Below are 121,896 nucleotides of genomic sequence, written 5' to 3' on the forward strand. Positions count from 1 at the left end.
GGCAAAGTGGGCTCTGTCCGGGCCCTGCCAAGGTATGCCACGTGCAACAGAGTTAGTACAAGAGGTTTATTGGGGGAGGGGAGAGCGAAAGAGCGAAAGGCCAGGTCGGAGAGAGGCAGACAGACAGAGAGAACGGGGAAGGGGAAGAGATGAAAGAAGCAAGAAAGGTAAGGGAGGTAAGAGGGAGCATGAGGCAAGAGACCGAACTGAGCCTGGCAGACACAAGTTCAACAGCCAAGGGTGGAAAGGCACCTAGGGACCGGTGACTGCTTTGGCGGCAGAGGCAGGCTGCTGCCACATCTGTGGTGGGGACTAACAAAGATGAGGGAAATTGAGGGTGAGGAGGTACTGAAGCCAAGGAGGTACAGGAGAGAGCATCACACAGTCCCACCTGTGCTCGGACTCTCAGAATACAGATCTCGGAAGGAGAAGCCAAAATGCGATGGAGGCGTGAACATTAATGAGGAGCTGACTGTTCCTGATTGGTCCCAAGTAGCCTGAGAGCTGACATCATCTGAGTTGAGAACGCCGTCCCCCCACGCATCCACCTTGTGCACTGGGCAGCCTGGTAGAACCCAGCCTCCTGCTCCTCTCCCTCCCTTCCCCGGGTGGGGCTGTTGTGGAGGAGCACCGGTGTCCAGCAGGACTTTGGGGGACGGGAAAAGAAAGCTGTCCAGCTGACAGACCCCAGCCAAGTTCTGTCCTCACTGCAGGAGGACATTGCTTGTCCCCCTACACCAAATCTTCAGTCCCCATAGTCTGTGCGGGCCCCAAACAGCCTGTGACTGAAGAGGCCTTCCCAGGAGGATCTGGGAAGGATCACAAATCAGGGCCCAGGGTGTGTGTGTGGGGGGGCAACTGGCAATTCTCCCCCACCTGCAGTGATGGTGGTGGCGGGAGCACGGCCAGCGGGTGACAGCGGGCGCCCAGGGTAGGCCTCGTGCCCTCTCGGTGAGGGTGACTGAATCTGCCAGCTGTGGGGCCTGTCCGTGCCAAGTCTGCCCTGGCTCCGTCTAGTCGTAATCGATGCTGGCGCCAGGCCAGGCCCCCTGCCAGCTCCGGTCACACTCGGCTAGCGCGAGAGGCCCAGCCCATTAACTCCTCGCCAAGGCCCATTGTCTGGGTCCCTGCCCAGTGGTTTATTTACTCCAGGCTGGAGGGGAGGTGGCGGCCAGCAACAGCCCGGCGGGAGAGGATGGGGTGCAGGGGAGGCCTCCAGCACCCCAGGGCAGGGCCTGCTGTTAGGGCTTTTTGTTGGGATTTCTGGTAGAAGCAGATGCACCTCCAAGGCCACCTCAGGGCTCCTCTTGGAAGTGCAGATACTGCAGAATAGAGACCCTTAAACCCCACCCACCACCCTTACACCCCACTCACCTCCAAAGCCCCTTGAAGAACCTTTTTTTAAACCTCAAATACCGTCTTGAGCTTTTTAAAATTGGCTTTTAAATATTTTCATCACAAGTTTAGTTATCAAGATCATCCTTTCTAGCATTTTCAGGAATGTATGCCTTTATTGTACAAAATAGTCACCAAGTGTTAGTGTTTTTATTGTTTTGTTGTTGTTTTTGATTGTTTGTTTTTAGTTTTTCCGACACAGGGTTTCTCTGTGTAACAGTCCTGGCTGTCCTAGAACATGCTTTGTAGATCAGGCTGACCCCCACAGACTCCTGTTTTGGAATGCTTGGGCAAAGGGAGTAGCACTAATGAGCCGTGGCCTTGCTGGAGGAACTGGGTCATTGGGGGTGGCCTTGAGGTCTCAGAGTGTCTCAGTTCACTTCCTGCTGCTCTCCGTTCTGGATGTAGATGTCTCAGCTCCTTCTCTGGCACCATGTGCCTGCCTTCTCGAGGCCATGTTTCCTGAGGACGAAACCTCTGAACTTTAAGCCAGCCTCAATTAAATATTTTCGTTTCTATGAGTAGCTGTGGACATGGTGTCTCTTCCCAGCAGTAGAAACACTAATAAAGATATTGCTTTATGTTTGTTTGAGACAGAGCCTTACTAAGTGCTGACCTGAAACTCTCTATGTAGACCAAACTGGCCACCTGCCTCTTGTCTCCTGAGTCCTGGGATTAAAGGTGTACATGACTATTCCTGGGTGTTTTGTTTCTTAGGTTTAATTTTAAAAACTTAAAGTTTTATTTTATTTGTAAGTACATGCATATGTAGCAGGTATCTGTGTGTCCAGGGATGTGCACATGTGAGTACAGGTACCCTTAGAGTCCAAAAGACGGCGTATGATCCTCTGCAGTTGGAGTTACAGGCAGTTGTAAGCTGCTAGATGAGTCTAGCAGGAACCAAACTCAAGTCTTTATCAGCTTTGGTGATACTGACTTCATGCTCCTGAAGTTGGACTTGAACTCCTGATTCTCCTGGCTCTGTCTCCCAAGTGTCAATCAAAAGCTTTAACACATTTTATAAAGCTCTGAATGTTAGAAAATTTTATTGTTGTGATTTCAGTTATTATAATAGTTAATGTTCAGTTGATCAGGACAACACTGATTATAAAATTTAGTATTACATGCAAAAAGTACATTTTTATTGGCAATGTATATCTTTTCAAAATTTATTTTTGTGCATGTGTGTGTACCACAATGAATTTGTTTTTTTTTCTAGTCACATGTTAGTGTTTCTTTTTACAGCTTTTAAAAATTTATATTACAGTCTTGTTTTACATGTCAATCCCAGTTCCCTCTCCTTCCCCTCCTCCTCTACCTCCACCAATCCCCTATCTCATCCCCTTTCTGCTCCCCAGGGAGGGTGAGACCTCCCATGGGGGATTTTCAAAGTCTGTCACATCATTTGGGGTAGGGCCTAGGCCCTCCCCTGTGTGTCTAGGCTGAGAGAGTATCCCTGTATGTGGAATGGGCTCCCAAAGTCCATTTGTATACTAGGGATAAATACTGGTCCACTACCAGAGGCCCCATGGACTGCCCAGTCCTCCTAACTGACACCCATGTTCAGGGGGTCTGGGTCTATCCATGCTGGTTTCCCAGCTATCAGTCTGGGGTCTATGAACTCCCCCTTGTTCAGGTTAGCAGTTTCTGTGGGTTTCTCCAGCCTGGTCTTGACCCCTTTGCTAATCACTCCCCCCTCTCTGAAACTGGATTCCAGGAGTTCAGCTCAGTGTTTAGCTGTGGGTATCTGCTTCTGTTTCCATCATCTACTGGATGGAGGCACTAGGATGGCACAGAAGTAACTGGATGATTACTAATTTCATTATCATGGAAGGGTATTTAAGGTAGCCTCTTCTCTATTGCTTAGATTGTTAGTTGGGGTCATCCTTGTAGATCTCTGGACATTTCCCTAAAGCCAGATTTCTCTTTAGATCTAACCACAATGCATTTGTACTTATGTGGGTCAGAGAACAACATATTGAAGTCACTTGTCTCCTACCACGTGGGTACCAGGGACAGAGCCCTGTTTGGTTGTCAGGCCTGGGAGGAAGCACCTTTCCCTGCTGAGCCAATCTTGCCTGCCCAGAAATGGATCTTTTGATGAGATGACTAAGCATTTTTGTTCCTAATTAGTGCATGTTATATGACGATGATAATGGCTCATTACCAGACTGACACATTTCCACATCAATTTCATTCTGTTTGTGGATCACAGACTGCCCCCCCAATAAGGTCTCATTATATTGTTTAGACTGACTATAAACTCTTGCCTGGCTCATGCTTTGTCTTTGAGAAACAGTATTCAAGTAAATAAATAGAGTTGGAGTACTGTAGAGATGTCATTCAAGTCTTTGAACTTCTTCCAAGTTATACAGTATTATCAAAGGATCTCTGACAGTTTGATTGACGGTTTGATTAGTAGTTCCTTCAGTTTTGATGAGGGCAGAGTTCTCAGCTTGCTTCTCCATCTCTATACTGACTTTCTCATTACCTACCACACTATCCCCAGTTGTCATCCCGGGGTGCCATGGGTCTCATTCCTTCTTTTTTTTTTTTTTTTTTTTTTTAAGTGTATGTGTGTGTGCATGTATGTATGCATATGCCAGCATGGGGGTCTTTCTCTCACACTGTTTTCTTAAATTACAACACCATCCACCATTCCTTCCAGTGTTACTAGACTCTATATCATTTCTGTTTATTCAGATTTTAGTTCCTTTCTACAACCACTATCTCATCACATTACCTTCAGTACAGAGAAATGTAATCCTCTTCTTAAAGACAAACACTCTTAGACTGCCCCCAGCTTCTGTCCGACCCCCTCCCTCTGCTTTCTGCACACCGCTTGCATCTGTGCTGGCTGCCCCCCTCCTCCCACATCCTCACCCCCTTCCTTCCTGCTCCAGTCAAGCTTTTGTGTCCTCTTCTGCACTGCCATTGTCCAGGTCATCAGTGACCTCCTTGTGGGCTCTTCCAGAGGTCCATCTCTGGTTCTCCTCTCATCATTGTGTCTCACTAGCACTGCAAGAAGAACATTGATTCCTCCATGTCTTTACTCAGAGATCAGACACCACACTGGCCTGCTTTTCTCTCTGTGCCAAGTCTTTGTTTCCCTCCTTCCCTGGCTCTCCCTCTTCATGACCTCTAAATAGGAGCATAGCTTGGGAAACTTCTTTCTTATTTAGTCTCTCCTTGGTTAGATCTACCTGGGCCTCTACCCTTAAGTGGAATTCAGAAATTGGAATCTTTGCAAGCAATGTGGAAAAAAGTAGACAATAAAACAATGGGCTTTAAAGCTGGGCGGAGGTGGCGCACACCTTTAAACCCAGAACTCAGGAGGCAGGCGGATCTCTGTGAGTTTGAGGCCTTGTTTACCTACTGAGTTCCAGGACAGCCAGGGCCACACAGAGAAACCCTGAGTGGAGTGGGACCACCACTCTGTACTGATGAGCTGTGCAGTGTCGTGGTTGTTAAATGAGCCCCATGCCTCAGTAAGATGGCAGTACCCCTAATTCCTCTCTTAAGCAGTTTTGAGAAATGGGCTTCATAGAATGGGGAATTGGCTTGGGGATGTGATTCCAGAGAGCAGGAGTGATGGCAAGGGAGATAAACAGGGATTTGGGGCACGGGGACAGGAATATGTTAAGACGTGCATTACCTCTATTGGTGGCTGTTCTGTTATCCTTCTAAGATGTAGGAAGGTGCTTCAGAATTTGCCAGAGTTCTGAAGCTTCCATACAGTACCTCATAGAAAGAAACATTCCTACACTTGTGTGTGTGTGTGTGTGTGTGTATGTGTATGTATATGTATGTGTGTATGTGTATGTATGTGTGATGTGTGTGTGTATGTATGTGTGTATGTGTGATGGTATGCGTGTTTATATATGTGTATGTATATTTGTGCATGTGTATGTATGTGTGTATATGTGTTTGTGTGTATGTATCTGTGTGTGTATGTATGTGTGTATGTATATGTATATGTCTGTATATGAGTGTCTGTATATGCGTGTGTATAAGTATGTGTGTGTCAGCATGTGTATGCATGAGTATGCATGTATCTGTGTGTATGTATATGTATGTATTTATGTGTGTATGTGTGATGCATGTGTGTTTATGTATGTATATGTGTGTATGCATGTGTGTGTATGTGTGATACATGTGTGTGTATTTGTGTGTGATGTATGTGGGGAGCATGTGGCATATATGGAGGATAGAGGGTACCTTTGTGGAGTCTGTTCTTTTCTGCCTTTTTTTTTTTTTTTTTTTTTGAAGAAGAAGACAGGGGTTTCTCTGTAGCCCTGGCTGTCCTGAAACTTGCCCTGTAGATCAGGTTGGCCTCGAACTCAGAGAATCATCTGCCTCTGCCTCTGCCTCCTTAGAGCTCGGATTAAAGACATGTGCCATCACACCTTTATATGAGTTTCAGAGATAAAGAACTCACTAGGCTTGTGGGGCAACCACTGTTACTCTCTGAGCCATCTTATTCTTGCGATTCTAGGTGGGTCATATGACAATGCTAAGCACGTGTACTAACTGCCCCTGCTCTGGGTCAGGAGGTGAGAGGCATCATAAAGACCCCATCAGGGCCTGTGCAAAAGTGGTCATTGCAGTAATGGCTAGGATGAGAGGTGAGGTCGGGAACTTTTCTTAATTTGTAAGACCTAAGGTTTTATGGTTTAGTTTTCTTTTATTTATGTGTCTCTATTTGTGTGTGCCTGGATGAATATACACACCATGTGATGCAGGTGCCTACATAGGCCAGAAGAGGGTGTCAGATCTCTGGAACTGGGGATACAGGCAGCTGTAAGTTAGCTGATGTGGGTACTGAATCATCTCTCCAGTCCAGTTCAAGGATATGTGAACTAGTACATGTGTCTAGCATAGATGGGATAACTGTGACATTTGGCTCATAGCATTGTTAAGGTAATTAAAAAAAATAGCTGAGTGTTCAGCCTTCAGCAGTGCCTATCGTATGGTGGAGGTCCTTTTCTGATGTCTCCTTTGCCCAGTAAACATCTTGGAGGCCTGTCATGTCAGAAGCAGAGCTGTGACTCCCTGACTGTCTCCTTACCCAACTCTTTTTCCATGCAATTAAATGGCCTGGATTCAGCTCTCTTTCCCTGACCCCTTACGATAGTTCATTATCAAAGTCTAACTTCAAAATACACCCCAGCCTGACCTCATTAATTCCTATCACAGAGTGGCCAGTCCCAGCCAAGTCTCCATGAAGCTGTGCCTTGGCCCCATGCCATAGCCTCCCAACTGTTTTCCTGCCTCTTCCTCTCTTCTCTCCATTGCCTCTATAGTTTATTCTCCCATAGTGGCCTGAATGACTAAAGCAACTCTCTAATGGCCCATGATCCTTCTTAAAATAACAGCTTTATTGAGATATAATTCACACACCATGTAATTCACTCCTTTAAAGTGTACAACTCAATGGTTTTTTTTTGGTATATTCATAGGGTTGTGCAAACATCACCACAATCACTTTTAGAACATTTCCATTATCCTTCCCCCAAAGAAACCCAGTATCCATTAACATTCTCTGTTTCCTCCCAGCCTCCAGCTCCAGACAACCACTAACCCAATGCTTTCTTTCTCTATGGATGTTCTGTTTTGGATACTTCATGTAAATGGAATCATGTAATTGTGGAACATTATTTTAATTGGGCAAAGATGTGTTACATTTGTTTATGCTGTGGAATATTATTTTAACTGTGTAAAGGTGTGTTATATTTGTTTATGCTGTATTTGCTAAATGATGTAAGGATGTGTGATTAATTATGTAAAGATGTGTTGCATTTGTTTTATCTTGCTTGCCTAAGGCACCTGATTGGTTTAATAAAAAGCTGATTGGCCAATAGCTGGTCAGGAGAGGGATAAATAGGAGAGAGAGAGAAGACAGAGAGAAGAGAAGTAATAAGAAAACAAGGGACTAAAAAAGGGACACACCTGGGGCCAGAAGCCAGGCAGCCATCCGACAGACAGACAGACAGACAGACAGACAGACAGACAGAAGAAGCAGTGAAAGTAAGATACACAGAAGAAAGGTAAAAACCCTCAAGGCAAAAGGTAGATAGATGAACAGTTTAAGTTAAAAGAGCCAGCCAGAAACAAGCCTAAGCTAGGCCAAACATTTATAACTAAAAGAAGTCTCCATGTCGTGATCTGGGAGCTGGCTGGTGGCCTAAAAGAAAACCTGGTATATGTAATATGTGGTCTTTGTGACCATTTATTTTCCCTCTTATCCCTAAATAAAATCCAGATCCCTGAGTCCAGGCATGATGGTGTGTGCCTGGTGGTAAGCATGATGGGAGCTAGTCTAGCTTTCAGTAGTTTAAGGAAGGAGGGTGATGGGTTTGAGGTCAGGCTGGGCTACATAGTGAGACCAGCCTTGGCTATCTAGGAAGATATAAACCCTACCTTTAATCTCAGCACTCTAGGAGGGAGAGGCAGGCTGATCTCTGTGAAGCTGAGGCCAGCCTGGTCTACATATTGAGGCCCAGACCAGCCTGGAACTACTCAGTGAGACCCTGTTTGAAAAAGATAAAACCAATAAGATAAAATACAGAGAGATACTTGTCAACGCTTTTCTCCCAGGTGTGGCTTGTTATACTTTATATTCATTATCTATTTTTGTATGTATGTATGTATATATGAATGTATGTATGCATGTATCTATGGTGTTCTTTGTAGTACAGAGTTCCACGTATCCCAGTCTGGCTGGTGCATCAGGCCTCCCCCTTCCTCCTTGTCTGATGTAGTCTCCCTTGCGTGCTGACCTGCAAGTTTGCAGAGTTCTCCTCTCTCTGCCCCCTCCCTGCCAGAGGAACACTGGGATTATAGATAAAAGCCTCCATATCCAGATTTATGTGTATTCTTCAGATTAGAGCTCAGGCCCTCGCCCTTGCATAGCAAGTACTTTTACTCACTGAGGTATCTCCCAGTCAGCAAAACTGCTTTATAGCAAAGGTTAAAACATTGGGAAAAAATTAGGAAGAGAATTGCTTTCTAAAATTTGTCCTCATTTTAGGTGACCATTACAAAAAGCAAACCAAATTAAAAATAAATCACTGTTCTATTTAGAGAATTTATAGTTATCTGAGCTCTTAGAATCTTTCTTTCCAGAAACTAAAAGTGTTCAGCAGTCATGGGTGCAGAGTGTAACCTACTTACAGTGTTGGCTATGGCTCTTGGAGTGTGACCTGTCAGTTCTCTAAAGACATGGGCCTTGTTTTTTGTTTATTTGTTTGTTTTTTGTTTTTGTTTTTCAGATTACCCACAGTAGCCACTTGGCAAATGTTGAATGAGATATGAATTAATGAATGAGCAAAAATATTTTGTAATTTAGCAATGGAGCATGTGCACCTTGTCAAAGGGGCTATGCTGATATGATAGTGTAAAATGGGTGTCTCTGAGCAAGGAGGAAAAGGCAAAGGTCATTTGGGAAGACCAAAAAGCACACTGAAGTTTTGGTCAGTAGCTCTCACAATAGCAGGCTTTCTGTGTGTTTCTTGGCAGTGAGTTACCAAAATCATAATGAATACATACTGGATATAGAGTTTAAAAAAATCATGAAGCACATGTAATCCACTGTGGACATGTCACCTCATCACAGGCACCTGCTTCTCCAAAACCTTCATTTATTTATTTATTTTTAAAAGACGCACTTGTTTGTGTGTGTGCCCACACCTGAGTGTATGCATACCATGTGCATGCAGTACCTATTGCAGCCAGAAGAGGGTGTCAAATTCCCCCTGGAACTGGAGTTATAGATAGCTGTAAGCAATCATGTGGGTGTTGGGAATCAAGTCCAGGTCCTCTAGAAGATTAGCCAGCGCTCTTAGCCACTGAGCCATCTCAGCCATCTCTCTGGTCCCTCTCTCTTTCACACAGCTTTGGCTCTGTGCACCCAGAGAGAATTAGAACTTGGTGGTCACTTTTCAGTCAGAGCTCTGCACTCTTGGTGTGCCATGTGGCATGCCTGTGGATGTGCCAGGCGTGTTCTGGAGCATGCAGTGGTCTCCTGACACTGGCCCTGGCCTGGTGCTGGACATGGTTATACCCTGACAGGAAGGTGATATTAGGTGCAAGTCGAGACCAAAGCTTGCCCTATGCTTACCCAGCATGCACCCTGTCTCTCACAGGCCCTGGCTGTTACCTTGCAGCTGACCTATTCCAGAACTGTAGTTTCTGCCTGGCTTCTCTTTCTCTCCTCCCTATATCTGATCTAGGAATTACTGAGATGGGTCGCTCTGTTTCCTCTCAAGCCTCCTTTGCCAAATGGTCTTTGTAGCTGGGGACCAATGTAGCTCTGGGCCTGAGGCCATAGGGTCTGGTAGGGGAAGTGCTGAATGGCAGCAGTCTGCCTGGGGCTGGATGCAAAACAAGCCAGGGCTTTGGAGCCTGTCACAGTTCAGGCCTGTCATATTCCTACCATCCCATCCCTTCGTGTCCTCTGGCTTTGGTACCAGATCCAAGTGAGTATTTCTTGGTTGTGCCCTGGAATGTGCACCCCAAGTGTCTTTAGCCATCTATCCCCCTGGAGTCTGAGCCTGTGTTTTGCAGGCCAGAGGTAAGGGTTTGGTAATTAGGCTGAACTTCAGGTTCATCTAGTGCTCCGTCCAGGGAGATGTCTCAGCAGGAAAGCTCCCAGCACTTGTTGCCTCATCGTCTCAGCCTGTTTCAGGAGATCCCTGTATCCTGCATCTGGTCCAGAGGGTACTTAGCCAGGACCCTATGGCAGAGGTGGCTAGAGAACAGGCCTTCCTGGAGTCTCAGCTCTGTGGGTTCAAGGCTATTGTGACTAGCTGAGGTCTGTGCCTGCCCAGTCTCACTCTTCCTACCCACTCCCCTGTCATACTCACTTGTCCTCTCTCCTAGAGGGAACCAGGATGCCAAGCCAACATTAAGGAGGCCAGTCAGTGTCTTCTAGAAGTCAGTGGAGCAGGGCACACTAGGAAATGAGAGACCCTATGGAAAAGGGTTACAGCCATTTTTTTTTCTTCTTCTCAAGAAACCCCTTCCATTTTCCAAAACAGAATCTTCTGCCTTTGGCACCTAAGCAGGGACCCCACATTGGTCACACAACCAGGACACTCCTTGTGGCAGCTCTAGAGGGCTCTCAGGGCCGCCCATACCATCCTTAGCAGCTGAATGGAGGGTGAAGAGCCCCTTGCAGGCGCCTCAGACTCTGGGGCCTCTCGGGTTCCCTTGGAGGGAGGGGGCTGCTGCGAGCCAGCTGCAGCTGTGGGAAACCACACACCGCAGCCTGCAGGTGCAGGAGGCCTGGTGGAAGGGGAAACAATTAACTATTTCTTGGGAGCAAGCCTTTTCCATTCCTTCCACTCCTGAACTGTGGCTCCTCCCCCCTGCCCCCCGAGACACTAGGAAGCATGGGCAGCAAGAGCGTGGCACCGGTAGCCAGCAGCGGTGTCGAGCCCCAGCGCTGTGAGAGTCAAGCCCCTGCCTTAGATGCAGAGCAACTTTTGAGCCACCCAGAAACCTCATCACCATGTCCCTTTGTGTCTGGTTACTTCTTTCCTGAGCAATCTCTTGTCATGCAGGGAAAAGGAAGTCTGGTTTTCAGGGTATGCCACTCACCTCCACCTTGGGGCTACCCACTGAGGACCTTCAGAGGGCCTCGCAAGGGCCTGTGGGCCAAGTCTCCTAGGGCAGCAGGTGGCTGAGCAGGCTGCTTCTACTCATCCCCGGCCTCCACAATGCTATCATCATACACCAGCAACTCTTAAGCTCGCCAGGACTTCGATACCGCTCTGGGGCTGTCATGGGCTGGAAGCCATATGAGGGAGAGATTTCACACAGCTTCTAGACAGCTCTTTTCAGCTGGGCCTGTCCCCAGAGGCTGGCACGCTGCGTAATGCTGCCAGCTGCTTGCTCCAGTCACGTTGGTCATATTCCTCATCCTGTCAGTCTGCCTGCCTGTTGGTGGAGTAGCTGCCAAGAGCAGTCTTAGCAAAATGGTCGGTAGGTTCGGGGTCCTGCCGGAGAAGGCTAGCCTTCACCTTGTCTTACTTAGTCCTACCCGTCTCTCAAGTTTGTTTTCATTGTTCCCAGTGGAAACATAACCCCTATCACTACTATTATTTATTTATTTTTTCTGAGGCACATTTTTTTGTGTAGCCCTGGCTGACCTAGAACTTGCTGTGTGGACCAGGCTGGCCTCAGCTCACAGAGACCCACCTGCCTCTGCCTCCCAAATGCTGGAATTAAAGCCATGTGCCACCACCGCCTGGCCAGTACTCTTTTATTTTGACTAAATGTGAGAAAGATGATATTCTCTAGGAAAAACTGGGTTTGTTCTGTTCACATGCTGGCCCTGTACTACATGTCGGCTGCTCTAAGGATCGGAGCATAGACACTTGCCCTGGAGGAACACACAGTCAGGGCAGATGGTCACATTCTATTCAGAAAAGCCCAGACTCGGTGAGGGAAAGCACCAGTCCTTGGTGGGCAAAGGAAGGGGCTGCTGAGGAAGGGTGTCTGTGTAGAGTCCACAGATGTTTCACAGATGCAGTGTTGGTTGTTCGGACTGAGGCATAAGGGGATGGAGTGCTTAGCAACAAATTGAGAGATAAAAAAGGTGGTGGACTGGAGAGATGGCTTAGTGGTTAAGAGCACTTGCTGTTCTTGTAGAGGATTGGGGTTCGATTCCCAATACCTACATCACGTGGCTCAGCTGTCTGCAGCTCCACTTCTGGGGGACCCAGTGCTGCCTTCTGGCCTCTGAGGACACCAGGCATGCTCGTGGCACACAAACACACATGAAAGCAAAGCATTCATGCATATAAAATCTTTTGAAAAACTTCTTTTAAAGTGTGTGTGGTAATGTGGTCTTCTCATAGTAAGGGACTGATTCAAAGGGGCTTTCAGAATTTAGGGCAGGAATCCTTCCCATTGGGGTAATCAGGTAAGACATCCTTTCCTGTTTGCTATACCAGGGATTGAACACAGGGCTTCACTCATGCTAGGCAAACTCTCTACTGCTGAGCTGCATCCTTAGCCCACCGTCTACCCACAGGGCTGAGGAAGGTGCAACCCAATACATGTTTAATTAATTCGTTATCTGTGTGTCTGTACACACATGTGCACATGCCATGGAACCTTGCAGGAGGCAGGTCTCTCCTTCCATCATGTGGGTTCTAGGGATTGAATACAGGTCATCAGACCCAGCAGTGTGTGCCTTTACCGAATGAGCCGTCTTGCTGACCTCTGCCCCTGGGCTCTCTCTTTACTGTTTTATTTTAGTTTTTGAGACAGGATGTCACTAAATTTCCCAGACTGGCTTTAACTATATAATCCTCCTGCCTCAGTTTCTAGACTAGCCTTGATTATAGGCCTGTGCCATTACACCCTGCCAGTGAAGGTTACTAGAAGGGGAAAAGGCATTTGCCTGGGGGATATCACCAGACAGCTGGAGGAAGGCAGACTTCAAGGGGAACCTGGCACAGATCCAGAGACTGGAAGATGCCTCCTCCTTTAAGGGAGGAGACCTGGAATGAAACATGTGACTGTCAAACACTTAAGGTAGATGAATTTTGAAGAACGGATGATGATTCGAGCCCAGGTTCCTCTGGGCTCTTAGCACGATGGTGACTTTCTGATCTCTTCCACTGGTGTTCAGCCTTCCTTGATTAATGATGTTTCAGTAAAAAAAAAAAAAAAAAAAAAAAAAAAAAAAGAATATTGTATTCTTTGGTGGGTCCAGTCTTTGGACAGATAAGGGAATGCCAGAGAAAGTGTTTCTAGGTGTTTAGGAGAGAGAGGATGGAAAGAAGACACAGGATATGCTGCGGAGGTCAGAGTCACCTTTGGGCTTCAGCTTTAGTCTTTTTAGTTCACCTCATGTCACACTGTCATGCTTCACTGAGCCTCAAAACCATCAACTCTGACCTCATAAATCCATCCCATTCTGCATTCCTGTCCTCAGAAATCCCTTTCTCTACAAGAACTGACCAATCCAGTCTGTGTCCCCTCTTTTGGGCATAGAACTTCACAAATACCTGGGATTTCCCAGTTGATAGGAATACCCATAATTGTATAGGAATCCATCCCCACCCGAATTTATGCTAACGAGGAGACTCCTGGAGGCTCTTAGACTATTTAGGAGTCTAGGCCTTGTTCAAAAGACCAAAAAGTTAGAACTGTCATGCTCAACCTGCAGCCAACTACACTCCTAATGTCCAGGGAGGGCAGGAAGGATGTGCTAGATTGAAGTTTGTCCCATGGCCAATGGTCATCAGTCATGTCCAGCTGAAAGCTATGGGCATGGAAACTGGCAGGAGCTTCCTGATGGTGAACCCAGTGATGCTGGTGGATGAGCCAGTGTATTCCACAAGGAGGAGCATCTGCTTTGTACCTCTCCATTTGAGATGCTGCCCTGCATGTCTCTTCCCGTTGGCAGCTCTAGAGTCTCATATTTAATTTATTTTATGCAACCTTTGGCTATGTAGCCTGGGATGGCTTCCAGTGACTCCTGCCTCTGCCTCCAAGGGCTGGTATTATAGGCATATGCCATCCTGTCTGTCTCGAGTAATATTTTATAATAAAAATTATTGTTCAGAATGGGCTAAAGAGTAAGTATCTATCTCAAAACAGAAACATAAAAGAATTAGGGGAGGGTAGCTGGAGGAAAGGCTCAGTGGTTAAGAGTGCTGACTGTTGCTCTTCCAGAGGAAGTGTTTGTTTCCCTGCATGAATTCCAGATGGCTAATGACTACCTGTATCTCCTACTCTAGGGCATCCTATATCTGCTTCTGCCCCCCCCCAAGTAAATTTCAAAAAATACTTTAAAATTAACTGGGTGGTGGTGGTGTACACCTTTAATCCCAGCACTTGGGAGGCAGAGGCAGGCAGATCTCTGGGAGTGCCAGGCCAGTCTAATCTACAGAGTGAGTACTGGGCCAGCAAGGGCTTCATAGAGAAACTCTATCTCAAAAAAACAAAAACTAAAATGAAATAAAATTAAAAAGTAGGAGCTGGGGACAGACTCAGAGGCATAGCACCTGCCTAAAATGTAGAAGACCTTTGGTTTTAGTTTCAGCACAGTAACAAAACAAAACCTAACGAGTCTTCTTGTCATAATTTTAAAAAATAATTTATTTTTTATTTTATTTACACTGGTGTTTTGCCTGCATGTGTGTCTGTATGAGATGTTAGACCTTGGAGTTACAGGCAGTTGTGAGCTGTCATGTGGTTGCTGGGAATTGAACCCAGGTCCTCTAGAAGAGCAGTCAGTGGTCTTAACCACTAAACTATCTCTCCAGGCCCCCCTTGTCATATTTTTTTAATTCAACAGTAATTGTAAGGACAGCACTTTCAGTGAGTTCTCAAAGTTATCTGAATAAATTATCATTTTTTATATTTATTTTTTGAGACAACATCAGGTGTTACTGAGTAATTATCAAATTTTTTAGTTTGTTTTTGAGACAGCCTTTTGTGTCCCAAGCTGGTCTCAAACTAGGTAACCAAGGTTGAATCTTGACCTCTTGTTTGTAGCTGGTCCTTCTGTGGACTGCCGGCTTCCAAATAATGACACAGAGACTTCTTATTACGTATGAAAGCTTGGCCTTAGCTTAGGCTTGTTCCCAACCGGCTCTTATGACTTAAATTAACTCGTTTATATTAATCTATGTTCTGCCATGTGGCTCTTTACCTCTCCTCCATACTATATGTCTAACTTCCTCCAAGTCTCGAGACAAATTCCCTGCCTCTCAGATTCCTCCTCGAGTTTCCTGTTTTTGCCCTGAAGTCCTGCCTATCCTCTCCTGTCTAGCTATGGGCCATTTAGCTCTTTATTAAACCAATCAGAAGGTGCCTTGGCAGAGACACATCTTCACAGTGTACAAAAAGATTGTCTCATAGCACTTGCTCCTTCTTCCTTAGCTTCCTAGTGCTGGGATGGCAGGCATGTAGTGCGATGCTTCCAGATTTGTAACCACATCAGACAGGAGTACAGGTAGCCTAAGGACCCCACCTGCACCCAACATCCAAAGTAAAGATGGGCTTTGCCTTTTACCTTGCAGGACCCGACACTACGAGTGACTGTGAAACAGCCAGCTGATGTTAGAGAGTTGTTGTCATTGTTGTGTGCAAAGATGGAAAGATGGGTTGGGGGTGTAGCTCTGTTAGAAGAGTGCTTGCCTAACATTCACAAAGTCTTGAGTTCTAATCTAGCACTGCATAGGCCCAGCATAATGATGCATACCTATAATCCCAGCACTTGGGAGGTAGAGGCAGAAGGATCAGGAGTTCAAGGTCTAGGAGTTCATTCCCCAGTCTTTCCTCTCTTCCATCTACCTCCTTCACCACCCAGAAGCAGTGTGCCTTGTGGAGGCTTTGCCTTATAAGCATCACTCCTGACTTTCCTTATAGGCAGGAAGGTGGCTTTTGCTTTTGTTTTTTGTTTTTTTGGACAGAGGCTCCAGGGACTTGAATGCCTGGGACAAAAGAGTTGCTCACAAAGCCCTCTGCTCTGCTTGGCAGACAGACAGAGAAGGTTGTGTTGGGTGAGGAGCGTTGCTGGCCTGATGAAGGCTGGGTACTCCTAGAAGGCAAAGCCCACCCCCCCTCCAGCCTTTCTTCCTCTCTGTTTCCTGTTTGCCTAGAGAGGCAGTGCCTTGTATGGACAAGGGTGGTAGTAGGGCCTCTGACTTCAAGGCTTCTAGCTTTGACACCTCTATTGAGGATGTAGGTGCTCACCCAGGCCAACTAACACACCCTCTCTTGTATGCACACACTTGTACACAGACATGTACACACACTGCCTGTGGCAGGAGCATGTCAAGCCCTAGCCTTGCCTGACTTTGGGCTGCAGCTGATCACTACACATGGGCCTGACCTGGCCTTGCTCTTCCTCTCTACTTTTGCTCTTTGCCAACACTAGCTTTGGCAGGGTACAGGCCTTCAGAACAAACGCCATGGGGAACAGCTTGTTCCCTTCCCCCCCACGCTCACCCACCCTTCCACCTCCAGCACTGTACCCTGCCCAGAAGTTGCCTCCAAGAGCCTAGGGTTGTGACTCATTTTGAAATGGCTCTTGGGTCCATTTGGCTTAAGCTGGTGGGAGACTAGAGAGCAGTGTGACACTGTCCCCTCTTGCACACTGGAAAGCAAGTGGGCAGTAGATTCTTAAGGTGATTCTTCTTCCCAGGGATTGCTGACACCTAGAAGGGAAATGCAGAGTGTTCCCAAGGGACACAGAAGGTGTTTAGAAGACTAAGGCCTCCTCCTACATCACTACCCACAGCATGGCTTCCAGGGGCTAGCATGGGATCTGCTTTCAGAAGAATTATGGTTCCTGTAGTCTTTGGCCCTCCTCTGTCTCTCCTTGCAGTTCCTGACCCCTCTTAAGTGTATCCTAGGGCTTAGAAGGACAGAATGTTAGTTTTTAAATCATGGGGACTTGAAGGGTAGTGCCAAGTTTTTGATGTTGTTGTTTTTAGCTATAACTGCTGAAGAAGTTCAGGGGACACCACCCCCCAAAGATTCTACTTTGGGGTTGGAGAGATGGCTCAGTGATTAAGGACACTTGCTGCTCTTCCAGAGGTCCCGAGTTCAAGTCCCTGCACCCTCATGGTGACTTGCAACCATCTATAGTTGTAGTTCCATAGGATCCAATGCTTCTTCTGGTGTGCAGATAGACATGCAGACAAAACACTTATATGTATAAAGCATACACACACACACACACACACACACACACACTATATATATATATATATATATATATATATATATATATATATATATGGCCTTGGTATTCTGATGACTTCAAATTGAAGGAATTGGGAAACAGCTAATGCATGGGGTGTGGGGGTGCTTTCTCTGGCCATGCTTACCTGCTTTAAGATAGGCACTCTAAAGAAAGCTTGAGTGGTGTGAATCCTCTCCTTGACTTTCTTCAGTCAGGAAAGATTGTCATCACTTGAGAGGAGACTGGAGGGCCACACCATGCTCAGGCAGACTTTGTCACAGACTGTCACCTATTCTGAGAGCCCATTCGTCTTTTCTCCAAATCATTTAGCCCTTCCTAAGTTGCTCTGGCCACCTTCTGCCCCCACCCTCCCATGAAGAAGCCACATATACTTCTAACCCTTCTGTGTGTAACACATTTGCATACCTTTCTCCCCATGATCTTCCCATGACAGCTTACACTCACTTATCAAATCCTGGGAGGGTAGAGGGGAACTTCTTCCTCTTCTACACTAAACGAAAGCTTTGAAATGGAAATGTTAACTCAAGGGAGACATAGAGTTGGGAAGACTGGGGTCTGTCCTTCCCGGTTATTACTGTACCTCACTTTTCTCTGGCCAGTGTGTCCCTCCCCAAGTCCTGAATGTGTGACTAAGGACATCAGGCATCTGGAAGCATTCCAGCTCTTCTATACCAAGAGTTGGGAATTTTAAGTAAAACTGTCCATTGTTCTTTTTGTCGTTGTTGCTGCTGATTATTTATTTATTTATTTATTTATTTATTTATTTATTGTCTTGCTGTGTAGTCCAGGCTGGGCTTAACTCACAATGTAGCCTAGAATAGTCTCAAACTCACAGTGATCTTCCTGCCTCCGCTTCCCAAGTACTAAGATTACATGTGTGTGCCACCATGACCAGGTGTATCTTTTTTATTATTGAATATTTATTATTGGGTGTATGTGTGCATTATGAGTGTGTGTGGGTCCACATGTGATAGCACCCATATGCAGGTCAGAGAACAACTTTGTGGAGTCCATTCTCTCCTTCCACCTTTACATGGGTTCTGGGGATGGAACTCAGGCTGCCAGGCTCACAGGGAAACACCTTTACCTGTTGAGCCATCCTTTTGGCTCCTTCTTGGATAGCTCTTTTAGAGAGAAATTCTCAGGTCAAGAGGCCCAAGTCTCTCAGTCTCTCTCCCATCTTAATTTTGAAGACATGGTCTTGTGTAGCCCAGTCTGGATTTGGACTCATGTAGTCAAGGCTGGCCTCCTGCCTCTGGCCTCCAAGGTGGTGGAATTATAGATGTGCACTGGCATGTTTGGCTTCTTTATAATTTTGTTTATTTTTGTTTGTTTATTTTGTTTATTTCGAACCATAACTTAGGCTGTCCTGGATTCACTATGTAGCCTGGGCTAGCCTTAAAGTCATGTCAGTCTTCTTGTCAGCCTCCTGAGAGATGAGGGTTCAAACATTGCCAACTCCCCTAACGTTCCTTGTCTTTTTAAAATGAAGACATGAAGGATTCAATCCAAGTCCTGAATTGAGTTTCTTACTTAAAAATAAGACTTTTATTGTGTTAAATTATGTGTGCATGTAAGTGTCTGTGTGTGGGTATCTGCATGTTAGTGCAGAAGAGGGCATTCTATTCCCTAGAGCTGGAGTTATAGATGGTTATGAGTCACCTGATGTGGGTGCTGAGAACTGAACTCAGGTCCTCTGCACAAATAGTAAGTATTCCTAACCCCTGGTGTAGTCAGGGGTCCTAACCCTAACCCATCTCTCTAGCCCTTGAGCCCATTTCTTCTCTGTCTGGTTCTTAGCTGAAATCATATCCTGATTTTTCTTGAGGATCCCAGACCCAGTCCCTCTGAGTGTTGGAATTGCACGTTTTAATACTGAAAGGAACCCTAGAATTCAATTCCAATTTCTCTCAATTTAGAGGAAGAAACAGGAGCCAGACAGGTTGACAGAGTGGAGTTTAGAGCTCAGTGTTTTGATTCCTTCTCACCACTGATCGGCCCCACTCCCAGGTCTGGGGTCTGGGGTCTGGGGCTCCCAGCCTTCTTTAGAGATGCTATTCAAAGTCCCAGGATGAATGAGGCACACTGAAGAGGCCCTGCTGGTTCCCCCAAAACACTTGTTCTGGGTTTCATTGTCCCCAGCGTCCTGAAGCTGGGTCTGGGGTGGGAGGGGGTGTTGGGAGAGCAAAGCTGCTAAGCTGAGACATGGGCTCTACTGGCTTGAGCCTGGGCTCATGGGGCTTGTCCAAACAGACCTGAGAGCAGGTGTGAGCCCTCTGTCCCCAGAGTTTCTTGAAGAACAGTTTGTTCTTTGGGGGTGGAGGGGGTGGGAGTGGGGGGACAACAGTCAGTGTAGGCGAGTGAGAGACATTAGTAGGGCCCTGGAGTCTGTTGCAGCTGCTTCCTGTTGTCAGAGCACTTCCGGCCATGGAGAGGCTGGTGTCCCTGCCACACACACACACACACACACACACACACACACACACACACACACACACACACACACACACAGAGTCCACCTCTCTCTCTCTCTCAACTGTAACCTGACTCAGGGAAGCCAGGGCTCACTGAGGAAGTTTGGTTCTGGCTTCAAGGCTCACCAGCTCCCTTGGGGAAAGGGGTCTCTGTGCTAAAATGTGCCTCCCAGTCCTGTCCCTTGTCCTTTCCCCGTGCGAAAGGTCTCTCTGCAGCATCCTTTCTCTCCATTCTCTGTCCTCCCCAGGTCTGCTCTGGCCCCAGGCTTGCATGCAGACGGTTTCTCTCTGCTTACTGGCTCTCCTTGACCATGTCGCCTGCCAGTGTGGACCCAGCCTCCTCTGTCTTGTCTTGTGGTTTGACATTTCACCGAGCTCTGTTCTGTCTCTTCCTCAAGACTGACAGACAGGAGACTCTGGGTCCCTAACCACTGCCTCCTACTTCAAACCAGATCCTATGTAGAGCCAGCTCAGAACTGATCCCGTAACTGGGGGCACAGTAAGTCCTCTCTCTCTCTCCTTCTCTCCCTTTCCCTCTCCTCTTCCCCCCTCTCCTCTTCCCATCTCCTCTCCTCTTCTCCTTTGCTCCCCTCTCCTCCCCTCCCCTCCCTTCCTTCCCCTTCCCTCTCCTCTCTTCTCCTCTGCTTTCCTCCCCCCCCTCCTCCCTTTCCCTTCCTTTTCTTCCCTCCCCTCCCCTCTCTCTTTCCCCCTGCCTCGGTTCCTTCCTGAATTTTAGTCATCTGAGATGGTTTGCCTCCGACACTGGCATGTTGAAAAAAGAAGGGCAGCTTGCTTTCTTGGGTGCAACATGCTGCTTGGTGGTCACTGCGTCTCCTTAGAGAAGGCCGACCAAGACTTTGCTTCTTTCCATGTCTGTGGCCCCATGGCCTTCCAGGCTCCCCTCTGACTAAGCATGAGAGTGCTGTAGGGGTGGCCTGAGCTAACCCTAGCCCTTAAAAGGATCCCTGCAGTGTAAGTGTTTGCAGGTGGTCAGTGAGGAAAGTGGGTGTGTGGCCCATGCATGGCTGCCCTTACGTCCAACTCCAAAGGTCATCAAATGTTTCCCATAGGGAAGCCTCCAGCCTCTATCTCATTTCTTGTAATTCTTTTCACTCTAAACCTGCAGCAGGGCCTGGATCATTCTCCCCAGCCCGCCCCCCCCCCCACGAGAAGGTCTGGAGTGGGGGTGGGGAGAGCAGTAACCTGGTACTCTCAGCCCAGCACTCTTCCCCCAATTGTGAAATGGCCTTGGACGAGAGCCAAGCCGGAAGCTGCCTCTAATCTGTGGCCTGGCGCCTGGGGTGTGAGGCCTGAGACTGACTCCCTCCCCAGTGATGGCCGAGGCTGACACACAGGTCCACCTGCCAGGAGACAGCCTGAATTGCTCTTGGATAATCAAAAGGAGCCTAAGCCTCCATCCTGCCCTGCCCTGCCCTGAGTGGGTGGGGACATATTGAGTGTGTGAAGGGCAGTCCAATTGAAGGCCTGAGGGCTCAGGACTCCCCAGGCCTACTTGCCCTTTCTGGCTCTGTTCTCTTACAAGAGAATAACTAGAGGGAAGCTGGGTATAGTGGCTGGAATCTTTTAATCTTAGCACTCGGGAGGCAGAGGCAGGCAGATCTCTGTGAGTTCAAGGCTAGCTTGGTCTACAGAGTGAGTTCCAGTACAGTCAGAGATACATAGTGAGACCCTGTCAAACTACTCACCTGACAAACCAACTAAACACACACACACACACACACACACACACACACACACACACACACCCCTAGAAGGTAACAGGTTGGACTAGAAAGATCTGGAGAGGCCGTTGCTTTTCCATTTCCATAGTGTGACTCACTAGTCAGTGATCTACTGATATAATTACAAGGCTCAGTCAGGTGGGCGGTCTGTCCCTGTGTCTGTTTTCCCCACATAAATCTGCCCCTGTTCACCTGCCAGAGCAGGGGCTCCTTGGTTGATCAAGGATGAGTGATGGCATGAGAACATCTCTTACTTTGAGAGTTAGGACATCTGCTAGGTTATCTGTGCAAGAATTCTCACTGTATTCTTTCCTGGTCATTGACTTCCAAGCTGGAAAGTTTAAACTTGGGGCACTTAAGCATGGTGGTACACATCTTTAGTCCCAGCACTTGGGAGGCAAAGACAGGTGGATCTCAGTGAGTTTGAGGCCTTCTTGGTTTACAGAGTGAGTTCCAGTAAGTTCCATAGTAAGACCCTGTTTTGAAAACAAAACAAAACAAAAGTTTGGGACCCCTACTCATCATGAATAGAGGGTTGTGTCTCCTACCCACTAGAAATGGGGAGAGAAGAAGGACAGGAGGACATGCGCCTTCACATACCAGGGCGTTCTGGCTGGGACTGCTCATGTAACAGCCAGGCATCCCTGTCTTGGACTCAGTTTCCTTTTATACAGTGTGTAGTACACCCTGCATGAGTGCCCACCCCCCCCCACTGCACAAGACACATGGAGCTGTTCATGGGTACAGTCCAAAGGGTGCAGGGACTCTCATGTATCTCTCCCAAACTTCAGCATCTGAAGTGGCACCTTAGAGTCTTCATTCAGCATCACCTCAGTTTCCTCCATTGATGGAGAGCCAGGTATGGTAAAGCACTCCTATAATCCCAGTACTCAGAAGGCAGAGGCAGGGGAGTGATGAGTTCAAGGCAACCTTGTGTGGAGTCCTTGCCCAGCCTCAGGAACTTGATCTGATGCAGACAGCACAGGACTGAAGAAAAGACAGACACAAAGCAGGAGGCTGGGATAGGGTGGACTGGGCTCTTGGATGGAGAAACCACAGTGCTCTAGAAGCTCTGTGTTTATCATAGAGTTGAACAGGAAGGTGGGATCACTGCATACAGCTGAGCAAGGAGGTGGTGTTATATATACAATAAACAAGGAGGCAAGGTTAATGTATGCAGCTGGATCAAGGGTTAGCCAATCTTGGTAACTGTCGTCTCTGTAGGGGAGCAGTCTTCAGGTGGCGTTGGTGGGCTAAAGATGTGATGGATATTTCTGCATACACTGCCAATATCCATACATGGACCAGAGGGAAGGTTTTACCCATTTTCCTATGAGTTCACCCAGGCAGGAGATGGGGGGGAAAGGGTTGCCATTTTCCCATGGATTTGAGGCTAAGGTCCTTGACAAGGCTATGCCTGTGTTAGCAATATACTTTCACTCACTTAGGTTTTCCTCTGTTTCCTACAAGCACACACTAAAAAAAAAAAAAAAAAAAAAAAAAAAAAAAAGGGGGGGGAAGGTGTATGAGACACCATTAGGGTGAGGTACTAACAGACATAACGAGGAGAGTGAGGTGCAGGCTTTTCATAAGGCTAGGAGATGGACTTGGGAGGATGGATTGTTTGGCTCTGGGCAATGTTTGAGTAGGAAGGGGTGAGAACCTGACCCCTGGCTTCTCTGGCTCTCAGTTGTGGAATGTCTCTGTGCAGGATCTCATATAACTCTTCCCAGTGAGGAAGACCTTCCCATTTTCAGTTGAGATGGAAGTTCTTAGAAACCAAAGTGGCTCTCCTGGGCTGGAGAGGTGGCGTATCACTTAAGAGCACCACTAGCTGTTCCTCCAGGGGACCCAGGTTCTATTGCTAGCATCTACATGGCAGCTTACAGCCATCTGTGACTCCAGTGAGCTGATGCTCCCTTCTGGCCTCTGAGGGTGATGCACACATGTTACCCAGACATATGTGCAGGTAACACACACACACACACACACACACACACACACACACACACACACACACACACACGAAGTAGATAAGTCTTTTTGAAAAAAGATTTTTTAAATGGTTTTTAAAATAATGATTATTTTCCTTCTGAAACATCACTAGCGAGTGCTGATTGGAGCCTAGAATGCAGGGATTTGGGGGGTTCAGGAGACAGGATTTTGCCTGGAGTGTAAGAGAGGACAGAGGCTTGGAATGGGGGTCCAGCTCCAGAGACAGGAAAGATGGAGGGAAGAGAGTGGAGTACCGGAGCTGGCTAATTTTCTGCCTCCTCTCCCTTCCACCATCTCTATAGCCATTTCTGTGGCTATCTGAAAGGTCCAGGTCCCAGTGTGAGTTCCCTTTAGACTGGCGTCATCCATTGTACACTGGGCTGTAAAGGTCCAGTTCGCCTTGGTGTCATTTAACCTCTTGGTGCTTGAGTGACAATGGTCATGTGTCACTCAAATGTCAGGACTGTTAGGAGGACTCAAGAAAACACAGGTAGGGTGCCTAGAAATGAGCCGGGCATTTAGTAACTTCTCAGTAAGTATGTGCAAAGTTGTTCAGTGAAGCCAGTCCCTCAATACAGACAAGTCTGTTTTGTATACCCACACAATGAGTGTTTATCCCCAGAGGGTGCCTGGTTAGTGCCTGTTCAGTGAATGGATTAAGGATAATCTCCTTGTTCCATAGAAAGGTCCAGGGCCCTCCTGAAGCATGTTTTAAAGATAAAGTCCACAATCTGGTATAATGTCTTTCTTTCTAAGGCCATGGTTCTCAACCTGTGGGTTGTGACCCTTTGGGAGGGTTGAATGACCCTTTCATAGGGTTTGCATATTAGATATCCTGCATATTAGATATTTACATTATGGTTCATAACAGTAGCAAAATTACAATTATAAAGTAGCACCAAAAAATTTTTATGGTTGGGGGTCACCACAACATGAAGAACTGTATTAAAGAGTCGAAGCATTAGGAAGGTAAATTATTGTCCAAGCTCTAGGAACCCCTGGGCACCTATGGCTGCACCTGTCCAATGATGCTATGGCGTCCCCTGCTGGCTATAAGGAATACTGCATGTGGGCACCCGGGAGGCTGACCATGGGAGAGGATGTCTGCCTGCTGGAAAGACCCTGGGGCCTCCTCAGCTTTATCTGTCTAAAGGAGCTAGAAGGCCAGTGATAATCACATACATTTGGATACTTCCTAAACCCCAGAGAGGATAGATCAATAGTTCTGAAAGGATGTGGCTATATAACTCTGATTGGCCAGGAAGTCACTAGCTAGATCAAACTGACTTCCAAGTTTGATCATCTTCCTGCCTGTGCCTCCTCACTGCTAGGATTATGGGCACATGGTACCATGCCCTCTCAGTTCTTGGAAGTAGAGGACACCTTAATAATTAGTGTAAGTCCTTACAGGATGGTGGAATTACCTTTTTGCAGCTGAAACACAACCCTTTGGGGTAGGTGCTATGATAACTTACCTAGGTCTCACACAAAAATGAGGAACCAGAATGATCCTAGACTCTGATCTAAGTTGAAGCTGTTCACATTGTTTCTGTGGGGCACAGGGGTTGGGAATAACATCCATCACTTCATTCTGAGGGTGAGGGCAGGGTGGACAATGAGTACCCAGAGATTGGTAGTCTCCCACCTGTACACAACAAACACTTGTTGACTGAAGAGTATAGGAATTGGCAGCTTCGTGTAGCAACATGGTCAGAGTGTGTGCAGACATGCCAGTGTGGTTATTCTTTGTAGGAACACCCACACTCCCAGAACTCTTTCTGTCTTCCGGCTGGCTTTCCCCAGGGTGCCTTAACCACAGCTAATCTCTACACACTGACTCAGCAGGGATCTAGGTCTTAGGACCTCTCTCTGTCACCCTGAACACAGCCAGCCAGGTGTCATTCCCTACTTCCTTTCAGTCACTCTCTCGTTCTTCACCTTTTGCTCACTCCAAATTCAGTCCACAGAGCCTGCTGGGTGATGTAGCTCAGAACCCAAGGCCTGTTCAGACTGAAATTGAAAATGGTCCGTATAGCCCAGAAGACAGTCTCTGCAAGGCACCAAGTGTCTGGGGAGGCAGCTGTGCTCTTGTTATCATCTGCTTCTAAGGATGCATCCTCCTCAGCAGGGACCAGGAGCAGCCACCTCCAACCTGTGTGACTGTAGTCACAACACGGCAGGATCAGAGTGATCATTCAGTTCTCTCCAGTGAGGCAGGCACCTTCTGTTTCATGACACCCCTACTTTGTAGTCAAGGAAATTAAAGTACAGGGAGATTTAAGTAAGGGTAGAATAACAAAAGTGGAAGACAAATTCAAAGAAGAAAACAACCCTCACCTCCCAGCCCACATGAGAGAGAGAGAGAGAGAGAGAGAATGTAAGGGGGTAATGGGATTGGGAATGTAACTCAGTAAGGCGCTGGGTTTGATTCTCAGCATTGCATAAAACTGGGCATGTATTCAGGAGGCAAAAGCTGGAGGGTTGAAAGTTCAAGACCATCCTCCACACTTAGGAGTTCCAGGCCTGCTTGAGCTACACGAGATCCTGGTTCCATTCCTGCTTCCCTCAGAAAAACATGTAAGCAAGCAAACAAACAAGATCTACGTAAAAGAATGCAAAACCCAAAGTAGATCCTGTGCTCTGGCCAACCTGAAGATCTTGGTTGATTTGTGATCTCCTTGGTAGCTTCCTTTGTAGACATTATTGGCTAGCAGTTCATGCCCTGAACTGAGTTGGTATCCACATTTGGCTGAGTGAGGCAGACATCCTGCTTTATTAGAGCAGCCTGACCTGGGGAGAATGGCTGCTAGTGATGGGCTGTGCACCTGCTGGCAAGGAGTCCTTTGGCAGCCTTGGAGCACCATGAGGTACCTTTAATGCTGTCCCACTTTACAAAGAGAAACTTGTACTATAAGGGGAAAAAAAGAGTAACTTGTTTCACCAGTTCTTTTATATACAGTTTTGACAATGTAATAAGAAAATCCAAAGCAAAACAAGGATTAGTGTGTTTTTATTCAAAGGGAAAGGCTGCTTTGTTGGGACAGCATCCCTCAGGGCTAGCTGATTCTAGCCGGTTGTTTCATTAGGTCAAAGATGACCCATGGCATCCCAGATGGTTTTTATGCTTAGATAGACATAGTCTGCTGAGTGGAGGGACAACTCTGACCTTCTTCCTGTGCAAAATTCAACTTTGTTTTCTCTTACAGACTTGCAATTTTTGTAAATTCCTGCTTTATAAATGTGTCTGGTCTTTATATTTTCCTTTGAATGAACTGTTACATCTACTCAGTTCCCTTATTAATAGTAATCTTAAAATATGATCATAATTTCATTTTCTTAAAAAATACATCTTATCAGGATTCCTATAATTTGTCTCCAGCCACTTACATAAGAGAGGTAGACATGACATACAAATTTTGCCAAGTAGGAAGGGGTCATTTGCTGTGGAATAATCCTTTTGTACACTGTGAAGACATGTTGTTCTCATTGTTAATAAAAAGCTGATTGGCCAATAGCTAGGCAGGATTTTCAGGACAGAGAGAATGCTGGGAAGAAGAAGGGCAAACTCTGGGGAGTCATGAGGCAGATGTGGAAGAAGCAACATGGGGAATTCATAGATGAGGTAAACGAGTCTGGGGCAACACACGGATGAATAGAAATGGGTTAATTTAAGTTGTAAGAGCTAGTTAGTGGCAAGCCTAAGCTATGGGATGAACATTTTTAATTGATGTTAAGTCTCTGGTTATTTGGGGAGCGGCTGGTGGGATAGAAAAGTCTGCCTATAGTCACTATCTTTTTTGGTTTGTTTTTGAACCAGGGTTTTGCTATGTAACCCAGTCTAGCTTTAAACTTGGAATCCACTGAGTCTCCTAGGTTCTGGGATTACAGGTATGTGCCACTATGCCTGGTTCATGACTAGGCTTTAAACATTTTTAGAAAAGATTTATTTTTTATTTATGTGTATGAGTGTCTTGCTTGCATGTGCTTCTATGTATCATCTGTGTGCCTGTTGTCCTCAGACACCAGAAGAGGGCATTGGATTCCCTGGACCTGGAGGTACAGACAGTTGTGAACTGCCATTTGGATGCTGGGAACTGAACCCAGGTCCTCTGCTTGATCAGCATATATTTTTAGCCACTGAGTCATCTCTCCAGCCTATGCCTATGTTTTGATCATCACACTTTCCTTGTGCTCCCCTCTTAAGAACAAAGGACCGGGGACTGGAGAGATGGCAGATTTCCTGTGGCTATGGGCCCTATATGATGTGGTCACTGGCTGCTTCTCCACTCTCCCTCACTCCCTTCCCTCATGCTCTCCTCTCCCTCTGAATAGGCTACAAAGAAAAAAAGCTGAGTGCTCGAGAAGAGGAAAAGAACCTTTGCCTGGGGTCTAGCTTGTTCTTTCTGGATAAGTGTTGAGAAACTTGACACTGCTGAAGAGATCCACATTGCCTGCACAGGGGGAGGTAGTAATATTTTCTAAAGATACCACAACCTCGCTGTCTTCTTCCTGAATGTAAACAATATACCCCATAAAACCACCTTACCATCTCACTTACAATAGAAATTCCTAAGCAAAGCAGCTTATTTTGTAAACTTTTGTTTTTGTTTTTTTGAGACAGGGTTTTTTCTTGTGTAGCTTTGGCTGTCCTGAAACTCACTCTGTAGACCAGGCTGGCCTCAAACTCATGGAGATCGCCTCTGGAATACTGGAATTAAAGACATTGCTGCCCACCCAGTGTGGCACCCATTTTTAAACACTGTTAATCTTTAAATTTTTAAAATTATACTTTGAATGATGTAACTTCAAAAATCACAAAAAGACATATATATGTATATATTCTTTGTAAAGATGCCTCTCTCTGTCTCTCTCTCCATACACAAGGCATACACCTTGGGGCTGTGCACCCTGCTTCTCCTAAGTATCTTTCTAAACCCTGGTTCTTAAATCTAAAGCATGTATACACTATTATCTCTACTTTAAATTTGGCTAATGCTTCACTATAACTCTGAACTAAAGTTTTCTGTGGTGTAATCAAGGATTGGGTTTTGTTTGAATGGAGATTCTTAATCAGGGAAGTCCTCAGAATCCTGGTGTTAGTCTGAGCTGTGTTTCTCTTTTGCTCTCTCTTAACACACACACCCCTCACCTGACCTTCCTCACAGAGCAACTGGTTTCTACTTCGAGGTCTTTGCTCTAGACATTCCTTTGGCCTGCAAGTCTGTGCCTCTGGAATTTTGGATGTCTGATCCCTTTATCCTTCAGCTCACAGTTATCCTCTTCAGGGGAAGCTCCCTTGACCACCACTTAAAGAGGTTCCTGTCACTGCCACTGTAGCCCTTCTTAGTTGTCTGTACAGTGTTTATTATTTGAAGCTCAGCTACTCACTTGCTATTTCACGTTCAAGGAACCCCGGACCTTAGTGTGTTTCATGCACTGCTGTATTTCCACACCCTACAAGTACCTGGCACAGGCTAACGAGCACTCACCAAAAGCCTGTTTCAGGATTGAATACTCGCCCTTACAAAGGCCCAGGGTTCAAGTTGGCTTGCAACAGAATAGGGCCTAGAGCCCTGGCCTCCTAACTAAACCTGGAGGTAACTGGCCTGGACTTTGGTCACTTTTGTTAGAACTGGGGGTTGCACTTTAGGGCCACCAAGCCTGCTTAGAGAAGTTTACCTTTATTATTTGACTTGGGATGGGGATGTGGCTCAATGGTAAAGTATTTATTTGCCTAGCATACACAAGGTCTGGGGTTCTAGGACTGCATAAACATTTGTTGTTTGAGAGTGGCAATGATGCGGTGGAAATAAGAACAGACCCCACAGGCTCATCTATTTGAATGCTTAGTCACCAGGGAGTGGTACTGCTTGAAAGGATTAGGAGGATTAAGAGGCATTAATTGGCTGGGCAGTGGTGGCACACACCTTTAATCCCAGCACTTCGGAGGCAGAGGCAGGCGGATCTCTATGAGTTTGAGACCAGCATGGTCTACAAGAGCTAGTTCTGGGACAGGCTCCAAAGCCACAGAGAAACCCTGTCTCAAAAACAAAACAAAACAAAAAAACAAAAAACAAACAAACAAACAAACAAAAAAAAAACGAGGTCTGGCCTTGTTGGAAGTGTGAGTGTGTGTGTGTGTGTGTGTGTGTGTGTGTGTGTGTGTGTGTTGGGGATTGGGGGAGAGGAGCTTTGAGGTTTCAAAAGCTCAAGCTAGTCCCAGAGTCTGTCAGGATGTTCTCAGCTACTTTTCCCGCACCATGTCTGCCTGTGTCCAGCCATGGTCCTTACCCATGATGGTAATGGACTAACCTCTGAATCAGGCTTCCAGTTAAATGCTTTCTTTTATACGAGTTGCCTTGGTCATGGCGTCTCTTCACAGCAATAGAACAGTGACTAAGCTTAGTACTTCTGTGTACCAGACACTATTCTATATTTCAATATAAATTCATCTGCTCTTCACAGCCATATTGTGAAAGGGATACTGTCATCCTCACTTTAAAATAAGGAAACTGAGGCAATGGACTCTTGGATAACATACATGTTTCTATCAAGTCTCTCTTTCGCTCTCATTCTCTCCCACACACACAGCCTGGGGTGAAGCATGGCAGGCCTGGCAGTCCAAGGACCCAAAGGGTCCAAGGACCATGGTGAGCTGGAGTCTTGTCTTTTCCGCTTAGTTTTCTTTTAAGTCTGTCTGGCGGTGAATTTAATCTTCTCCCAAGTAACTGAGGTACACGTGCAGCTTATTTCTCATCCCGGTCTGTCGGACTGAAGGGTGTGTCTGTGGTGGGGGCGGGGTCCGAGGGCACACGCGCAAGGTAGACGGAGCGCGGCAGGGATTGGCGGAAGACTTGCAACTAAAAGCGGAAGCTCCGCCCGCCGCGGGCGAGACTTCCGGTTGTTACCGCTTGCGGCGTCTTCTGCTGACGGAGTCGGAACCGGCGGGGACCAGGATGGTGTTGCTCGAGAGCGAGCAGGTACCGGCGGCTGCCCGGATGGAAGGCCGGGGACCCGAGCGAGTGGGGTCAGCTCGGGTCGCGTTTCCCCCTTTGCGGGCGGGCCAGGGCCGTGACGCGGCGGGGCGAGGACTGGAGGCTGCCTAACCGGGCGTGTTGTGTTGCAGTTCCTGACGGAGCTGACCAGGCTCTTCCAGAAGTGCCGGTCGTCGGGCAGCGTGTACATCACCCTGAAGAAGTGTAAGCAGCACCCGGGGCCGCGCGGGAGAACGGCTGGGAGGGGCAGCGTCGTCCCCGGCATCCCGGCACGGGGCTCAGGGTCGGGGCAGTGCCAGGAAGTGGCCGGTGCGGCCCCCGGCACCCACGCACGGCGGCCGCGGGGGCCCCACGCGTGTCAGACGCCCACGTTCTGTCAGGCAGCCCGGCCCCCGCGCCGTTAGTGAGGTCGAATGTGCCCAGGGGTCGCAGCGTCAAGTCGTTGCTCCCACGATTGGCCATATATCCAGACCACATGAGTGATGATGAGTGTGGTGAGTTTATGGGAGTCGAGAGCTGTGATGGTGGATTGGGTCACCCTGTTACCCTCCTCTCCTGTTTTCCACTTTGGACCCGGCAGCAACGCATGTGGCGGTGTTCACCAGGTTGTAATTTTTTTTTTTTTTTTTTAACACGCAGATGATGGTCGCACCAAACCCACTCCACGGAAGAGTTCTGTGGAGAGCGTTGAGCCCGCAGAAAACAAGTGTCTGTTGAGAGCCACGGATGGGAAAAGGAAGATCAGCACAGTGGTGAGCTGGAGACTTTGTCTTTTCTGCTTTGTTTTCTTTTAAGTCTGCCTGGCCGTAAACTTAATCTTCTCGCAAATAGCCGAGGTACAGGTGCAACCTATCCCACAGCCAGCTAGTAAACTGAATTTTAAGAACTGTAGGGTCTTGCTGTGTAGTTCAGCTGACTTTGAACCTGTGATGTAGGACTGTCACAGCAGGTGCTTCAGCCTGTGCTGGGGTCACAGTGCATGTTATCAGCTGAGACAGATACAGTGATGATTTCTGTGGGTCTAGAGATTGAATCCCTGCAGGGTCTTTATTGTGCCCAGTCATCACCCTGTTACTAAGCGACACCACCAGCCTCCTGAACTGTGTCTTAAAACTACATTAACTGAAGAGGGCCATGTCTAAATTAGGTTCCCCCTCCCTTTCATTTTTGGCCCGTCTCTCCCAGGCTGTTTGGTATTAGGGCCCTCTTGTTTTTGTGTGGAGGGGTTTGTTTCAGATGAGGTCTCATATAATTCAGATTCATTATGTAGCTAGTCATGGCCTTGAACTCCTGGCTCTGTTGCTTGTCTCCAAAGTGGTAGGATCATAGGTGTGCACCCCCCTTTCCAGTTACTATATTTTGTAGTACAAATTATCAACAATATATAAACTTTTAAAGTAGAAAATAGAGGTCAAGTGCTTGTTTTGCTGAACTTTCTATGGAAATAAAGTGGGTTTATGGGTCAATCAGTCTAGTATTTGCTATGAAGAATGATTGATGAATTTCTTTTCTATGCTAGGCCTTCAGTAAAAATTTCTGGGTATTAGATGATCCCCCCCAGCCTCCCCCTTCCTCGGCGCTCCTCCGCCTCCCCCCCCCCCCCCAGAATTTCTCTGTGTAACAGCACTGGTTGGCTCTAACTCACAAAGATATCTGCTTTGGCCTCCTGAGTGCTGGGATTAAAGGCATGTACCACCGTGGCCTGGCTAGATGATTATTTTTAAGCTGATTTCCCTTTGTTTTTGTGGTTCATTTAGCAAATGTATCTACAGGTTAGGCTTGGTACTTGAAATTATAGTCAAGAACTGTGGTCTTTTTCTGAGAGGTTGAGTATGGCAGAACACATTCCTGACTCACAGGGAATAGGGCTCAATGCTATGGACCACTTGTAATCACATTCGTTCAGGATACTCAAGAAACTGCAGACAATAACTGATGTCTTCCTCTATGAGTTATCTTGAGAAGACTTTTAAAAGTAAAACAAGTTCATGTAGCTATTATGGTTGGCTGTCACAGATAAGAAACTGAGGATTCTTCTGGAAGGACAAAGTTTTTTTCTTTTTTGAGACAACAGGTTCTTGCTACCTAGCCCATACTGGTCTGAAACTCATTATCCTTCAGCCTCAAGCCTCCTGAGTGCCGGGAGTCCAGGCCAGTGCCACCATGCTGCTCAGCTGATGGAGTTGTTTTAATTAACATGAAGTCCTTTGATATCAGAATTCTAGGAAAACACTCTGGGGCATCTGTATAAGGTTTTTCTCACCTTAAACTTAAAGGCTGTCTTGCTATCTCTGCCTCACAGTTGCTGGGACTGGGATTACCAGAGTGGGCTTGTCTGAGGGGTTTTTAAAGGTGCACAGGTTTGGTGGGAGCCTACCATCCTGGTGTAGTTCTTATGTGGAAGAAGGCACAGCTGCTTTGCACGTTGGCAGGATCTCTTTGTAGTCTTGCAGCTTGCTCTGTAGACCAGGCTGGTCTGGAACTCAGAGGTCTGCCTCCAGAGTGCTGAGATCAAAAGGCGTATGTGCCACCATGCCTGGCCTGGGTGTTTTCTAGATGAAGTATTTTGAGCTCCTATCTGGGCGAAATAGGTGGTGTTCTGTCTATAAAGAGGTGATCTTTTTCCTTTCCAGGTGAGTTCCAAAGAGGTGAATAAGTTTCAGATGGTAAGTTCTATTTCCTTGTGTTCTCCATTCCTCCTCCAGAAGGGTGGGCACTGGTCAGGGTAGGGACTGGCACTTCTTACCTGTGGTGTTTATGAATATTGTTTAGCAGTGGTTTTTTTCTTTGAGTTTTTAAGGCTAGTTTTGTCTTAAAACTTCAGATATACTCTATAATAGTGTTGAATAGGAAGTTGCCAGAAGTTTTCCCTTTTTGCTTGAAAAGAGTGCAGAGCCTGCAGCTTCCTGTGGAGGAGTGTCTCAGGAGTGCTGAAGGGGTGAAGGCTTTCTGAGGCATACCAGTTTCCAGTGCAGCCTGTGGGGTCCCAGGGGGCTTTCTGATGCTGGCTACTCTTTACTCCACTGTGGAAAAGTCAGCTGCTTCCCCAGTTTGTACCTTTTCCTGCTAAGGTCATGTTCTGGCTTCCAGGCCTATTCAAACCTACTGAGAGCTAACATGGATGGGCTGAAGAAGAGGGACAAGAAGAACAAGAGTAAGAAGACCAAACCAGCACAGTGACAGGCGTGGTTATTACCGACCAGCTGAAGTGCGGGTACCTGTGTTTCTGCTTTTGGCACTCTCTGTAACTGTTCATGTAAGGGTTGTTTAAGAAAGAAGGGTTGGATGATCAACCCTTCTAAACTGGTAAGAAGCCAGTTTGTTTTAGATCTTCATTGCATGGCTGGATACTCTTAGACACCAGCCTTAAAGTGTCTGGTCATCTTTGAAGAGCTGTGCATCATCAAGTCCATCCATGCTAGCAGTTTCTTTGTTTACTTACCCTGTTCCTGACAGTAACTACTAACTCTAAAATGATACAGTTACTCAATGGTTTTTGCCTGTCTTTGAGAATCTGTAATAGGAATCTGACAGTTTTATTAAAAGTCATGTTATCCTGTGGGTGGGTTTTTTACTTGGTTGTATAATTTAAAAAAATTACATTTATTTTTGTGTGCATGCACACATTTGCTCTGTGCCACAGCATCAACTTGTATGATTGGTTCTCTCTTACCACATGTATCCTGGGATTGAACTCAAAATTATTGGACTTCATAGCAAGTATCTTTACCGATGAGCCATCTCCCTGGACCTTGTTGTCTAATCTTACAATTCCATCAGCAAGTCTGAGTTCTAATAGCCAAACAGGTGTTTCCTTAATGACAATAGAATAAATATTATAGAATCAAGAATAAAGATTCTGCCTGGAATGGTGGCACAAGCCTGTAATTTCAGTGGTCTATAGGCATGCTGATTTTAAGTTTGAGACCCTGTTCTGTACTCTCACCCCCAACTAAAGAGGCAAAACAGACCACAAGTGATGATTCTTGATCTCTGTCTTTTTATCCACTTTGAAAATCATGTGTTTAGTGTTTAGGATCAAGGGAAGAAAAAGGCTGTTCTTTTCCAGCTCCCATATAACCTCTAGTGTTGACAGAATTGCAACTGGAAAATACATATGAAAGCATTTATTGTATCCAAAAGATAAATTTATAACATACATGAAAAACTGACAAAGCTCAACTTTGTAACAGCTTATTAGAATTTAAGTTAAAATGAATTGAATGTACAACATTCCATTATTCCAGTATAAGCCTCTGTCCATTTGAACAATGCACCAACAGTTCCTCAGGGTCAAAATAGGATTCTGTAGTAGTCATCTCTGTAGCTGTACAGGAACAACACCGACACCCTGCAAAGGAGAGGGACAGGCAGACTCAGTGGGGTAAAACAACACTGTCTGAATGTGATGGGAGACCGATTACTAGAAAGCGCATAAGCCATCCTGGAGTTGGGACTTTACTTCCCAAGTGCTATGGTCTTGGGAGATGGCTCAGCTGGTAAAGTGTATGCCAAGCAAACACTGAGTTTGGATCCCTAGACCCAATATTAAAAAGCTAGGCAGAGAGGTGCATGCCTATAACTCTAGCCTTGGAGAGGGTGGAGATAGGTGGGTTCCTAAAACTCATTGATGCCAGTCTAGCTAATCTGATGAGCTTCAGGTTCAGAGGGAGACCCCGTCAAAAAGTAAAGGTGAGGAAAGTGACATGAACCTCAGGCCTTCACATGCCACACACAATTCTCCCCCGATGTGAAAAGGCCAACATACTTTTAGAATTAAGGGAACTGGGTGAACAACATAATTGGGACAGCTATACTCAGGGGCATCGTGTCTTGTTATGACAAGATCCACACTATGATTCATCATCTGGGTAGGACTTATTGGCTGTCAATCACACTTCTGAATTTTAACCACATGAAACCTGCTGTAACTTACTTCTTTTCAACCTTGATGTTATAAATTTCATCACAGATGAGTTTGAGGTATCTTTGCTTTGGCAGGCGTGACAGTAGCTGCTTCACAGTTGTATTAAATGCCTGTTCATCAGCATCCCACTAGGAAAGATCAGATTGACATCAGATCAGCAGGGATATTGCCTGGCCCTTTCTGGATCAGGAGAGTGGGTTATGGGGAGACAGAGGGGTTCGTCCTTTGAGGCATCAATTTTCTTGAAGATCACTCCTGGGAGCTTGAGGCAGGAGTACTACTACATTTCAAGGCAAGTTTGGGCTATGTGCTGCTTTTGTTAATGACACAAGCTAACCTAGAAAGAGGGACCATCAATGGAATTGGCTGTAGCAGATCAGCCTCTGGGGCATTTATTTGATTAGCAATATATGTGGGAGGACTAGGCCACTGTGGGTGGTACTACTCTGGGAAGGTGGGCCTGAGCCACATAAGCAGGCAAGCCAGTGGATCGCAGAATTCCTCCTCCATGCCTCAGTGGTTCCTTCTTGCCTTGCAGTTCCTGTCTTGGCTTTCCTTCATCATGGACTCTAGTTTGCAAAAGGTGACAAACGTTTTCATCCCCAGTTGCTTTTGGTTGTTGTTTAATCTTAGCTACAGAAACAAACTAAGACAGGCTACCTGGTAAGATATTGTTCTGTAAATAACTAACTAAATAAATACCACCTGTAGCTATGATTATTTTACTTCAAATGGGAAAATTCAAATTTTTAAAAATGGAAAAAAAATGTATAGAGGTATAGGCCTGTAAACAAATTAACTGACCTAAATTTTCATTTTTTACAATAGACTTTTCTATGTAGTTGTGAGTCCTTAGCTGGGATGAAGGTTTGTTTGGGAAACACCTGGTATTGTGGGTATGAACCTAGATTACACTAGTCTGCCAGGCTCATGTCCTGGCTCTGATATTTAGTGGTTCAGGAATGTCTATAATACATACTAACAGAAAGACCAATGTTATCAGCTAAATTCTCAATGCTTCGAGATAGACACAATTACTTAGGAAATTTAAGAACTTTTTCCAGTTTTCCTTTGACAGAACTGCAAATGTCACAGTGTAGAAGAGTTTCCATGCTTACCTCTAAGGATAAAAACTGTAAGATTGTTTCTTTGGGTAGATCCACCTGTTAATATACAGAAATGTACATCGTTTACTAAGAAGTCTTAAGCAGCACACACAGACTAGGGACTATGGTGTCGTGTGGATGATATGAATAGGGCTGATTTGAATGCTGTGATATGAGGTCCCCTTCCCCCTCCCACCGAAGGCACACGTGCATGTGTGAAAGCCCAAGGTTGATACTGGAATTATCTCAGCTGCTGTCCATCTTATTCTTTGAGGCAATCTCAGTGAAGTCCAGAGCTGGCTCATGTGCCTAGTCTGCAAGCCTGCCTTCTGAGGTTGGAATTGTAGGCATTTAAGTGGGTTCTGGGGATCTGATTCCCAGTCCTCATGCTTGCATGGCAAGTGCTTTAACCATGGATCCATCTTCCCAGCCCCTAAAGCCGACTTTGACAAATGCTTGAGGCTGGATTTCCAGATTTCACACCCACACCCCAGAGGTATGAACAGGCACATGTGCTTTAGTAAGGCCTGAATGTGACTGTGGCCTTAAAAAGAAGAGATGAACACAACCTTTAATCCCCAGCTCTGTCTAGCTTTAGGCTGCCTCCTGTCACTCATGGCAGGAACAGCCAGGTCTGATTCCAGATACAGCTGAGAACAAAGAAAGCCCTGAGGCCACACTACATAATGCAGACCGATGCTAGCTTCAAATTGTTAAAGTGACTTACAGCCAAAATTTCAATTTCACTGCTTTTCTGATGTAAATTGGCAAGAGTACTTTGAAGTCGGGTTTGTACCTAGAAAGAAAGTGGAGTTCAGAGTATGTTAAACCAAGCCATCTTATTTCCCATTCCAGAAAACAGCAAGGTGACAAAGCTAGGGTTTAGGAAGGATGCCAAACAGAACATAAAGATTTGATATTCATTGGCGGTCAAGGGAGAGATTGATTTTAGGACTTGTTATGTTACCCACATTGGCCTCATCTTCCCAAGTAGTTGAGATCATAGGTGCACACCACAACTGGTTTACAAATGCTCTTAACATTTGGGAAGTGGTAGCACACACCTTTAATCCCAACACTGGGGAGGCAGAAGCAGGTGGATCTCTGAGTTCGAGGCCAGTCTGGTTTACACAGCTAGTTCCAGGACAGCCAGGGCTGTACAGAGAAACCCTGTCTCCAAAAAAAAAAAAAAAAAAAAAAAAAAAAAAACCCAAAGGGAAACCCCCCCATAAATCTAAAACAGCAATAATAAAGGGCAAATGCTCTTAATATCCTCTCCTAGTATGTTCATGGCACACTCTTATCACTCACATTCAACATATTTAACTTGCCTTTCTGTCACTTTTGTTTTCTTAACTGCTCAGTGCACATGCGTGTAGGGATAAACACATGGCTTTAGCACAGGTATACAACAAACAAAAATCATGTTTAGGATGAGAAACTCTTGTGACTGGCCTAAAAATGCTCTTATTTACAAGAGAAACAAGCCACTTCCAGCTGCCAGGCATGGGTCATCTGTTGACAATTGCTGCCTATACGCCAACATCTTTGGTGGACAGGTGGGCTGATTTATGGCACCAGAGACTTCTGCTGACATCTTCAAAGGACACTAGGTTAGCAAAGAGGAGGGGGGGGAGGGGGATCTTTATATTTCTTTCCTGTTGCTTTCTTCTCTGTAGCTCTTGTTAGAAAGCCAAGGACACAGGGCTGGAGAAATGGCTCAATGGTTAAAAGCACTGGCTATTCTTCCAGAGGACTCAGGTTTAGTTTCCAGCACCAGCACCCATACATCCACTCAAAATCATCTGCAGCTTCATTTTTAGGGGACTAAATTGCCCACTTCTGGCTTCCAAGGGCATGAGGCATACATGTAGTACACAACATACACACATACACAAAATAAAAGCAAGCAAAAAAAAAAAAAAATAAATAAAAAGTCAGAGAAAGGTAGGTGTGATGTACCTGAGTCTCATGTCGCCTCCGGGTGCTGGCTGACAGCTTTTCTGGGGATAGAATACTCACAGTGGGGACTACTGTTGTTCCATGGATTTCAAACAAACCTGAGGCACAAAGTTTCATGTTAGAGCCTTTATCTGGGCCCAGTTTCTAGAACACACCAGCCAAAAGTGCAGTTTATTAGTGTACATCTGGTTGTGATTCTAGGGAATAGACCATAATAGGACCTTCTTTCATCTCTGACACAGGGTTTTGTTATATAATTTATAGACTCAGCCTCCTGAGTGTTAGGATTACAGGTATGTGCCACCATATCTGGCTTGAGATACATTTCTTTAATCCCTTGTATAAGGGAAATGTCCACATTTTATGTGTACAGTAACTCAGTAAAATGAAGGTTAAACCACATGTATGAATACAGCAGTGAGACAGACTAGGATTAGAGGGTATCCTGAGCCCAAGCTGCGTTAGTGCTTCCAGGATGTTGGGACACATCTCATGTGGTACAACCTGTTGGCAAGTTCCTTTTTTCCTATTCTCACTGTGAGAAGGTGTCAGCCTTAGTTTCCTAAGTGCTCAGTGCAGACAACATAGCATTCTTAACACCCGGATTCCAATTAGTAGTTATACCTGAAGCATTAGAAAACGACCCCTTCTGAGTTTGTACAGCAAGATTATCAGAAGCTTCTCTAAAAACAAGCAAACAGATAATTAGGAAATGGTCAATCAGGCAGAAAGCAACTCAGATAAGGATGCCATCACAGCATGCCACCTTTCCTACTGAATATAAAAATACTGTCCTCTTGGTTATTAGTTGGAGGGAAAAACAAGACAACAGAAAATGCTCTTAGTGATCCTTTTGGTCACAAGAAAGTTTAAAAAAAATATATATATATATATAAAGGAAGGACAGGATTCAAGTTAACCAATGCCAAAGTAAATATTCTGATTCATTCAGCTGGGTCTGAAGTCCTGGCTCTATAGAGGCAGCTGTTTTAATGAACTGTAATGGGTGTTCTTTCTGTGCCCTCATAATACAAAAGTATAGTAACAGCGACCACCCACAAGAGAGCATTTGGTAAATACAGACATTTAAAAAGCTGTGAATGGATGTTCTTTCAAATGCTGCAAATTAACTTATAGCCTTTAAAAGACACAATAGCACCTCTCCCTTTTCTAAACTTCTGTATTTGATTTGATTTTACAGTGACTTGAAGAATAGTACAATCCCTGGAAAAAGCCCAACATTGAATTCAGCTCAGTGGACATGGGGGGTATGGGTGTGGAGTGGGAGTAGAGGAAGCAAAACAAAGTGAGATGTCTCAGTCCTGGCACTCATGGCACTTGATGTCAGGCATTCTTGCTGGAGGTATGTTCATCGGTCCTGTGCCCTGTCGTCATGGCCAGCAGCACTTAGTCCTTTGCTGTACTTGTAATACCCTCTGTTGTGACAACAGCCTATCTTCAAACACTCATTATCAAATGTCCCCACAGGGATAACATTGCCATTGGTTAAGGATTATTTACATCTCCCAAAATTTAAGTGCTGTGTTTTCTTTGTCTTTTTGTTGTTGTTTTTTTTTTTGGACAGGGTCTCAAGGAGCCCAGGCTTGACTTGAACTCCTGGCCTGGCCTTCCAAATTTTGGGATTACAGACATATGTCAGGATTACAATATTTGGATCTGTTGTGTTTTCATATGAGAATGTATACAAGAGTTGAAAAGACATAAGATCTTTTATAACCCCACTATCCAGAAATAACTACAATTAAACATCTTGTACAGCACTCCAGACAGTTTCTGTACATAGATTGCATATTTTGGCTTAAGAAAGTAGGATTACACTATCCATCCTATTTATGGACATCCTTCCATGAAAGCTTTGCAGAGATATAAACAAACTGTAATACCTTAGAGATTTTTGAATATGAAATACCACCTTTCAAACTGAATTTATTACTTTTTTTAAAAATAAAGTTGGCCAAGTGGTGGTAGCATATGCCTTTAATTCCAGTACTTGGGAGACAGAGGCAGGAGGATCTCTGGAAGTTCAAGGCTAGCCTGGTCTACACAGCAAGTTCCAGGACAGCCAGGACTATACAGAGAAATCCTGTCTCCAAAAAAAAGTTTTCCATGAAAATATGTTACCTAGGTTAGCATGACATGGGTTATTATACTTTAAAATAATTAAGTATTTAAAAAAATGTTTATGTCAATTTCTAATGGATTTTGCAAATTTTGAGATGGGGTGTTAGGGTATTGTTATGTAGTAGTCCAGGCTGGCTTGATTTCACTTAGCAGCTCAGACTGGCCTTGAACTTTGATCTTCCAGCCTCAGTCCACTAAGTGGTGGGAATCACAGACCTGTACTACCATTTCCACCTCAACTAGAATAAATCGATGAATAGAACCCACATATGTTTCTGGGAGATCCTCACATAATTTTTAGGATACCAAATGGTGTGACACCCAAAGTCTGAGCACTGGTGTCAGTTGTCTTGAGTACTCACACTACAATGAGGTGTGCTGTAACTCCTGGGATGTAGCTGCTGAGTCCACACTTTTTTTAGTTTATTTCAAAATTTTGTTTAGATGTATTTATAGTATGAGTCTTTCATGTGCATGTACATATGGGTACTATGTGTGTGCCTGGTGCCTTTGGAGATCAGAAGAGGGTGTTCGATACCCTGGAACTGGCGTAGTAGAAAGTTGTGAGTCACCATGTTGATGCTGGAGCTTGAACTGGGTTTCTCTGCAAGAACAAGTGCTCTTAACCAATGAATGAGCCATCTCTCCACCCCCAATCACTTTTAATTTAATGATTTTACTTTGCTAAATTAATATCTAGGTGATTGGATCATGTGTAAATGAACTATCCCCAGAACCTATTATTAATGCATCTTTTGATTTGCATAGATAGAATACTGCCAAGAGTCACTCATTAAACAGACTGAGATAGACAGATTTTGATCTTTTAAAATGACTTTTAAAAATTGTGAAAATATATATGGTTTGATATAACTTAAATGTGTTTACAAAAGTTCATGTGCTGGCAGCTTGGTCCCCAGAGTGCAGATACTGAGAGTTTGGGTAGGTGGGGGGGGGCTATTAGATAATAATTAGGTCATGGATGCATGGCCTTGGCAGAGATTAATGATGGTCTTACAGAGGAAGTTCTCACAAATTCAGGTTGTTAGGAAGTGTTGGTTTTTTTCTGCCTATGGCTGTTGCCTTTCCTCATATCTGTCATGTTATGACACAGACAAAGGGGCCTTTACCTTAAGATAAGTAGATGGGGCTGCCCAATATTGGAGTTTTGGCCTTTTTTTTTTTTTTTTTTTTGAGACAGGGTTTGTCTATGTAGCTCTAGCTGTTCTGGAACTCAACCTGTAGACCAGGCTGGCCTTCAGCTCACAGAAATCTGCCTGCCTCTGCCTGAGTGCTGGGGTTAAAGGTGTGTACTACCACTGCCTGGAAACTTTGTTTTCTTTACAAAGTACCCAGCCTTGGATATTTTGTTATAACAAGAAGAAATCTAGTAATACAGAAAAACAAATGTTGAAAGCAAGATATGACAAGTCTTGTTCAGGTGACATAGTTAATGTTGATTGAATTATTTAGAAGTAACAGAATGGTTTAAGTCAATCCTAATTCATCTGTATCTCAAGAGAATCAACTTTAAAACTACATTTATCTATGCAGGTAACTGCAGTTAGTCTTCTGGGATTTTGTTTTAAGTTACCTGATATTCCTTTCATCACTGACTTTGGTCCTCAGTTTCTGCATAACATGATCCACAAGATCTGACTCCAACACACGCTTCTCTGTTTGTCTCTCTTTCTCAAAGGACTTGACCTAGAAAAGAACGAAACAGCTATCATTTGGAGGTTTCTGAAGTCAAAAGGGTAGCTCATTATGCCCTAGTGAGGTGACTGGGTCAACAGTTTGTAGTCAGAGGGTCTTAAAAGGGGTGGGGTGATGATTCTGCTCCCTGGAGGACATTTAGCTCTTTTTTTTAAGTAGCACTTTAAAAAATGTTATTTTATATTTGTGTGTGTGTGTGTGTGTGTGTGTGTGTGTGTGTGTGTGTGTAAGTTAGAGAACAATGTGTAGGAGTGGAGTCTCTCCTTTTACTATGTGAGTCTGGGGATGGTACTTAGGTCATTAGGCTTGGTGGTAAGCACTTGACTGACAGGCTCTGGAGATGCTTTTATGTCACAACTGTGGGGTGTGTTCCAGCATCTTGACATAGACTATTATAAGGTTAATCAAGTTCAGAGATGTGGCAATGTGGAACCATATGGCTCCAAACATTAAAAGTGTTGTCGAGATACGTTGGTCTGTTCAGGGATATTTAGAGATTACAGAGTTAAAACAAAAATGGCCATCAAGGACAGTTCCCATATTTCTACATTATTTTCTTTTAAACATCCAGTCAAACACTGGTTTCTCAGATGTCACCACTACCTCCCTTTACAAACCAGGCCCTACCATCACATTTTCACAGTGCCTGCCCTTTCACATTCACTCTTATGGCCAGTGCCCAGCTGTGGCCTGCGCTAGCCTGATGCTGTCACATTGTTTTCAGCCCCCCCCCCCCACCCAGTAATATCCCTGCAAATAAATACTTTTAAATCCAATTCTGATGTACCTCCTTTTCCAGACTTTTACTGGCTCCTCACTGGCTGCTAGGTCACATCCAGACTCCTTGATCTAGCTGTGGCCATTCTCGCCTGCTGAAATTAAGTAGCCTTCATCCAAAATAGATCATTTGGGCATAGTGGCACCCATCTGTGGGCATGTCAGAGCAGCTGTTATCTACTCAAGGTGCTCAAAGTTTGGGGCTCACAGGACTGGACCTGGTCACATTGTCTCAGAAGGGTGCAGAGAGGGTCATCAGATTGTCACTTTAGACTTCTGCCCCTCACCTCACCCTCATGTAATGACCTTGGTAGACTGGGGCTGGAACTCCAGAGAAGCAGCTGTCAGGAGTTGTACTCATGCTGGGGTGGCTTTTCATTGATGCAGCTGCCTTTGATTTACTCATGCTTTTGTAAGTAATGTCAATAAACTCACTGCTTTACCTGGCTGGACTTGGATAAAACAGTATGTCTATTTGTCATCTCTGGGGGATCCTTCTGTACAACTCCCTGGGAAAAGTCACATATCAGAATAGAATCAGAATGTTTACTAAGGATGTATCCCTATCTTTGAGGCAACCTACTAACTAAAACCACTCCATGACCTTTGCTATGCCCTCTGCTTAAAAGGTCCTTCAGCACATACCTGTAGCTTGCCTATTTGTGCTATTAGAAACCCCACCAGCACCTGAAGATGTCCCCACTACTTGGTACCACCTTCCAGGCAGAGAATATTTTCTGCAGGATGCTGATTAGCATTTCCTAGCTCATATCATGCAAAAAAGTCTATGTTCCCCATCAAATTGTATGTGCACATCCATGTTTATTACTGCCCTAAGCACAACAGCTAAGAAATGGAACCAGCTAAGAGTCCATATCATCATCAGTAGATGAATGGGAAAAGAAAATGTGAATAACACACAAGGCCATTCTTTTTTTCAGCTGTAATGGAAATCATGACATTTGCAAGAAAATGGATGCAACTGGAGATTATGATGTTAAGCAAAATGAGCCAGACACAAAGACAAATGCTATGTCTCTCTCTCTCTCTCTCTCTCTCTCTCTCTCTCTCTCTCTCTCTCTCTCTCTCTCTCTCTCTCTCTCTCGAGAAAGGGGATCACAAGGGAAGACAGCTGCAAGAGTGGAGAAAATAACCAAGAGATACTGAGATGGTCATGGAGGAAAACTATGATGGGAAAGATACAGTTCCTGGCAGAGGCAGCTCAACTGCTATGTATGTAGGCCTGTGTGGGCTTTCTTTACTTATTTTTTTGATAGTGTATGTGTAGGCAGACATTTCTGTCTGTGAATAGGTATGTGCAAATAAGTGCAGAAGACTGCCTGCAGAGGCTGGAGGTGTTGAACTCTTTGGAGCTGGAGTTACAGGTGGTTGAGTCCTGATGTGGGCTGGGAATTAAACTCAGGATCTCTGGAAGAACATTATGTGCTTTTACCCACAAGCCACCCTTCCAGCCTGGCCCATGTGATTTTACAATGATCATACCACACATTTGAGGGGTAATTCTAATTCTAATTGCATACAAACTTTTACAGGAAACACAACTCTATAAGATTCTGCTTTCCAAACCTGGCAGCATTACAAGAAAATAAAGAGAATGGGGGATATAGGTCAGTTTTTTTCCCTTTAAAACTAGTACTTTAAAAAGGTCATAGGGTGGTAGGTTTATAGGTACTTTTAGTTAGGTACAACAAAGTAAAATTGTTTAGGAAGAATCCAGAAGACATGCTGGTGACAAGTATAGCTCTCTTAAGAAAAGAGCTTAGGGCTGGGGAGATGGCTCAGTGGCTCCGTACACTGGCTGTCCTTGTAGAGAGGACCTGGCTTTGATTTCCATATGGCAGCCCATTACCATCTGTAACTCCAATTCTATGGGATCTGACACCCTCTTTTGGCCTCTGTGGGCCTTGTATACACATGACATACAGACACAGATGGCGGCAAAACACCCATACATTAAAAAAAAAAAAAAAAAAGAGTCCAGATATTATCTTCTTTCTTCAGGAAGACAACCAGTCATGATAGTGAGAGTTCAGAGCCAGAGAGGAGAGAGCATGCTGAAGCACACCAGTGATCCACAGGCAACAGTTTGCGGAAAATGCTAGTTTTCCCAGTGGTCTTGTGTGTGTGCGAGTGCGCGTGTGCGCATGTGCATGAGTGTGTGTGGTCCTGAGGATTATATCAAGAGGCTCACCCATTCTAGGCAAGTATTCAGCCACTGAGGTCACCGTGCTCCTACCATCTTTACCTTAACATGGCTTCCTTCTTTATCAGAGACCAGGGCCACATAGGTGATTTCATGATGTCTGCAGTACTCTTGTAGTTCTTCTTGGGACTGAAACAAACAGTGAGACAGATTAACAGAGCGTGCCTGGAGCCCCTTCAGGTCATAAGGACAAAGAAAATACTGCTTCCAATTGTATTCCCAAAGTGAATATGCTGACTTCAGGGGCTATGACTGTTGGGGAAGAGGAGCCCAGAATTCCAGGAAGGGATTCTCTTGTGTTTTCTCCTCTTTCATGACTGTTTTGAAGGACAGTGAACAAATAATGCAGTCATGACAGGAGGAGATTTTCAGTGGCTACAAGTCTTAACAAAAGGTGCCAAGAACTGTAACACACACAGCCTTTTAGGAAAGCGAAGTAGGAACAGTGGAATCAGGCTGGGTACTACACTATGGCTCTCGCCTGTAATCTCAGCACTCGGGAGACTGAAGCAAGAGGGTGGGGAGGGTGGGTTCACAGTGAGCTCCTGTCTCACCAAACAATGACAGAATGCTTTTCTAACACATGGAACAAGCAAAATGATGCCTTTTCTGCTACATGATTATGGTTAAAAACTGATGCTTGGCATTCTGACGACAGTTTTTTATATGACTACACACAGAGCAACTGCTCATGGCCAGAGTTGGCCTGTGTTCCTACTCATTGCGGAGCCCTTGGGTGCCATTAGTGTGGATAATTTGGAAGTACCCTTCCCTCCACAATCTGTGATAGTACAGACACTGGGTGTCTGAAGCTCCCATCTCCAATTCTCAAGTGCAGGCTGGTATCCAGGGTACCACTTTTCTCACCTTCACACCCATAGCAGGTATTAGGTCTGCACAACAGAAATCCACAGACACACCACATCCAGAGTGTCCTCTGTATTGAGCTAGCCATGGCCCCATGCAGATGTCCACATCCTAGTCCCTGGAACCTGTCACTGATTGCCCTGGGCGTTCAGAGGACCTGAGGCAGGCAGAGGGCAGTAGCCTCAGGGAAGAAGACTGCACACTGCTGAGTTTAAAGGGAGGAAGGGGTTGAGCTGATGCAAGAGGAAAAGGCAAGGGACAGATCCATCCTTAGGGCCTCTGGAGGGACAAGTCCTGCCAATCCATTTTAATCTAGGCTTCTGACTTCTAGGAACCTAAACAAACAAAACCGCTAAGGCCCTGGGTGGTGGTTATCTGTTATAGGAGCAGCCAGAAGCTAACACAGAGGGGAAACTCTTTAGTGCACCCTGCAGACACATCCAGTCTTTTTTTTTTTAAATGTGTGCGCGTGCACGCGCGCGCGCCTACATGTGTGGTGGGAACAGAAGTTGGGTCCTCTGGAAGAGCGGCAAGGCTCCTAACCAGAGTCCTCTCTCTAACACCTATGTCCAACCTTCTGACATTGCCGTGTGAGAGTGGGGTTAGACAGATCCCTCAGATAGATAGGGAGCAGGAACATAAAAGATAATAAATCTGGTAAACTTGCAGCTTCTTTCCCACACTCATGACCTGAGAGAAATACCTGGGAGACTTCTTCTCCCACCAGTATCCTCTCCCCTCCATTAGACCGGTATAATAAGTTCAAGGCCAGACCAGGACACAATTACCCAAAGTTTTGGGCCTATCAGCTTCCTTGTCTTTGTTTAAACTGACCAATCCTAAATGAGGGGACAAAGAGAGCTCGAAGACCCTTAAAACTCCCAACCCTCAAGGAGGCTGCACTTGAGGCTCACCTCTGCTCTGCTGAGGGTCTGTCTCTATGTGCCTTGCTGTGTCTGAGGGTTTCCCTGTTGCTTCCTGTTGAGCTCAGGATTCTTTCCTGCTTTAATTCTTTACCAATTGAAACCCCTACACAGTACCATTATCCTCTACAAAGCTCACCCTTGAGAAACTCACCACTGAGTTACAAATAAGAAGTAGCAACAAAAATCTCAGTGCTGTAAGTTTAGGATTTTGGCTGGGCCCTATGTGGCCTTGGAATGGACATGCCTGTGAAAGGCTGATTTATCTCCTAACTATTTGCACTTCAGTCACAGCTTTCTGTCCCTTACCTGTGACCAGTCGTACATGATCTCTGCAGTGATTCCCGCTGTCCAGAGTTTCTGGGTTAGGTTGATGGCCCTGGACATGGACATCTGGCCAACACTGACAACCAGGAGGTCACAGGAACTTACTGTAACCTGATGAGAAACAGAGTTAGACCAGGGGGACACTGCAGCTGTGGGGGTGAGAGCAGCACCCTGAAATTGTGAATAGCCACACAGTGTACAGATGGCTGTGAATTAAAACGACATTGTAAAAAGTGGTAAACAAGACACAGTTAAAAAGCATTACATCCATTTTTTAACACAGACATCATTTCAGCTGTCCTCCACTATTAGGAAGATACATTCTTTGCTCCTCTCCAGGGAAATAGATCTTTTCTGAAATAGGGGGGAAAGGCATTTTTAGCTTTATAGACTATAGCTGGCTTTTTGAGCAAGAGGATTGACAAAAGTGTGTTAAGAAGCAGAGTATTTTCTCTGTACAGTGTATGCCAGATGTGGGGAGAGGGAGGAGGGGCCTGAATCAGCAGCATCCACAGAGCAGAGGACAAGGATTGATGTGCAAGGACTACATGACTTTTAGGCTGGATCATGGAAAAGGTCATTTCCAGAACCCTCAGGCTACAACTACCACATCTTCAAAGCCACTATGTGTTCTTCGTCCCCATTTCCTCAGGTCCTAGGGTCATCGAAGATGTTTGTTTCTATGCTAATGAGGTAACTTGGAGGGGGGCTATCAGACACAGCCCCAGTGCCGGTGAGGGGAAGGGACCAAGTGGATCACTGTTGATGTAATCAATCCTGCTTTGCAGTGAAGCCTCCACAAACCCACAAAGGGCTCAGCGTGCTTCAGAGTAGCAGGGAGGAGGCTCTGGGAGGGCAGCCTGTGGAGGACAGTGCATCAGACAGGGCAGAGAAGCGCAGTGTCCCTTCCTGAAGGGCCTCATTTTAAGATCCTTTATCATAAACTGGGTCAGCACAGTGTTTCCCTGAGTTCTGTCGCCTGCTCTAAGAAATGGATCAAATCCAAGGAAGAGGTTCTGGAACTCTGAGCCATACGTCAGGTGCACAGACAAAACAAATGGGACTTTCACCTGGCATGGGGAGTAGAGGGGCAGACTTGGCGACTGAACTCTCAACCACTGGGTTCTGCCCTTGTCTCCAGGTGGGTGGCTAGAGTCCTAAGTGAAGGGAGCCGTGTCCAGCTCGTGTCTGCTGCTGTGGTTGGTATTGCTCTCTTGGAGTGTAACCGGGGAGGCTAAGCTCCAAAGGACAGCAGTGACACTGAGGAGTGGAGGGGTCTTAAAGCATGCTGGAAAGCAGAGGAACTTACAGGCTCTTCCATGTTGAGGACGGCAGCGAATATCTTGTCTATGGCTATGCTGACACCGACTGCAGTGGGGACTGGCCCCAGAGCCTGTGGGCCTCTGAACATGGGAATCTGTGGACAGAGCAGGGGAGGGCTGCTTATGAAAGACACAAATATACTGTGCGGAAAGCAATAGGAAAAAACAAAGCTCTTGAAAGCCTGCCACGATGGTGCATGCCTGTAACCTCAGCACTTGGGGGCAGAGGCAGAACGAGGATCAAGGGTTCAAGGCCAGCCTTGGGTACAGAGAGTCTGAGGCTAGCCTGGGCTGCATGAGACACTGTGTAAATAAAGCAAACAATCCCCCCAAAAAACAAGTAATAAACAAAACAATAAACAACTCCCTCAACTCCATAAATAATGCCAAGTTTTGTGTCAGTAATTAAAGGGTCCAACAACAACAAAAGTGGGGTGTGTATGGACAGAGACAAGCATACATTCACATTGAGGAATATTAACAAGTGCTTTGTCCAAGTCTGAATGGTCCATTGGGCTTGCTAGCCATTAGCTGCATGTGACTACCAAGTATCTGAGATTTCCAGGTTGACATGTGCTGTATGTGTAGAGCACATGCTTGCTGTAGAGACTCCAGATAATCAACATCAACAAACACAAGCTTTAGAAGTTTCAGTACCTATTGAAATAATATTTGGGATATAACAGGCTAAAACTGTTAGCAAATGTTAGCATAATTAACCCTTCCCATCTATTATTTATTTATTTTTGTTTTTCAAGATAGGGTTTCTCTGTGTAGCTTTGGGCTGTCCTGGAACTTGCTCTGTAGACCAGGCTGGCCTTCAACACACAGATAAACATACCTGTTTCTTCCTCCTGAGTGCTGGGATTAAAGGTCTGGGCTACCTTCACTCAGCTACCCATCTCTTTATTACTTCATATCACTAGGTAATTTAACATCATATATGTAGGTTCTGGGCTGTAGATGTGCATCTCTCTACTGTTTCTGCTGAGTATGCTGAGTATGTGTGGGTGGACAGATGCGCTAGGGACCACAGGATCTGAGTAATGACACATGGTTAATTCTCTGGGTTTTCCCATTACTTCATACATGATGGACTGGGTGCTGGAGAAACTGGCAACTCAGAAATGCTTGGAAGAATAGGAAGAAGGCCCCAAGAAAACTTGTTCTCTCTAGGTAGAAAGTCAAGGGGCAACACAGCAAACCACAAAACATTTAGACGGTAACTACTTCACACCAGGTGAACATCACAGAAGGAAGCAGTTGCCTAGCAGCCAAGGGTGAGTGTGATACCCAGGCATTCATCCTCTTCCAGATGTAATCAGGCCTCTCCACAGGCCTGGAAACTGAAAGCCAAGTGTACAGCCTGGACTTTGACATCTAACTCAGTAATGTCTACCACCTCCCAACATTCAGTGGAGGAGGTGAGGGTTCTTAGGATCCTGGACTGCCTCTCTTGTCTAAGCTGCAGTAAGGTATCCCCTGCTGGGCATTACAGAGGAGAGGAGAGGGAAGCTGGTGTTTTTAGCACTGTTCAGGAGAAGATTCTATTGGTACCTCCACCTCCAACCCCAGCAGTGGTGGACACACATGGGAAACAGGGACAAGGTGCTCTCCCACCTAGAGGTGTGGAAGGAGGCCACCTGAGTCTTCAGTTGACACTGACAGTACACACAGCACCCTGCAGTACTAGAGAAGACCTGCATGGGCTTCACAGCCCTAAAGGCAAGGCTCTAGAACGCACACAGCACACAAGAGCCCAGAAGGTCCTAGGCTGAACAATGGACACACACCAACAGCAGACAATGGACACACACCAACAGCAGACAGAGGACACACACCAACAGCAGACAATGGACACACACCAACAGCAGACAATGGACATACCAACAGCAGACAGTGAACACACAGAAGATGGTGCAGATGAGCCCATGATCTTAAAGGACCACACAGTTGCCTCAATGCACACAGAAAGATGTGGAGAGGGGGCTCCGACCTTGGCAGCAGGATGAATGCCTAGGGAAGAACCACTGAAGCTCAGAGCAACAACAGATATCAATTAGCCAAACCCCTGGACAAACATGATCTAACATCTGTGTCTCAGGAGTTCTACAGAGAGAAACAGCAGCAACAGGAGATTGGGGGAAATTCCAAAGAATGCCTAAAAATCCAGGATTGGCAAAAGCCTACAGATATTCAAGAAAAAGGCAAGAATACCTCAAAGACTATTAAATTCCAAAACCTCATGCCAAGGACACATTATAATTTAACTTCTCTTTTTGTTTTTGGCAACAGAGTCTTACTATGTATCTCTGGCTAGTCTGGATCTTGCTTTGTAGTCCAGGCTTGCTTAGAGCTCACAGAGATCCACCTGCCTCTGCCTCCAGAATGCTGGCACTAAATATGTGGGCTACCACATCTAGCTTATGATTTAAATTTCAAATCAAGATATTCAACACTGATGTGGCTATCCACTCATGTAGCTAAAGGCTGAAGACAATCTGACCATACAGGCATGGATAAAGTGAGGCAGCTTCTGCATTTCTCCTGCACCGATAATACTGATGCCAGCTGTGTCACAATTGTGGCAGCGGCAGGCAACTACGTGAGTCTACAGTGATGAAATAGTGCAAACTAACTCAGTGTGTCCGTGGCAGATCCCTACTTTTGACAGTCTATGGTAAATGAGATGGATCAGGGAAGAAAATGGGTAAAAAGGATCCTGGAGACCTATTTGTATCATCTTTGCAATTTCCTATAAGCCTCAAATTATTTAATAGTATTATTACTAGTATTTTGTAGTGTGTGAATGTGTAGAAGTCAGAGGACAACTCTGTGGAGTCAGATCTCTCCTTCCAACTTTATGTGGATTTCAAGGATAGAACTCAGGTCACCATAGCAAGCACCTTTATTCACCTTACCAGCCCAATTGGTTTTTTTTAGTGGCATACATTCATTGTACCTAGTACAGTATTTCATAAAGACATTTCATACAATTATATAATATACTGTGATCATTCTCCTCACTCCCTATTTCCTACTACTCTTCCCTTTGCCTCCCTTCTCTCATATATCTTTTGTTTTTTAAAGACAGTTTCATGTAGTCCATGAACTTGACATGTAGCTGAGTCTAGCTCTGGACCCCAGTTCCTCCTGCTTCACATACTAAGTGCTGTCATTACATCTGGACATTTTATTTGGTTTTTATGAGACAGGTGTCCTTATTTAGCTCTGGCTGGCCTGGAACTTGCTATGTACCTCAGGTTGGTTTTGAATTTGCAGCAATCCTCCTGCCTCTGCTACCCAAGTGCTGGGATTATGAGTGTGTACCACCATGCTTACTTAGCTCCATAGTGCATTCAATATTCCTGGATGAGTGCTAAGAGGGATTTGATAGAATTTACTGGTTTATCTTCTTGCATCGTAGTGAAAAATTTAAAATAGTAAGTTGAGGAAGAACTAGAAGTAAGCCAGAGCTAGTCAATACACAGAGGGCACACTCTCACCAGAAGGTCATATCTGCCGCCAGCCGCAAGAATCTCAGGCACAGCTCTCTGCCTGCGTCTGCTGAAGGCCAGGAACTGGAAGATGATGCCAGTGTGCTGCTGCACCTTGTACACCAAGCCTAGGTTGATGGAGATCTATGGAGGGAAGGGTAACACACATGGGTCAGCAGCCTCAGTTGTGGAATGTGGACTACAACTCTTTCAGTTATTATGCACAAATAGAAACCTCCAGTAAGACCAGGCTAAAGAGCCTGCCAAGCTCTCTAACAATAACCCCCTCTCTGAGGCACACACCACAGCGTGGGTGTGTGACAGAAACAGCGATACTTGCAAAGAAATCCCGAGCGGAGTTTTTCTGGAAAAATACAACACTAGCATTAAGGAAATAACCCTCCCCCTGCCCCAGCTACTATGAACACCATAGGCCCATATTCCCAGCACAGAACAGTTGTCAAACCTGTAACTTCACACCCAGTTTCTTCAGCAGCCCGACAACTTCCTCCAGGTCTTTTAAGCTGTACTTCACCAGCTGAGCAACACCTGTTTTCTGTTTTATTAGTGAGTTTATTGTTGGGGTTAGATCTTGCAAATCCCCCTTCTGCTCGATGAACTTGTAGAGTCGACACAGCTGGAAAGCAAAGAGACACAGTCAACTGCTGCTCTCCAGGAGGGGACAGTGTGCACAGGGCACAAGGAACCTATGTAGCCCCAGGAGTGGGGACTTTGTGGTCAGGTAATTCCAGAATTTGCTAGAATCCTAAAAATTATCCCCCCCATTCCAGTTTGAAGCAGCTCACAGAAATATGAGATACACAGTCCCCTCATTCAGTGGTGAGCACTGGCCAGTGATGTGGAGCCCATACCAGCAGAGCCTCTGGTGTATCTTCCTCTATTGGAAACCTCATTTCCCTTCACCATCCTCGTCCTCATTGCTATTACCACAGGGGCACAGGGACAGGCAGGCCAGACTTGCCAGATATTCAGAGTTAGCCAGAAATTCTGTCTTCTCCTTTTGCTTGAGTAATTCCTACTGGGAGCCTGGGGCTGCCTCCTCTTGCAGCCACCTCCAAGGCCTTTGTTCCCTCAGCTCATAATGGATGTTATTTTTGTCAGTCTGCTCCTGAGAAATCAGTGCTGGGGATGGTGACTGTGGCTGGCCGCAGTGCCCAGGACACAGCAGAAGGAAGAGGGAGTCACTTTGGACATAGGGGCCAGGCTGGATATATGACCAAAATTGTAGCCATGCTACACTGTAGGCAGAATCTGGCCCACCTATAAGTTAGTACACAAAACCCAGGAACTGACCATGACTCAATGTAGTCAGTTATGCATAAATTATTTGCACTTTAAAGAGTTAGTTTTTTTATTTATTTTTTTGAGGCAGGGTCTCATTTTATAGCCCTGGAACTCCTTGTGCAGACCTGGTCTCAAACTCACAGAGATCTGCTCTGACTCTCGATTCTACCTCTTGAGTGCTGGGATTAAAAGTGTGTTTGTTCACTGTGCCCGGCCAAGGGTTTCTCTTGTAATTTGTTTACTAAGTTAAAGATAAAAAAAATTTAAATACAAAGTCATGCCTTTGACTAATTTTTCCTCCCTACGGCTGGCAATGAAGTCTCCTGCCTGGAGCAATGGAGAGGACTGCACCCATGTGAACATGGATGAGTCCCAATGTCTCAGGGTTCAGGATGTCGCTGTGAACTAAGACTAGAGTGGACACTGGCACCTGCCCTGTGGTGCTTCTCTCCTCTCTATATAGCTGGAGTGCCATCTTAAAATGACAAAGTATTGATGTCATTATCAGATCCCAAGTTTTTCCTTTTTGTTGATCACAACAAAGGAAAGTTGACATTTTAGCAGCAGGGGCTGACACCTGTGAGACATTCTCAGATGTGGCATCAGCTCAAAGAACCTTCTGGGAATGGAGTGAAGGATCTGGATGGTTTCAATCAGATTCTTGGGAGTTGGCCTTGGGCATGTGTAAACATTGTTCTTCATGCCTGAACCTTAGGTTATTTGGTCACTAATATTTCCTTTAGTATTAAATATTTAAGGTTTAACTTGACTCAGTTTCTAAACTCTCATTCTTATACATCTCATTTACTTTCTACACTGGTTAGTTTTTGACACAAACTAGAGTCACCTGGAAGAGCAAACCTCAGTTGAGGAATTGCCTCCACCAGGCTGAGCAAGCCATGGGGTGCAAGCGGTAAACAAGGTTCCTCCGTGCTCTTTGCTTTACCTGCCCTGACTTCATGGACGTGTAAGCCAAATGAACCCTTTGCTCAAGTTGCTTTTGGTTTTTGGTGTTCATCTTGGTAACAGAAAGTGAACTAGTACACTTTCCCTAAATGAAAGAAACATCCACCGTGACCTACAGATGCCCTGTGAAAGCTGTTTCAAAGAGTCGAGGGTAGACACAGGCTATGAAGATCCTCCCTCATTCTTCTGTGTCCTGGCATTGCCAACCATACAGTAGGTGGTCAGAAGAGTTAAGTGGCTCTATTTGGCTTATCGTCAAGCACATTCAGCCTACTGAACCTATGCATTTTGCTGTCACCATAGGATCATGTAATGAAGTTTCAAGTCAAGGGCTGTAAATCTTCTGAGAAAATTTATTTTTTAACTTATTTTTATTTCTCAGACAGGGTTTCTCTGTGTAGCTCTGGATGTCCTGGAATTTGCTCTTTAGATTAGGCTGGCCTCTAACGCCTCTGCTCTTGAGTGCTGAGATTAAAGGTGTGCACAACCATGCCCAGTTGCTTCTGGGAAAGTTTTAAACATAAAACAGTCTTTTCTTGGGGCTGGGGCTGTAGTTTAGTGGAAGAGTGTAATTGTCTAGCATGTGTGAGACCCTATGTTAAATGTTTAACACTGCAAAAGAAAACTAAAACCAATAATTCCTTAAATAAATATGGAGCAAAATACACAAAATTCTGTTTTTTTCCTGTTATCTAGCCATTTAGATAAATGTGGTCTGTTTTGCCAAAGATCTGGATTAACTGACATTGGTAGAGATTACAACTGACCCATTCACCATTTAAGAGTCTCCTATTGCTGACAGGATCAAACAGAAGATTTTAGAGGTAGCTAATTTTCCAGGAAAGTAAGAGCTCCAATTCAGTTATGAAGGGTAGAAGACCTAGGGTGAGCATTGGACTGTCTAGAAGGATTTGCAGAAATCTGTGCCCTGGTTCCTTCCACATGACCTGTTTCAGAAGAGGGCAGCTTGGTGCTGGGCCTGCTCAGCAGGAGGCTATGCCAAGCACAGACTTTACATGGGTAATCAAAGGAAGGACCTGGTGATCAAGAAAGAGAAGGACCGTCAGCATGTGGAGGACACACAGAGGGCACTCTTTGATCATAGCATTAGTTTCTCTCTTCTAATCTCAGCGGTTGCCATGGCACCAACACTCAGGGGAAAGCTGCACTGTGAGTGGCAGATGTGTGTTGCTTGCTATCTCACTGCTACAAAAATTTGCTGACATTTTCTGACATCATAAAATGACAGAGACAGTGGCAATTACACCATCAGAAGGTACTTACACTATTAGAGGACAATGACAGGTTACAAAATTTAGCTTCCACCTCTCTCCTTGTCAGCTTCTCAGTCTGATGGAGAAGAGAAAGGGAACAATGAAAGATACTGGGAGGCAGAGGCATGCTTCTGTGAATCCAAGGTCAGTCTGGTCTACAGAGTAAGACCCTGTCTCAGAAAACAAAACAAAACAAAACAAAAAATCTCCTAAAAACAAAAACAGTGATCTACAACCCTCCCTCCTCAGTTCCAGGCTGCCAGGGCCCCTTCTGCATTCTGCTGTGCTCAGTACAGCCAAATAGCAGCAGCTCTTTGGGAGGAAGAAAGAGTCTGCAGACAGTAAACAGACAGTAAAGCTGGAACTCTTGAAGCCAAATGAATGAAAAGCTGGCCAAGGCTTTCATGTACTAAAAGTAACAATTATGAAATGTCACAATTCACTCTGCATTAACCACAGACTGTCCACACTGTTACCTCCCCCACAAACACATAATTAGAAATAATAAAAATATACCCTAACCACAACTGGTTCTGTTACATCAGAGCAATGAAGAAAGGAGATGAAATTCTCAATGTAGTTTTATGGTTGCATGAATCAGAGAATAATCATGGGCTAATATTAGTGTCCTTCAACATCAAGTCAACATGAGTAATGCTCACCACAGCATCATACAGAATAACGTAGACCTGACTGAGTTTATCTTCTGGAATCCCACAGTGTAGGAGTATTGCCTTCAGTAACATTGTATGGTTCAAGTAAATGCTGTAATTTCTTTCCTAGGATATAGAGGAAAATGTGATTATTTTCATTATAGGAGCAATACAGATATGTGGCCAAATCTGAAATCTAGTAACTAGTGTATTATTCTAACACGGAAGGGCTAAAATGTAGCATCTTCTCTCCTGGTTTATTTTTTCATATCCATTATTTTCATAGTGTTATAGTTGAAGGATGAAACACTTTTATAATATGCATAATATGCTGGCTCATCTTCAGCTAAGTTAAAGAGCCTGAAAAAGAGCTCATGCAGATTGTGAAGCAAGGAGTCAGTTTAGTGGTAACTGACTTGCAAGCAGAGGGCGGTTAATGGTTATCGTTACTTTTGGCCACAGCAGTTAGTTGATGAGTTCTTATAGGTGTGCTGGGACAACTGGAGACATGGACCAGGGGCTCTACCTTGAATGATCACACTGTGCTTAGAGACAAAAGTTCAAGTGTGCACATGGATGCCCCATGTCAAGAGCTGTAGGGGTTGAGACTAAAAGGTCCTAGCCAACCCTGAAGGGCTCCTGGGAGAAAGGGTCTGAACCATGGCTGGATGAAAACTCTTAACTGTGGACACCCATGACCAACAGTGGGGATGGCAGGGCCTGTGAGGAGAGCAGATAAGCAGTCTCCATCACTGAGGGTGCGTAGAGTTTACAAATGAGATGAGGGAGGAAGCACGAGGGTCCTCACCGTAGGAATGCACGGAGCACCTTAGGAAGCCTGGCCTCATTCTTGAATTTTGCAAGAATGGGTAGAGAAACAACGTTTTCCCCACCCACAACAAACCAGTTCTGTCAGGGTAGAGGTGAGAGCTCAAGATGAAGCTCAAATCATCACCCTCAAACCCTTTGCAGTTGCTTCAGAAAAGCTGTGATCTGTTCTAGCACCAAGCAAGAGAAGACAGTGGGTGTGTACTGCCCACTACACTTATGGAAGGGGGCTAGTGGTGCCATTCAACACATTAAAATGCAGAAAGGAACCTGAAGCGCGGGAAACTCCTGGATGATTTCATAGATTGTGTAGATGGTTTCGGCAGTGGGCAGAGAGCTGTTGGTGGTAGAAGAGACGATATCAAATGCACATTCCAGGAGTTCTTTGGGATGAAACCGGTCTAACTTACGAGGTCTGAACACCCGTTCTATGCAGTATCTGAGGAAGAAACAGGCTTTCTTAGGTCCCTGCTTATTGGAAACAAATACGTATGAGGAATTGCTGAGCAAAGGGAAATGAAGATGGAAAAAAACAAACCCAAAAAACAATCCGTGTTGTACTCAGCGGTTCAAAGTCAGATTTAAACCAGGCCAGTTTTGCCTCATAACCCACACCCCAGTTCCTTGCACTGTTCAATGTTTTGTTTTTCATCTGAAAAGAAGTTATACCATTTTTACCTTAAGTGATGGCTTTTTACACAGAACCTCCCACATGTAATGGCTGACTGGTAATTGCGGATTTACAGCACTTATAGAGCTGTGGTTTCATCTGAAGAAAGGAGCTGGGAAGAGTGTGCCTCACTGACAGCAATTCTTTTCAAACCAATGGAGATCCCAGAGTTTGACCCCTGCAGTATCAGAGTGGGCACAGAACTTGTCCTTGCTGCCATGTCTCAGGGCTGGGTGCCTGTGCTGAGTTTCCTCATTCTCAACAAGCAGCTTCTGTTCCTACCTGCACAAGGAGCTTTCTGAGGCCACTAGCCATTTGTCCCTCCAATTAAACCTGCTACTCAATACTTCAACCCTAGAGTTCTTACCTGTGTGAAAGTTTCAGAATAATAATAAAAAAACCCACTCTTCTCTAATTTCTTTCCACATCTACCACATGCAGGGGAGTAATGTGTCTTACCGTTTTAAATTCAGGATGTTATTTCTTGCCACATATCTTGCAAAAGGGACCTGAAAGAAGAAAGTTTTAAAGATTAGTGTCAAGAGGCGGCAGCTGAAATTCTCAGTTTAAAAAGCAGCTTTACTAGGACAGAACTCACACATTGTTTTAAGGTGTTCAACTCTGTGGTTTTGGGGTAGTCACCCACTTAGCAGTGAGCTCAGAACAAGACTGCATCTACAGTAGCAGATCTCTAAGACTGCTGCCCTGTGATCTTCCTTCCCACCAGCACACTCTATGACATCAGCACCCTAACCACTAACTGGCACCTGATGGTCCCCAAGAGCATCCCCCTCTGACATGGTCATGAGTGCTTCAGCAGCTGTAGACGCTAATGCTAGATTGTAGTCACTGTGGCATTTCTGAAGTCTGAGAAAAATTCTTAATTTTATTTTTGTTGAAAATATAGTCACAACAGGCAGTGGTGGCGCATGCCTTTAATCCCAGTACTTGGGAGGCAGAGGCAGGTGGATCTCTATGAGTTCGAGACCAGCCTGGTCTGCAGAGTGAGTGCCAGGACAGGCTCCAAATCTGCAGAGAAACCTTGTCTTGAAAACAAAACAAAAAACCCCCAAAAACAAAACAAAAAAGGTCACATTTTATTATGCCCATTTGAAATCTGCATAAGTTATTAGTTACCTATGATTTGTAAGATGGAGTTTCCAGGCTAGGGAGATGGCTTAGTGGGTAAAAAGGTTTGTTATCTGTGCTGGCTAGCTTTTATATCATCTGGGAAGAAGGAATATCATTTGAGGAAATGCTTCCACAAGACTGATCTACAGACAAGTATATGGGTCATTTTCTTGACTGGTGATTGCCGTGTGAGGGCCCAATCCATTGTGGGTAATGCTCCCATGGGCTGGTGGTCCTGGGTGTGATTAAGACAGCAGGCTGAGCAAGCCACTGGGAGGAACCAGTAAGCAGCATCCTCATGGCCTCAGCACACCTGCCCCGCCTTCCTTTCATGATAGAATGTGATGTGCATGTAAGATGAACCATTTCCTCCCTAAGCTGCTTTTGGTCAGGTTGTTTTATCAATGCAACAGAAACCCTAAGATGCCATGTAAGCTTAATGGCATGACCTGGGATTGGACCTCAGAATTCATGGTAGAAGAAAACCAATTCCCAGAAGTTGTTCCCTGCCCTAGACATGCACACTGCTACATTTTCTTTCTCTCTCTCATATGCTAATTCAGTCTCTTAAATTCTCATTATCGTAGTAAAAATGAGTGTTATCTCAGGGTGTATCAGTCTCTTAGAGGAAATGCTTGTACCACCCACAAATAATCAAACCAGCATGAGACTGCCCAAAGACCATGTAACAGTATTCTTTTTTTTTTTTTTTTTTTTTTTTTTTTTGAGACAGGGTTTCTGTGTGGCTTTGGATGTGACAGTATTCTTAATGGCCACACTTGCAAACAATAGCCTCTCTTCCTTGCATTTGGGTACCAGTGTCTGGAAAGGCAGGTTAACTCTGCTTCTATCAATCCTCTAGGAACCAGAAGTAACCGCTGCACTTCTACTCTTTAACAGAGCCCAAATCGTGATAGGCAGCTTATTCAAGCAAAAATAATTCTAAGCTACTTTATTTACTTAAAAAAAATACAAGCCAAAAATATAGAAGGAAGGGCTGGATGGGAGTGTAGCTCACTGGCGGAACCCTTGTTTCATATAATTGAGGCCCAGAGCGCTACTCCACATGTGATCTACCCGTGGGCACATGCATGAGGTCTCTTGGTCTCTCCTCCCCCTCGTTCCATCTACCCATATACACATAATAATTTGGAAGGAATCTCCTTTTACATCATAAAGACAAAAGTTGTTTTTGTCATAAGCCATAAAAAATAGACATAAAAAAGAAAAGCAAAAAAAAAAAAAAAAGCCAAGGTTGTATTCTTCCTTCTAAGAAAGTAGGTAGGAGATTTGAGGTTCTTCTTGACACCTTACATTTTGGAGATGCCAAGACAGGCTGGTGTGCATGGTGACTCACACATGTGTAATCATGTAACATACATGCCAATTGCATGTGACATACATAGCACCTTATGAACATACAAGTTCCTTTCAGTTTTAGAAACCTTTATAACAAAAGTGGGACTTTAGAATTCTTCGGAGTTTAGTTCTTAAGCTATCAATATATTTTGGACATGTTTACAGATACAGTATTATATAGAAACGTGTAATTAACCTTACATATATGAATATTTTATATATAGGGAATAACTAATATATATGGTCATCTCTGAATATTATAATTCCCAAGTAAAGCTAAGTATGTGTGCATAGCCACATATATCTTGGCATGTCCTCAACACCCTTTGGAAGTTTACCAATGTTACATATTTTCTGTCTTTGTATTGCCTGGTTATATGCTTTCTTATGTCTCTACCTTTATTTTTAAAAATGTTTTGGTACTGAGGATTGAACCCAGGGCATTGCACATGCTAAGTGCATACACCTTCCTTCCTGTTTTCATTTGTAAGGGCCTTCTGCACATCAGAGATGAAACCCTGTCTGTCATACTCATTGCATGTTTTCCTTGTGTCTACAGTTACCAATGGGTTTGTTAACAGGCAAGGCAGTAGGGGTGAATGACTAAGCCCTGGGCATCACATGCAAGAGAACATGGGCAAAACTCAGCATGCCCAATTAACTGCTGCAAGCAATAATTGCTCCAACTAGTAACATTTTGGGATTTTACCAAGATCTAGTTGGGAAGTAAACAACAGCTACATTCTTTTGTCCGAGTTGAGGTTAATTTGCTATAGGGTTACTTTGTGGACCTTAGCAGGATCAAACATTACTGAACTCTAATATGCTTTTACTCTGATTATTCTTTTCCTTAAGGCAATGCCCCAAATATAAGCCTGCAGTGGGGGTGTATGGAAGGGGGGATTCTTTAACAGAGCAGATCTGGCACCAAGGCTGCCAGAGGGACATCCCAGCTTACCCTCAGGTCGAACGGAAGCATCACCAGCATGCCGCTGTGGTCCATGAACACAGCGGCTTCATTGTGCTCATAGATTTGCTTATTTCGGGGAAGCAGCAGTGGCGTACACAGCTGGACAGCTCCTACACCAAAATACAGGAAAAGCAACTGATTCTTGGGTTCTTATGCTTCGTAGGAAGTAACCCAAAATGCACACAAACCCACAGGTGCATGGCCTGTCCCCGGGATCACTGAGAGCCATCATCACTTTTTCCTCAGTTTTCCAAATGGAGAACTGAGTTAGGGCTAAGTTTGCCAATTTGGTCAGATTTCAGATTCCACGAGCCTACTGTATCTTAGTAGCAAGGGTGGAACAGTCAAACCAGTTTCTCTTAAACAAGCTCAGCTATAAAAATAAATAAACTTCACAATGTCAACTGCTTATAACTGGGCTTTAATATACCCACTACACTGAAATCCATGAGTAGTAGTTTCTTTCTTTCCTTGAGACAGGGCCTCACTATATTGCCTCACCTAGCCTCAAACTCATGATCCTCTTGCTTGGCCCCGAGTGTTGAGATTACAGGTGTGTACACCGATACCCAGCCTTCCTTTCTCTTCTTTTGTGTGTGTATAGCCATGTGGTATGTTTGTGTTGGTATATTTACCATGCATGGGCTTGTACATTAAGTGTGTTCTTATGCTAGAGGTTATGTCAGGGGTCTTCCTCAATTGCTCTCCACTTCCTTTTGTGAGCAGGGTCTCTCACAGGCGCTTCTTGACAGAGTTGGCTTACTGAACACTGAGCTCCAGGAATGTCTCTGTGCCCCTGCCCTAATGCTGGGGTTACAGATGCATGCTGTCCTATCTGGATTTTCCCCATGGGTGCTGAGGACTGAACTCGGGTCCTCATGCTTGTGTGCAGGGACTTTACTGGCTGAGCCATCTCTTCAGCTCCCTGGAAGAACTTTCTAATGATTTTTAGAAAACTGTTTGAGAAGGAGTGGTTTTTAGAAAAGGACATACCATGCCTTTTAAAGATGCGGATGATGGTTTCACACACAAGCTGCTGAATTTTGGCTGTACGAATCAAGAAGTTGCCCTAGAATGAGACCAATTAAAATTAAAATGAGCCTAATCCAAGAGTTCCACTAAAACGGTAGTCTGTGGTTTGCATTTGGCACTGTGCATTTAAAATCTATACTGTTTCTTCTACTATTCTATCTTCTAAAATTATACCACTGTATAGACATACATGGCAAAGACAGCCAATATTGGTTATCACTTCACACAACTTTTTAAACATTTCTCTAAATTGTTTCAGGTTCTTCAGTTTTTATTTTTATTTTGTAGAAGTGAAATAATAGGACTAGAGAGATAGCTCAGAGGTTAGGAGCACTGACTGTTCTTCTAGAGGCCCTGGGTTCAATTCCCAGCAGCCACATGGTGGCTCACAATCATCTGTAATGAGATCAGGTGCCCTCTTCTGGCCTCCAGGCAGAACACTGCATATATAGTAAGTGGAAGCCACTGTATACAGATAAACTTTTAACAATTGTCTCCTGCCTCCCAGCTTCCCGGCTAGGCAGGTACAACAGACAAATGTTGGCTTCTAACTACTGCCTCTATGAGACCCTCTGCATTGTAGTCCCTTAATTTTTAACTGTCCTTCTATGTGACTCTACTCTCTGCCTTGCATTCTATCGGGGCAGTAAAAAATGACTGTGTCAGCCATAGGCTTTTGCACATAATCTAAGTTAACACCCTATAACCAAAAGTTGTAAAACTTAAATGCATTGTGACATTAAGCCTGACCTCAGGCTGTAAAAGCTCTTTGACCCACACCTGGTGCTTGATTTTATATAAGAAGAGGCCCAAACCAGCCCCCATTGCCCCAGGTTCAGAAGCCTGAACTCTGGCTGTGGTCATGGCTACAGCTGATAAGCTTTTGTGCTCCATGGAGATTTTTTTCTTTTCCTGGAATAAAGCTTGCTTCTGGTTTAATAGACATTGGTGGTCTGTCCCCCACCACTTCGCTACTCCCAGACCCAACATGAAATAATAAAAGCTCTTAAAATTGGCATCTTTGCTACTCTTCAGAAACAACCTGGAAGCTTTTAAAGACTCTTGAGATGTCTCACAGCTGAAGATCCCAGGCACCAGAGCTGCTGGGAGCCAGGAACCTTGTATCACAACATCCTGGGTCATGTGCTCATGCTGGAGCTGCTCTGCTACCTCACATGGATCTGACTGCTTGGATGTGCGATTGGGCATCTGGGATGAGCTCTGGCTCAGCCTGTTGGGTGGACACAGAGTGGGAAAGGGCAAGAATCAAATGATTACCTGTGTGACTCTTCCCTGAGCTGTGCACAGTCACACTTTATGCACGCACTTCTTGGAACTTAAGTCAAGAATGTACAGTGTAGGGACAGCTGGTTAAACTCAGCATATCACAAAGTAAAACCAAAACCAAACCAAAATAGTTTGGGTTCTATCCCTGAGTCACACATGGTGGGAGGAAAGAACTAACTCCTGCAAGTTGTCCTCTGACCTTCACATGTACACCCTGACATATGTGTGCCCTACCCCATAAATAAATGCAATTAAAAAACTAAAAAAAAAAAAAAAAAAAAAAAAAAAAAAAAAAGATATGGAGATTAGATAAGCATTTAGCAGGGTGGGAGGAGGGAAAGAAAGGGCAGAAGGATGAGTGTGGTCAGAATGTATCATAGACATACATGAAGAGTAAGTTAAAAAAGGAAACGTCCAGAGAAATACACTACATGCAAAGCGTAGCCACCTTCAGGATGTCACTGTCGTAGGTGTAGTCTATGGCAGGGGAGATGCGCTGGGAGAAGATCTGGCCCATCATGGTGCGGTAGGCCTTCCCGTCTATGTTGGCCAGCGTGTGGTGCAGCACTTCATGCAGCTCTGACTCCTCCATCTGCGGCGGGGGCAGCAGCTCACTCTTGAGCAGCTCCGTGGCTGTGGGCCGTTTTGCTGGATCATGGTTCAACAGCCAGGAGATGACGGCTTTCTGCAGGTTAACAGGCACATAGCTGGGGAGGATGCAGCAGTCGAGGCTCAAGAATCTTCCCAACAGGTGGTCATGCAGGACCCTTCTTAGAAGAGCTCGGATTGTGCCATTCATACCCCAGTATGACCACAAGAAAGGGAGAGGCCCTTTTTATATCTCTTGTTACCAACAGTCAAGAACATCCTTAACTCAGCAAACCACACAGTAGCAGAGCTTAATTCTTATAAAAAAAAGAGATATGGAGAAAACCTCAAAGAGGCGATGCCTAATGTTAGCACTTAGCACGAACGAAGCACATGGCAGCTAGCACCCTTACCGCTCATTACACTTGTCTTTGCTCTTCTGTGTTCTTTACTGATCCCTTTCCCCGGAATTCTCCTACTTCACATTGCTTGGTATGCCTCTGTAGTGCAGAACCTTCTGAAGCAACACAAAGCTTTGAAAGGTTCCCCAAAGACTCTTTTTCTTTTTAGACCATGCTTCAAACTCAAAGAGATCCACCTGTCTCTGTCTCCTGAGTGCAGGGATTAAAGATGTGCTACCACACCTGTCCCTCTGTGGTTCTTAATCCTGACAGAAATCCTTAGAACAAGAATTTGTAAAAAATATTAGCAGAATATTTGAGATCAGAACATTTCAATTTTTAGATGCGATTTTATTAAACATTTCTAATGCACCTTCTAGTGAGGGTGGTAGAGGCAGAGGCAGGTGGATCTCTGGGAGTTCAAGGCCAGCCTGGTCTACAGAGTGAGTTCTAGTACATCCTGGGTTATGTAGAGAGACTCAGTCTGTGAAGTGAGTGCTTCTAGTTATGACACCCAGGAACACAGCAAATGACTAATTCAAAGGAAAAATAAGTACAGGAGGTAACAGTCCGTTTTCTAATGGCTTGTCACTAATTAGAGGGGCTCGAATGAGCCCCACAGCCTTAAACAGCATCTTGCTGAACACCATTGAAGTAGAGGCCCATGTGAACAGAAATGAAAATATATTATCAGTTCCGTAAAGTCTTAGAGATGTGTAGTGGTGTGGCCATGCAGCCAAAACAAGAAGTTGCAAATATTGACATGCTCTGTTCATGCTCCCGATTGCAACACTGATAGTTTAAATAAGAGACTTTTGCCCAGACTATCATTGTCAATAAAAGTCAGTGTAGGGAAATTTCTTTGTGGTGAGTGAGCATCAGTGAGTGAAGGTTGTACCACAACAAACAACCATCAGCAAGAAGAAAAGAACACCAGACACAGCTCACTGATAACTCTGTATTAGCCAGGTCCAGTGATAGCAGGAGACAATCACACATTGCACACTCAGATAGTTATGGTATATGTGAGAAATTACCTTGCTTTGAAATCCTGTAACATTAGCTGCAGATAGCTCAGTGGAGCGCTTGCCTAACATGTTGGGGGCCTAGGTTTGGTCCCCCAGTACTATAAAAGCAAACAATCCCCAAATCTAACAGCAGATCACCTGAGAGTGCAATCCTTCCTGCAAAACCTGAGTCACTTCAGGATGAGATTATAATTTAATTTTCCCCCTCAGGTCCTAAGTTTTACCTAAAGCAAAGCTGCTGTAAAAACTTTCCTTCCCTGCCTCCCACAGCTAAGCTGATGGTCCAAGTAACATTTCAAAGGCACAATTAAGCACACAAAAGAACTCTTAAGTTTGTTAATTTGCTCTGTCAGACCTTGGCCTTTTTATAGTGTGCCTCAAGTCTAGTAACATTTTAAGAGCTTTGTCTTTTGGTATTTTCCCCCACATTGTTCTTCGAACACAAGAGAAAGAGTGGCAGGAGATTACTAATTGAACATGAAGAAAACAGTAATTAAAACCCAAGACTGAAGACGCAGCAGCAAGGACAGCATCAGTGAATTACCTGCTTTGTGTGCTCTCCGTCATCAAAGTCCTCGGGGAACTGCGGTGATGAGGGCTAAAAGAGTATTACATTCAAATCAGCAAGGGCTTGGCAGACTGCCACAGGCAAAGCTTTTATTCATCACAGTAAGATAACTAAAGGGCACATTAAAATTTGCTAACATGACACCTTCACCATGCCCTGTGCTCACTCTTCCAGTCTACGAGGGCAGACTTCACCCAATTGACTGTCTAGGTTGTGGAAATCACCCCCCTTAAGTTTAAATGAGAAATAATTTAAATGCATCTCAGTGTATGCGGTATTGATTTATTTGTTTGCTTGTTATCTACTATGGTGTTGTGACAGGATTTTGCTGCATAGTCTAGGCTGGCCTTGAGCCCATGGTCCTTCCTCTCACATGCTGAGACTGTAGGCATGCACCACCATGCCAGGCTTGCTATATGTGATTTCATTTGCTTGCCTTTGCTCTCTAAGGATGAGAAAGGCTCCCCAGATCTGTAGCTCATAAAGCATTGAGTCTAAACTGCCCAGGCTTTACTCTTTCTTATTTATTTATTTATTTATTTATTGATTGATTGATTGATTGATTGAGATAGGGTTTATCTGTAGCTTTGGAGCCTGTCCTGGAACTTGCTTTGTAGACCAGGTTGGCCTCGAACTTGCAGAGATCCACCTCCGCCTGCCTCTTGAGTGCTGAGATTAAAGGTATGCACTCTCTTACTGCCTTTTTGCCATGGGCATTCTTGAGCTGGCACCTTGTAACACTGGTCTTTATTAGCTCAAACAGCAACAGAGGCAAGGGTTAATTTCAAGAACATGAGTAGAAATTTCATTGGGGAAAAACAGCTCAAATAACTGATATTTCTGAGAGCCATGTATTTGCCAGGATTGGCAAATACTCTGCCATAGAGGCAGGCCTATCTCCAGACTTCTGATCCATTTTAACTTCTGGTCATTTAGATTTGCTTTAGGCACTACAGGATCAGGTCTGTTCAATATGATCTTTATTTTTTTTTTGGGGGGAAGGAGAGGAGATACGAAGTCTCATATAGCTTAGGCTGGCTCGCCTCAAACAAAACTGTTTTTCCTCATTGGGCATATTGACAGATGTGGGTTTTTCTCTTACTAGACATAACAATAGTCTATGCTGACAATCTTTAGTTATCAAAATTGCTGTGTTAACTCCTTAAAATGAGGCTACTCTCCTTGTTCTTAAGACTTGTCACTGAAAATGACAGCTGATTATCTTACCATCTACTAGTCAATGACAGTCATTAAAATGACAGAAGGCAGCCAGTCTTGGTGTCATACACCTGTAGTCCCAGCATGCAGAAGATTAAGATGGGGACCTCACACTTCAGGTCAGCTAGGCTATAGGCTAAGACCAGGTTTTTTTTTTTTTTTTTAAATTAAAGTAACAACTGATAGCCTCTTCTATGTTATAAATGCCAGGAGAAAAATCCTGCTCTGAGCTCTGAGGATCAGGAAATTTATGCATCAAACATATCTGACACCCACATCTCGAAGCTTGTTGAGAACAAAAATCCTTTCCGAGGCTGTCACCATGGGGTGATAGGACATCTCAAAGAAGATAATTCCCAGGCTGAAGAGATCCACTTTCTGTGGGGAAAACAGAGTTGTCTTTAGAGAGCTCTGATATCAAATTTCTAGGAGCTAGGGGATTTGCACTGGAATGAAGTAAAAAAAAAAAAAAAATCTGATGATCTACTCTAAAACTAGTCTTTAGACCTATAATTTTAAAAGCAAATCATCAAAATTTTCACTCAGATATGGTTGTCACAGTCAAGCTTACATGCCCATCCATTTAATAGCTATCTCCCCATAAGAACATTTGAGAACTAGTCTCTTGCAATGTTTGAAATCCCTATACATGATTATAAACTGTAGCACGCTGTACAGAATGTATGCACTGTACCAAGAACCTTTTCTTGATGCTTGCCATGTCCTCCACTTCACCCTTCCCCTTCCTTGGCATACTGTAGTCATGGCTTGTCACCACCACTGACAGGACCAAACCTTCCACATGCCAGGAAGGTGCTCTGCCCCTGGCCCTGGGTTGTCTTTGTTCATCTTTATTCTAAATGCTATCCTCTAAGGGTCTTGGGATATGGCTTGATGGTAGAACACCTGCCTAGAATGTTTAAGGTCCTTAGGGCTGGATGCCCAGAACTGAAGAAGACAATTCTGAATGTCTGCCAATCATTGTTGGCTCTATCATAACTGGGCCAGCTTTCTGAGGGCTGGGAACACAGCTGTCTTATTCCTGTGATGGCCTTGCTTCCTATGTTCCCGACTGAGTACTGGGAGAGCAGAGGTTGGCTCACACATTCCTAAAGGACAGAGGGACTGAAAGCTTTTATAAGAAGCCAGCTTCAGTTGCTGCCCTTGGGCATTGCTGCACGCCCTACCTAGAATGGGAATCAGTGACTGTTCCTATTTCAGCTGGTTGCTATGCCCTACCTGTAACAATCTTGCTGTTCTTACTTGTAACTTATACTACACACACACACCCCTATACCTGGTTGTATGCAGACTTGGTGCTTCCTTGAACCTCAGGGCTTACATAGAGAGCAGTGCCAACCATACCAGTCAAGTGGCCTGTGGAGGAAAACAGGAGGAGAGCTGTCCAGCCATGGACTAAGTTATTATTGTTGTTGCTGTTTTATAGTACTAAGTACTGAGCCCAGGGCCTTGTGCATGCTAGGTGAGTGGCAGTGAGCTACATCCGCAGCTCTAGGTTAAAAAAAAAAAAAAAACAAAAACAAAAACAAAAACAAAAAAAAAAAAAAAAAAAAAAAAAAACTGAAAACCAGAGGGCTTCCTTCCCACCCCCACTTTCATTTAGTTATTTGTGTGGGCATGTGTGCTGGTGTATATGTGAGGGTCAGAGGACAACTTGTGGGAGTTTGTTGTATTCTTCCACCTGTTGTGCCCAGACTCTGAAACCCCAAACCCACCACGAGACCAGATCTAATGCAAAAGCAAAGGGTCTTTTAAATTTACCAGTTAACTGGAGTTAACTTGGGAGCAGCAGTGGGGCAGGGCATGTATTGGAGGTAGAATGGGGTGGGGGAGTGTCCTGCTAGTTGCATAGTAACAGTCTCAGGATTGGTGCACCTCCGAGCTTGGGCAACCTGTCCTGAGTTGATTGGTCAGCAGCAGCTGCAGAAGGGTTGCTGTACCTAGAAGCCCTCCCAGGGCAGTTGCTAAGCCTTATATTCCACTATCAGTACAGCACATCCAGAGCCCACCAGCTAACTTCTGATTGGTTCCTTGCCACATGGAGGGTATCAGCACATGTAGCTGTGTCAGGGGCCTATGCCTTGCTGGGTCTGTTTTGCAGCCTGTCATGGCTGCCAAAGCAGGGGCTGTGAGGGGCTGGACCCTTCACATCATGTGGGCTCCAGAGGTTGAACTCAGGTCACCAGGCTTGGTGGCAAGCACCTTTACCTGCTGAGCATCTCAATGGCCCAAAACAAAAAAGCTCCTTAAATGCAAGGGCTGGTTTGTATCCTGTGTGCTGTACTCACCAGGAGGAAATGCAAGCATTACACAGAGGACTGATCTACACCCCAGACTGCCCAGCACTGCCTCACACAAGGATGTCTGCTTACACAGGAAGCAAGGGTTAGCTAGGACCCCAGACAGGCCAGAACTTGAGACCCTACAGGACCAATTGGGATTGGTCAAAACATAGCTTTGGGCCCAGGAGACATTATTCTACTAACCAAAGCTCTTCTGTTTCTGAACAACAACTAACATAATGAAAAAGAAAAAAAAAATACTTAAACTTCCATAGAAACCATTCAAAGGATAATTTCAATTTGCTTCAGAATAAAGTCTTTAAAGTCAAAGGCAGATTCCAGGCTGAGAAGTTTTATGGTCTGCTTTTGAACACATGGATGAAAGAGGCTTTACCTGAAGGGTCTGATTTGACCACGTGATCGCCTGCCTGGTCGTCCTGTTTACCATCAGCCTAAAACACAATTGTACAGATTAACTCTATGAGCCCTCAGTGGGAATAGCTCTTCTGTCTCTAAATGAAGACTGAAACGTTAACATGTCAGAATTGTCATCACCATGCTTGTTTTTGTTTTTTTTCGAGGCAGCACTTCTCTGTGTAGCCCTAGACCAGGCTGACCTTGAACTCAGATCCACCTGCCTCTGTCTCCTGAGTGCTGGGACTAAAGGTGTGTGCCACCACTGCCCTGCTATAACCATGCTTCTTTGAGTTGTCTCATTTACAATTTTTTTTTAATGCTTAGTTAACCTATTCATACAAAGGCTCAAAGGAAACCCAGTGGACACAAGAGGAAAAAGAGTAAGTCTTCAGGATGAAATGCCCACACTCTTACAGAAACCATGTTCATACCACAAACACTAAGAGTTGAACTTGTGGTGATATTTTGTTTATGATCTAAAAAATAAAGCTCACCTGAAGATCAGAGTGCAAACCTAGCTGGCCACATTAATTAGCTATAGAGGCCAGGCAGTGGTGGTATACACCTTTAATCCCAGCAGCCACACTAGTTAGCCTTTGAGGCCAGGCAGTGATAGCACACACCTTTAATCCCAGTACTAGAAAGACAGAGGCAGATAGATCTCTGTTAGTTCAAGGCCACCCTGGGCTACATGAAATTGATCCAGTCTAAATGAGAAACAGAGCTCACACAAAGGTGATCCCAGCACTTGGGGTGACACACCTTTAATCCCAGCACTGTGGAGGTGGAGACAGGGATATGGCTGGGTAGAGAGAGGAATATAAGGTGGGAGGAGACAAGACCTTAAGGGATTCAGTCTGAGGGTTTGTAGAAATGGATGCACAGTCTAGGCAGTCAGTCTGAGGATTCATGGACAAAGGATCACCACTTCAATCTGAGGATTTGGTAGAGGTAAAAAGTCTCTCTAATGGCTGGTTTCTTTGCTTCTCTAATTTTTCACTACCCCCCCCCCATTAGAATCCGTGCAACACACAGATCATGAGGAATTCTCCAGATGCTTACACTCGCCTTCTGTTCTACTTTCTGATAAGACTTTGAGGCAGGTCCTAGAATATACATATTTTACAGATGAGCAGTTCTGCCAAGCCACAGCACAGGGCAGCCACAAAGGTCTCTGTCTAGATCTGACTGGCCTAGGACTTGCTATGCAACCCAGGCTGGTCTTGAACCTGTAGCAGGTCCCCCTGCCTCTGCCTTCTGTGTGCTGGGATAATGGGTGCTCAATGCCACTTCCAGCTCTTTTCTGCCTCCTCACTCTCCACTCCTACTTTCACCTGCTAAGCTAGCCCTGATAGTTATTCCTGTCATCATCAAAACTCTATTTTCTTCCTCTGACCAGCCTTGGAATGAGCTACACTTACTACAGACCATGGAATCTTAAAGCTAGCTTAGGACAGTAAGTAGAGCCTTGGCATTCAAGTCTGTCCAACTTTCCAAAGACTTCCTCTCTACATACCAGCCTCTGCACTTTGCAGGTTCAGCTAATCAGAGCATGGGTATTCAAACAGCCAAGTCTGCTCTCCCTAGGCCCTCGGCTTATACTGAGATCCCTGCCCAGGTAATACAATGTTGTGCCCTAGATTCCTACCTACTTTTTAAATACCCATCTGGAATGCCACTGGTTATATACATACATACATACATACATACATACATACATACATACATATTCTTTCTTTTTTGGGAGGATGATGGGAGTCTCATTATGTGGTCTAGGTTGGTCTTGAACACCTGAGTTTAACTGATTCTTTTGCCTCAACCATCTGAGTAGCTGAGACTGCAGTGTGTGTCATGGCACTGGGCCCACAGCCTTCCTTGTTCCTCACAACCACGTGTCCTCCCCTCTCTCCTTACACTCATCTCACTATTTCTCAACCTCACATTAATTATCTGTGTCAGGGCAATGTCTGTCCAGGGCTGCGCCTCACTTTTGTCAACCAACTGAAAGTTCCTCAGATGAAAAGCATCTGTCAAATGCTCAGCAAGGGAGCCTAAAATAACAAATTATTTCTTAGAGTATTGAGTGCCTTCCACCTAAACATTGCTCATAAACCAAGAGCTTCAAAGCCTAAGAGACACTGCAGCTTATCCCTTCAGACCCACCTCCCAGCAGAAGGTGACATGGCAGGGCACAGGAGGCTCACTCCCGGTCTCTTTATTTCCAGGATTATTAAGACACCTAGGTCATTTTCAGGCATAGCCTGATTTTAAAAATACTCACAGTGAAGGCTAGATGGTCTGTTGCCAAACCAAAATCACCTATTTTCACATGGTCATCAGAATCCAAAAAAATATTGACAGGCTTCAGGTCCCGATGAATCATTCCCTGTTGGAAGACAATGAAGAATCTAACAACTGCCTCAAACAGAGCTTAACACTACACGTGTTTCCTAATTGTAAGTGATGACAACTGGAAGAGGTCTCCTCCCGTGGTCCACCTGGTCCTAGATGTGTGGTCCTAAGCAGGGCTCCCTTTCCCTCTGTCACACCACAAAAGCCAACTCTGGTCAGGCCCCACACCACCTTCATCCCCTCTCCGTTACTCCTCCTCCTGCCTAGGGCACTCTCATACTTCCCCACTCATTCTAATCGTACCAACATTTCCTGTTCCATCTCCTTCAGGAGCCTTGCATGTTATACTAACACCAGCTCCTGGGAGGAGCTCATTGATGATGTCACAGGAATCCTGCTTTCTTCCTCCTCCTCCTACAGGCTCATCATTGTCACTCTTTCACTTGGAAGATGCTAAATGTAATAAGAACTCTTCTTTTACTATGATACAAAGGATGTGAGCTGTCAGAATCCAGTTTTTGTTGCCATGCCTCTACTCGGCCATCATGGACTCTTATCCCTCTGGAACTGTAAGACCAAATCAATTCCTTGGTCATGCTGTCTTATCACAGCAACAGAAAAATAACCAATACAGGCTATACAGTCAGTCTATTGCAACTACTCAAATCTGCTGTTATAAAATACAGACATAGGCAAGTGAGCATGGCTTTGTTCCAATAAAACTTTATTGATAGACAATGAAATTTCAATTTCTATTATGATATATTCCTTAAAAAATTGCTATAGCCACTTAAAAACAGAAAAGCTATTCTTAGTTCATAAGCCATATAAGAACAGGTGTGAATCAGATTTGACCCAGGAGTCATCTTCAGTGTTTTCTACAGGAGTTGACACTGGGTATTGATGGGGAATATCCTTCTGTATATATGTTTTTCTTATTGGTTGATGAATAAAATACTGTTTATCTGATAGAGACAGGAAGATAGGCAGGGCTAGGAGATGAGAATTCTTGAAAAGGTAGGCAGAAAAATGCTGGAAGGAGATGCCATGGAGGGACCGGGAGGATAGGGCCTACCAGGTGTTCTCTGGTAAGATAAGGACATGTAGAAATACATAGATTAGTAGTTAGAGATTAATAGTTAAGACAGAGCTAGCTAATAAGAAGCCCTAGCCATTGGCCAACAGTTTTGTAATTAATATAGCATCTGTGTGTTTATTTGGGGCTTGAGAGCTATGGGACAACAACAGGGTACTGTCCCTGTATTTTGATACTTCGTTCTATTACCTACCAATATATTATTTCATGACAGTGAGGTGGCTCAACAGGCAAAGGTCCTTTCTAGCAAGCCCAATGGCTTGAGTTTGATGCCTGGAATTCACACAAACAAATACATGTAAATAAGTGTAAAAAGATGATTTCATCATATCTGTAGTTTTCTTCCTGGTTTTGTTTTATATGCTTGTTTTTCTCTACTTTTCTATTTGATTTTTAATATAAGTTTATATATAAGTAGGGGCTGTGGAGACAGTTCAGTAGGTAAAATGTTTTCTGTGCAAGCATGAGGACCTGAGTTCAGATAGTCAATACCTACATAAAAGCTGGGTACAGAGGGTGGTAGACAAGCAGCTCCTGAAAGCTGGCTGGTTAGCTAGTTTAGCTGAATTGGCAAGTTTTATGTTCAGCAAGATACCTTGTCAGAAAAAAAAGGAGGGGGATAATAATAGAAGATACCTGTCTTATTTACTTTTCTATTTGGTGACAAGACACATATGCAGCTTATAGAAGGAAGAGTTTATTTGGGCTTAACGTTTCAGAGGGTGAGTCCATGACCATCATGGTGGGGAGTATGATAGCAGGAGGCTGACATGATACTGAACAGTAGCTGAAAGCTTATATCCTGATCTAAAAACTCTGAGGCAGAGAGAGCTAATTGGGAATGGCATTTCCACCAACTGGAGACCAAGTATTCAAATATATGAGCCTATGAGGCCATTTTCATTCAACCTACACTGTGTTGACTTCCGGCATTCACACACACATAGGGGAGCTTCTCCTAATCCCCGCAACACATGCACAGACATCCATGCAACATACATACACAATTTATGTAAACAGAAGTACATGGGCATGGGATGTAAATGCTTACTTTCTCATGGATGTAAGCTAATCCGTCCAGAATCTCTCGAAAAAGTCTCCAAAGCCTGACGGTGTCTCGATACAGTCCCTGGTCAATGGTGTCCCGAAGGGTGCTCTTTTCACAGTACTCCATCTGCAGAAAAGAAGGAAGAAGGCAGGACCCGATCACACCACAGGTTCAAAGTCAGGAGGACAACTGTAGTCAATACAATCATCTGTAAAACTTGTAACAGGGACTTTAAGCAATTTTAGAAAGAACTGCCTTTTTATTATGCTAAAAAAGAAAACTTAAGATTATGAAAACTACCTTGAGTAGGGAATGTAGCTCAGTGGTAGAGTATGTTGCATTCTAAGCATTCAATCCTGGTACCCCAAATACCCCCTAAGGCCCCTAAGGAGCAAATATGTGTTTAATAATAATATTAATAACTGATAGTACTGAAGAACACATCAGGGCAAATATATATATTAGCAGCTAATATAACTTTCTCCCCCAGTGGGATTGAACCCAGGACCTCTTGCATGTGAAGCAATTGTTCTATTTCTGAGCTATACCTCTAGCTCCTACTTAAAATATATATATATATATATATATATGTATATATATATATATACACACACACACACACACACACACACACACACACACACGAATAGAGAGATGGCTCAGTAATTAAGAGCACTGCTGTTCTTCGAGAGGACCAGGGTTCAATTCTCAGCACCCACATGGCAGTTCACAACTGTCTGTAACTCCAGTTTCAGGGTATCTGACATGATACCCTCACATAGACATACATGTAGGCAAACAAATAATATATATATCTGCTTAATTTAAAAAGTTTTACTTGTTTGAAAACCTTGTCACAAATATGAAAATTGATATTGCAATGTTATTACTTTACAAGATTGTGTCCAATCTTAAATTTCCAAGAATAGCTAACTAGCCTAATTAAGTCCTTGGCTTTATTTGCCTACAGATAACAGATCCTCTTTGAAACTAGAGAACATTATACCTATGGCAACAATCAAGCAGGGGCTCTGTCTCACCCCTCCTTGGCTGTGCTAAGATAGAAAACAATCTTTAAGACTTAGGCGATGTGTGAAACTAGCTTCTGGTTCTGGACTGTTCAGGCAGAAGTGTTGTAGTTTTACAGGTCACTCATTTCTTCATGGACAGCACTGCTGGCCCATTCTGAGTCATCCCTGAGGCCTCAGTCAGGCCCTCCCATGAGTCCCACCCACTTCACAGGGGTGTTTAGAGAACCGAGACATGCAGACAGTTAGGGCACGCTTGCATTTATGGGAGTCAGACACGGTTATAAGCACTTCCTCTTGTTCAGATGTGAGAAGGATCAGACAGTTAATTAAGTTGTGGGAAACAGAGGCACAAAAGACTAAAGACTCTCATCTGAACTCATACAGCAGTGATGGGTGGATCCAGGTTGTGAACGTGCACAGCCTGAGTCCAGAGCTGCCCCCAGGTACTTCCTGATAACACTGTGGTAAAGGACACTGTGGGGATAGGGGAGGCTTTCATGCTGTAATTTTCATGGCCAATTAATCTTTGGCAGTGATATCAGCCCCTTTATGTCCATTACCATTGCCAACAAGCAGTGAAAGGTGCCACATCACCGAGCAGTCAGCAGGGTCTCACCTGGATATAAAGGTAGTGCACAGCCTCAGTTGTCACCGATGGCTCAATTTCATGGCAACTGTCCTTTCCATTGCAGTCGTCAACCTAAACCAAGAAGACACAGGAGAACTTCAAGTGAGGGCTGAAATTAAACAAGAGCATTGCCACCTTCAAGAACTTGTGTCTAAGACCCCAACTTCACCCCTGTGCAGGGCTTCCTATTGCCTTTAGGGGTCATCAGCATTACAGGACACAACCACTGTCTTTTAGAAGCTTGAAATACTTAACCAGAAATTCTGCATAGCTTACAGACCTGTTACACGATGGGGAAAATGGGGGAACAGGTAAGATGTGTAATAACACAAAGTTTCTGCTCAAGTCTTAGCACCGAAGGCCTATGGATATGAAGGGCAGAAGGAAATACAGGGTTCAATATTAACAGGCTATTAACAGGCTGTCTTCTTTTGGGGTATTCAAAGAAAGTGTTTTAATGTGTTCACACTGTCAAAGGGTACACTGCCCTTAGGGTTACACTCCTGAACAATCACTTTGCTGCCACAACTTGCTTGTCTCCCATAAGTAATTTTCTTTCTAATGAATGACACCTTAATAATAATAACAGGAAAAAGTCTTTTCTAGGGCTGGAGGAAAAAAGTTAATGGCTCAATGGTTAAGAGTGCTTACTATTCCAGCAGAGGACCTGGGTTCTGTTCCCGGGACCAACATCAGGCAGCTGACAACTACCTATAACTCCAGTTCCAGGGGACTCAGTGCCCTATGGCCTTCATGGGGGAGCTGCACTCGTATGGTGTGCATAACCTCAAACAGAACATATACAAATGCATTAAAATGTTTTAGAGTCATTTCTTCTGAACAGACATATTGAAATACTTTTAATCCCAAATAGAGAAAAAAAAATGTTTCTGATCGTTTTTGATTCACAGAGTTTCTATTAGATTTTATTTTTCTATTTTCTATTTTAGTTACATCTATGTGTGCTTGACTACGTGTGGGTGTGTGCATGTAGTGCAAATGCTCGTGGGGGCTAGAAGAGGTCGTGGGACTTCCTGAAGCTGAGAACCAGGCAGCTGTGGGCCGCTGGAACTGATTCTCTGTAGAGCATTATGTATTCTTAACTGCTCTCTGGCCCCCTGGCTCCAATTTTTATGAGGAAGGATGTTTTTTCAAAGAAAAATAAAAAGTCCTGCTCCTGAAATAACTGGATTCAACTACTGAATTACTTATATCCCCTGGAGAGCATCTATGAAGATTATTAACCCCTTGGGGTTCTACCCATAGAATGCTCATGGGATGCTGCCTTTAACTGAGCCAAACTGGAAGCATAAATTTGATACCCTTCATAATTAAATGCATAACTAACATTAAAAGCAAAGATAATTTTGCTTTAGCAGTTTAGACTATTTATGCTAATTTTGTAAGAAAAATTAAAGTAAGAGGATCTTAAGTGATTTTTTTAATTGACAAGTGCTTATTAATAAACATACTGGCTAATTCAATCAAATCTTCAAATCAATTGAACCGTGCATCCTACAGGGTCTATATGTTTATATCCTGTGAGTAAGCTCATAAATGCTGGTGGTTATCCTTTCATCTCAAGGAATAAAGTTATCACAAACTGTATGTAGTTATAGAACATTTGTTTTTCTGAATCTACAATGACATTCCAGTTTTTACTCAGGGCTCTAGGCATCAGCCTGGATCTCTGCAGCCTAACCAGAAAGGAAGGCGGGATACCTGGGATCTGAGGTGTAGACAGTGTTTGTGTCAAGCACTTAAAACCAGGAGCTGTTTGGAGAAATGTGCTTCATATCACACCTACTACATATGCCCATAAGAGACAGCTCTTTAAAAGATTGTGTGTATGTGTGTGTGTGTGTGTGTGTGTGTGTGTGTGTGTGTAAACATCTGGAACTGGAGTTACAGGCAGCTGTGAACTTCCTTTTCAAGGGCATTACTTGCTCTCAACTGCCAGCCCCTAGGAAGGATATGTCCTAACAACAAAATTTACTTTTACTAACAGTAAGGTGAATTCTGGCATTCTCTCCTCTTTTCCACAACATCAGAAATAAAATAAGGCTGGCTGTGTTCCTTTCAATTAGCTACATAGTTGAATCACTGTTCTAGAAGATGGTTTATCAAAGATTATTTGAGCATCAAGATTAACTGATAAGATTAAGCTAACTCCATGATGAGACTGTTTATTTGCATTCAATCCTCACCCCCAACCATAGAAAACATTTTCCAATCCTCTATTAAAACAAATATTTTTAAATTTTATTTATTTGTATGTTTATGTACACCATATGTGTTGCAGATGCCTGTGGAGGCCAGAGGACATTGGATTGCCTGGGACTGGAGGTACAGGGGGGTTATGAGTCACCATGTGGGTGCTGGGAACCAAGCTCAGGTCAGTAAGAGTCATTAAGTGTTCTAAACTGCTAAGCGCCTCTCTAGGCCCCTGTGAAACTTACGCCACATGTGGAAAAAGTACAGTGCATCAGTTTTTTCCCCTTTTATATGTCAGTATAAAACATGATAAATTTATATATACATATATTGGTATGTATTTATGATGTGAATAAAAGCCTATAATCACAAGTAGGCACATATCTTAAAGGAATGGATGTCTTTTAAACTGATGTTTACATATCAGTTCAATGCTCTGGCATTCTGCCTGAAGTTTCTAAAATCACATATCATTTCCTTACATACCATGCTCTGACTAAAACTAGCAAATTTCTGCCTACATATTTACCTGATTATGACTTTTACTGTTTTCATCTTCATTGTCAAAGATGATGTCACTGTCAGAGTCTGAAGCAGGTCTGAAGAAAAAGAAATAAAGAAATATTGAACAAACAAAAAATAAAGCTGACATTCTTTTTAGTTCACCAGAAAACCAAAGGAGCTAGAACATTATAGCATGTGATGGTTTGAAAGAGAATGGCCACCATAGGCTCATATATTTGAATGTTCTGTCTCCAGCTGGTGGATTAGGGGGCATGGCCTTGTTGGAGGAAGTGTATCACTGAGGGTAGGCTTTGAGTTTCTCTCTCTGCCTCTGAATCATGTCTGCCTGCCTGCTTGCCTCCTGCCTGTCTGCTGCCTAATGCCAAGCTTCTCACCAAGATGGAAATGGACTAATTCTCTGAAACCAAAAGCAAGCCCATGATTAAATGGTTTCTAAGTTGCTTTGGTTATGGTATCTCTTCACAGCAATAGAACAGTAGCTAAGACACACCATGACTACAGCATCGATACAGATTGGGCTGTTGGCTTCTCTTTTCTGTTACCCAAACTCTGGTCTTTTATTTATCTTATTTAAAGAAAAACCTTTATGTGTATGGGTCTGTGCCCCCTACATATGCAGTACCCACAGAGACCAGAAGGGGGCGTTAGATCCCTTGGGACTGGAGTCATAGATGGTTGTGAGCCATGCTTGGTATGGAACTCAAGTCCATTGGAAGAGCAAAGAGCACTGAGCAATCTCTCCAGCCCCCAACAAAGAACTCTTTAAAATGTAGCTAGATTGTTTCTCAAAGTAATTAAATGCTAAGATAAATTGTATCCAACTGAGTACAATGAAACATCTCTAAGGCAAATGCCCTTGGGTCATAATTACAGGTCTGGGCACTTAGAACTACATCAAGACTCTAAGATTCTTAAGTGGTCCACAGAGTTGGAAGCTGTGATTTAATGCACTGCCCTGTCACAAATTCTATTAAATCTATCAAGATAAAGTATTGGAAATAACTTCTGCTTTTCCTTTCTCCTGGCCTCAGATGTGGGGAATCTTTAAAATTCCTGTACATTGCATCTGACTACTCTCTGAAACAGATTTCCACCGGCTTGCTTCTCTCTTGTTCCTCTGGGGTGGGCCTGTTGGTTTAGGCATCAGGGGTCCCCTACCGCTAGCTAGCACTTACAGGAAGGACTGTGAGAAGACACCATCGTGCTCATCTTCATCCTCCTCATCGCTGCTGGAGCCCGGGCCAGTGACTGGGAAGCGCGCACTGGTGGAGCGCTCCGCAGATGTGCTCCACTCCACAGAGCTGCTGAGGATAGGCGGCGGTGCTGCAGCCTCCACACTGCCCAGCTCCTCGGTGCCGTCTGCTGCTTTCTCGCAGGCAGCTGGGCTGTTCTGGGCCTGGGGTCTGCAGTCTGGGGGTGGTGTCCCGGGCACTGCAGGGCGTTCATGCCGCTCGATCCAGGCATTGTAGTAGCGCACAATGTTCTCATGGTGCAGGCGAGACAGCAGCGTCACCTCACCCTTGATCCTGCGGAAGTGCCTGCTGGCAGGGTTGATTGGGATGCGCTTCACTGCATAACAGCAGCCATCCAGCTTGTTTTGCACCTGCCAGGCAGTAGGGGAGGACTTGGTCAGATCTGTGGCCCAGGATTTTGCACACTGGCATTTACACAGCCTGGCCCCATTAGTTCCTTCCCAGCAGAACCTGAAATTCTGAGAACCCACAATAATAGCTGAGAGCCACAAGGCGTGAATTCATACTGCAGAAAGCCTTGGATACCCCCCAAACGGGGAAAAGGTCAAGGAATCCAGATGTGGGGTTCTGCTGGGAGGCACTGGGGAGAGGACAACCTTCATCTCCCTGCCTCCTTGTTTCTTTTGCTTTCTCCTCACACTCCCTTTTCTCCATCTCTTTTTGGGACAGGATCTCACTATGTAGCCAGTCCTGGAACTTGATATCTTCCTGCTTCAGAGCTGGGATTACTGAACTACGCATTACCTCTGTTTTAATCACTACATTTCTTTTTTAGCCAGGGTCTCATAGCACAGGCTGACCCCAAACTCCTTATGCAGACAAGGGTAACCTTAGACGGCAACCTCCTGCCTCCACCTTTGAATGGTGGGATAGGCATGGGCCACTCTGCCTATCGTAATAACCTCTCTCTTTTTTTTTTTTTTTTTTTTTTTTTTTTTTTTGTGACAGGGTTTCTTTGTGTAGCTTTGGGCCTGTTTTGGAACTCACTTTGTAAACCAGGTTGATCTTGAACTCACACAGATCTGCCTGCTTCTGCCTCCTGGGTGCTGGGATTAAAGGTATGTGCCACCACTGCCTGGCAATAATTCTTTATTGATAAGCATAACATTTTCTTTTCTTTAAAAAATTTAGATTAACATATGAAATAATGAGTTACATTAATTTTGATGACATTGCTTCCCTGTTCTTCTCTCATTATATCTGGTAAATAAATTCCAAAATCATTTTAGTTTTAAAGTAAAATTAATTTTCTAAAGCCAGTGTAAGTCTTCATCTGATGATTTTATTGGCTTAATACTTAAAATCACTAAAAAAGAATGAAACTCCAGAAATGTTAACAAACCTGAAATAAATGCTGACTATTTTACAGAGAATGTATAAGGCCATGTGAATTGGAAGAGTTTTCTTACCTATATGATATTTGTAGATTTTCATTACTGGTCTGAATGGGGTCAATGAGAGGAGGACATATGGAGAAAGAGTACTGCCCGAGCCCCACAGAGGTGTGATTGACGGACAGCAGTGATCACCATTAACACACGTGCCGTCCATTGACTTTGTCATCCAACTAAGATTCCAAAATATGGTTATAAAATAAGACAATACTATTAGGAGCACAATGAATCAATAGAAAAGCCTCAAGGCCAGTGTGCTCAGACCATCCCTATCCTGAGGATTTCACTGGCCTGACTAAATTAACTATACCAGATTCTTTCTCATTTACATAAGACCCAATGCACTAGAAACTAGCAATTCATTTGTTCAAATGAACAAGTGCACACACAGTGAAGGGCCAGCTGCTAAAGGAACCTACGGTGAAGCAGGCTGCACTACTCAAATGGCAACGTGGGAAGGGTGTGAGAGCCAAGGGGAGGAACAAGGGCACAGCCGAAGATGCCCTTGTTAGAGCAAACTCACGAACTGCCGTGTGAATAAGGCAGGCTACAAGGGACCCTGTCCAGAAAGAAAAGAAAGAAATGAAGTTTAACAAACTTCATCCACACTGGTTGAAATTCAAGAATGTGAAAGAAGACTGACAGAGTTAATAAAAATGACACTGAGTTAAACTCCTAGAGCTGTGGGCTTTCCTGTGGGATACCTGCCTTGCTAAAGGCTGCCCCTCTTTTCTTGTGGGGAAATTTGTTGTTTTGGTGGAGAGGTACTCTGCAGTAAGAGTGATGCTTCCAAGCTGGGTGTGGTGGTACATTTCTGTAATCCCAACACTTGGGAGGTGGAGGCAAAAGGCCAGGGGTTCAAGGCCATCCTTGGACACACAGCTTGAGGGCAGCCTACCCAATATAATATGCTCCTCAAAAACCTGCATGGGAATATAGCTCATTTAGTAGAGTTCTTGCCAAAGATACACAAACTCTGGGTTTGTCCCCAGTGGGGCATGAAACAGGCATGGATGTATGACCTGAAATCCCAGCACTCTGAAGGCATTAAGTAGGAAGAGGAGAGGTTCATGGTCATCTTCTGCTACACTGAGTTGAGGCCAGCCTAGGCTTCAGGAAACCTATCTCAAAACAAGCAAGAAAGCAAACAAAATACAACTACAACCAAACAAAACCAAACAACCCCCCCAAAGCCACATAAAAATCAATCAAACAAGAGTGACTCCTTCTTCCTCATACTCTCAGAATCAAACACATATATGCCCCACTGCTAGAAGTCACCTTCATATGTGAAGATGGCATGTACCTCAGCTGTTTTTCATACATTTTAATCTGCATGTCCTATGGCTTACAACATACTTAAATTATATAAGAACAGCAGAGGCCTCTTCCTACAAGAATAAGTTTGCCCCAGACCAGAATGAAGAAAGAGTCCTGAGGGCAGCACACCTTAAAACAGGCCATTAATTCCCCATCCTTGTAAGCTAGGAAGTGAGCGCCTTCAGGGCTGTCTCCCTGCCACCTCTGTCTAACTCTGGAATCCTTTTCTCTATGGTAACACCAACAAAACTGGGGGGGAAGGTGGAAAGGAACTAAAGCATCGAAAATGGGCTTCACGCAGAGATCTTGACCACTCAGGATGCTGATAATCATGTATTTTTCACGTGATTGTTCTGAGCCACCCAAGGACGTGGGAATAGTGCACTGTTAATAAGTTCAGTGTAATGTTAAAGCAAGCCTGTAACTCCAGTGAAGGTCCATGGCTTCAAGAGTCTTATTCACTCTCCTTTCCATTCTCAAAATGGAAACCAAGCCCGTGGGGCCATGGAAATCAAAGAGAAGGAGCTTTAAAGGGGACTGGGGACAACTCTGTCACACCTTGATGACTGCTCCAAAGGCTCCTTTCCCTAGAAGTTGTAATTCTTCAAACTCAATGAAGTATCGGGAAAACTGTCTCTGTGTCTCACTGAAGAATGCAGCGCTGGGCAGCTGGTTGCTGGGAATGACAGTCTCAATGTAATCTTGTCCCCCAGAATCTAAGATGAAACAAAAGCATTAGAAATATAAGAAGATGAGCCAGAGAGATGGCTCCGTGGTTAAGGACCCACACTGCTTTTACAGCAGCCTGGAGCTTGGTTCCTAGCACCCTTGTTGGGCAGCTCACAACTGTTAACTCCAGCTCCAGGGAATCTGGTGTCCTTTTCTGGATTGTCAGGGTACTGCATGCACATGTGCACAACTCCCCACCTCCCATAAAACACACACACACACACACACACACACACACACACACACACACGCACGTGCGCAGTTCACAGAACCCAACAACATAAGCATGAGAGAAAGGGCTCCAACTGGTCTGAAAAAGCACTCCTTGCACTTTGACATCTTTTCTCACCTTGTGCTTTAAAGTAGGCAGGAATATATAGTCAGCCCATTGTACAGGTGAGGGTAACAGGGATGGAGAGGAAGTGACTGCACTAGACAGCCAGAACCCAAACTCAGGACTCCTGGCCATTCCAAGACCTACTAGGGGTATCTGACAATATGAATGACACGGCAAGATGAGAATGTTCACTCCGTCAACAGACGCTAGAAGAACAAGGGTCGCAAAACACACAAGGCCGGCACATAAATGGATTACGTGTAGCCTGGCATCGGTAAAAGAAATAATCCATGCAAACGTTCTCAGTTTTAGGCTTTGTATCTTCATAATAATAAAAGGATGATAGTCTAGTATAGTAGGGCATGCTTGTAATCTTAGCACTCAGGAGGCAGACGAGGAAGACCAAGAGGTATAGCCACATAGTGGGACCCTATCAGAAAAAAGCAAAAGAAAAAGAAAAAAGCAAAGGAAAGGAAAGGAAAGAAAGGAAAAGGAAAGGAAGGGGAGGGGAGGGAAAGGGAGGGGAGGGGAGGGAAGGGAAGGGAAAGGAAGGGAAGGGAAGGGAAGGGGAAAGGCAGGTGGGCAGGCAGAACTCACCTTCAGGACTCTGCTCCACTAAGGGCAGTTTTGGCTGAGGGTTTATAAAGCTGTGCTTCAGCAACTGCTGAGGGCTCCATCTTTCCTTGTCATCCAGGCAAACACACCTCAGTAGGGGAGGGAGAGTCTCAGCAGTGTGTAATACAAACACCTTCCGGTCAATCTACCCCATCCAACCACAGCTCTGCTTTCCCTTTTAAATACACATTAGCAAATTCATGTCACTTACAGAGCAAAATGTACTTAAAAGTGAGTCTAAATGAGTAAACACCATTTCAGGGTTTGCATGTTCCACAGCAGAGCAGAAAATGGAGGAAAAAACAAAAAACAAAACAAAACAACAACAACAACAAAAACCCAAACAAAAAACAAACCACCAAAAACCAAAACAAGGAAAACTAACTGCATTGTGTTGACTACGGCAGCATGGAATGACTTGATATGTTCTCAGACCACAGAGGTCAGCTTTGGATTTTTGCTTCCTTTAACAGCTTGGTCTCTCCCCCTATTAAACTAAGCCAGCTGGGGACCATGCATAAATTAAGTTTTCCAAAGAGAGTAACCAGATGCTGATGAACCTGAAATATACTGAGCAACACTGTTGACACACACCGTCAATACTCACTCCCAGAGCCTGCTTAGCATTTGATGTTCTAACAAGTCATTTTTGTTCTGCTTTGGGTGAGTCAAAACAAGCCATGCCAGGATTTCTCAAAGTGGAGTCCCTGACCCACATTTGACTCTGTTTAAAGTGACATATTCAAAAGAAGCATGTCATTGTGAGCTCCAGATTTTGAACCTATATATTCAAAGCAATGACAGCAGCCATCATAAAGGATAACTTAGTTTTTATGTTATAGCATGAAGAGGTAAAACACTGGCTTATACCTGGAAGAGCAAGAGAACATCATTTGTATAAGATGCTATATTTTGTAGTAAATTTCTTCAGTTGTTACTGACATTGTAAAAAAAAAAAAATAAATAAACTTCAATTATACCAGTAAAACAAAATTCCTGTGAATATTAAAGATATTATCCAAAAGTTATAAAATGTTTTATTTTACTTTTGAAACAGGATCTCACTATATAACTCACTACCTAAAACTCACTCTATAGACCAGGCTGGCCTAGAACTCAGAGATCTGTCTGCTTCAGCCTCTGGAGTGCTGAGATTAAAAGTGTGCACCACCATGCCTGGCCTTATTTTATCTTCAGATTTATTTTTATTTTATGTATATGATTTTTCTGCATCATGTAAATATGCACACCATGAAAGAAATTAAGAGGGTGCCGGACCCCCGGGAGTATGGATAGTTATGAGCCACCATGTGAGTGCTGGGAACCAATTTCAAGTCCTCTGTAAGACCAACAAGTGCTTTTAACTGCTGAGCTGTCTCTCTAGCCCCTTTACTGCCATATGTGAGACAGGGTTCTATTATATATTCTAGATTGGCCTTGAATTTGCAATCCTCCTTTCTCATTCTTCCAAGTAAGACCATAGGCATGTGCCAGTCCCACCTGGCCAAAAACAAACAAAAAACTAGTTTTATAGGGTGTGGTGGTCCATACCTCTAATCCCAGCACTTGGAAGGCAGAGCAGGAGGATGTCTGTGAGTTCAAGGTCAGCCTGGTCTCAAGACAAAACAAAAACACAGTTCTTGCCTCTTATTTCTCCCTCCTTTTCATCTCCTAATGTGCATCACTATAGACCTTTACCTATCTATTTCTATATATAAATGCACAACAGCCCAACCATAATGTTATCTAGGATATTGAGGTTTTTAGACATTATCTTGTAGGTATCAATTTTTAACTTGCCTTTCAAAAGTGGCCTTTTCAGTCATGTGTCTTAAAATTTTATGTCAAATATCCATGTCAGCTTGGACCTATTGGAATTAATTTATATATATTTCCCAGTTCTGTTGGGGTTATTTCCATACACGCTGCTCTCAGCTCTACAGTGTGCACTGTCTACACTAAGTCTACCGTGACATTATTGTGATTGACACACAGATCTGGATCAGAGAAGGTTTCAAGCTTGCTGAGAGGGAACTGTGCTTTTCTGGGGCTCTCACTTGAAAAGATTATATTCTCAGAATCAATCATTTTGGCAGTATAGTAGATACTAGCAGCAGAGGCAATGCTAGCTCCAGCTTTGAAACCAGAAGGATGGCAGGCCTAGAACCTTCCACAGCTCACACTACAGGAGTTACTCAGCAGGGACCAATGGCAGCACTTGATAGGTGTCAACTCACTTAACCCCAGAAACAGCTAGAGAACTACTGGAATTTATTTACTACATTCTCCTACACACACACACACACACACACACACACACACACACACACACACACACACACTCTTTAGTTTAAAGCCTACCGAGAGTGACTTGTATTTTCCCATATGGATAGCTACTAGGATCTCCTTGTGGGACCTGATCTGCCACCTGGCTCTAGCACCCTGGCTCTTTCCCACCTCACAGCTGACGTCCCAAGGGTGTTAACTAAGTATGGCAGGGATCACAGAAGGGACCCACTATGCTTTTGTCCATTATTTGCTCCTTTTGCTAACTGGGGTGCAGAGCAAAGCTAATGACCTAACACCCCAATTGTTATCCACCCCCCAAGCAAGCAGTCCACCAGAGCCCTCCCAGGAGAGAGGAGCACACACAGCACCCCAGATGACAGTTATGGTAAGAGTCAGAACAAATCTCAGATCTCAACTTCAGAAGTGACAGAGGGGAGCTGTTTCTGTAAGGGGAGACCAGGAGAGTTTCAACCCTCCCACCCACTGCTTGCTACTGAGGTGAAAACACCTTCTGTGTAAATGTCCTGTGTCATTTATGAATCCATTAGTGCCACCCTTGACGGAAACACTCCTGACCAGCAGACGGGAGTAGAGGGCTCAGTGACATGGGAAAGACGGCAGTGAGATTTTCCACTAGGAGCGCATCCTCCCGTCGGTCACTTCAGCCACCCTCATTGTGGAGTGCATCTAAATAAATGCTTTTAAAGTTCTATTTCATTTAAAAGAAATAGGAGGCTTCTTTAAAAATCTTAAAAGTTTATATACTTTAAGGAGAGAATGTTATATACAGAATCAGAGTTGGTCCCTTTCCTCACATGAATAGTCTATTGTGGCTACGTTTTGTGACACATCAGCAGCCTTGTTTAAATGCTGTGTGTTGCTTAATAACAGGGCACAGCCTGAGTATGCAACATCAGGTGGTTCATGGAGTGCTGCTTAAATGAACACAGCTCCAATGTCACATTCAGTCTTATGTGGCTGCCATCACCTGTGCAGTCCATCACTTACAGAAACTCTGATGTGTATGAGATGCTCCAATAGTGAGCTAGTGAGTGGCAAGTTCACTGTGGGGCAGGTCAGCTGGAGATGGGTAAAGAGAAACGTGAAGGCAGGAGAAAGAAATGCAGGCAGAGGAAGAGAAATAAACGTGAGCGACTAGGAAAACAAAGGTGAATAACCAGACAGTGTGAGGAAGGAGAAGCAGCCCAGGGTGGTTCCTGCGGGTACTGGGGAAATGCAAATCGAAGAGCTATTTCCTCTTATTACAAACTGAGACAGCACTGGCTTAGATGAGAACATTCGTTCTCGGGGCTAGGGGAGAAAACACTGAGGGGAACGACCTGGGCAAACACTTTAGGTCCAAGGGAGGCCTCGTTATTAAGGATTCTCTCCAGCTGGACAGACCCTGGCTCTGGACCAGTGATGGCAGTGGGAGACATGGCTTGCTCATAGCCCGAGGACTTGACAACCTGAGTTTGATCCCTAGGGCCCACTGGGGAAGGAGAGAACAGACTCCAGGAAGTTGTTCCCTGAGCTCCATGCATGTACTGTCAGTGGGTTCGTGCACTCACAGACACAGACAAATACAAGGACACAGACACACAGATAGAGACACACACACCCCACACATACACACCATGCATACAAACGTTTTAAAGCTGGCTTTATAATGATTATGTACCTGTGATTCACAAATATGGAAACAGGCGGTCTTTGATCCTCTGACCTGGCTGAGCGAGAAAGCCACTGGAGAGGAATGGTCAGGAAAACAGGGCAGAACCACACTTCTCAGCTGGTTTCCTGAGGCCTCCTCTTTGGTCTCTCAGGATTCAGCAGCAAAGTGAATGGAGAAGGTCTCCATCTCTCCTCTCACTAGTGCTAACACTTGTGGGATGGGCAGGGATGGGGAAAATTCTAGCGTATTCAGGCAGTCTCCCAGATGTAGTTTGACAATCAATTATTAAACCCAAGCGTGTTTAAGAAAATGTGGAAGACCATGTCAAGGAAACAGAACACCTGGAAAGGGAATTCGCCCTGGCTCCTCCCCTCAAGTCTCAGCTTCCTCATTCCTTAGATGCCCAGGGTGGAAAGTGCAAGTGAACAATCAGTGGTACTCACTTCTTCAGGAAGTCTTGGAAGTCAGCTGGTAAGTCACTGGGGATGGTCACAGGGTACTCCTCACACTCCTGTCCTTGGCTAAGAGATAGCAGCAGAAGGCCAAGACGCCACACATCCCCTTTCTTCCCTGTTTTATAAGGCAGGGCACTATCACTAAATCGAACTCGAGTTTGCTCAAAGACATCCTCCTTGCAAATGTCTGCCAGACGCTTAGAGATACTGTAATCCGTTATCTTTACAGTGCCCTCGGCATCTACCAAGACACTGGACGCGCTCAGAACCTTGTGCACCACGGAGTTGCTGTGCAGGTAATCCAGGCCCGCCAGGAGCTGAGCTGTGTACTTGCGCAGCTGATGCACAGGGATTGGGCCCGAGTGGCTCAGGTGCGCAGCAAGTGAGATCCCACTGATGTGCTCTGCCAAAATGTCTACCACGATGGAGTCCTCCTGCTCTCTGGAGTTCATTGCAAAGTAGCGTACAACATTTGGGTGGCTCAGTTTCACCAGGGAGCTGAATTCTGTCTCTGCTCCTTGAATCTGAGAAGAGCATGAGGCAAATGATCTTAATTGGTGTTTCATTTCAACAGTAGGGCGAGGCACAAACACACTTTCACAGACAGGAAAGCAAGATGCCATGGCCCAAATCTTCCCCTAAACTGTGGATCAACCTGACAGTACATAAAAATGTAAGGAATTTTAGCTAATTATCAACGTCAGTGTCAAAACTCAGTGTTCAAACACCATAAAAATTGCCAAGTGGCTTTTAAAATCAATTTTATTTATTTTTGGGGTGATATGGCTAGCAGAAAAAAAATCACATCTAAAATAACATTTTATGATTATAATGAGGGTTATTGTAAAAAATTTAAAGTCTGGGGGGGGGTGGAGGTATAGCTCAGTGGTAGAGCCCCTGTCCAGTAGGCAGGAGACCTTAAGTTTAATTCTCAGCACTCAGAAAGGAAATGTAAATATATATTACACAAAGAGAAAAAAAAATCCTCTAACTTACTTATATGAGCACAATCCAAAAATAACTATTGATTTTGGTGTGCTTCAGAATTCTCTTGCTTTTGGTTATTTTCTATCTAATCTCGTCATCAAGTAAAGGCAACATACACTATTAAATATTCCTCCGAGTTCAGCGTTATAAACTCATGTAAACTCATTCCCAGCAGTGCACAAAAACAAAAGAAAACCCTGAACCCTCAAAATTCAATTTGAAAGCAGCATTCTAAAAGAGCAGAGGAAATATAAGTGATTGCAATCGGCACAACTCTGCAGCGACAATTAATCCCAGCCAGGCAGAAGTCATAGGGGCTGAGGCCTGGTGAAGGCGTGGGCCTCCCTTGGTCCTTACACTCCGTGGACCATCTGTGGGCGCAGGCTTTCTGCTTCATCATTTTCAGCTTGAGATTAGGCCTCTGGCCAGCCATGGAACACCCATTGACCTTTTTCTTTTACTGAATCTGAGTCAAGGGCTCATGTGGCCCAGGATGGCCTCAAACTTGCTATGTATCTTAAGATGAGCCGGACTTGGTCTCCCTCCTCTATGTCCTAGTCTTGGGAATTGCAGGTGTGTGCCAGCATGCCAGGTTACCTACTTGCTTTCTGCACTTATCGATCTTCTCTCTTTCTTGACTGGTAAGGAAAGGGCCCATCTTTTTCTGCCACTGAAGGACCCACTCGTACAACAAGACAAAACTGCCCGTCGATGTTTCCAAAGCGTTGTACACCACCTTCCCCAGCTGCTCATTGCTGCCTGCAGAAAGACAGAAAAGGTCACTGTGTCCACTTCTGTGTTCTCTCTCTCTCTCTCTCTCTCTCTCTCTCTCTCTCTCTCTGTGTGTGTGTGTGTGTGTATGGTGTGCTTTAACTCCAACAATGGGCACCACATGATAACTATGAAAAGTATCATTTAGTATAATACTTGTCCATTTCTAAGCAATTTTTAATAATTACCAGTATAACCTGAGCCTTCCAATACTAACGTAGAAAGTTCAGAATCAATGATGAGATCTTAGCATCAGGACAGATAAAGGGAACACAGCCTACTGGACCTGCTTTCCTCAGCAGCTCCACTTTGCTAGCTATGCCTCCCTTGTCCTTCACACTGCTCGCTCTGCAGGAAGGGAGCCTCCTCAAGGTCGCTCCACTAATACAGATTAGTGTGCACAGCACAAACAGCTTTTAGTCTAATTTAAAAATCATAATCAGTGGCATAAACGCTGGTTATGCTTGGCAAAGCAGAACTTCCCAATATTTTGGAGGATAAGAACCAGAAATGACAGTTAAGGTAGAAAGTGGTGCACTCTTGATCTTTTACAATGTGTCTCCTGATGAAATCACTGAAGGTGACTCTTAATAAGCACCAGTGACAAACTGAGAGCCCAAGAACATTGCCTTCCTGACTTCCCTTGTTATTACAGCAGGGAGCTTCATGTTCATAGTTCACGACCGTGAAATGTCTGAGTCAAGTCCAAAGCCAACAGCCTGGTGGCTGTTTCGAGTATGTCAGCCCTGTAGAATCCTGTCTGTCTAGGCTGCTGTCACAGTAGCCAGGTTGAGTGGACAGCCCACAGACTCTTTAGATGTTGGTTTCTCCAGCTCCATCTGCTGTCTGCTCAATAGCTGTTCTCTGGCTTATTTGTACCACCTTAAAATGAACAAAAGGGTGCTGCTAGCACACAAGCCCGAGTTTAGATATGCTACTCATTAATTCTGGCAAGAATATGTATAGGATTGAAAATAAAAGTTAACTGTTAATTTACTACATGAAAGCAAGTCCTAGGAGTGTGTCTATATGGCCAAGAAAGTCACTATAAAAAAAAAACTGTATTTAAAAAAAATCAAAATCTTGACTTGCAGAGAAAGGTTCATTTCAAGTAGCCAGCAGAGACAACTGCTAATAAGATATAGAAAAAAAAAGTGTTTTGTTTTGTTTTTCTGGCCAGACACAATGTGGGAGAATGCCAGGCAGATGGAGTAACTTGAAATGAGGAGATGCGGGGGCCAGGATGTGATTCAGTGGTTGAGTACTGGCTCAGCAGGCACAAGAATCTTGGTTCAATTCCCAGCACCACAAAGGAAAAAACTCTTTGAGACCAGCCTGGTCTACAAGAGTGAGTTCCAGGACAGCACCCACAGCCACAGAGAAACCCTGTCTTGAAACAAACAAACAAAACAAAAACAACCCAGTAATTTGGTTATTAAAGATCACAAACATCAGGACTAATTTTGTTTATATATTTTACCAGTACCAGATGCCATGATACAACATTTAGGACTGTCTGTTCACTGTTCATTTCCAAGAGATGGTTTTATTTCCATGTGACATTAGAGGAACTGAGTAGCCGCTCACCCTAGGCATGAGGGAGCCAGAACTGCAGCTTCCTGTTAGGGAGGTTTCCTCCTTGGACTATGCTGGTTTACATGCGGTCTCTAGTCTGCGCTGTTACATCAGGATTAACTTTTGTCACTAAACAAACGTAAAAAACTCAGCTAGTTTACTCACCAACACATTTCCCTTTGTGCACCATGAGCTGCTCAGGACTACCCACACAGAAATACAGGATTTCACACGAGCCCGGAGAGGCTTCACCACTACAGACAGAATACTGACGTTCTCGCCTTAAAAATAAATTTGGAGAATGGGTTTTTCCTTTAACTTACAATTCACACAGGAAATTCTTGCCCTTCCATACCTCCTAATTATTAGGCAGTTCAGACTGCACTGAAGAGCCTTCCCATTGAAGGCTCTAATGGGAAAACTACTGCCCACCTCCCACTGTTCCTTTTTATACAGGAATGCCATAAACTCCATTCAAGGTGAAATTAAAATTCAGATTTTGACTGGCAAAATGTTTCAGTGGGTAAAGACGCTCATCTCAAAAGCCTGATGACCTGAGTTTGATCCTTGGAACATGGAAGGAAAAAACCAACTCTACAAAGTTGACCTCCACACAAGCACACAGCACACCCATACATACCACACATGAAAATGTAATAAAAGTAGTTCTTGTGGCTCCTGTACTGAGAGCAGAGATGGAATATTTCATCATCATAGAAAGTTCAACTGGCTGTCCATCACTGCAGGAAGTTCAACTGGCTGTCCATCACAATCCATCACTGTAGGAAGTTCATCTGGATGTAGCAGTTTACATTTGTCCCTCACAGGGCCCAGGGGCTCAGAGTCCTATCAGTCTGGGCCTCCTTCTCTTTCTGTCTTTGATAGACACTCCCTGTCATTCCCCTCCATGACTGTCCCAAAATACTAGGCTCTCTAGTTTTTGTTTCTTTCCCTTTTATCCCTCCTGTGCCCTCCTGTCCCCCTTCTTCTCCTTCCTCTACCATGGATGGGGAGCACAAGCTGGGACACTAGAATGTAAAAATAATTAACAAGCAGGGAAGGAGAGAGCTTATAAATGCTTGGACACTCATTAGAAACACTCTGCTGATGTCTGCTGATCTCTGAAGAGATCTCTTAGGCTAAGCACAACCTGTGACATTTACTTTTGCTGAGAACAAGGAGCACAGAGGAAAATCCATGATTCCTAGGATCCTACCCATAAAGAAAGCCGGTGCAGCAGCAGTCAACAGCGAGGACAGGCTGGAGACAATGCCGCAGTTCCATTCCCTGTAGTCTTATCTGATATCTTGGTCTATCAGCTAGTCCTTCTATCCTGAATATTCAATCTTTTCCTCCCACCCCTACACTGTCCTCTCAGGCTGCACTCGCCACACACGTATCTTGGCTCTTCATATTCAAACTGCTGCTCTTGCTGTCTTCACTCCAGCCTCCATACCACCCACTCCTTACACCACTGCAGCCACAATAAACCAACATTGTCTTCCTCTGCTGTCAAATTCCGTTTCATTTTTACTAAGGTTTCACTAGTCCTACATCCCTCTCATCTCCTCACTAGCTCCATGTCCTATTTGAACACCTCAGATTTTCTCCCAGATACCAAAACTGCTCAGTCATAACCCAGTGTCTCTGCTTCCAAAGCCGCAACTTGTACCCTTCCTTGACCTCTTCCCATATTGGATCCCTTATACCATGCAGTTGTCCTACATATTTGAAATGCTGGGACATGATCAATACATTGAAGTTCTGTTTAAGCTTCTTCTTGTGCAAACAAGAGCATACTGAGGTTTGTGAAGAAAAGGACACAAAGTTCCAAAACCATATGATAGACTCACAGGAGGAATCCAGAAGCCCTCAGTTTGAGCTCTGCCCTAGCCAGACGATGGTGCTACACAGTCCTTTTAGTCCAGGCCATCCCAATATCCTTCAGTTGACAGGTTTGAAGGTGTTTTAGAATATTCATCACCACATACTTGAGTCACATAACATGGAGACACTAAGCTGGTACTGACCTGTAAGCTTCATCTCTACTGGCTAGATTTCAGGATGTTAGAGGAGCTATGCACACTACATGAGGGAAAAGTAATCACTGATCTTGCTCAGCTCTGAACACTGTGACTACAATAAGGTTAGCCCAGAAAAGATATTAGTGGCATGAACACCACGGAAGTAACCAACTTCTTTGACTGAATTTAAGTTCCACTCCACAAGATGAAACCCATACCTGGTACTATTGCTGGGCTAAGAACCTGTGGCTAGACAGGTCCCAGAAGAGAACTTACTACTACAATTTAGCTAAGTAGACACTGTATCAATCAATTCCTATTGACATTGCTATACTCAGATTAGTGCATTTGTCAACCCTCATGAAAGATGTTTCTCTTTGCAGTAGATAGTGAGTAACACAGAGACCCACAAGTGGTCAAGGCACAGAGTACTGAGACTGGAATGCTCAGCCCTAAATGGACACCTATTTCACATCCTTCTCCTCCTCCCAAGGCTCAGAGATGGACCACTGTAGAAGAGAAGGTGGAAAACCAGAGATGGTGAATGGATACAAGGAGACAGTATTCTCTGGATACAACAGGGCAGCTGTACAAATGAATTCACAGTGATCATGATAGCATGCACAAATACCATGCAGACTCAAGCCAGACTCAATCTCAGCATGGAAAGGGGAGGTGACATGAAGCTGCTACTGGAAACTGATTGCTGCTGGGAGAGGGAGGTCATTTTTCTTTGAGTTTAACTTGGTAAATAGGCCATGCTCCAGTGGAACACCATCCATCCAAGGATATATGAGCAGCGCAAGCTAGATTTGATGCATTAAAAAAAAGGAGGACACAAAGTTGGATGGGGAGGAAACAGATTGAATTTGGGAGGAGTGGGGGCTGGTAAAACACGCTGTATGAAATTCTCAAAGGACTGAAAAAAAATTGACTACCTCATTACAACTGTTAGCAGCGCTAGGGCTGGGGTGTAGCTTAATGGTACAGCACTTGCCCAATACATACAAGGCTGAGTGTCATCCCAGCACTGCAACAAATAAGTAAACACATGAAAAAATAAATGCAAACATACATAAAATAAAAAAAGAGGATAATTAGCACTAAAAGAAAAGTGTCAATAAAATAGTGTGGCACATGGCAGCCAGGAGAAACTGACATCAAGAACAATTATGAACAGAATTAAGAATAAGAATAAACAATTATGAACAGAATTAAGAATAAAGAGGCAAAAGCCCATTAGCAATCTACTATTTACTTAGGAGGCATGAAAAACTGGGCTAGAGGGACCTTTCAGGGCCCACTCCACTCACAAGACAGGAGCTTCTGAACTCTGGCAGACACGACCTCCACAAGGCCAGTGGCATCTGCCCACAGTTTAGGTCTGTCTGGTTATGGCTGGACCAGAGTTTGGGGAAACATCACTTATGTTAGTAGCTTTGTTTCATAGCTGAGGCAGTATTGAGCCTAATCAGATGAAGGTAGTTTCAAGCAAAACAGCCAAATACTAACTATCAGGTCTCACGAAGGACAGAGAACTTAATACAACTCAATTTTAATAACTTAAAAACAAATAATGAGGGCCAGTAAGACGGCTCAGTGGGTAAAGGCATTTACCACCAGGCCTGACAATATGAGTTCAGTCTGCATGGTAGTAGAAGAGTACTGATTTCCACGGGTTGTTCTTTGATCTCTCTCTCTCTCTCTCTCTCTCTCTCTCTCTCTCTCTCTCTCTCTCTCTCTCTCTCTCCACCCACACCCACACCCACACCTGATGACCTGAGTTCAATCTCCAGAACCCACAGACAGGTGGATGAAAAGAGAGTCCACTCCACAAAGCCCCCTGCCCTCCACATGTGTTCCGGGGCACTCACACATAATAAACAAACAAAACAAATCAATGTTTAAAATGAAAAACTAAGAGTGAAAAAATTAAATAGGGTTCAAGTGGCAAGAAACTAAGTGGCTGCCGGAGACCTGCTTCAGCTGGGTCAGGTTCCCAAGAGGGAGTGTAACGTTGGGGGAGGGAGAGAAGGAGATGGACAAGATCTGAGGGTGAATAAGGACAGCTGTCAGCAGGGTTTAATTAAGTAAAAATTACACTTTTATACTCTATAGTTGCACAGGACAAGAGGGGAATGTGAGCTGGGATGTGGCTTGAGATCAGGGGTAGAAGAATCCAGCATTGGCCTTGACAACAGGCACCAGTCATATGTTCACGAAAGGGCCACAAGTTTCTCCTGCCAGAGATATGGAGAATGACTGCTTCAGCAAGCAGGAACTTTCCTCAAGCCCCCTCCCCTTGGGAATGGAGATCCTCATCCAAACACCTGACCTTGGGAAAAGATTTCTTCTAGGGAGCATCCGCTATACTGCAATTTCCTAGTCTTACTATACGGGTCTGTTCCTCTCATAACACTCCCAAAAGGGAAGGTTCTGATCAGTCTTACTTTTTTTTTTTTTTTTACGATACCATACCATTCTGATTTCTCTGTGTTTTATTAACCAAACTCTTGCCCTTAATGGTCTCAGGTCTGGATCTGAATTGTAGACATTTCATCCTTGGGATCAGATGTATGCCTAGTGAATCTCTAACTTTCCTGCCCTTGGTGTGATTAGGATGGCACAATGGAATTCCTAGTTCCAAGGTGGCAGGGATTTTCCAAAGAATTATTTTGTTTAGAGAATCTACCATTGTACACATTTGTATCTTCTACCAAAGCCCACACAAAAATTCCTCAAAGGGAAAGACTTTAATATTGAGAATCATTAAAAAACGAGAATAAGAAGGTGCTGGAGAAGTGTGGTCTGCAATGTGCTAGAACGTCAAGGAGCAATGGTCACCATGAGGGCCATGCCAAGTGGCGGTGTGTCAGGTCCCAGTGTCAGCATTGCACTGCTGTCTAATACCTGCCACCAAGGCCGAAAATGTGCCCGCTAGTTTGGGACTGGGATGCACCAGAAGGCTTCAGCCCCTCCCCCTTTCTCCTGTGGCCTGGTTTTGAGGTGAGCAGGTTTGCTGTGCTGTCATCCTCACTCAGATGTGCTGACTCATCTAACTGAAACGAACGGGGCATGGGACCGGGGACAAGGACAAAACCGACACCTGCAAAGTGGCTCTCTTCCAAATGTGGCCCACGGCACACACAAGCGCACACACAACACATGAACACACACACACCCCCTACACACATTTACAATAATAATAATAATAAATACAACTTTAATTTAGAGTGAGTCGAAGACCCTAAATTATTTAATAACCTCTCCATTCATGGCTTCTGCATTCAAATTTCTTCCCGGTTTTCAGGGGGCCACAGCACATGGACAGAGAAGATCTTTAAGTAGGAAAGGACAGAGAAAGTAGTGTTCTTTCTGTGATCTCTGGTGGCAGAGAACCTGACTCCCTCCTTTTGGAATGGGTATTGTGTACTGTGCCCACTTTTGAAAAATTGTACACATCTGTTTGTGTTTGTATCTAATTATAGCTGGCCAAGTAGCTCAGTTGATGGAGAGCTTGCTCAGCATGCACAAGGCCCTGCATTCAACCCTCAGGACCCAGTAAACTAGGCATGTTGTTCTCAGCACTTAGAAGGTAAAGGTAGGAGGACTGGAAGTTCAAGGTCATCCTTGGCTACATAGCAAGTTTGAGTGAAGTCACCCTAAATTATATCAGACCCTATCTCCCCCACCCACTACCACAAAAAATTTACAGGCTCGAACACACACACAGCATGAAATATGAAATTTGAGTGGATAATGATGATTCAGATGAATAAAATCTTTAAATCATTAAAAATCAAATAAAATTGTACCAGAAGTGAGACTGTGAAGTATACAGACTGTTCTAAAGGGGTCTGGGTTGTGTAACTGGTTCCATTAGGTACTCAGAGTCAAGCAGGAGGCTGAGGCAAGAGGATCAAAAGTTTTAGGGCAACCTGGGCTACAAGTAAGATTTGCTTCCAAATAAAATAAAGAAGAGGGTTAGGGGTACAGCTCAGCTCAGTGGCAGAGAACTTCACCACAAAAACAAATACATGAAGTTACTTAGAAAGTGTTAAATAAGAACTTTAATCCCAGCCTTTAATCCCAGCACTCAAGAGGCAGAGGCAGGTAGATCTCTGTGAGTTCAAGGCCAGCCTGGTCTACAAAGAGAGTTCCAGGACAGCCAAGGATACACAGAGAAACCATGTCTCCAACAAACAAACAAACAAGAAAACAAAACACCCCCCCCCCCAAAAAAAGGAAGAAAGGAAAAGATTTCTATCTGACCATTTGGTCCATGTTCACTGCAAGCCATTTTCCACATCTTTTAGCCTCTCACAGCGAAGTTGGAAGGACTTACCTGGACCTCCCTGAGGAATTTGTTCGGAGTTTACCATTTCCTATAAAGTCGGGAGAGCCTCCATGGAGAATGGCAGCTGTCCTGTGTCCTGCTGAGTCTCTCTTAGAGGCATGATCCTGGTTTGGCAAACTAGTCATTTCCAAACGTTCCTAGAAGAGGGAGAGTAAGACCCACACTAGTTGTTTGCACAAGTGAATGATAAGCATGGTATAGAATCACCCACAGTACAGAAGAAATATCTTAGCTGATGGGGATGTTTTAACTTCACTTTTGTTACCATCAAGAAGCAACTGACTTAGGGGAGAAAGGGTTTATGTAAGCTCACAATTCTGGGTCACAGTCCACCACTGTGGCAGGAGCGTGAGGCAGTTGGTCACATTCATCTAGTCAGGAGCAGAGAGAAATGGTTACAAGCACTCCTTATGCATAGCCTCATATTTCGTTAACTTTCTCTGCTCTTATATTGAGGAAACCCTCTGACTTCATTTTAAAGGCAGGAGCCATTATACTGTATTTTAAAATAAGTTTCTATTTACTGTGAGAGCTGAGTTGCTCTATTTTCTGGAACCCAACCTTTTCTAACCAGTGAGTGACCAGCATTTGTTTTTTGAGAATACCCTGAGCCTTCCTGATCCCTCCTAATCACATGGTGGGTGACCATATGATTGTTTTGTTTTGTTTTTTTCAAGACAGGGTTTCTCTGTGTAACAGCCCTAACTGTCCTGAAACTAGCTCTGTAGATCAGGCAGGCCTTGAACTCACAGAGATCCACCTGCTCTTGCATCCCACATACTGGGATTAAAGGCATACACCAGTGGTGACTGGCCAGCAATGACATGCTTTTTTGAAAAATTTTAAAGTTTCCTTATTGCCCCATTGTCTCTCTTCTGTAAAAACTACTTGTGATTTTACTCCTTAAAAGGGGCCAAAGAAGTGGATTTGGGGATGCTCTCTTTAACCTGAGATGGCCAGCTCTTGGGTGTACCCCAATAAAAACCAAGCTTGCTTCAAATTTGGCTCAAATGATGGTCTTATTCTCCCTATTAGGATTAACAATACAGCCCAGGGACCAAAACCAGGGAATTATGCCCCTTACAGTGGGCTGGATCTTTGGCAATCCAGACAATCCCGACCCCTCCCCTCCACCACACAGGCCTAACATAATATAAATAATCTCTCATGAAACTTTCTTCCCAGTGGTTCCAGGCTGTCAAGTTGACAATTACAGCTAACAATCACAGTTTACAGTGCAACAGTTAGACTCAACTTAAAAATGTGCATGGGGAGGCTGGTTGTACAGGCATGAGCAAGGAACGGGATGTGGTGGTGTGCCACCAGGGAGGTGACAAACAGACAATCAGTGAGCTAAGTTCAGTAAGAGACCCTGTCTCAAAAATAATGTTGAGGGGGCTGGAGAGATGGCTCAGAGGTTAAGAGCATTGGCTCTTCTTCTACAGGACCTGGGTTAGATTCTCAGCACCCATGTGGCAACTCACAACTGTCTGTAATTCTAATCCCAGGAGATCTGATGCCCTCTTCTGGCCTCCTCAGGCACTGAACATTTGTGGTACATGGACATGAGTGCATGCAAAACACAGTACTCATTAAACAAGATAAAACAAACACAAAACAACAACAACAACAAAAAAGGTGGCAAACAATCAAGCTAAGTTGACCCCAGCCTCCACATTTGCACACAATTGCCAGTGTATATATCCAACAGAGTGCATTGCTCAAGCTGACCCTGGATCACCAACCAAGTGAAGTTCAGGTCACAGCTTTAAGAAAATGAAATTTTTATATGTGGAAGAGCTTAGACTCTGCTTGTAAAGTCAGGGAGATAGAGCTAGAGGAGAGATCAGAGACTGGTGCTTCAAAACAAGAATGGCTGCTGGGAGGCAGCCCAGAGGCAAGATGGGAGGCCTGGAGGCAACAGAAAATCAGATTTGGGTGTATCTTTACCCAAGGGTGACCTGCTATAGTCCCTTTGTCTTTAAGGTGAGAAAAGACAGTCACAGAAGAGTGTCTAAAGTCACAACAGGCAGCAGAAAAATAAAAGCTTAAATTAGGTCCCTGCTGCATGGGAACCTTCCAGCAAAACACCTGAAGGACAGTGAGGAGTGCCTCTATCACATCAGCTGTTTGTTCTTTTTAAATTTGCTGGTGAATCATTCTATCACCAAATTAAGTTTCAGGCAGGCATGTAAGGTTTCCATTCACTCTTTATAAGAACAAACTTTTGTCTGTAAATAAAAATTCTATTGCAAGCTAATTAACAAAGTTCCAACCTCCTCTCTTTGGACTCACTTGATAAATTACTGTAATTCTGTAAACTAAAATCATTTACAGACAATATACAACACTGAATTTTGTAACCTATTTGGGAAATCTAAAAATCCACAATAAACAGCACAGTGCTTATGTACCTGCTCTCAGAGCTAGGGAGGCTGACGCAGAAGAATTGCTATGAGTATATGGGTAGCCTACAAAATGTTATGAATTCAAAGTCATCCTAGGATACATAGTAAGATCGTGTCTCAAGCCCTTCTATCACAAACAGGAAAATAAAACAAGCAAACAGCCAAAAACATAATAAATGAAAGTTTTTGTGTTTTAAGTTTTAGCATGAGAGGGAAAATTGACTTCAATAGAAATACAGATGTTTTATAGGAGGAAATATAAACCCTTCAGCTCAGAACAGCCAGCACCTGCTTAGCCATTTCCTTCCTTTTCTTCTCCTCTTTGATCTCCTCTTTCCTTCTCTGAATCTCGTGGAGGATTTCCCGTTGCTGAAATAAAGCAGACCAGATCAGAAACCAATCTCTAAAACATACCCAACAGGTAAACTCAGGAATCACATAGCTTTTGTGAGATCCACACAATGAGCTTGGAGGAGCCACATCTTATCTGTGCTGCCAACGTTCTTGGGAAGCAGGCTTAAGTCAGCATTGTCATCGCCTGTGTGCAGGGACTGGGCACCAGGGCTGCTCTCTGCCATGGGCCTGGACAGCATAGTAGAAGTTGGATGCCCTCAGAACCTGGGCCTGGGGTGAAGTCCCAGGTACCATGTCTATCTTCCATGACCTTAATCTGCCTTTTCCATCATCCCTTTAAGTATTAAAACTAATATTTTGGTCTTCATCAATTTTTCTTAGTTCCCCACAACTCTAAATTACATCAAATTATTAAGGAAGTCATCAGAAACATTAATAGCAATGACGTAAAATGTGGGAACATAACCTTTATTTACAGGTAGCTACAGCATTATACCAAAAAGACTGCTAAATCCCACTAACTTCTAATGATGAGCAAATATGTACTGTAAATAGTGACCAGACACACTTTAATGGGAACTAAACAATAGTGGATGAGATCCATCTCAACAGAAGATGAGGGATGGAGAACAGTAGGCTTGTTCAGTCAAACATTACACCTTTCTCTAGATACAACACAGAGTGACAATACAGTACAGGGTAGAGAAAATTATGTAGAAACAAGAACTGGGCACAGGAACCTAGACACAGAAAGGGGCTACCTGGGAAGAGGAAGGATGCCAGAAGATGGAGAAAGGGAAGAACAAGAGAGGGTAGCAGGGGTGATGAACAGAGTCATCAGCCAGTTGGAGAAGGAGCAAGATATGCAGGAGGACAAATAAATGCCACAGATAATGTAGTAATACATAGATGGATAGAAATGGGTTAATTTAGGTGGGTGGTGGTGCACGCCTTTAGTCCCAGCACTCAAGAGGCAAAGACAGGTAGATCTCTGAGTTCTGAGTTCAAGACCAGCCTGGTCCACCGTGTGAGTTCCAGGACAGGTTTCAAAGCTACAGAGAAACCCTGTCTTGAAAATACCCGATTTTTGACAAAACAGCTAAAATTATATAATGGAAGGAGGAAAGCATCTTCAACAAATGGTGCTGGCACAACTGGATGATAGTGTGTAGAAGACTGCAGATAGACCCATGTCTATTGGCATGCACAAAACTTAAGTCCAAATGGATCAAAGACCTCAACATAAATCCAGCCACACCGAACCTCTTAGAAAAGTGGGGTGTACCCCTGAACAAATTGGTATAGGAGACCACTTCCTGAGTATAAAACCAGTAGCACAGACACCGAGATCAACTTTAATAAATGGAACCTCCTGAAACTGAGAAGCTTCTTTAAGGCAAAGTACACAGTCAACAAGATAAAATGGCAGCTCACAGAGTGGGAAAAGATCTTCACCAACCCCACATCTGACAGAGGGCTGATCTCCAAAATATACAAAGAACTCGAGAAGCTAGTCACCAAAACACCAAATAATCCAATTAAAAAGTGGGTTATAGAACTAAATAGAGAATTCTCAATAGAGGAATCCAAAATGGCTGAAAGACATTTAAGAAAGTGTTCAACATCCTTAGCCATCAGGGAAATGCAAATCAAGGTAACTCTGAGATACCATCTTACTCCTGTTAGAATGGCTAAAATCAAAAACACCCATGACAGTTTGTACTGGAGAGGATGTGTCGAGAGGGGGAACACTCCTCCAGTGCTCATGGGAGTGCAAACTTGTACAGCAATTTTGGAGATCAATGTGGCAGTTACTCAGGAAAATGGTAATCAGTCTACCACAAGATCAGGCAATTCTACTCTTAGGCATATACCCAAAAGATGCACATCCATGCAACAAAGACATCTGTTCAACTATGTTCACAGCAGCATTATTTGTAATAGTTAGAACCTGGAAACAACCTAGATGCCCCTCACCTGAAGAATGGGTGGAGAACATGTGGTACATTTACACAATGGAGTACTACTTAGCAGAAAATAATTGGAATCTTGAAATTCGAAGGCAAATGGATGGACCTGGAAGAAACCATCCTGAGTGAGGTAACCACACAGTCACAAAAAAAAAAAAAAAAAAAAAAAAAAGAACACGGTATGTACTCAATTCATATATGGATATTAGACATAGAGCAAAGGAACACCAGCCTACAATTCACACCACCGGAAAAGCTGGGAAACAAGGAGGACCATAAGAGAGACATGCATGGTCCTCCAAAGAAGGGGAGAGGGATAAGATCTCCTGAGCAAATTGGGAGTGTGAGTGTGGGGGAGAGAGAGTTAGGGGAAAGAGAAGGGGAGAAGAGGAGGGGAGAGGAGATCATGAGGAAGCAGGAAGATTGAGTCGGGAGAGGAATAGAGAAGAGCAAGAAAAGAGATACCATAATAGAGGGAGCCATTATAGGTTTGAAGAGAAATCTGCCACTAGGGACATTTCCAGAGACCTGCAAGGATGACCCCAACTAACAATCTGAGCAATAATGGAGAGGCTACCTTAAATGCCCTTCCCTGATAATGAGATTGATGACTATCATATATGCCATCCTAGAGCCTTCATCCAATAGCTGAATTAAACAGAAGCAGACACCCACAGCTAAACACTGAGCTGAACTCCTGGAATCCAGTTGCTGAGAGGGAGAAGTGATGAGCGAAGGGGTCAAACCAAGGCTGCAGAAGCCTATAGAAACAGCTGATCTGAACAAGGGGGAGCTCATGGACCCCAGTCTGATAGCTGGGAAACCAGCATAAGACTGACCCAGACACTCTGAACGTGGGTCTCAGTTAGGAGGCCTGGGCAGTCTATAGGACTTCTGACAGTGGAACCAGGATGTATCCCTGGTGCACAAAAGGACTTTAGGAGCACATTCCCCATGGAGGAAAACTCTCTTAGCCTGGAGACATGAGGGAGAGCCTAGGCCCTACCCGAAATGACTTGACAGATTTTGATGACTCCTCCTGGAAGGGTTCACCTCCCCTGGGGAGTGGATGGAGAATGGGACTGGGGGGGCATTGGGGAACATTGGAGGATGGTAGGGAGAGGGAACTGGGATCGATATGTAAAATAAGAAAAAAATATAAAATAAAATAAAAAAGGGTTAATTTAAGTTATAAGAGGTAGTGGGACAAGCCTAAATTATTGGCTAAGCTTTCATAATTAATAAGAAGTCTGATGGGATAGAAAAACCCAACTACAAATACCTTTTTCTATAACCTGTACCCACATAAGTTCTCATTAAGTCAATCAATTGGCTAAAAAGAAAACAGTTTAAATTAAAATCAAGAAGGAAATCTAGGGTATAAACCATCTTCAACTTAAAGGATTTTGGAGCCAGGAAACAGTTCCTGCTTAGGACAGACTAAAGGAAGAACAGAGATGTTTGGTGAACATGAAAGTCAGTTTAACCCTGGCTTTTCTGTTCTCTGGGCATTAGACACTCCTCTCAGTCAAGAGGAGAAGCCTCCAGATCCAGGGAACCCCTGTACAGCTTGGCAGGCTTAGAGACACAGGAAGCCCAGTCACACACCCCCTTTCTCTTGGTCCTGGAGAAGGGCTCTAAGGGCAGCACAGACGGCTACAGGAGGAGCTGGGTAATGTTTCATCTCAGTGAACTTGTACCATTTCTCTTACATGAATGCACATTTCTCCAATCAAATGCTGAGCAGAACTCACAGACACATTCCTAGGCAGAGATGAAGTAGATACATGGAAGTCTGCAGGCCTCCAGGCCGGCTAACACCAACAGCCATTTCTTACCTCCTGCTCCTCCTTTAGCCTGGCCTCTAGCAACTTCTGCTGTTTTTCCTGGGCCTGCCTTTCCAGCATTTCTTCATGAAAAGACTTTGGTGGGGGCTTGTTATGCTCACTGAGAAATGACTGTACGTGGTGTGCCAGTTCAAAAATCATCACCTACACATGCAAACAAAAACAACCACAAATGATTAGATGACAGCACAGCGCAGGGCCTGAAGAGGAGCTGCTACCCAGCAACAGGATGAGCAGGCAATCAGACTCACACCTGCCATGCCAGCATTCCCTCTTCTGACATGTTTGGAATTAGGTACATGACACAGTCACAGCAGGAAAAGCTTTGAAAGGGTTCACTGAATCTGTGATCAAGATGAATTGCTACTTAGATAAAGCTTCTCTTCTTGTGCATGCATGCATGCATGCGTGCGCGCGTGTGTGTATGTGTATGTGTGTGTGTGTGTGAGAAAGAGAGAGAGAGAGGAGGGAGAGAGAGAGAAAGTGCGTGCATGTAAGAGCTACGCAAATTTACTGTCAGTTTTCCAAACATCTGTATAAGTAAAGCTGAAAAATATCTAAGACTGCAGGCAGGAAATGGCTGTCTTCCCAGGTGGAAAGCCTGTCTCCATGACAGCTGGGCAGAGTGCTCCCAGGAGCATCAGCCCTGTCATTTATTCACACAGCACACTGATCAGAGGCCCAGAAGCAAATCTGTAAAGCCTCACTTCCTTTCTGGCAATGAACCAGCAGAAGGCTGATCAACACCTCAACGGTCAGCCAGACAGAGCCAGAAGAGGGACAGAGAAAGCTGCTCTAACCTCTAGGCTAAGCCAAAAGAAATCAATAGGGGTTCCACAACCACACTGACTGGCACCTAGCCCAGGGTACAGTGGCCAAGCTACTCCTGCCAATGAGGTTCTTCCCCCACAATCATCAGAGAGGATTTTAAATGCCTTATTTCTTCATGCTTCTTCTAAAGGGGACTGATGTTGGTAACACAGTCCCTTAGGAGGACTGGGAGTCCATTCATTGGCATCCCGCTCCCAGGGAGGGAGTGCTAATACAGCACAGCCTGTGCTGGTGGAGTCGATTTAGTTTTTGTTTTACCAGAAACTGTGGTGGTTAATGAGTATGTCTTGACCTAGAGTTGAGAAGTGCCAGTCTAGATTCAAAGAGACAAGTGCTAAGACTAAGGAAGTCTGGGAAAAGCAGGCAATTCCTATCACTTCGAGGGACCATTTTTAAAGCAGAATGGGACAGGACCGTAGCTGTCAAAGGTTTGCTTTCACTTACTAGCCTTTTCTGAACAAGTCAAGTCTGATAGTTCGTAGAACTAGATGAAAGCAGCCATATTCCAAAGTGGCTCTTACTCTATACCCCTCTCTTGCCCATGCAGCATGGATCAGGATTTGCCTCAGACTCTGCTTAGGGGCTTCTCCTGACCTCTTTCCACTCTGGACTGGTCACCATAATTCCCCAGGGCCTTAGTGTCTCCAATCTGCCATGGTCCTTAGACTGCTTTGTCTGTGTCCCTCACAGTGAAGCCAAATGGTTTGCTTACTGTAGCCTCCCCAGAACCAGCCAGTCGCAGCACCAGATGGACAGGTGATAAATACCTGCTGTCTCATGGGACCCATGAGTTTGATTTTACTAATTAAAAAATAGAATCTCTGCTACATTTTCAACTACTTTCCAGGACTGACAAAGATCTATTAATATACAACCAGGTGTGGTAGGGCACACCTTGACTAATTCCAGCACTTGCGAGGCAGATCTCTGTGAGTTTGAGGCCAGCCTGGTCTCTATAGTGAGTTTCAGGATACATAGTGAAATTCTGTCTCAAAAACCCACCCACCCACCTAACCACAACAACAAAAACCCTTGCTAACACAGATTAAAAATCATTCAGAGGAGTGTGTTGAGCATGTTGGCACACATTTCTGGTACAGAGCTATACAGTGAGATCCTGTCACCTTACCTGCCCGCCCCCCCCCCCCCCAAAGCCATCACTCCAAGGCAAATAAGAATGCTCCTAAGCATTGTTTTTGGTGCTGCTAAGAATGAAATGATTCATTTTAACAGCTGGTTATGAGGCAATGCCCTACCTCCATGAGTTTTCTAAACTTGTGCTAACCCTTAATTATATTCTATTTTACTTGAAAACAAAAACAATTTTTTTTCAGAATTTAATTTTCAACTGCAAGGACCTCAGACCTATGGAAACAAAATCTAGATAAACAAGACGGATCTTTACAGCACAGTCCCATACCTTATGCCCTCAAATCTCACCCTGTGAGAATGCCTCAGGGACAGGTTTTTTTTTTTTTTTTTTTTTTTTTTTTTTTTTTTGTGGGGAAGACTCCAGCAGCACTGTCAACTACTTAAAACATGCAGTAAAAATGCAGGGTGATCATGATCTTCAACCACAGCTGTTACCTATTTCCAGGAGTTTCCAAACTGAAGCTGCTTCCAAACTTCCCATTCCTTGCTTTCCTAGCCCTGGCAACCATCATTCTTTCAGCCTCTGTGAATCTGATTTCAGAGTATCTGGTATAGTAAAACAGTATCTGTCTTACTACACCAGCTTAGTTCCCTTATTACAATGTCATGGTGGATGCCAAAACTCCCTTTTCATTTAAGGCTGAGAGACACAGCACTGCACTTTGACCTCCCAGAATAGCTGGCTGTGATGCTGGGTGTAGCAGCCAGGTGCAGCTCCTTGGCTGGTGCTTGATCACAAAGGGAAACAACTGACACTCTCCAGGGGACCGTGTTACTAAGCTGTGACATTCAGTGGGGTAAGTACAGACAACACATCTTTCTCTTATGATGGATTTATCATTGTAGCTTGAAGAACATATGTAGGAATATTTACAGCAACTTTATTATATCCAAAAAATTGGAAAACTCAGGTATATTTCATCTTATAAATAAAGGAACATCTGGCTGGAAAACTACTCAGCAAGAAAATCTAACCATTACTAACACATCTAGCCACTTGGAGAACTCTTCAGAGAACTGTACTGTGTGAAAAAAAAAAAATGCCAATTTTGAAAGGCTGCATATTGTATGAAATACCTCCAAAATGAGATTACAGAAACAGAGACCAGATTAGTGGCTCTCAGGCTCACAGGAGAGAGTGAAGTGGAATAGAGAAGAGGTCAAGAAGGGCATCCTGAGGGATCTCTGTGGACATGGAATTAGCCTATTCCCCGGCTGCATTACTGTTGGGATGGTGGCTATAATTCTATACTTAGAGCTGTAAATGTTATACCGGGGCAGACTGAGGAGGGGGTGAATGGGTCTTCTGTATTATTCCCATAGCTCCAGCTGAGCAGGCCTTACCTCTCCACATTGCTTTTTGGCCAGTTCTTCCAGGTGTGATTTTAACAAATTAACACTTTCATTTGACAGACCTTTAGCATTCTTTAACTCTATTTCGGGAACTCTGAAAAAACAAAACACAGAAAGGAGTTACCTGAGAAGGAAGTCTGCTTGCATTAAGATCTGCTAGGTTCCCAGCAAACCTAAGCATCTGTACTCTATGTATAGACCTCTTGGTTGAACCTCTCCTCATGGCCTGCCACACATCCCTTTAATCTCAGAAGGCCTTCAACAATATCCCAACAACTCCAGTTGACACAAAGCTCAGCTCAGCATGGAGGGGCCTAAACCCTGTGGAGAAGTGGGCAGGCCCAGCCAGAGCCCCCCCCCCCCAACTCCCATTCAGATGATATCAACTTACTGAATTCATTAAAATGTTCTAACATCAATTACTGTCTCTGATGCTCCTGGTCTGGCTGCTGACTTGACTGTGTGCTCCTCTGTATGGTAATTCTTGACCTTGACTTGGACCCATTTCAGCCTAGTGCTGCCTACGTCCTTGGGCTCCAGCAGGGAGCACAACAAGAATACCAGCCTTCCTGACTCATCTAGGATTCTCACAACGGGCTGTCATTCACTCTGATAATTAACAAGGAGGGCATGCTGGTGTGTGTGTGTGTGTGTGTGTGTGTGTGTGTGTGTCCTGAATACTAGTCAGGTGCATCATATAAACCCAGCCTATTCCCAGGAGACCTGTTTTCATCCCTCACAGCTCATCTAAGAAAATACTTTAAACTCAAGGAAATTATACAGTCAGCCTTAGGGTTTCCTTTTATCCCTAACCAAAAAACATCCATTAATAGTTCTATGGGATTAAACAGAATTTATGCAATTTTCTCAATGAGGAAATGATTCATCACTTCCTGTTAGGCATTTCTAAGTGGTTCCTGGCATTTTACCTTGGTGAGGCTTTCCTGAGTATTATTCACCTACCAATCTCACCCTGTGGGACAGGATGCTACAGTCATTATCTGCCTGGACAAATGAAATCTGGGATGTCTAGTTTATATTTCAAAAAAAAGCTTAGTAATGCCAAACTGGCTTGAGTCCACAAAGCCTACCATACCCAGGATGCTCTCTCATGCAGGCATCAAGGATTACCATGCATAAACCAACATTCTCCTATGTCACATTATTTTAAAAAGGCCAGAACAAGTTGGGAGGTGGCGGTGCATGCATGTCTTTAGTCCCAGCACTCAGGAGGCAGAGGCAGGCAGATCTCTGTGAATTCAAGGCCAGCCTGATCTACAAAGCTACACAGAGAAACACTGTCTCAAAAAAACAAAATACAAAAAACTAAACAACAAAAAACCAGAACAGTCCCCAGAATCAAGCCTTACACAATTGTTTCTCTGAGTGTCTTTGAGTAGGTGCACATATGTGCCTGCGTATGTAGAGGACATAGGTCAATATTAGGCATTGCTCCTAGCAGCTGCCCACTTTATTTTTTGAAGACAGGTGGGAATGGGTCTCACTCATCAGGTTAGGCCAGTTGGACCACCAAGCCCCAGGGATCACCAGCTTTGGGAGTACACACCATCATGTTCTTCTTTTTTACATGCTTGCTAGGGATCAGATTCAGGGCCTTGTGCTTACACAGCAAACACTTTACTGATTTATCTCCCTGGCACTTACATAATTTAAAAAATTATTTTTATCCTATGTGCATGGATGGTTGTTTTCTGGCATGTATGTCTGTGCACCTAAAAGAGGGAATCAGTTAGGGTTTCTATTGCTGTGATGAAACACCATGACCAAAGAGCAAGCTGGGGAGGAAAGAGTTTATTTGGCTTACATTTCAGCATTGCTGTTCATGACTGAAAGAAGTCAAGGCAAGAGCTCAAGCAAGGCCAAGATCCTGGAGGCAGGAGCTGATGCAGAAGCCATGGAGGGGTGCTGCTTACTGCTCTGCTTGGCCTGCTTTCTTATAGAACCCAGGACCATCAGCCCAGGGATGGCACCACCCACCATGAACTTGGTACTCCCTCAGTGGTCATTAATTAAGGCAAATGCCTTACAGCTGGAGGCATTTCTTTAACTGAGGCTCCTTTCTTTCTGGTGACTCTAGCTTGTGTCAAGTTGACATACAAAATCAGTCAGTACAGATCCTTTAGAACTAGAGTTACAGACAGTTGTGAACCACCATGTGGGTGCTGGGACTTGAACCCGGGTCTTCTGCAAAAACAGCCTGCATGCTTAATAATCACTGAGCCATTTCTCCTGTCCTACATAATGGTAGTACCCATCTTTAGTCCCAGCACTTGGAAGGCAGTTGGGTAGATCTCTGTGAATTTGAGGCCAGTGTGGTCAGTATATTGAGTTCCAGGCTACACAATGAAACCTAGTCTCAAAAAAAAAAAAAAAAAAAAAAAAAAAAAAAAAAAATCTACATAGCAATATTAACAGAACAAAACAGTCATGTACTATACTAATTAAACTTTAATGTTTTATGTCCTTAACATGTTAGTAATAATTTTGTGTGGTTGATATGATTACTTTTTTAACTTTCTAAGTTCTAAGCATTTCTATGTTGCTTTTAAAAAGTCATTCTATGTTTGTATCAAATGGACATATAATGTATCTGCAGAGTTCTTTGGAGTTAGTAGCTTTTCAACTAGGGCAGTTTTAGTTTCCCAGGAAACATTTATCAATAACTGGAGACTTTTTGGTTACCACAACCCAGGGATGGGTTGTTCAGCAGACAAGTCAGGATTATGACTCAACTTTCCATCATACACAGGACAGCTCAAAGATCTTACTGTTAAACATATCAGTGGCTGCAAGGCAAGAAATTGGGCTCTAGTGTTCTCTTTTGTGGCCTTGAACTCACAATCTTCTGGACTCAGCCTCTCAAATACTGGGATCATAGGCCTGACCTCCTGCCTGTCTCTAGTCTATTTACCTTCAGAAATTATGCTATGATTAGTATTTTAGAACTCGTAATCTGGATCTGGGCTTTCCACATTGACTTTTTTTTTTTTTTAAGAACAAACATTTGATTGCTTGAGTCTGTGGTACAATGAGGAATATATTACCAGTGATCTTTGGCCAGTTTCCAGCTCAGAGGCCCCATTACCCTTGGAATTCTCTGAGTGATAGAGTTCAAGGGAACATCTTACATTCTTCGTCACAAACCCTTTTCAACAAGACCAGAGTTTATGAGGCAAGGGTAACTATTGTTGGACACCTGCACAGTGTCAGGATGGAGGTGGCTACATATAGCTGAAGCCTTGACTATGGGATGAGGTATTCCAGCCATTCCCCAGACCTCTGATGAGGGTACTGTTGGAGCCTGAGCTCAGTTACCAATGGTCACTGACTTAAAACTACTGCTCAGTCATGCCTACAGAGCAAACCCTCCCCCACTGCCATGAGCAGCAGGGTTCATGAGCTGCTGAACACGTGGCGGTGCTGAGGACAGCGACCTGGAGAGGACATGCAGGTCCATGCCCTTCCCCATGCTGTCCTGTGCAGCCTTATTTGGCTGTTTTAGATCAAATCCTTTACAACAAACCAGCAAATTAGTTTTCCTGAGCTCTGTGAGTCATTCTAGCAAGTTATCAAAGCTGAGGATGTTGTGGGAATCCCCAAACCTGACATTTAAGTAAGAACTGTCGTGAGTAAGTGAGGCCTTGACCTAAGCAGTCTGTACAAACACAGACAGTGTCAGTACCATGTAATAATCTTAATTATTTTTGTATGAATTAACCTCCCACATGCCTACTATGCATGCTCTCTCAGCACTGTTGGAAGCACACAAGTGACTGACTTCAGGAGGCTCAGACTTGACCTACCTACAGATTCTTTACCCTGTCTTAAAATCATAGACCCACCCACTGTGGGAAGCAGCGCTACCTTTCAATTGCCACTCTCCTCAAAACCCCTCAGTGTCCCTGCACAGTAAGTTAGAACTGCCTGACACCATCTCAGCCAAAATGGAGGATCTGAAGATCATTTACAGAAGAGCCCACCGAGTCCTGATGGCTCAGGCTTTTGTTTGAGCTTTACAACCAGTGGTGATACCACCAGTCCGGGTGTTTATGACTATATAGTTTGTGGTTGCCTCTACCACTGGAGAACATTCTATGCATTCGTGGGGGGTGGGCCTGGGATAGTCAAGGTCTGTAGCACTGACACAGTCCTGGACCACAAGGGACAACCCTGTACCAATTGGTTAAGCTCATACTGCCCTATTGAGAAAAATCGCAGCTCCAACCATTCCTTCCTTATTCCAGGCAGAGCAGAAGGTCACCTCATTTCCAATAGCTATGAAGGAGGTGCTTTAAATGCTTGCCACACCTTTATCCTATGCATCTAGATCTTCCTTCTTTTTAGATCCCTAGAAAAAGAAAATACCCCTAACTGTAGTGTTTCAATGCTGTTAAAACTGAAACTACATCAAAGCTACTTATAAAGGTACTCACACATCTGGGTATGTTGGTGGGCACTTGACCCTCAAGTCCAGCCTCACGTACACTTCCTCACCAGCTAGGCCCTGAGGGTACAGAGCTAAGTTGATTTCAGGAGGCTCTTTTACCTAAGAGAGAAAAAGAACAAACACATCTCTTTGTTTTTTGTTTCTTCTGGAGTCAATATTTTTTAGTTTTACTATTTATGCATATTGGTGTTTTGCTTGCATATATGTCTGTCCCTTGTGCCTGGAGGCTAGAAGAGGGCTTCAGATCCCCTGGAACTGGAGTTACAGATGGTTGTAAGCTTCCATGTGGGTGCTAGGAATCAGACTCAGGTCCTCTGGAAGAGCAGATGGTGCTTTTAGGTGCTGAACCATCTCTCCAGCCCCTGGAGAAACAATCTTAACGAGGGAGATAATGACCATCTTGGCTGAAAAGTTCTACTCCCAAATGCTGTTAGGCAGTCATGGTTTGCTGCTTTTCATCAAATCACCAGATACTGTACGGTTCATCCATTTCAACCTCCTTTCCCCCATCCCAGCCACCAAGCTGCAGCTGTCGTCTTTCTTGGTTACCTCATTTTAGCTTTGTATACGGGGTGGTCTCCTAGGCAGAAGCTTTGTTAGTGGCCGTTCTTACTTAGAATTAAATCTATTACAACTAAGCACATTCGAAGCAAGGGTGTATGAAAGGACACGAGCGCCCTACATATACTCCTCAAGGATATTGCAGGTGCCAACTGGCCTGCCATCACTGACCCAGAGCCCTATTTGACCTGCTGTCTAGTTTGGATATCTCAAACCCAACTACAAGCCTTCCCACTCATCTTCCTCGTGCTTCAGACTCTGCCATTTTTACCCTTACTCTTCCTTTTAACCCCAGCCTGGTCTCATCAAAATATACAGGAGCAGCTTGCAGTTGTCACCAGGGGCAATTTTCTGTTATCACCTACAAGAAGCCAGCTCTTGCCGCCACTCTTGCACAGATCTCTGATCATTTAATAAACAGTGTTTGAGGTGTAAGGGAACTCGTTCAGATGTGGTCACTGGGGAATACTTAGGTCAGTAAGTTGAGACTGGCAGAGATGGGTGCCCCCAAAGGTCAAAAGGACACCGGTAGCCTGGGCACATGTGGGAAGGGAAGCTAAAGAAAGCAGGTGTGATGGGAAATGGATAGACCACACAGGGCTCTGTCAGGCAGGTAACAAACCTGGCAGGACTTAAGGATGGCAATGATAAGATAGAACATATACTTCAGAAGACCATTTTGGTCGCTGGCTAAGGAATGGGGAAGATTGAAAGCAGAAATAAAAAACTAATATGGCTGGGGATGTAGCTCAGCGGCCTAACATGTATAAGGGCCTGAATTATATCCCCAGTACTGTGAGTTTCAAACAAAAAAGAAAATGAGTATAACAATTCAGCCAGTGTGGGATGCCCAGAGAAGGTGGGAATGTGAGAAGAGAAAATAGGCTTGAGATTAAGCTAAGAGAGCTCTGGCTATGGGGGAGACAAAGGAAAGGGTCGAGTTCCAGTTGTTCCCTGAGGTGGTGGAGGGTGAGAGCAGAGTTTATGGCTGGGGCCCATGAGGACCCACAGGTTGTGACCTTGACCGTGGCTCCTTCAAGGTTTGAAAGTCAAGGGGGATGGGGTGGGTGGACATGGTTGGGATGACATGACATCAAGGGAGGGGTTTTTGTTCTGATTTTAAAGACAGGAAAGAAATGCTAAAGCATGTGAGGATGTTGATGGAACAGTTTGAAAGAGCAGGCTGGCACAGTGAGGATCCTAGACACAGCAAGGCAGCTGGGATGTTCGGCATTCGGGGTAAAAGGGGAGGGTCAGGAGGAGCTGGGGTTTCCTTAGAGGAGCTCAGAGGGGTAGGGTGAAACCACTAGATGCAGGGCTTCCTGTTCCCTCTTCAGCCACAGCAGGCCAACATTGTGGCTTCACATGCCAAGAGAATTCCATATCGGAGTCATTTTGTTGCTAGAGGACATGGAAATGTGACACCTTGATCATGCCTCTTTAGTAGCCCACTTCAAAGTTATTAAATATCTTAGTGTGTGTTTACCTGAGTGTATGCCACCCATGGACAGGTACCCAAGACACCAAAGGAGGGTGTTAGGGCCCCTGGAGCTGGAGCTGTGTCATGAACTGGGACACCCAGGCCCCCTGGAAAGCAGGGAACTCTCAACTGATGGGCCCCAAATGGCCTCCTTTTTTCTTCCTTCCTTCCTTTCTTTCTTTCTTTCTTTTTTTTTTTAAATTTTTTAATTAGGGAAAGTTTCAAATGAAAGTAGAGACAATGATACAATAGAACCTTGTATCTACCATGAATTTTGTACTATTACCAAAACCCTTCTTTTTTAGCTGAGGCTTATTTTTATTTATTTATTTATTTATTTATTTATTTATTTATTTATTTATTTTTTTTTTTTTGAGAAAACTCACACTGAACTAGGTCTTTTCTGGACTCCTTAGACTACTTCCATGGTAGCAGGCCAAGGGTGAAGGCAAAGCCATCTGTAACAGAGCACTGCATATTCAGAACTTTCCCCAAATACCAGGGAATCATTTCCTCCTGCACTGAGCCTGGCTCTAGATGCCCAGCCTTCTCTCTATTACATAGAAAATGAGTCTTTCTGGATGCAAGGTCTATGGAGGCCATGGCTAATGCTCTGAGTCACTGAAGCAGGAAGCAAGCTTGAGGAGACAGCAGCTCACTGGAGAATCACACAGCACTAAGACACTCTTCACAGGGAACATTTAATGAAATGCAAATGAACCCATGTAAGAATTGCTAGCAAACTACAGGAAAAGAGGCTCTGATAACCAGCTCCTGGGACCATTGGGGATCATGGAAGGGTAATGGTATGCAGAACCCTGGGTTGAATAAAACATATCCAGCAAATACTCCTTGGTCAGAGCAGCTAAGACTCTCAGGCAGGTTTTACAGTCTAGATACTTCCACAGTGCAGAAACACCAGAGAACCAGTAACCAACATTTAGGAACAAGGATAGAACATGATCTGAAGTGAGGAGAGATCTGAGGAATAAAGGTTTCCACTTCAAGAGGCCCAGAAGCCCAGTGATGGTGGATCACATGTAAGAACAGACCACAGCTACTCAAGAAGGATGGGTTGAAGCCTAATAACTTGTCAGGATGTAAGTTGGAAGTGTAAGCTGTGAAGAAAAAGATCAGGCCACTGAAGTAACAGGCTGACTGGCTATGCTGAATGCCCTTGTTTTAGCCAACAGAGTTAAATGGCCACTGTAGTATTTCTCCCACAGATTACAGACTTTGGGGTATTTCTCAGAAAAGGACTACTAGTTATCCTCAGTACCCAGTTTTCCTCTCTATTTTGTAACAGTAGAACCCCTGATAATTTAGCTGGATATATCTTCCAGGCTACTTTGCAGCTAAGTTTAGCCACTGAATTGATGGGGAATGTCCTTCTGTATTATGTTTCTCTTATTGGTTAATGAATCAAACACTGTTGGGCTAATGGCTAATAAGGCCAGAAGAATAGGTGGGACTAGGAGAGGAGAAGTCTGGGAAATGTAGGCAAGAGAGCCCACCAGAACAGTTGTGATATAGCAGGCAATGGAGTTGTACATCAGGCATTCTCCGGTAAGACAAGACCACGTGGAAATACATAGAGTAGTAGTTATGGGTTAATAATTGAGACAGAGCTAGCCAGTAAGAAGCCCCAAGCCATCAACCAACAGTATTATAATTAATATAAGTCTCTGAGTGTTCATTTCAGGCAAGGAGGCTGTGGGATCAGACTGGCAGGAAGAACCATCCATAACATTGAATTTCTGGAAAATGGGGGTAAGGGTGGGGCTGCTGTATGGTTTTATGTGCAAAAACTTTGTTGAAAGGTTCCCAGGCATATATAGCAGAACTCAATACTAACCATCATAAGCTTACTGGAAGAAAAATATCAAAAGCAAAAATCTACTCAGTTTTTCAGAGATAAGACCAGGACCAGAATATTTGCTAAGTTTTACTCAAGCAGATGGAAAATGGCTTTTTTTTTTTCAATATATGTTCAGAACATAAACAATCAGCTCATATTGGAGTATTCAAGGACTCCTGGAGCTGGACAGGATTTGGTTAAAAAGTATTTAACCATCTCTTGTAAGCAGGCAAGACTTTCAGTGGAGGGACCCGGGACACCAACCCAGTCACATAACCTTCAATCTGCAATTTGTCCTTGCCTATAAAATGTGCTGGGGTAAAGGTGGCACAGAAATTGTGGGAGTGGCCAACCAATGACTGGCCCAGCTTGAGACCCATGCCATGAAGGGGAGCCCATCCCTGACACTGCCTGGAGGGCCAGGAGAACCCAGAGGCTGGGCAGCCCAGAGACCTAGGATAGAACCAAACATGACTGGCACAAAACAAACAACAATGAAGTGATTTTTAATGATATTCTGCTATACTCATAGATTGGTGCCTAGCCCAATTATCATTAGAGAGACTTTATCCAGCAACCAGTGGAAACAGATGCGGTCCTATAGCCGAACATTGGGCAGAGCTGGGGGAATTGAGAAGAAGGGATTGTAGGAGCCAGAGGGGTCAAGGATACCATAGGAAAACCTACTGAATCAACTAACCTGGGCTCATAGGGACTCAAAGACTGCACCAACCACCAGGGAGCCTGCATGGGACTGACCTAGGCCCTCAACATACATGTTACAGTTGTATAGCTTGGTCTTCTTCTGGGACTCCTAACAGGGAGCAGGGGCTGTCTCTGACTCTTTTGCTGGCTTGGGGTCTCTTTTTCTCACACTGGGTTGCCTCATCCAGCCTTCAACTTGATATGCCATGTTTTGTTGATAACCATGGGAAGGTGTTGAAAAAGGAAATTAAAGAGATAGGTACAAGCAATAGATAAAAATACACTTGGGAATAGCCAATGGCAACTTTGGAAGACTTTACATCAAGCTCTTGAAGGCAAGGTTTAGCAATCTGCAAGCAGGCCTGGTCTTTTAAAGCTGGCAGTCTGGGGGCTGGAAAGGCAACACTTCAGACTGGCAGTAGAAAAATCTGGAAACTTCAACCATGTCTCAGACTGTGAGAAAATGCAGCACACAGAGAATGTAATCTCAACCCCAATGAAGGCAGAGGCTCTTTTAAAAGAAAAAAAAAAAAAGCTATTTTTCTAGATTTATCTGATAGAATTTCTTTAAAAAATGAAGTCATGAAATAATAAAAAACCATTGATTATTCTTTTTTTGTAACACTGGAGCAGAGGAGTGTTTTTCTTCTTTTTTTTTCCCCTGTTTGTTTCTTGGTGCTGAGGAATCAATCCTAGAACATGTTGGGCAAGTACTCTACTTCAGACTGGGAAGCACTTTCTAGAGAGAAAAAAAAAAATTCACATAAAATATCCATGTGGCTCATAAAATGGGTAGTTTGTTTTGACTCTGTTAAAATTTTAATTAAATTACATAAACATGGCTATGCTTGATTAGGAGGAAATATTTATAGCATGTTACAACAAACATTAATCTAACATAATTCTACCCTTTTACCACTGAGAAAGAAAATAGACCTTATGTAGAAAAATCAATAAATATGGACAGTTCAGAGAAAAAAAATAATGATTTACAAGCAAAGATAGTTGACATGATTTCTAACCAAAAAAAAAAAAAAAGGACAGGTTTCTATAGTGATATATTATTTATGATTTATTAAAACTTGCCTGAGGATGCAGAAAGCAAAGCCAGCCACAAGCCACAGAAGCCAGGTACACACCTTTTATCCTAAAACTCAGGATTAAAGGCGTGTGCTACAACACCCAGTTCCTCTTTGTCTCTTTAAAACCATTTTTTTTTATGTCTACGTATATTTTAAAACACACTGTAAACCTTTAGAGGTTTTTCTTAATATGAATCTGTCTTTACTGTAAATCTTTAAACTAATTTTTGATACACACTCTTCTAACATGTTTGGCCATCTATGAACAATAAGCTCCAAACCTGAAATTTAATCCATGACATATCCCCCAAAAGAAAAAAAAAAAACCGGATCCAAATTTATTATCAGTAAATTTTGCCTGGAATGAGAATAGGCAATTAATTTTCTTTATTCTGTACAAGTTGAAATTTGCAAACTCATTCATTGAGTTTGCATTTTGGACCCCCCTCCCCAAGCATGGAGGGAGGTAGAACACTGTGGTGTGTTGTTTTTACTCTTTTGGCTTTTGTGTTTTTTTTTTTTTTGAAAGGCCTGCCACCCAGCTCCCAAGCAAATCACACACAGAAGCTTATTCTAGTTATAAGTGCCCAGCCTTACTTAGCTTGACTTGTTTTTAAAAGCCAGCTTTTCTTATCATAAATGAACCCGTCTACCTTTTCCCTCTGGGATTTTATCTTTCTTACTTCTGTAGATCTTACTTTCCTTCTTACCCTGTTGCTTGCTAGGCTGACTGGCTGGCCCCTGAAGTCCCCCTCTTCCTCATTTCTCCTTCTATTTACACTCCCCACCTGCCAGGCCCACCTATCCTTGCTCCTGCCTCACCACTTGCTGGTTGTTCAGCTCTTTATTAGACAGACCATCAGGTGTTTTAGACAGGCAAAGAACAAGAGCTTCACAGGGTTAAACAAATGCAGCATAAACAGAAGGCACACACCTTACAGTAATATTGTACCACATTCCACTAGGCCTCAAGGGTTCTGGATTCAGGATAGTGAACCCAGATAACCATTCCCGGAAGAATGGCAAGTAGCAGTTGCTAATGAGGGCTTGCTCAACGAGTGGCCTCTGATTCATCAGACTTAGCATCAATTAAATTTGCCTGAGAGGCCTATGAAAGAAAGTGTTGGCCATATGCCTTGTGATCCAGGACCAGAGAGTGCACTACTGAATACCCCCACCTGCCTTTACCGTTATGGAGTCTTCTTGGTCATAAAGGCCATCTGTTGTAAATTCTTGGGCTTACCTGGATCAGCACTAAATTCTTAGGATTATCAGTAGCATTAACCTAAAAGCAGCTGCTTCTTTCCATTCCATATTTTTGCACTTTGGGAGCAGAAAACTAAAGCCAAATCAGCTGGCTCTACCTGAGTCCCCTTCACATTCTGTAACACTATTGGGGCTGCTTAGATCCTACTTCCTGGTTCTCTGGAAACAGAAAAGTTGCCAGATGACCTGTAGGTTATCTTTTCTGTTTACCAGGATCGTGTATAAAGTGTATGTAAAGTTACAAATAACTCTTAAAAGACCTAAAAAAGAAAGCTCCCCGCGGGCAGCAGGGTTTTGTGCCTATTTTGTCTGAGGCTCTATTTCCAGCGTCTGAATCGTTAGCTATTTAAGAAAAAAGCATAATGATTACTGGAAGAATCTTGGCTATGACAGCTCCAGGAAAGCCTATTTCATAAAGAAACGCTTGATAGAGAGGTAAGGCAGATAATGTGAGCTACAAAATTAAGGCAGACGGACAGTAATTCCAAAATGGCAATATTCAGGGGCATTTTATTTCAGCAGATAAACTTATTAAAAGATAGGGAGAAACTGTCACTGCCCCCAGCTTAACTTCTACACAAAACGGACTCGGTGAACACTGCTTTACAGAGACAATAAATGCGTTCTATACTTATTCTTCCTCAAATGCTTCAGAGGAAAGGTACAGAAAGTTCCTCTACACCGGAAACAGGATTTACATAGTGTGACCTGGAAGTCTGTTTGCACAAGGCCAGGACCCACGCCCCCTAAGCATCCCCAGCACAAAGTAGCAATGAGTGATTATGAAGGTGCATTTGTAATCCACCTTGAGGACCTGGGGGCATATCGGAGTGGGGAAGAAAGGTTGGGAGGACTCAGGGTTGTTAGGGGATGTCAGCGGGAATAAGACGCAGGGTTTAGAGAGGAGCCGACTTGGGGGAAAGAGAATTCAGCCCAGGTGCTGCCTCTGAAGACCAGCGGCGGTACAGAGGCAGAAAGTGAGGGTGGTGGAACTGGAAAGATGAAAAGCCTGCAGGATCTAAGGGGTCACCCCGATCTGGAGGCATCCGGCTGCGTCCCTAGACTGGAGAACGCCGGGGCCGGGGCAAGTCAGAAGCAGGCCGGACCAGCCACGTTCCTACCCGTCCGCGCGCATCCGGACGCAGATCCTGGAAGTCCGGGCCGTAAATGGCCTCCAGGGCCTGCAGCTCGTGGTCCTGTCGCTGCGAATAGCTTTCCTGCGGCTCAGCCCGGCAGCGTCCAGAGGCCCCGCGGCCCCCAGCCATGGCTGCCGGGGCAGGCGCAGCGGCCTACGCGAGGTAGCGGCGGGGCTCCGGAGGGCTCCGGACCGCTCTGGATCTCAGCCGGCGTGGTGACCGAGCTGGGGGCGTGGCTCTGCGCCGGGGAGGCGCTTTGAAGGCTGGAAGACCTGCACCAGACCAGCCTGGGGGCGGAGCCTCCAGCAGAAGGCCGGCCCAGGGGCGTGGTTCTGCACGGGTGATGGGGCTGGGGCGGAGCCTAGGGCAGGACGCGGATCTGGGAACCCGGGATGTCCCGACTGACCCGTTTGGCCAGTGGGCGGGGCTTCGCCCCAAATTCCCAAGGTCAGAAGACTTCTAGTAGAACTGAGGGATGGAATTGAATCAGGAATTGCAGGAACACGTAGGAGAGCCAATCACTCAGGTTGGAGTGAGGAAGACATACTAGTTTCCACAAAACAAGTCTTTAGAGGAAATAGGTCCTAGAACTCCTCCACCCTGCCTGGTTAGTGAGGGGAAGTTTTTA

The 121,896-nt window shown here is 44.4% G+C and overlaps 2 protein-coding genes across 3 annotated transcripts; one reads left to right on the top strand and one right to left on the bottom strand.

Moving 5' to 3' along the window:
- Positions 1 to 30,190: 30,190 nt before the first annotated feature.
- Positions 30,191 to 33,893, top strand: Srp14 (signal recognition particle 14). Its single transcript, XM_051183709.1, has 5 exons — positions 30,191 to 30,319; positions 30,466 to 30,538; positions 30,974 to 31,086; positions 32,968 to 33,000; positions 33,425 to 33,893. Exons 1-5 carry the CDS (start codon positions 30,296 to 30,298, stop codon positions 33,512 to 33,514), a joined length of 333 nt encoding a protein of 110 aa, XP_051039666.1. The 5' UTR covers positions 30,191 to 30,295; the 3' UTR covers positions 33,515 to 33,893.
- Positions 33,894 to 34,446: 553 nt separating this feature from the next.
- Eif2ak4 (eukaryotic translation initiation factor 2 alpha kinase 4) lies at positions 34,447 to 121,508 on the bottom strand. Of its 2 annotated transcripts, XM_051183708.1 has the most exons (39): positions 121,254 to 121,508; positions 113,167 to 113,279; positions 108,704 to 108,806; positions 105,368 to 105,520; positions 101,494 to 101,574; positions 98,786 to 98,934; positions 92,582 to 92,697; positions 90,672 to 90,829; positions 89,072 to 89,607; positions 84,647 to 84,753; positions 83,542 to 83,699; positions 80,192 to 80,619; positions 79,021 to 79,090; positions 76,266 to 76,349; positions 74,622 to 74,744; positions 72,404 to 72,508; positions 70,100 to 70,157; positions 68,700 to 68,779; positions 67,679 to 67,780; positions 66,161 to 66,214; positions 64,048 to 64,284; positions 62,274 to 62,349; positions 61,269 to 61,390; positions 58,280 to 58,329; positions 57,421 to 57,589; positions 56,332 to 56,448; positions 55,680 to 55,745; positions 52,591 to 52,761; positions 52,134 to 52,268; positions 48,615 to 48,722; positions 47,288 to 47,416; positions 45,231 to 45,317; positions 42,066 to 42,178; positions 38,954 to 39,012; positions 38,330 to 38,427; positions 37,095 to 37,163; positions 36,380 to 36,424; positions 35,271 to 35,389; positions 34,447 to 34,685 (listed from the first exon to the last, which is right to left on the bottom strand). In XM_051183708.1, exons 1-39 carry the CDS (start codon positions 121,395 to 121,397, stop codon positions 34,628 to 34,630), a joined length of 4,950 nt encoding a protein of 1,649 aa, XP_051039665.1. In that variant the 5' UTR covers positions 121,398 to 121,508; the 3' UTR covers positions 34,447 to 34,627. The 2 variants fall into 2 exon arrangements, 1 of the variants encoding a protein (XP_051039665.1); XR_007834462.1 differs by lacking the exons at positions 34,447 to 34,685; positions 35,271 to 35,389; positions 36,380 to 36,424; positions 38,954 to 39,012 and having other exon boundaries at positions 37,112 to 37,163.
- Between the last annotated feature and the right edge of the window lie 388 nt (positions 121,509 to 121,896).

The sequence above is a fragment of the Phodopus roborovskii genome, unplaced genomic scaffold (assembly GCF_943737965.1).
Source record: "Phodopus roborovskii unplaced genomic scaffold, PHOROB, whole genome shotgun sequence".
In the NCBI taxonomy this organism is placed as follows: Eukaryota; Metazoa; Chordata; class Mammalia; order Rodentia; family Cricetidae; genus Phodopus; species Phodopus roborovskii.

Coding starts and splice junctions, on each gene's coding strand:
- Srp14 (XM_051183709.1), top strand. CDS start 30,296: ATGGTGTTGCTCGAGAGCGAGCAG. Junction 31,087..32,967: donor AAAGGAAGATCAGCACAGTG/GTGAGCTGGAGA, acceptor TTTCCTTTCCAG/GTGAGTTCCAAAGAGGTGAA. Junction 33,001..33,424: donor AGGTGAATAAGTTTCAGATG/GTAAGTTCTATT, acceptor TCTGGCTTCCAG/GCCTATTCAAACCTACTGAG.
- Eif2ak4 (XM_051183708.1), bottom strand. CDS start 121,397: ATGGCTGGGGGCCGCGGGGCCTCTGGACGCTGCCGGGCTGAGCCGCAG. Junction 113,280..121,253: donor GTCCGGATGCGCGCGGACGG/GTAGGAACGTGG, acceptor TTTCTCTCTTAG/GTAAAAGAGCCTCCTGAAAT. Junction 61,391..62,273: donor CCGCATCTTTAAAAGGCATG/GTATGTCCTTTT, acceptor ATTTTGGTGTAG/GAGCTGTCCAGCTGTGTACG.